This window comes from Grampus griseus, assembly GCF_964374135.1.
Source record: "Grampus griseus genome assembly, chromosome: 7".
Lineage (NCBI taxonomy): Eukaryota > Metazoa > Chordata > Mammalia > Artiodactyla > Delphinidae > Grampus > Grampus griseus.
In genome coordinates, this window is record NC_139001.1 from 40896896 (window position 1) to 41041074 (window position 144179).

The window sequence follows — 144179 nt, forward strand, 5'->3', positions numbered from 1 at the left end:
ATCCAGGTTATAGGTCACTAATCAAAAACAAACTACAGTTATAGCTATTTATGGCTGTTTGAGTTAGTATATTGATTGAAACAAATCTCTACTCAGTTCACCCGAATCAATATGTTTAGCCAGTATAAAAGCATCTCCCCTTACGTATCTAACACAATAAGTATACGTTCTCATACACATTCTTAAATTCTTACTGTTATAAGTTAACAAAATATTTGAACACTTCTATTGTATAATCTTTTTCTTCCAGTTTTTTTGAGACATAATTGACATACAGTACTGTATGCGTTTAAGATGTACGTCATAAAGATTCTACTTACATACATCATCAGATAATTATCACAATAAGTTTAGTGAACATCCATCATCTCAAATAAACATTAAAGAAATAGAGAAAAAACAGTTTTCCTTGTGATGAGAACTCAAGATTTCCTCTCTTAGCAACTTGCATGTATAACATGTAGCAGTGTTGATTATAATTATCATGTGCATTACATCCCTAGTACTTATTTATCTTATTGTATAATCTTTATCGTTCAAGTTTCTGATACCCTAAAGCATAAAGGAAACTGATTCTAGGTATTGATCTGGAGTCTATGAAGAGTGAAAGGGGAGAGGTATCAGGAGAAAGTACATTACTTTGCATGGAAACATTTCTGGTGTAATTTTATAAAAGGTAAACACAGCCTCCATATTTCAAGAGGTGGAAAAATTTACTGCTTTTGCTGGCAGGAAGTCTCAGTGAGATTTGAGAGTTTTTATTACCTGGAGTTACCCCAACTCTCCCAAGTTTCCCACATTTTTAAACCTAAGTTTTACCCTTGCTTGGCAAGGATGAGAATTTTAAACCTAAATTTTTATTAAATCAGATCTGCAACTACGAGATATAAGGTACATTTAAAGGAGTCATAGGAGCTTTTAGATTCTCTGACGAAGATTTGAACTTATAATTTAAAATCTTAAGACTCTCATTTCACTATCTTTCCCAGTTAGAAGGAATCAGCCACTCCACAGTCTTGAACTTCTTATGACCTCTAAACTGTCCTATGATAGTATCTACTTTCTCTTCAGAAGATTTGCCTTCTCTCCATCCATCTTTCCAGGTGACTTCAAAAACCATTTTAAACAAGAATTGTGACACAATGTTTCCTCTTCTAATTCTAATCAGGACTTCACTGCCTCTAAACCCATTCAGGTTAGAAAACCAATTCCTCATTCACATTGCCTATGGACTCTAATGTCTTAATTGTTGCATGAGTTCTTAGCTGCAGAAAGGAAAATCCATCCTAGCTAGTTTAAGATGACAAGTATTTATTTAAAGATATATACCAGAGAACAAGACTTAGATTATACACCACAAGAAATAGCCAGAAGAAACACTAGGTGGCATTGTTATAACTCCTGTGCTGCAGCACCAGACAGTAGTTGCCTATGATAATAAAGACCCGAGTTCAAGAATATCCACCATGGCTCTTTCAGAAGATGAAGAACCAAAAGACACAAACTCCCCACACTGGTTGATTTGATCACATTTCTCTCTTCTGCCTGTAAGTCTCATGTAAGTGCATCTACATGTAGCACCTTAGCTTCAAAGGAGTTTGGGAAAGTCATTTTGTTTGTTTTTTCTAACTTTATAGCCTCTAGAGTACATGAAGTCAAGATAGAAGGAGGATAGAATGAAGATTGAGAGAATTTAAACAAATATTAAATATGTCCAGCTTTCCCACTTTAAATATGGCTACGACTTATAAGCCTTACTTGAATGCAAACCATTTGTCTTTAAAAAGAAAATGATGAGGAAGAACATGATTAATGACTTAACATTTCAGTTTACCAGATAAAGCACTTTTCCCTCAGTTTGCCTCCAGAGAGTATTTGGTATTCATTTTACAACACAGTTGGAACTAAGTTATACCAAATGCAAAAGTGTACAAATCTAAAATAGTATGAAATATGTATGATCAATTGCAGCCCAAGAAAACTTTTGAAAGTATAAACTAATTCTGCAATGAATGTGCTTCATATGCAATTAATTACACAGTGCATTTTATTTCAAAATAAATGCTTAACATAATTCTCTATGCCCTGAAATGAGAAAAAAAGTCTTCCATTCATTCAGCTGTCAGTATAAAACACTTGATAGTGACTTATTTCAAAATTATATACATTGTTTAGGGCAATGGTTTCCTGGCAGGAAATTAATAATGAGCTAATTTAAGAAAGCACTCTAAATGATTTAAAGAACTTTCTCTGCATTATCTGTGGTATTTTGCCACTTTGCTTATAATCCTTTATATATTGTACTAGGACACCAAATGGGATTATTACTGACTTAATTCTGGATGTCCCAAGAGAACAAGACCTTGAGGTTTGTGTGTTTCCAGACCACTTGCGAAAGGATGAGCAAAAGGGTGTTCAAATGTTAGTTCTGCAACCTTTAGGCTCTCATCTTTGAATGTGGAAAAGTGGAAAAGTGGAAAAGTGGAACAGTCAAATAGGAAGAGAAGTCCTTTGGAGGGAATTATTAGTACAGTGTGTGACCCCTTTCACAGCAGCTGTAATAGAGAATGATGCTCCCACCTCTTCTGCAACCCAATAAAAGGAGTTTCAGGTGACCATTCAGAGAGTTTGATCTATTTCCCTTAATATCTGGAGAGAAGAAGAATACAATGGCTGATTCTGTAGACAGACCTAGAAATGCCCGAAAGCCTAAGAAGATGCTGAATGACCATCTAATTGACGGAGATGGCTGTGTAGGAGACAATCTTCACATGCAGGGTTTAGCCGGACAAAGGATATCAGGGTATATTCCCTTTAGAAATAGGCAACAAAGAGAACTGTCTTAAAGGGATTTTTCCAAGACAGTTATCTGGTGAAACTCCAAAAAAGAACATCTCTGTGAGCTCTACTATCATAAACCAGACATTGAGAACAGAGTGCTAAGCAGCCAGGAGAGGGAGAGACATGTTAAGGAATCTACAGAGCAATGATCTATCGTGATAGTCTCTGAAAAGTCCACAAATTCAACCAAAAGGAAATTTAGCTGTAAATATCTCCCTTGACTGTAAGAAAACAACACAGTTTGATATCACTGTCAATTAAATAAAACATTTCCTGACTCTTACTTTTTCTCCCAGTTCCTCCTCACTCCAGCCCTGGAGAAATAAGAAAATAAGGCTGAAATACCAAGAATGAAGTTGGATGTAGAAGAAAAGCAACATTTATTGACCAGAATAAAAGTGATTACAATTTCTCTTCCTGTTTCAGACTTCTTTATAAGAAGAAGTCTAAGCTGAGAAAGAAGAGATGCTTTAATTTTAATAAAGTTCAGACACGTGACTGTATACTAGACTCACTATATAAGTCTCCACAGCTATCCATTTTATTATAGACTGAATGTTTGTGTCCCCCCAAAATTCATTGAAATCCTAACCTCCAGTGTGGCTGTATTTGGCGATGGGTCCTCTAAAGAGGTAAATGATGTTAAATGAGGTTATAAAGGTGGGTCTCTGATCCAATGGGATTACTGTCCTTATGAGAACAGACACCAGAGTGCTCACTTTCTCACTCTCCCTACACACACACAAAGAGGTCATATGAGCACACAGGGAAGGTGAACATTTGCAACCCAAGGGGAGAGCCCTGTTAAAGAAAAAACTGTTCATGACACTTGTTCAAATTGGCAAGGCAGACTTTATTCAAGGAGGCACTAATGCCATAGATGTAGGGACCGCTGCAATGGAATTTTGAAGTCAACTCCAAATATAGCATGCACAAAATGGTGGGGGTCAGAGATGAAAAATTACTAAGAGAAACATCAAGAATAAAGGAGATTTTGGCTTGACTGACCTAACAGGATTCTTGTTGAAGGCAGGCCAGGGTGATCAGACATCTCCTGGGGTATAATCAAGGATAAGGAACCCGATTGGATATTGAGGGTGATCAGATATGGAGGGTAGGGGTGGGCATCTGGTTAAACTGACTTAGTAGGATTCTTGCTAAAACTGAACACAGAGATAAACATGGAAGTCCAAAGATTGGGCTTGGTTGAAAGAGTTCAGAGGAACCTGAGTAGGGTTTGGTCAATGAAAGAATCTTTGTCAGCTCTCACCAGACACCAACCCACCTGGCACCTTGATCTTAAACTTCCAATCTCCAGAATTGTGAGAAAATAAATCTCTGTTTCTTAAGCCACTCAGTCTGTGGTATTTTGTTATGGCAGCCTAGAAGACTAGTACATGTCTATTGACTTTTTTGTGTTAGATTTTCCAAACACTCTAACTTTCAAATTTTAACTCATTAACATTATGTCTGTTTTTGCTCATTTACCAAGAAATTTACCTTACTACAATGTGTATAATATTCATATTGTGTAAAAATTTACAAAGGATAATCAGTTCAGTTCAGAGGTCACTGTACATAGTAAGATTGAAGCAAATTATCAAATGCAAAACAAATCTTTGTTCTTACAGAACCACTCATGGAGAAGTAGGTCTCTACTTCAGACAAGAGGAGTTAGAAGCGAACATAATATGATTGAGTTGTGGTCACAATCTTCTCCTTAAAATTCATACATTCTGCTAATTGAGATAGTGCTCTAAGATTCAGCTTGACTTTTTGATTTTCCCTGGAAATATGGATGCAGTAGTCAAATAATAATCCAAAAATATTTATTATGATTTTATCCCATATATACCCTATCCATTCAGTGAAATATAGAGAACAAGACCATGAATCTATGTTAATTCATGACAGGGGCTGGGTGGAGAGAAATTAGTGGTTGGTTCTATTAACTTATATTTCTGCACTACACCTCTAAAAGTAAAACCCTGGGTTAAGGTAATGATCAATGCTTAATTTGATTGACCTGCATGAATGACTTGGGGGAGAAGAAAATGGAGATTATTTCTTTCTCACACAGGGGCGGTTAGCATTGACTTAAGTTTGTTACCATTCTAACATTGCACCTGTGCAAAGAGGCTATGTGGAAACAATAGATTCTTACTCTGAATAAAAGAAAGAGACCACAGAGAATCTGAGTAACCTATAAGGTGCCAATATTTGTATATGAGAATAAACACATGGCCTGGAATGAAAGCAGAGAGCAAGTAAAGCATAGATAGATTCAGGTGTTTTTGAGTGTTTCCTTTAGGAGTACTTTATTGTGCCTCTCTGTCTTGAAAGTTACGTCATCTAAATCAGAAACAAATCTCTTGTCAGACATTTCAGAGCTATCTAGTACACCACCTTGGCTAATAAGCAGTAGTCTTTCAGTGCCATATAGTCAAAGCTCCAAGTATTATGAAGCTGGGGCTAGGGCTCTGCAAACCACCATAGGGAGGAATAGAGGGCTACTGAGGCAGAAGGAAGGGAGTAAGACCTACCACTCCTAATTGTATACTATCCCTCTCAGTGTTGCGCCTTCAGCCTGGCAGACACAGTTGTTTCTAGTCTTCGACTTCTTTTGGCCTTCTCAGAACCAGCCTGAAGGAAAAATCCTCAGAGATTTTAGCAGAGGTATGAGAGACCCAGCTCCTTGGACTTTATCACAAGACCTCTTCCCTTTGCTCCTCTAGTTCAGGGGTCAACAAACTTTTTATACATTTTGAGTTTTGAAGGCTAAGAGGTAACATTGGTGATAGTATGTAGGTACTTACAGAAAAATTTAAAATATAAAAACCATTCTTAGTTTGCCTTAAAAATTAGGTGGCACACTTGGGCTTCCCTGGTAGCACAGTGGTTGAGAATCTGCCTGCTAATGCAGGGGACACGGGTTCGAGCCCTGGTCTGGGAGGATCCCACATGCCGCGGAGCAGCTAGGCCCATGAGCCACAACAATGAGCCTGCGCGTCTGGAGCCTGTGCTCCGCAAAAAGAGAGGCAGCGATAGTGAGAGGCCCGTGCACCGTGATGAAGAGTGGCCCCCGCTTGCCACAACTAGAGAAAGCCCTCGCACAGAAACGAAGATCCAACACAACAAAAAAATAAATTAATTAATTAATAAACTTCTACTCCCAACATCTTCTTTAAAAAAAAAATTAGGTGGCACACTGGATTTGGCCCATAGGCCATAGTTTGACACCTGTCCTAGTCCTAGGGATTTAGTTGCTTCCTATGCTATTTGTATGCTGCCATAGTTTTCCTTTTCTTTTTCTTTCTTTTCTTCTCCTTTCCTTTGCTTTTCTTTCTTTTCTTTCTAAATTTGCTCATGCCTACCAAGTCAATTCTTTATATTAAATCATCTTTGTTAAAATACCTTGAACATATATGTTTTCCTGACCAAACTCTGAAACAAGACATTGATAAACATGCCTTTAATTTTACCACTCATCTGCTCAAAAACACCCAGAAGCCTGAGGAAAGGAAGGCAAAGAGCAAGGAGATATAAAATTCCACTGTCAGGAAACAAAGTAAATAGAAATATTACTTATTTTGATTTTAATGAATAGAAATATTACATAGCACTTAATAAATAGAAATCTGTCATCTTTCCTGATAGGAAAAAAAAAGGAAAGCTTATAAATCATTAACGTGGACAAAAAGGAAGATCATTTCTTTATACCTATTGTTTTCTATATGCTGAGAAAGGAGGAGGCCTGAGGTGACATTTTGATGCCTATGTCTTGGACTACTGAGAACAATATTCTGAGAGAAAATTAGAGAGCAAAAAGGTTTTAATAATTGAAAGAGACATTGTATAATTTTGAAACTGGATTAACAGAAGGCTAGAAATATTTTTTGTTTCAAATTAAGAATTAGCAAACACATGTATAATTTATTTGTTTTAAAATAATTAGAGTCTAAAGTTTTATAAATGTAACAGTTTTAACTTATGCGTATTCCATTGGTAGAAATATAAAAATTCATAACTTTAAATAACTGTTTTGAATTTGAGTAGTAATGTTATATTATCTGTAAGTTTGTTTTAAAATGTGAAACTGGCATACATCCAACATCTTTTGTCAGTGTATTAATAAAGTGAAGTTTAAATAATTGGGGTATAAATCTGCATTCTAGAATTCAAGTAAAAGAAAATCCCCAAAACTGGTTTCATAAAACTAAGTTTTTTTGTCAGCTTAAGAATCAAGTGAAGTGACAGTGTAATATTGATTTAACATTCTACCTAATACAATGGAACTGTCATTACTTCCATTTAATTACATTGGCTGATCACATAAAGAAGATAAATATCCACTAACTTTCAAGCTGTTTGGACAGCGATGGGAAGAGTGAAAAGAAAGCTTTTCTGAGATGATCCATCGAGTTGGCAGTTCTATCTTTTATCTGCAGATAATGCTTCTGAGCACCATAGAGAGAGTTTCCTGAACACAATACACACACTCTCTCTTGCCCCGGGAAAATGTCATCAAATTTGCTTCAGACACTTCAAAGTACAATTAGACTCAATGACGTGAAGACATCTATAGCTATAGTCTATAATAAAATAAAAAGATATGTCATACTAGCAAGTGTCAATCTAAATTGGAGTCACCATGTTGCAAACAAGTGTATTATGTTCTCCACTAGGCTGAATAGAAGATAACATATTCGTTATTTGTATACTTCTATAGCATGCTGACTTACCACTTCAGCCACACTTGTAAAACTGCAGCAATCACGTGTGGTAGTTTGCTAGGTCTGCCGTAAAAAGCCACAAAAAAGCCACAATATAGGTGGCTTAAATGACTGAAACCTCTTGCCTCACAGTTCTGGAGGTTAAAAGTCCAAACTCAAGGTGTGGGAAGATTTGGCTCCTTCTGAGTTCTATGAGGGAAGGATCTATTGCAGGTCTTGGCTTGCAGATGGCATTCTCCCTGTATATATGTCTGTCTCCAAAGTTCCCCCTTTTACAAAGACACCAGTCATATGGGAGTGGGGCCCATCCTACTCCAGAATGACCTCATCTTAACTAATTACATCAGCGTCAACCCTATTTCCAAGTAAGCTCACATTCTGAGGTACTGGGAGTTAAAACTTCAACATATAATTTTTTTTCGTGGTGTGAAAGGGATCAGTTCAACACATAACATACTATCTGGTACAGAATCTTAAATACGACGAATCATAAGATAGACAATCATTAACCAGATCCACACTACCAGTGATAAATGCAGATTTCCTATACTGTTACTTATAATTATTCACATTTTCCCTATGATGATTGTAATGTTCTTAATAATATTATAGTTGATGAAGTGGAGGTAGAAAAGAGAGAGTGAAAACAAGGATCAATGGTGAATGAGAAAATAAAATGATAACCTTACACTACAATGGGGTATAATGCAACATCAGCAGGGGAGTATGCTTTGCTAAATTCTCTCTACCTGAAGCTACAAAAAATGTTTTATGGTATCATTAATAAGGCCACATTATTTTTAGTGTCCTGAGAGATGAAGCTTTGCCAACCCTCATCAACATTCAAGAATCAATTTAATAAAGGCTGGCTAAATAAAAGGCATATTTTCAATTATATTGCAAATGATCATAGAGAATGTAAACAGATGCACTAAAAGAGAAGTTCAAAGCTAATCTTTCAAAAATAGATTCTCTTAGCTGAACCACTATTTTAAAAACCTCCAGCTACTTAGTGTTTCATAATGAGAAAAATTATGGACCCAAGATACCTTTCTCTTTAACAAATCAATAATGTTTTAAAAAAAATCAACACCCATGACTTACGGAGGTGACTGATTCAATACAAGTCAGTGCCTTAAAAACCACATTAAGTATTTATATTTTACAATTGCATATAAATCGTTGTGATTTGGCAGTGTATTCTTATTACAAGTTCATTTGTGAAAATTGTATGCTGCCATCTTTTCTGCTTCTACAGCCCTCGAGGGAAAACCCTTTCTGTTTCCTGGAAGAGATCATATGTATATAAATTACTTTTTAAAAAATAAATCATTTAGAGAGCACACCTTAGATACTTAAGTGTATGTTACATACTCCAACTGCAAAGTTATAAAATACAAAATTAATGCTGACTTAGTACATAAAATTAAGAATTGTTCTTAGGGTTCCAAAAGACTAGGATAAAAAGAAACTTGCAGAATGAATCTTTGAGGCAAAAAAAGGAATTTACACTCAGAGTATGGGTCTTTAAAGTCAGTACATTTTAATCATTCCTTCTAGCTTTAAAAAAATGATGTCATCACTTTTAAGGATACCAAAGAAAATGTATCCTTTAAAAAAGCTTATTGTGGGGAAATGCATTTGGAATTCACAAAGATATAAAATGAAGATTTTTGCAAATATCTCCAATACATTAAAGACATATATTCACACATAAATTCTTAACATTGCATAACTTACTATGATCCAAACAAAAGGTATTATTCTTCCTCAAGGCATTACAACCCTCAAAGAAGGGTAAATTTCCCGATGAAATTTGGGACAATATGATAATATGTGCACTAAGTATAACACTGATTATAACTGAATGTAAAATATTAAGTAAATAAAAATCTATGAATTTTTTTGTGAGAGAAAAAGTAATTTGCCGCCACTGGAGATCACCATTACAACAAATTCTTACAGTAAAATTTGGTAATTAAAAAGAAAAATATGTTTGCAAGTATTTAGCCTGCTTTGTTAGAAGAAGCTATAACTTATTCCCACTTGATGAAAAAGAGCCCTTTTTTTCCCTTTGCCTTCTCCATTGCCTTTTCCTTCTCACCTTCCTCATCCTCCACTACCTCCTTCTCCTTTTTCCTCCTCTTTTAAACAGGAAATTTTCAGGTAATAATCATAAAAGAAACAATAGTTTAAAATCTCCCTTGTCTGGGCTTCCCTGGTGGCGCAGTGGTTGAGAGTCCGCCTGCCGATGCAGGGGACACAGGTTCGTACCCCGGTCCGGGAAGATCCCACATGCCGCGGAGCGGCTGGGCCCGTGAGCCCTGGCCGCTGAGCCTGCGTGTCTGGAGCCTGTGCTCCGCAACGGGAGAGGCCACAGCAGTGAGAGGCCCACGTACCGCAAAAAAAAAAAATATATTAAATAAATAAAATCACCCTTGTCATTCCTCCAAAATAATTGATTCAGTATAGAATCAACCTTGGATGCTAAAACAAGAATTTGAAAAGGTGCTGATGACTAGCTAATTGAAGGGTATCAGAATATCATCATTAGTTTACTTGCTAGTTGTGAAGGGGACAAAATTGACCTTTACAATGGTAATATCTAGAGGTTACAACTATAACTGGGTGATTAAAGATCACATCATAAAAAGGTGAACATTTGACATTCTGTATAACATGCTATAATGCAGTATGAAGGACTACATCAGCCTCTATGGAACATCCTTGTGAAAATTTCAATTTGAACCTGTTGCAAGCCTTTATAACTAATTTTTAATTTATAGGAAATATTAGAATGTGGAAAAACAAGTTAGATGACATCATGAGGCAATAATTAGACAAATTCATACTGTGGCATATTTTATTTTAATAAAACTAGCCTATTCCCTTCAAAAAGCCAAGAGAACTAGAAAAAAAAAATGGTCGGGAAATATAACAGTGGTCAGTGCATAACCCTACCCTCTTGCCTTTACTACTTTCTTATGTGTCAGTGTGACTGCATGTGTGAACACCTTATTAGAGTCATAAGAGTTTTTCTTGCCACCAGGACATACTTTGCTGCCTTTCATGTGAGTAAGGCATGAGCATCAGGGAATTAATGATTTGAGAAATCCTCAAATAATAATTGATTAGGGTTTGACATAAATACTCTCTCACCCTTTTGGATGATTTGTAGGCGAGGTGTGTTGTACTCTGAATCAGGAGTTTCCCTGGAGAGATCAGGTGTCAGCAAGTCAAGGAGTCTCTGGCTTGGTAATGCACCCTTTATTGGCTGCCTTCCCTATCACTTATTTTCTCTCTTTCTGTGTTTCTTTCCCCTTCCTAACAAATTATTTGAGCTTGAATCATCTTCTGGTCTATTTCTGGGAAAACCCAATCTAAGACACGGACTTTTTCTTGCTTAAAATTGATCCAGAAAGATAACTAACAATCTAAGTAAATAAATTAATTATAGAAACACATACATACAAAGATAAATTAAGCAAATATGGCAAAATTCTAATAGTATTTGATTTATACATCAACAAATTATATAACAAAGCTTTCATTAAAAAGAGAACCTGCAGTAATAATGTTAATGCAGATATAACTTTACTCACCTTTAGAAAAGTTGTTATGCATTGTATATTGCATACTATTTTTGCACAGCTCTGTGTTTTGTACAGCACAGTATATTGTACCAGGACAAAAGAGAATGAGACATTTAGCCCCTGATGTCACACAGTATATAATATACTGGAGGAGCCATCCCTTAAACTAATAATTACAAATTGCATTATTTAACTAGAGTTATAGTAAGTTCAATGAAAGATAAGTTCAGGGTGCTAACATACACAAATGTGGGGGAAGTGGCTTTATCAGTGGGTTTGGGCAGATTTCTTTGCAGAATCAACATTTCAGCTAGTAGTTTAGGGAGTGTAGATCTTAGCTTGTTGTTTATGCATGCATGCATGTGTGTGTGTGTGTGTGTGTGGAGAGTGAGAGAGAAAACGTGCACAGAAGCAGAAATCATTTTGTTTACAAAGACTTCAAGTGAGGAAGAAGACAAGTATTTTCATGAGGGTAAAAAATGGCCAGTGTGACTGAAGTCCAGGAAAAAAAAGGAGGAAAAATGTAGGAAAAAGTGCAAGATAAGTCTCATGAAGAAGGCAGAGCACAGATTGTAAGTCAAAGAGTGCCTTTTAGACCGTGTTGCATATCACTCTAACTGCAATGTGCCAAACAGCCAGAGGGCTGTGATTATACTACCCAAGGCAATCTACAGATTCAATGCAATCGCTATCAAATTACCAATCACGTATGTCACGGAACTAGAAAAAATGTTTTTAAATTTGTGTGGAAATACAAAGACCCTGAATAGCCAAAGCTATCTTGAGAAAGAAGAACAGAGCTGGAGGAATCACGCTCCCTGACTTCAGACTCTAATACAAAGCTACAATTATCAAAACAGAATGATACTGGCACAAAAATAGACATATGGACAAATGGAACAGGACAGAAAGCCCAGAAATAAACCCACTCATGCACTTATGGTCAATCTACAACAAAGGAAGCAAAAATATACAATGGAGAAAAGACAGTCTCTTCAATAAGTGGTGCTGAGAAAAGTGGATATCTACATGTAAAAGAATGAAATTAGAACATTCTCTGACACCATATACAAAAATAAACTCAAAATGGATTAAAGACCTAAATGTAAGACCGGATACTTATAAAACTTCTAGAGGAAAACATAGGCAGAATAATCTTTGACATAAATCACAGCAATATCTTTTTGTATCTGTCTCCTAAAGTAATGGAAATAAAAGCAAAAATAAGCAAATGGGACCTAATTAAACTTAAAAGCTTTTGCACAGCAAAGAAGGCCATAAACAAAATGAAAAGACCACCTATGGACTGGGAGAAAATATTTGCAAATGATGTGACCAACAAGGGATTAATTTCCAAAATATACAAACAGCTCATACAAGTCAATATCAAAAGAAAAAACCAAACAAAAAACCCAGTCAAAAAATGGGCAGAAGATCTAAATAGATATTTCTCCAAAGAAGTCTTACAGTAGGTCAACAGGCACATGAAAAAATGCACAACATCATTAATTATTAGAGAGATGCAAGTCAAAACTACAATGAGGTATCACCTCACTCCAGTCAGAATGGTCATCATCAAAAAGTCTACAAATAATATGGAGAAAAAGGAACTCTCCTCCACTGTTGGTGGGACTGTAAATTGGTACAGCCTCTATGGAGAATAGTTTGGAGGTTCTTTAAAAAACTAAAAATAGAGCTACCATATGATCTTGTGGCCCTACTCCTGTGCATATATCTGGAGAAAACTATAATTCGAAAAGATACATTCACCCCAAAGTTCATTGCAGCACAATTAACAATAGCCAAGACGGAGAAGCAACCTAAACGTCCATTGACAGATAAATGGATAAAGAAGATGTGGTACATATATACAATGGAATATTACTCAGCCATAAGAAAGAATGAAATAATGCCATTTGCAGCAACATGGGTGGACATTGAGATTATCATACTAAATGAAGTAAGCCAGACAGGGAAATACAAATATCATATAATATCACTTATATATGGAATCTGAAAAAAAAAAGATACAAATGAACTTATTTACAAAACAGAGATAGAGCCACAGTCTTAGAAAACAAACTTATGGTTACCAAAGGGGAAGGGGGCAGGGGGAAGGGATAAATTAGGAGGAAGGGATTAACAAATATGTACTACTATATATAAAATAGGTAACCAACAAGGACCTACTGCATAGCACAGGGAACTATACTCAATATTTTGTAATAACCTACAGTGGAAAAGAATCTGAAAAAGAAAAATGGTATTTTTTATATAAAAAAACTGAATTGCTGTGCTGTACACCTGAAACAACTAACATGACATTGTAAGTCAACTAAATTTCAATTAAAAAGAGATGTTAGGGGAATTCCCTGGTGGTCCAGTGGTTAGGACTCTGCGCTTTCACTGCCGAGGGTGCGGATACAATCCCTAGTCGGGGAACTAAGATCCCACAAACTGCACAGCATGCCCAAAAAAACAAAAGACATGTTATACAAATAAAAAATAAATAAATAAACAATATTGCAAAGCAAAACCAAAAATAGCCAGAGGGCTAAATGAAATTAAGTATCTATGTGCATATAACCATATCTTTTTATTCTGATATTTTGACACCTTGGGCCCTTGCTTACACTAGAGTGACTCAGTGTTAGCTAATTCCTAGAGGTCACAAACAACTCACCCAGGAGCATGCCTTTCCAACCAATGGGAAGCACATACCCCAACTACCAACTTTGTCAAGCTCTCACAGGCTATCACACTCAGTCTGCTCTTCTTTGCCCTAATCACCCCAGTGCCAAAAACCAGACAACCTGACATCCCCTACACCCCAGAGCCCACTGAAATTATTCAAACTATCTAATCTTAAACTTACTTAGCCTGTTTACACTACCTCTCCCATTCCTTCCTGTAAAAACCCAAATGAGGCCACTTGTCCAAATTTTCCCCTGGTTCCATCTGCTTCCTGACCAATCCTGATGTTCCCTATGTAGTCCTAGATGGGGTGGCATGCCCCCTCCTCTTGGGAACTGTGAGTAAAACTATCTTTTCAATGGCAATTATCTATTGATATGTTGGTCTCACTATATCCAAATAATACACAAATCTACATTTCAAAACAGTATTAGATCCTAGAACAACAACAAGGATATTAATGAAAAACAGTGAAAGCTGCATAAAGTCCTTGTTTAGTTAATAGTATGGTTTAATGTTAATTTGTTAGTTTTGACAAATGTGCCATTCTGAGGGCTGTTAAATTAGAGAAATCTGGCTGCAGGATATTCAGGAACTCATCTCAACTCTTCTGTAAATCCAAAATTACCCACAAAAAAAATGTTTATTAAAAAAAACTTTACACATAAAAAAAGGCCAGAGTGCATATGGAAGTAACAGTTCAGAACTATAACAAAAGGAGACAAGTGTGGATCAGGTAGATTTCCTTGAGGATGGATTTGACCGAAGTATTCCTTGCCAATTCCTTGCTAAGTATTCTTACTCCTCTCCATATAAGAGGTTTACTGAATTACTCAATTGGTGGACAAGAAGTGATTTGTATTTATAGCTTGATGGCATCTAATTAAGGCATAGAGATTTCCTTTCTTTCTGTTTTCTTCACTTGGGCAATTTTTTTTTTTTTTTTTTTTTTTTGCGGTACAAGGGCATCTCACTGTTGCGGAGCATAGGCTCTGGACGCGCAGGCTCAGCGGCCATGACTCACGGGCCCAGTAGCTCTGCGGCATGTGGGATCTTCCCGGACCGGGGCACGAACCCGTGTCCCCTGCATCAGCAGGTGGACTCTCAACAACTGCGCCACCAGGGAAGCCCCTCCCTTGGGCAATTTTGTGGCAAGTCTCCTGCTATATTTACCCTGGAATTTCAAATTATTTTTGTGGCAGCCTGTCCCAAGTCTACTTGGCTAACACTCCAGAATGGAGTGTAACAGTACAAAAGGTGACACGTTTCCATCTGCCGGATTCCTATATCTATCTCATACTAGATTCCACACTCAGATGTAGACTAGAGGCATCATGTACTAGCTCCTTCAGATCCAAAGCAAAGCAGAAAAAAATTGGGAAGACATATTCTCTTTAAAATTCAATTTTGATTTCTCATACCATTTATGCTTAAAATTCCAGAATTAGAGTTCATTATTTTAATGAAGTTTGAGGAGCTTCCAGATGTATAAGTCCTGCTGGGGTAATAATCCTTGTGCTTTCAGTTTACTAAGAAAGCATTTTATCCTTATCTTCACCAACAATCCACAAGATGTTTTCATAAAGGGAAAAAAAGGAGATCATTTTTCCATTTAGCTCATTTTTTGTGTGTGTTTTCACCAGCTACTTACTGACTGAGGTACATTAGAGAGGCTGCCAGAGTTGCTGGTAAGACTTGGGCAAGAGGGAAAGGACTGTTTGTAGTCACACTTCACTTCCATCATTTTGACCAAAGATTTTTAATCCCAAGTGACAAAATACAGCACATCTGTCAGCCTATATACAAGTGAATAACATAAAACACTTATTTTAGGTAGCCTGAATTTTGAGGAGCTAGAAGAATTATACCTATGTTCTTATCCCACCTTTACAAGTATCTTTTAATATATTTTTGTTGCATATATTCATGAGGAATGAAAGCATTTATCGGGGCCAATTTCCTGATATAAATGCAGTAATGTTATTCAGAAAGTTAAGAAGCATCAATTTTTAAAGTCTCCATATGAAGGAAACTTAGAAAGTAGATAATGCATCATATTCCTTTAGGTCTTAAATTCAAAATCCAAGCTCTCTCTCTGTAGAGGAGAATAGTTGGCCTTCAGAGATAGAAAAAGTGCTTGCTTATCTTCACTGGACAGAAATACTTAACATAGTACATCCCTGCTTACCAATACAATGTAGCCACTCAGCATGCTATATGATTTTATGATTTATCTCATTTTAGTCAAGTATAGTGCTACAAATTTATGTATTGGGAAGGCAAATAATTACACAGGTCCATTTTTCACATAAGTTAGTTTTATAATTACCTCACTTCCCTTAAATGAAATTACATTCTAAAGTGTTCTTTTCAAAAAATCTGGATAAGACATAATCATTCAAGTTTATTTCTCAGAGCACCCAAGCAATACTTCAATTTGAAAATAATTATGTTGTTATGAAAGTGAACATGTTAAAAGTTCTTCACAGGAAAACCAGTTAGAAAGAGAAAGAAAATTGAATTAAACTTTTGTCCTCTAAAAGCCTTATGTAGGTGTTATTTCCTACAACATTGTTTGCATGTATTAATATATACTTAAAATTATAGTTGGATTTATTTTGCTTTCCAAATTAAACCAAAATGTCCTCAGATGTTATTAGGAAAAAATTTTTTGCCATATTCTTTATTTTACTGCTTTGCCATATGTTGAGCACTGATTATTTTAATCATAAGTATCTAAAATAGTATTTTAGCTATAATATTCCCAGAAAACTTCCTGACCTCCCTGATATAGTATCATGTACTTTTCTGTACATTTATTACACCAGAAAATTTGCATCATTTTTATAATTGTTTGATTAATATCTCTCTGCTATCCCAGATTATAAACTCTATTAAGGTAAGGACTATATTTTATGACTATTTTATCTTCAGTACCTCACACTATGCCTAGTATATGAGAGATGTTCAAAAAATTCTTGGTGAATAAATGAATATATGACTTTCACATTTGAAATGTGTCCTTTAAATGTGCTTTACTAGTTTAATAAAATTCTAAAACATTCAATATATGCCTAGCACAGTACAAAATTTTGACCCAAGTAAGCATTTAGTCCATCACTATATGCTTGCTGCATTTGACCATAGTTAGAAAACAAAGCAAAATAAAACTCTATAATAATGGCAATAAACATTTATGCAGTGCTTTGTATTTATTAGGTGCCTTGAGTTTTGGTATGGATTGACAAAGTATATCGTCTATTCCTCACAATAACTTTATGACATTAGAATTCTAATATTCATTTTGTTGATGAATAATTGAAACTCAGGTTAATTTTCCCATTGTTATACAGCGTATGGGGAATGAATTCAAATTCAGGAAGGTTTCACTCCAAAACTAAACTCTCTTTAATCCACTGTGATTTATTGGCCCTTGAGACTAAACTAAAACAGCATGTTTTAATGGTTTTCATTCAAAGATTTTTAGATCTCTACATTCAATTCTTTCATATTGAGATTCAATTTGGTCTTCAACATTTCTTTCTTTACTTTTCTATTTGGAACCTTGGAAAAATAAAAATAGCATTTATATATATTTAGTTTTGAAGTTTCATTATGCCTAAATATAATTTTATATATATATGTAATTTTTAATTTATTGTATAGAGAACAAATGCTTATTATATATACTTAATACATATTTTGGCATATGTAGATAAAAACTTGGCTTTTGTCATGAGCATATAAGTTATAAAAAGTATTTTTAAAAGAAATGAACACTGCCAAACATGATAATTTGATTGGAGTCAAATTACCATCGATGGTCAAATAACTGAATGCCAACGTTTTCTAAAATGATATATTTCACTTAAATATTTGCATTGGCCTTCCTGTATGTAACTAAAGGAAACTTTTTTTTTTTTCCTGTATGAATCATCTCCTTGGCACAGTGAGCTAAAAGCTAATTGGCTCCTAACTCCTTCATACTGTCAGTTTTCCAACTTGTTGGGTTCTACTTAAAATTTCTTCCTACATAATCAGAATTAAACAAAGCTAATGCATTGTGAATCATTCTAGAATTGTGTATTGCTTATATCCTAATTACAGGCATTGTAATAATTGTACTTTCTCTAATAACCTCTTTTGCTTGGAGGAAAAACAAAACAATGACTTTCACTTCGCACAGCCACAAATTAGAGACCAAGAATAACCTTTCACATATTCCAGGCACTGTCTTCTAATTTGTAAATGGGGGTCATGAATCATCTAATCAGACAGGCTTCATTTGAAATGACACATACTACACAGCATTCATAATGCCGATCCTGGGGGTACAGGTTCACAGGCCAATTGATTTTCCTCTGTTGCTATTGTTCATGTCAGGCAATGGATTTTCAGATTTAAAAAAGAAAACAGGGATTATTCTAGCCTTATGATGTTGTTGCTAGTCACGTATATTTATTGATATATACCAAACTAAAGCCTAGAAAAAACTGCTACTTTTATGTTAGTTGAAGGGCAAAGAGGGGGAAGGATATAGTAAAGAGAATGAATGTCTACACTCTTAAATACTCCTGAAGTTTTACCACCCTGCTTGTTTGGGTTTTTTTTTTTTTTTTTTTTTTTTTTTTTTGCGGTACGCGGGCCTCTCACTGTTGTGGCCTCTCCCGTTGCGGAGCACAGGCTCCGGACGCGCAGGCTCAGCGGCCATGGCTCATTGGCCCAGCCGCTCCGCGGCATGTGGGATCTTCCCGGATCGGGGCACGAACCCGTGTCCCCTGCATCGGCAGGCGGACTCTCAACCACTGCGCCACCAGGGAAGCCCTGGGTTTTTTTTAAATTAAGCATTTTTATTGACTGCAATGCCATTCTTTTCTCTCTGGTAGCTTTACTTTATTAATGGGTAGTTACTTCATCTGGTTCCAACATCATATTTAAAACAACCATTGCTGAGTCCTCATGTTGTCTTTGCCTCATGGAACAGTCAACACCATTCTAAATAAATCAATATTGATTCTACATTTGTGGGTTCCCCCCCACCAGAATCTTAGGCCATTTTTTAAACTGGTGGTGATCATGCTGATAGATCTACCTTGTCATGGTGAATTACAGAGAGAGTTGTAAATCTGTGTTTAGAGATGTGTGTGTGTATCTCTTTTGTTGTAGAAAATTTTTATTCAGGATGTTAAAGCTGGACTACTTCCATTTTAACTTTATCAGTCTCCAAAATGGAAAATAAAGTATAATAAAGACAAAATAATAAAGCTATATTCTACTACGCAGAAAATTCCAAAGATTAGAGAGACAGAGAGAGAGAGAGAGAGAGAGAGAGAGGAAGAATGGAAGAAAGAGTAGTTTCTTTTTTCCATTTTCCTCTTGCCCATTTCTATAAGGAGATCAGGGAGTGAGAAGATGTTGAAAGGACAAGTATGATATAAGGAGAATGAAAATGTTGCCACATCATTCTGCATTATACCTCTCCTACCTTTCTCATTCATCCTGGAGGACCCCAGTTTGACACAAATCAAGCAGATAGACAAAGGAAGCATATAGCAGACCATGGTCATTTCCTGCCACCTCACCATCCCATACTTTGTGAACTTTTTAAGCCTAAGAGGGAAATAAGCTTTACTATATAGTTGGTATGGTATAATAATTAGAATGTCTGCAATATATTTTAATATGAAAGGGACTTTAAAAGTTACATAGTACATATGAAATTTTATGTGGAAAGAAAGTAGGATCTTGGGGAAGAACAAGTCAAGAAAAAGGGTTTAAAGGGAAAAATGGTAGAAAAAATAAAGCTGCTTTCTTCTATTGCCTACTGTATACAGCTTGTTCAAAAATATTGTTTTTTGTGAGGAATGCTTTTCTGTTGTTTCTACATTGTTTAACATATGTTTAACTCAGGGTTAACCTTGACAGATGATGGCAAGTATTCTATGTGTTGATACACATTTTTGTTTATCCATTTATCAGCCAATGTTAATCCATTTATCAGCTGTTTCCACTTTTTGGCTACTATGAGTAATGTTATCGGGAACATTTCTGTATAAGTTTATCTTGGGTACATACCTACACGTGGGATTGTTGGGTCATAAGGTAACTCTGTGTTTAACATTTTGAGGAATTTCCAGTTTTCCAAAGAGATTGCACCGTTACATACTTACTGACAAGGAGTGAAGATTCCCATTCCTCTATATCCTGGACAACACTTGTTACTGTCTTTTAAACACTTTAGTCATACTAGTGGGAGCCAAGTAATATTACGCAGTGGTGTTGATTTCTCATTCCCTAATGACTAATAATGTTGAACATATTTACATGTGATTATTGGCCATTTGTATATCTTCTTCAGTGAAATGTCTATTCAATTCATTTGCTCATTTTTAAATTGGGTTTTTTGTCTTATTTTATTATTGCTTTAAGAGTTCTTTATACACTGTAGATACAAGTTCCGTATCAGATATAGGAATTGTAAATATTTTCTCCCACTTTGTAGATTGTCTTTTTTCTTTTATTTATGTTTGTTTGTTTGTTTGTTTTTATACAGAAGGTTCTTATTAGTTACCTATTTTATACATGTTAGTGTATATATGTCAATCCCAATCTCCCAATTCATCCCATCACCACACTCTCTGCTCTGCTTTCCCCTGTTGGTGTCCATACGTTTATTCTCTACATCTGTGTCTCTGTTTCTGCCTTGCAAACTGGTTCATCTTTATCATTTTTCTAGATTCCACATATATGCGTTAATATACAATATTTGTTTTTCTCTTTCTGACTTACTTCACTCTGTATGACAGTCTCTAGGTCCATCCACGTCTCTACAAATGACCCAATTTCGTTCCTTTTTATGGCTGAGTAATATTCCATTGTGTATATATATCACATCTTCTTTATCCATTCATCTGTCAGCAGGCATTTAGGTTGCTTCTATGACCTGGCTATTGTAAACAGCGCTGCAATGAACGTTGGTGTGCATGTGTCTTTTTGAATTACGGTTTTCTCTGGGTGTATGCCCAGTAGTGGGATTGCTGGGTCATATGGTAATTCTATTTTTAGTTTTTTTAAGGAACTTCCATACTGTTCTCCATAGTGCCTGTATCAATTTACATTCCCACAAACAATGCAAGAGGGTCCCCTTTTCTCCACACCTTCTCTAACATTTGTTGTTTGTAGATTTTCTGGTGATGCCCACTCTAACCTGTGTGAGGTCTTTTTTCTTTCTTGACGATACCATTTGTAGAAAAATCTGTAATTTAATGTAGTCTGATTTATATCTTCTCTCTTTTGTCAACTATGCTTTTAATATCATATCTAATAAATTATTGTTTACTTCAAAGACACTAAGATTTATCTCTAAGTTTTCTCTAAGAGTTTTATATATTATCTCTTAAATTAGATCTATGATTAATTTACACTTCATTTTTGTGTTTTGAGGTAGAGGTCCAAATTAATTTTTTTTGCATGTGGATAATGCAGTTGTGCCCATCCCATTTGTGGAAAATACTACTCTTTCACCCATTTTTTCCCAGTATTACTGAGAAATAACTGATATACATCACCATATAAGCTTAAGGTACACAGCATGATGGTTTGATTTACGTATATTGTGAAAAGTTTACCACAATATGCTTAGTTAATATCCATATAGATATGATAAAAGAAAGTTGAAAAATCTTGTGATGAGAATTCTTAGGATCTACTCTCTTAACTCTCCTGTATATCATATAGCAATATTACCTATAGTCATCATGTTGTACATTACATCCTTAGTACTTATTTATCTTTTAACTGGAAGTTTACACCTTTTGACCACTTCCTCCATTTCTTTCTCCCCCTCACTCCAGACTCACCTCCATTAATCACAAATCTGATCTCTTTTTCTATGAGTTGGGTGTTGTTTTCATTGTTTTGGAGTCCACATACTAGTGAGATCATATAGTTTTTGTCTTTCTCTGTTTCACTGATTTTACTTAGCATAATGCCTTCAAGATTCATCCATGTTGTCATAAATGGGAGGATTTTTTATGGCTGAATTTAGTATTCCGTTGTATGTATGTATACCACAACTTCTTTATCTATTCATCCATCTGTGGACACTTATTTCTTGGCTGTTGTAAATAATGTTGTAAAACTGGAGGTGCAGAAATATTTTCTAATTAGTGCTTTCATTTTCTTTGGATATATTTCCAGGAGTTTTCGCTCATATAATTATCTTGGCACTCTTGTCAAAAATCAACTCACCATAAATTTAACATTTTATTTCAGGACTCTCAATTCCATTCTTTTAAACTATGTGTGTATCTTTATTTTTTTTATTATTTTTTAAAGATTTGTTTTTTGATGTGGACCATTCTTTCAAAGTCTTTATTGAATTTGTCACAATATTGTTTTTGTTTTATGTTTTTTTTTTTTTCTTTTGGCCACTAGGCATGTGGGATCTTAGCTCCCCAACCAGGGATCGAACATGCACACCCTACATTAGAAAGGTGAAGTCTTAGCCACTGGACTGCCAAGGAAGTCCCTGTATATATCTTTATATCAGTATCTCACTGTCATGATTATTGAAGATTTGTAAAACTTTGTTTTAAAGTTTCAATATTGTTTTGACTCTTCTGGGTCCCTTGTATTTCAATATGACTTTTGGGATCTGCTTGCCAATTCCTACAAAGAAACCAGCTGGAATTTTATTTGTGTTGAATCTATAGATCAATTCGGTGAGTGTTGCCATCTGAACAATAGTAAGTCTTCCAATCCATGAAATGAGATGTATTTCCATTTATTTGGATCTTTGTTAATTTATTCAATATTTTTTGTAGTTTTAAGTGTAGAACTCTTGAACTTCATTTGTTAAATATTTTATTCTTTTTGAAGCTATAATAAATGAAATTGTTTTCTAATTTCATTTTCAAATTGTTCATTGCTATGAATTGTACAATTAATTTTTGTATGTCAATCATGTATCCTGCAAAATTGCTGAACTTGTTTGGCTTATAGTATTCTTCAAGTCCTCTATATTTTTGGTTATCTTTTGCATAATTGTTCTATCTGATACTGAAAGTGGGACATTTAATTCACTTTCATTTAATAAAATTACTGATTTGGTAGGATTTTATATCTGCCATGTTACTATTTGTTTTCATAATAACATGTCTTTGTTTCTCTATTTCTTCATTACTGCTTCATTGTGTTAAACATATTTTTTCTAACATACCCTTTTCATTCTCTTATTACTTTCCTAGTTATTTTCTTAGTTGCTGTCCTGGGAATTACAACCAGCATTTTCTTTTAAAACAATCTAGTTAATATTAACCTAATTTTAATAATATACAGAAATTGTATTCTAATATTGTTTTGTTGCTCCACCATTCCTTTGTACTGTTATTTTCATACAAATTAAATATTTGTGAATTATAAGTGCATCAACACAGTTTTATAGTCACTTCTTTCTGCAATTATCCTTTAAATCAGATTAGAAGAAAAGAGTTACAACTAAAATATACTGTTTTTATATTTTATTTAACCTATGGACTTATTTTGTCAATCACTTAATTTCTTCATATGGATTCAGGTTGCCACTTGTAATGTTTTCATTTCAGCCTATATAATTCCTTATAATAGTTCCTGTAGACTAAGTTACTAAGTTGGCTAGAGACACATTTTTTTTCATTTGTTGCTTTGTTTTTTAATCTGGGAATGTCTTAAAGTCTCCATTTTGAAGGACATTTTTTCTGGATATAGAATATTTGGTTGATATTCTATTTCTTCAAACTCTTTGTATATGTCATCTGGTTGCCTTCTGTCTTCTATGATCTCTGCTGCAAATTCAGCTGTTGATCTTACTGAAGAAACTTTGTACATGATGACTAAACTTTTTCTTACCGCTTTGAAAATTCACTCTTTGCAAATGGCCTGAGGAGAGTGAGCTCAGAGTGAGGTTAAATTATAGCAACAGCCTGCACATGAAGCTCTTCATGAAAGCTACAACACATGCCAAAGAGTCAGAATGATCTGTAGATGGGACACTTTGAGGAACTCCCAATCCTATCTGTTCCATCTAGAAGTTAGAAGGTTGCTATTTTTTTACATCCACCATGGTTGCACGTCTATTGGTTTTTACAAGAGTACCATGGAGCTGAGGAGAGAGGAATGGGAGTACAATACATCAAGTTACAATGTGACAAATCCTATTGTTCTTTTGGAGGTTCCACAGTTTTTACTGAATAAACAATTGCCTCAATTTTTGCAAGTCAGGTTAATTTTACAGAGTCTACAAAAGCTGACTTTGAAAAAATTTGCCAGTGTTTTGTTGCTTCTATGGAGGAGTAAATTTATAGAGCTCTTCACTCTACCATTCCTGAAGTCCTATCTCATGATGTACTTTTAAAATAATGAGTCCCATATTGTCCTTCAAATATCTCTTTTCTATTACTTTTGTGTAGATGGTGAAATCCTTAAATAAGAAGGAAAACAGCTTATATAGAATCAATGTAGAACATCAATATTCCAAAACACTTTTATTTTAGATTTTTAGTTTCCTTCCTTAAAATGAGAAACTGAGATGAAAGTCAACATTATCTTCCTTGCCTGTAAATATGCACAGCTGAGTAATGTAGTTATATATTTCTCATCTTATGATTATTTTCTTAGTTTTATCTGCCCAAGGCTGACAGAACTATAATTACATTCTATGTCTTATATTTTTCTTTTCCTTCTTGGTTGACATGTCACCTAAGATGTTAGAACATGTGGCACTCCTTAGTTACAAACTGAGACTCCATTATTGAAGATAGAATAAAAGAGAATTTATAGAATTATACATGAAAAAAGAAGTATTAATTTCTTCTGAGAGAGGGAAGAGAAACTGTTATAAAAACAACAGCTTACTGAATTTTAAATGAGAAAGTTTCAGTAAGAAGGAGGTGGAGGGGAAAAGTATAGTCATAATTATACTGTAGGAAGTGAAGATCAGGAGACAGTTGTTAAATATTCTATAAGCAAGGTGCTTGTAGCTTAATTTTCAAAATGTGATTTAAAGCTAAATAGAAACTTGAATTAAACTTATTTGAACTTTGCTCAGTATTCAATGTATTAAAACTCTAAACTGGCCAAACGGGTTTCAGGGAAGAGTCATGCATTTACAACTTATCGATAACTGGGAACCACCTGTAAAAAAGGATAAACACCACCTCTTTTTCTTTTAATATCCTAACAGGCAATGCAATAGAAATAAGTTTCTCATTTAAAAATAAGGGCATAAAACTTTGTACCAATCATGGAAGATGTATATTTTACATGATTTTGAAGTAGCACAAACCAAGCTAATGACTGGAAAATATTTTGCAATGACCTGTTAGATTAGCAGTTCCTAAAAGTATTCTGAAATCAAGAATGCAGCACAGGGGCTTCCCTGGTGGCACAGTGGTTGAGAGTCCACCTGCCGATGCAGGGGACACGGGTTCGTGCCCCGGTCCGGGAAGATCCCACATGCCGCAGAGCGGCTGGGCCCGTGAGCCATGGCTGCTGAGCCTGTGCGTCCGGAGCCTGTGCTCCGCAACGGGAGAGGCCACTACAGCACAATTGCTAAAGTTGCTTTAGAACCATTTGAATATACTTTTTACTTTGTGAAAGAGAAAAATTCCTAAAGAAAAGATACTAATTACAGTTAATATTTTTGCTCCTTTTTTCCCATGTTAAATACTCTTGACTGAGATGACAGAAATTAGCACAAAAATTAAAATGTTCATTATGGTCACATAGGTTTCAAATAATATTTGCATATTTTAAACATAACTGCTGGCCACACATTGACTTGGGAAAATAGTTCTCCATTTAAGTTCTATTGAAATTTTGACAGATAATTTCATGCTACTTTAGTATGTAGGGATTTATTTCATTTTTTCATGCTAAATATCTATTTTAAAACTTTGCTGTGTTATATATTTCAGTTTAATACATAAAATGCATTTTTAATGAATGCTATAGACATATCATTGCTTATTAACTTATTTTCCCTTAGGAAAATTTGGTGATAACATATAATTTACACACATAAAAAATTTAAAGCTTTAAGCTAAGCACCTTCAAGCAATTAATAGAAAATAAATTTAATTTATAAACGCATGGTAGGTAGATGCTTCTCAAAGAGCTGAAGAATAGATTTCTTCATTGGAAAAGTGGAATTGAAGTAGATTAACAGACAATCATATGATACATTTCTACTTAGGAAATAGTATTTAGCTCATTAAACATAAAATATTTTATTGTTCATTGTCAATCATTTTAGATTAGGTAATACATTTTTGATGTGTGCAGAACATCATTTGAGATTATCAGCTTTTTGTACTTACAGATACTAAATGTGAATTCATATGACCTTAAAAGCATCAAATTATTAAGAACAGAAACTGGAATAAATAATATTACTTTAATATGAAAGTGCCTTTTCTTAGCAACTTTGTATATAGAAACTAGATGAACTAAACTAATTCTGAAATCTGCTTAATATATACTATACATAATATACATATAAATATATAGCATATATTTATATGTAGAGAGAAACAGAGTGAGAACACTCTATGGTCTTTCCTATACAGCTGATTAATTTAAAAGTATTAGTAGTAAATATGAATAGGTGGAAAAATGTTTTTCATTCTGAAAGTGGTGTTACATTCATTGAATGAGAGCTTAGGGAAAACTGTGAATTATTAAAATCAATAGACTAGAAAGTATTTGATGTATTCTCCTATATCATCAATCCTTTAAAATCTATTTCATTTTCCTTTTGAGTTCTTCTAAGTTGAAATAGGAAATGTAATATTTGCCTTTTCTGTGAAAGAGATATAGTCTTAGTATATTTTATTGGCACTAAAATTTATATCTGAAGTGAATCTAATATATTGAGGTTTTAAATGAATCATGCTGGAGATGAAGATGTTCTTGATGACACTATCTAAAAGGAAATTGAAGAAGATGCCATTGTCAATCATTTATTGAAAACTAGAGTTACTGAAGTTCAGTTTAGAGAGTGAGAATACCAGGGTTTTATTTTTGTTATTTTTCCTGTTAGTGTTTTTTACAGTTGCTATAGATAATATATGAGGAACTGAAAATAGCTAAATCATATAAAATTACTGAAAAATATAATAGTTCTGAAAATATTTATCTGAAGGAAGGAATATAACAGAATTTTCAAACAATAACTATTTGGATTAACTTTTTTTGATGGTCATCAAGTAAACTACTTACCCCCCCAAAGCTGAAAATAATAAAAATATGAAAGTTTGTTTTTGTAATCAATATGTAATGGATTAAAGGAGAAAAATATTAAGATGTAGAATAGCTATCAGGCCAGCCAGATGTTTTTGCTACGTGACTGAGCGTCCAAATATACTAAGGGAAAAAACCTATCCCTCAAAAGTGGTCTTCATCAGTCACTGAAGTCCTTGTCCAAGAACATAAATATTTAGGCATTAGAGGCAGTTTTATCTCTACTGTGAGATAAGGTCATCAGGATTTACCAGGCTGAAATAACATGGTCTCATTATCCATTCAAATTGTGATTATGGGGACACTTTATCTGGTACATGTGGCAAGATATTTTCAGTGCCAACTAATTAGCATCCTACTTTAGATGTCTCTCATGAGTTTGGATGTCATGAGTCAGCCCCTGAGAATTAGACCTGTAATAGAGATTGTACTGTTCAAAAATATTCTCCAATTCATGCAAAACATGCTAATGTATTACATATCTCAGTCCTTCAATTAGCATTTAGGGAGGCCATAAAATTAATGTTTTCCATCTGAATGTGAATGGTAGTGAGAGGTGGCTTTCTTAGGCCAAGGCAGCTAAAAGCAGGTGTGCCATTTTTATACTCTCTCTCTCTAAGAATGCACACACACAACACAAGTAATATATATACCAAACACTCCTTTATAAATATATATGGTGAATACCCTAAGTATTTTTAATCTGGTGGAAATCCAAAAGTGATCTATCACGGTTCATCATTTTTCTTCATCGCTTACTAAATAAATTGGTTTATTTCCTATATCCCTCATGTATTTTTTATGACGATTTCTGCAATCCTTTATGAATGTTTCTATCCATATAAAAACATACTTTAAACTATGTAATAATACAAGTACAATTACAAGTTAGTTAAAAATTAAATTTTTATTGCTTATTTAAAATAATGCTTACAGCTTTTTAAATATTACAGTCCTTTTAAGTTTATTCTGATTTTGTTGCTTCATGTATAGCTATATATGCTTTCTGTATGGCTAATCACATCATCTTTATAAGCTTTGTTTTATTTTAACCTTAACTCTAGTTTGCAATTTTGTGAATTCAAATGTACTTTTGATCTTTATTCTCTTTCCCACTGCATATATCCACTTGTTCCAGAAATACATTCCCTAAATCAAAGTTTATCTGTTGATCTTATTCTTAATTTCAAACTTTCTTTGAGATAGAAGCATCTTTATATTTTTCAGGCACTATTACATAATAGAAATAATATAATGTATTTTGCATGATCTAAGCGCTAAATTTTTACCACAGTTGTCCATTAGGATCTTCTCACTTCGATCATACTCTTTAATAATGTCTAAATAGTAAAAGTATATCTTCCGGGGCTTCCCTGGTGGCGCAGTGGTTGAGAGTCCGCCTGCCGATGCAGGGGACACGGGTTCGTACCGGGTGCGGGAGGATCCCACATGCCGTGGAGCGGCTGGGCCCGTGAGCCATGGCCGCTGAGCCTGCGCGTCCGGAGCCTGTGCGCCGCAACGGGAGAGGCCACAGCGGTGAGAGGCCCGTGTACCGCAGAAAAAAAAAAAAAAAAAAAAGAAGAAAATTCTTTCCAGCTGTCCTAAAAATACAGAACCAAGTGTTGAATTAAATAAGCTAAATGTCTTCTGATAAATGAATGCTCACTCACATAGAAATTATAAATGTAACAATCACTTAAAATAGAAATAAAGATCCCTTTCTGGTATCTGATAACTTACTTTAGTCTAACATGTTAATCTTGACTACAGTTCTGCCATTTGTCATCCACAATCTCTTAAAAATAGAAAGATGAAAAATTTAACTCTTTATAAACCAAACTTTAATATATTCATACTTAGAACTGTGCTTTATAGTACTAAAACTTAAAACTCTATTATAAGACCTCATTTTTGAAAAAACCTAAATGCATTTCTTATTATTATTTAAGACAAAGTAATATTCAAAGTTAGGGTTGTGGCTCTGTTTGACATCTAAGTTATGCAATATAGAAAGGACTCTCCCTCAGTATCCCTAATCAGGTCTTCTTAGAACCAGAGAGAGAGAGGTGTGTGTGTGTGTGTGTGTGTGTGTGTGTGTGTGTGTGTGTGTGTGTGTGTGTGTGTGTGTGTGTGTGTGTGTGTGTGTGTATGTGTTTTCATTGTCCAATGAGGATAGGAACACAGAGTGTATAAATGTTGCCTAAAAACAACCAATAATTGTTACTTGCAATCTCAATCTTCTAAGGTGGGAATTGGTATACCCTTTCTGTAAAGGGCAAGATAGAAAATATTTTCATCTTTGTGATCCATAAGATCTCTGTTGCAACTATTGAACTCTGTCATTGTAGCATTAAAGCACCCATAAACAAGCTTTAAATGAATAACTCTGACTGCATTCCAATAAAACTTTACTTACAAAAACAAGAGGAGGGCCAGATTTGGCCCTCAGGGCCATAGTTTACTGACCCTTGTTCTAAGGGAATTCAATAATATGGGTTTTAATAACCAAGAGATCTGTTGTTTATCTGACCATCCTGATAAACCAAAATATGATAATGAAGTTTGGAGATGTAGAAGAGCCAAAAATTAAATTATATGTTAACGTTGTGAGAATTTTTTTTTTTTTCTTTTTTGGGTCTAGATTGATTGGGAAGAATCTATGTGGAATGGCAAAAGGAATGGGCTGTGAGCTCTGTGAGCAAAATGTCAGAAAGAAAACCCACCAGCATGGTGTGGGATAAAAAAGAAATTTAGAGGCCAAAACATCTAAGGTGCATTTTTAAAATCACTTTGCTACAATAGGCTTGATGCAAACTTTCCCCTCTTCCTCCCAGAACAATCTGTGGTAAAGTCTGCACTGCTCAATCAAGTTGTTCTGTGAATGGATTCATTCTGAGGGCTCTAAAGGTGTTGAATTCTAGATATACAGGTAGATGTAGAGTAGAACATAGGGAAAGAGCTGAAAAATAAAATTCTTTTTATTTGAATTTTTATTATCCTTTGCTGTGAAAGGTCTGGGCAGGAGGTTTCTATCAGTGGACAAAGTCTAATGCTCCTCAGTGAGACCTAATCTACTTTTAAAGACACACACAAAACATCACACATGGTTCTTCTTGTTACCATTATTCATCCTAAGAATGACCAGTAAAATGCAGCCAATTTTCTTAAATTTCCAAAAGGACTCTCTGGGGTTCCATAATATTTTATTTTTCCATTCTATCCTTTCTTGCTGGTCTCCCCAACAATTTGAAATGTGGGTTAGTAAAGTCCAGGCACACTTTACTCTCCCTTTTTTTCCTCCAAAATCATGCTACCAAAATATTTACCATGCAATACAGATTGGGTATTAGCAAGGGAGACTACAGGAAGTTACATTCTCTGAAGTCAATATTTACTGGGTAAGGATATATGTATTTAAATTAAAATATACATAAATTTTCTTTATACTGTAAACAGAAATGATGAAGAAGGAGGAGAAGAAGGAGGAGGAGGAGGAGGAGGAGGGGGAGGGGGAGGGGGAGGGGGAGGGGGAGGGGGAGGGGGAGGAGGGGGAGGAGGGGGAGGAGGGGGGGAGGAGGAGGAGGAGGAGGAGGAGGAGGGGGAGGAGAAGAAGAAGAAGAAGAAGAAGAAGAAGAAGAAGAAGAAGAAGAAGAGAAGTAGTTTCAATGTTTGACATTGTTTTTTATAAATCATTCACATGGATAGAAAAATGATTCATTTGAACTGTTTTTCTGGCTCTAATCTAACATGAGAAAAAACTGCAAGTGCAAATTCTGAAACTTGTAAAACATGAGACCAAACACTGAACTATGGAAAGTTAAGGTACAGCCATCATAGGGGACATCTTAAGGTTGGTTGTCTTCCCTGTATCTCAGTGCTCATCTCTTAAAAATACTAAGTTAGATAATATTTTTAACTTATAACTTCCAACTGATCATTCTTACATGAAACATTGTCATCAGAGTGAAAACCAAGGTCTTTTTTCCTCCTGTCTTTGGTCACATAATTTAACTTCAAGAATCTTCTAAAATTCTAATCTACCAAGACTATAACCTTCAGAGTCTGTTAATCTGCTCTCTCTTTCAGCCTGTTGGAACCTGGTATTCTTCTCCTCTCCTATGCATCATTGGAGCTGCTTCTATAGCATTTACTTGAGATTCCATAGATTTTCAATAGCTAACTATAGAAGCTTATAACATTTATTTGGTACATCAAAAAATAACATGGGCCACAATTCTTAACCCTTCCTCTGTCAAGGACTTTTGTAATGTGACTTATCAAAAGGGGAGAATAGGCTTCTCTATCCTTTGATTTTAGTGAAGTTTTGTGTTTTGTCTTAGACAATGGAAAAGGAGTAAACCTGATGGCACTAGAGACTTAAAAAAGTGTCCCTGTATTTCTGCTTCTTCTCCTGGAGAACCTAACGTCATCATGAGAACATGCCTAAGCAACCCTGATGTAAAGATGTGAGAGGCATGTGGAGGAAACAAAGTTGTCTGAGGTAACACTTTCCTTAGACCAGACAGCCCTAGCCAAACCACTAGCATGAGGAGATAAGATCAAGTAAGATAAGATCAGTGATGTCTATCCCTGATCAGCAGAATTATACATATAACCTGGAAACACAGAAAAATAATAAATTTTTGGTCATATATTACATGGAAATAACTGAATAAAATATTTTAATCCAATGGTTACAGCTATGCCTTACATTTTGTAAAGACTGATTCTTTTGAGCTAAAAATAATCTATGTTTCTGTCTTTGTCATGTGCCAAATTTAATTCATGATATCTACCCTTTTCATCTAAATTGGATGATCTGGGGGTGTGGATAGCGATAAACACAGAGCACTTATTAAATTTGCTTTTTTTGCTTTAATGATTTAATTTTCATATACAGATAAACTATGGTTTATTCTACTGTCATCAGTGTAAGAATTAATACTTGACTTAAGAAAATATAATAATAAAAATTATTTTAAATGAGTGCAGAAGTAGCTCCCCTTTGAAGTCTTCCAACTTTCTCTTTTCTTTGCCAAGTAATAATCATCAGCAATCTCCTTACTTCTACTTTTCAACTTTCATACTTCATAGGCCAGCACTATCTAATAGTTCTAATAAAACCAGCTCCCAATCAAACAACATCTGGCCCTTTGGTTTGTGTGTATATTTGATGATAGAGTGAGTATTTACAGTACTCCATGCTCTAATATGTGCTAAACATCCTTAAAAAAAACCCTTAGATTCATTGTACTTCCCTGATAAACAAGAGAATACATATTTTACCTCTGGAGAAACATAATTAAATCACCCCTTCAATTCTTGATTTTCTGTATCTGTCTACAGGCATATTTTATTGATACCAGTCATGTTACTCTACTAAGTTGAAATAAGACAAAATGAAAACTACTTTCAAAAGTACTTTTAAATTCTAAAAAGTTATACAGATGTTGAAACAACCACTATAATAACAACAAAATCGACCTAAAAATCTCTGCTACACCATAAATTCTAAGTTAACTAATGATTGTGGTTGTAATAGTTTGAAATAGGTTAAGCCAGAGAGCTAGGGAGTTTTTATTGATATTGTGAATAAATTTATGAAAATTAATGATTACAGATTCAGTCTGGTCAATTCAATTAATTAGACTTAACTTGAATTTCAATTTCCTTACTTACGAAAAGAATGAAAAGACTAAAAGACTAGACTAGAAAGTACTTGACAAATGTCAAGTAAATACAATGAAAGAACCAAGACAGGCATAGAAAATATTAGTTTTCAGTCTAAAACCGAAGACTAGTTCTCAGTCTAGTTTTCAGTTTTGTTTTGTTTTGTTTTTCTCTTTTGGGCCATAGAAGAAAAGGGGTGTTGGGAGGGGGAGACAAGTTTTCCCTCCAGGGAGTCTGATGGAAGGCAAAGACATACAGAGTTTAGTCTGAGGAGGCAGCCGTGTCAAAGAAAGGTGCTTTTAGCAATGGAATAGGTGACCTGCGTATGTTTGAAGGCAGAGGGAAGAATTCCTTGGAAAGGGAGAGAATGATGTAAAAGACTGAGAGAAAGAAAGATGAAGCACACAGAAATGAGGGAGGACCAGGAAGAGGGGACAGCACGGGTAAGGGAAAGTAGTTATTGCTCAGGGATGTGAAGAAGAGAGCATGGGCGAAAATGTAGGGACATGCTGAGGTGTGGGAGTTTGTATCAGCAGGCCCTGATCTTTTCCAGGGAGCAGGTCATCTCCTGGGAGTGGGATCAGGGCAGTGGAAACCATGGGAACAGCTTACTGTGGAGGAATTCAGTCTAGCATAGAATCAAGAGTCAGAAATTTGAGAATTTATATTGAGTTCTGTCCCTGAGTTACTCTACAATGTAAAGAAAAATTATTTTCCATCTTCTACATGCTTCATTATATCCCTTTGTGAAGGGAATGCATCACCACCATACAGAAACCTTAACGTCACTGAAATTCCTTAAAAGAATGACAGTGTGTAGCACAGTATAATATGATAAACTAAAATAGTATCATTTAAAAACTTTAGTAAAAGAAAGGTAGTAAAAGTAAACCAAAACCAAAACTTTTGAATTCTTGGCAAGTTCTAAAATATAATTCCAAAATGTACCAGGACGCATTTAATGAATGGGGTTTCTCCTGTCCTTACTCAGTACTTACTGATTACCCATACCGTGTAAAGAAATGTACGTGAGATATTTATTATGTAGAATAAATTTTCATTTCTATATTCAAGAAAAAATAAAAATATTTCAATAATGGGTGGTGGAAGGGAGAATTGTGGAAAAGCGGTCAAAGGGTACACACTTCCAGTTATAAGATAAAGAGGTACTAGGGATGTAATATGTAATACACAACATGATGACTATAGGTAACACTGCTGTATGGAAATCTTCTTCTTTTTACTGTATCTGTATGAGATGATGGATGTTAACTAAACCTATTGTTGTAATCATTTCACAGTATATGTAAATAAAACCATCATGCTCTATACCTTAAACTTATACAGTGATATATGTCAATTATTCCTCAATAAAACTGGAAAAAAGTTTTTCAGTGAAATATTACATATGTTTAAACATGGACATTTGTTTATTGTGTTCAGATATTTAAAAGGAAATAGTGATCTTTCTCTTTCTTGATAATTCAAAAATATCTCTAAAAGAAAGGGAAAACAAATTGCACAGGCCTAAGACAGGATTCATTTGAGGTAGGCCAATGATGGCAAAACTCATTTGTTTTTTCCAAAGCTTTCTTCTTTCTTTAATTTCTAGACAATATATATAGCTCAGAAATTCTTTTAAGCCCTTCATATAACTTGAAAAATTATATCTAGCTGAATGAAATAGTAACAAAGTACCTGTTCCAATTGAACCCATGTTATTCCTTTTCTTTTCGATGCTCTTCAATATTGAATCTTAAATACCCATATGTGAATTCTGTAGGTCAGCTTTTTAATGTTTTCAGAGTACTCATTAGTCTCTAAGATATTAAAGAGTACTGTGTATTTTTCAGCTTATTCTTTTACATTTTTCAGTTTCAAAGGGAAAGGTGACATGCCCATTGGTGTCAATTAACTCTTGCAAGTAGTTTCACATAAGCTTTCAGTGAGTCTGACTTTTAAAAAAATAGTCAACTGGCATGTTTAATTCTATTACTTTTTCAATAAATTCAGTTTAAGTAGCTTCCTTAGATTGTCATATTTTATTTCTAGTCACTACCAGCTGTAAAAACACTTGCTTCTTTTGATAATCATAAAATGAACTGCTATAGAAATGTGAAATGATATTGTTTCCTTCTCATTCTGATCTCCCACCAACAACTTACCATTTTGAAGCAGCATTAGCACAGTACAGTAAGAAACAACTGCTTAATCTACCTTAATTGTTAGGCAATATCTCATTTTATCTAGATAGCAAATTCAGCAGATTCTTGAAAGCACATGTTCATTATGTTTCTAGTGCTCTCAGAAAACCACACTCTATGCTTTACTCTCTTACAACCAAGGTTCCAAAGAAACATGCTTTGCAAGTAAAAAACACAACCATAGACTTTCCCCAAATAGGCTTTAGTCAATCCTTAGATCACACTGTGACAGATGCCTCAAATACAAGCAACTGGAAACAAGAAACAATTCAGTTGACCCTGTAACATTATTGCTTCCAATGTATGATCAAGATTTAAACAGCAATAGAGAGAGATAACCTGATCACATTTGTTTCTCTGAATGTGTGTCTCTGGCTCTGAGACTCTGTCCTTAGTGAAATAGTGAATTTATTGAGCTTTAAAATCCTCTGAAATGATGAGCAGACGCTATATTGAAAAATGTAACAATGACAACAAAAAAACCCTCTACATTTCAAAAGCATTTTTTTCTTCCCACCAGGTAACATATTTTGTGTTGTGAGAGGTGGAGAAGACTGTTACGGTGGGAATTGTCATGATGTATAATTATTTTACTGTTATTATTTTACATAGGGTTAAATTTGATTTACTGTTTAGTTTTGGACATTTTTACCTGTGTTCATAAGCAACATTGTTACATAATTTTCTTTTTTCTTATTGTCCTTGTCAGGTTTGGAACCAGCATTACAAAATGAGTTGCATAATAATGGTTCCTCTTTCTTTTCTTGGGAAGAATTGTAGAGATTGGATTTGTCTGTTCCAGGAATTATCTGTCCTATGAATTTTCATTGTTATTTAGTTCTAGGCTGTTTTTTTGACATATAAGTTATTAAAAGTTTATTTCCCAAAATTATGGAGGTTTAAGTTATATGTTTGTTGATTGCATTGTGATTGGTGCACATAGTTTGTATAATATGTATTACTTGATATTGTGAATATTTTACAGTCTGATATGTGAGAAGTTTAAAAATGTTTATATGTGATTAAAAGACTGTGTCATCTAGGGACTTCCCTGGTGGTGCAGTGGTGAGGAGTCTGCCTGCCAATGCAGGGAACAGGGGTTTGATCCCTGGTGTGCGAGGAGCAACTGGGCCTGCGTGCCGCAACTACTGAGCCCGCGTGCCACAGCTGCTGAACCTGTGTGCTACAGCTGCTGAAGCCCGCGAGCCTAGAGCCTGTGCTCTGCAGCAAGAAAGGCCACCCAATGAGGGGCCCGTGCACCGCAATGAGGAGTGACCCCTGCTCACTGCAACTAGAGAAAGCCCACAGGCAGCGATGAAGACCAAACACAGCCAAAAAAAAAAAAGAATGTGTCATCTAGAGTTGAAACACCTATTGAAAAAACAAGGTCAAAATAAGGTTACTGATAGGATAAATGTATGCTGATGTACAGATTTGTTTTAGGTAGGAGAAAAAATATGAGGTTCTTACTGAACATTTTTGTTTGTTTGTTTATTAGCAGGTGATTTTTCAAAGATTTTTTAGGCCTGAAAGCTAAACTTTAGTAAAAATTGGTTTCACTTTTCAAAATATTATAAATGAATACCTGGTGTTACTTGTTAATTTGTCACTACAAATAGCTGGATCAACATCAATTTTGTCAAAGCAGTGTTATCCTGTAAATTATAAAAATGATAGTGAATAACTATTGGATTTAAATACTAAAAAGTGATACAACAGATTGATAAGCACAGTAAGATTCCTTTCAGAAAAAAAGAATAAAAGTGAAGTGAAACAAAGTAAACCAAAGTAAACTGGTAAAAATTAACACCAGTTTTTAAAAATATACTAAAATATTAATCTAGGTTGGGCAGTTTTCCTAAAAAATTCCAAATAAGGTGATATTTCAGCAAATTCAGGCATCCAAAGAGACATTCTGCCAAGTAAATGGACCACCTGTAAACTACCTGAACATATTTTGAAACACGGATTACTTAGTTTTAAAATAAATTGTCAAAGTATCAAAAGGAAAAATACTTTTAGCTTTTAAAACTTTTCTAAAGACACTAAATTTCAAAATAGATGACCAAATCCTAGCAACGTTTTTCAATACCTATATTTCATATGCTGAAAATGTAATAGTGGAAGGCAATTTAGTAGATAATGATCATGAATTGGAAGGGAATGAAAGAACCAAGAAAAGAGACTTTAAAAATGTATGCATCAGCAAGCTCAGACAACTGGTTGCAAAGAACACACTGACAGAAAGTCTATAGCAAAATTGGAAGCTGGCAGTTTCTAAGATGCAATAATAAGGGCAAAGAAATAAACTATACCATGAAAATAAAATATAAAAAGTAACCTGGTAGTTGATTTGAATAAGGTGTGAATTTTTTCTAAGAGGATTAGATATGGGGAAATCACAAAGATAAGTATGTCAGTGTAGTACAAGAATTTGTGGACGGCACTGGGAGAATCAATGTCAAAATAAATTGCTGCTAGCACAAAATCTTAAAAGAAAAAGTAATGAAAAAAAGTTAAATTAGACATGGAGAAATAGGTAATTATCTATGGTGTTAGAAAAAAAGAATTGCAGTTAGAATATAAACAGCTAAGCTAAAAGTTTCATTTAATTAATAGTTTTATCCTTCCTCCATATTAAAATCTCATGATATGTACGATCAGACACATGAAAATTACCTTATACAAAGGAAGTATTTAATAATTTATTTATCATCATTTAAGCTTTACCAAGAAAAAGTGCTCACATCATGTGCTGTACATTTAAGTGCTATTTTTTTTTTTTTTTTTTTTTTTGCGGTACGCGGGCCTCTCACTGTTGTGGCCTTTCCCGTTACGGAGCACAGGCTCCGGACACGCAGGCTCAGTGGCCATGGCTCACGGGCCCAGCCGCTCCGCGGCATGTGGGATCCTCCCAGACCGGGGCACAAACCCGTGTCCCCTGCATCGGCAGGCGGACTCTCAACCACTGCGTCACCAGGGAAGCCCTTAAGAGCTAATTTTAAGAACAGTAAATGCTTGATAAAGAACTAAGTGGAAGCTGGGGTAGACAGAGAATAAAATTAAAACCTAATTAAAGATTACTTCTTAGAATGAATTGTATGTGACAATAAAACATTTTGATTCTAATTAAAACAAAAAATTAATAAATATCACTTAGTATTATATGTCTATACAGTATAAGTAAAGTTATAGGGAGAGCAAATCAAGCTTTGTTAACGTGCAGTTCATATCACATTCCTTAGCTGTCTAGCCAATTTCAGAAATTCTAAGGACTACTAATATACAGGCAGCATAGGGCCTAGTAATCAATTGACAAGGCCATTGTTCCCTGGAAAATTAAGAGTTGACCTTAAAGGAAAACTAAAGGACTTACTATCTCCTTTGCAATAAAGAAAAAAAAAAAAAAACAAGTAATAAATGACACCAAAGAAATTTTTTTAGTACTTAAATTGCTTTGATTAAAGAAAAAAAAAGAAAGGACAAAATAGGTCAATTCTCATTAGAAGCAAAATAGAGACTTTTAAAAAATGTAATAACTAAAAGTGAAATATGATCTGTCTCCATTGCCACCAGTCATATCCAAGTTTCAGTCACCTCTTGCCTTCTCTCTTGCAACAAGCTCTAGGGACACATTGGGGTCCCAGAGTCTAGTGCTGAGTTTCTCAAACCCCTTCTTTTCTCATAAGGATCTTTCTAAATAGCAAATCTGAATTATGTCCTTCTCCTTCTTTCTGGAAATTTTTTACTATACTACATAAATCAAACTAATTTATGAATATTTATTTAAAAACAATACACCTGGTTCCCATTCCAGACCTAAAGAATCACTCTCTGGGGATGGCAATCCAGGGGTATGAATTTTTACAAAACTTCTCAAGTGATTCTTAAACACACAAACATTTAAGAACCTCCATCTTTGGAACAAATCCAAACACTTAAATGCATTTTACTAGATCCTGTATTTTCTTTTACCTATACTCCACAACAGACTCATCTCTGTTGGATTCAACTTTACTGATATCTTTAAATCCATAAGCCATGCAATATTTTTCCTCCCTCTTGAAAACATCCTGATCCACTCTGTCACCCATCTTCATTTTTTTCCCTTTCTTTGGCTGACTACTCAGCCATATATAAATCAGACAAAATATGCTGTCTTCCAGAATGCCATCCTTATGCAGTAGATTTCATAGTTTGCTGAACATTGGAATAACCTGGAATTTTAAAAAATACTGATGTCTGGATCTTAAAAGAAGAGATTCTGATTTAATTGGTTTGGGAGGCTACCTGGACATTGAAGTTACTGAAAATTCCCTGAGTTATTCAGTGTGATGCCAGGATTTAGGACCTCGGGTCTCTTCTAAGTTTGATTTCCTTGCCTTTTGTTTTCACTTATAATGGTACTTTATGCTTACCTCATGGCATTGAAATTACCACATTGCTGCAGTCTGCTAGGGATAGGAGCCTTGCTACTGTCTCAGAATCTGGTATCTGCACCTGTTGCTGAGTAGAGACAACTTAGAAGAAACTCAAAAACTAATCGTTGAATAATATTGAATTAATGATTTCACTCATCACAAATCATTTTAAGTATTATTTTGATTCTTTGCCTTTTACACACTTCCTCTAAAATATGAAATTCCAGGGACAATTGTGTTTCATTTTTGTGTATTAAGAACCTTGAATTCTAAATGTTCAATGAATATTTAAAGAATTAAAAAGGAAAGGGAAATATGTAGCAAATTGGAACAATGTTTAGAAAAATTAAGATAATGAAATCTCTTAAGTAATCCAAATTGTATTGAAGCACTTTTTGGAAATTCATTTATAGGCTGATTACCTATTAATGAACATATGTGTTCATTACTTGTTCATTAAAAAGTGTCTGGAGAAACTTGTTTCTAAATGACAGGATTAGAATCATTTGGAGTATTTTCAAGTGAAGATTCTGGGACCACGGAGTTCAACTTTCAAGACGTCAGGCCAAGAAATTAAATATTGGAAAAACAAAGAAAGTAAAAACATTGGGCTTCCCTGGTGGTGCCCAGTGGTTAAGAATCTGCCTGCCAATGCAGGGGACACGGGTTCGAGCCCTGGGCTGGGAAGATCCCACATGTCACGGAGCAACTAAGCTTGTGCGCCATAACTTCTGAGCCAGCACTCTAGAACCTGCGCTCTAGAGCCCGCAAGCCACAACTACCGAAGCCTGCTCACCTAGAGCCCATACTCCCCAACAAGAGAAGCCACTAAAATGAGAAGCCTGCGCACGCAACGAAGAGTAGCCCCTGCTTGCCCCAACTAGAGAAAGCCCGCGCAGAGCAACGAAGACCCAACACAGCCAAAAATAAAAATAAAGAAATAAATTTATTTATTTAAAAAAATACATTCACCATTTTTTCTCAATATTTCTATTTATTCTCAACTATGGACCTGCTTTTTGGAAAAAAATGTATTTTTTTCCAAAGACCCTGTATAGGAAAATTTTATCACCATAGTTGGAGTGGTTATTTGAAAAGAATGTTACTTTATTTTATTTAAACTGTTCTATATATTTGCTTTTTTTTTTTTTTTTTTTGCAGTACGTGGGCTTCTCACCACTGTGGCCTCTCACGCTGTGCAGCACAGGCTCCGGACGCACAGGCTCAGCGGCCACGGCCCACGGGCATAGCCGCTCCGCGGCATGTGGGATCCTACCAGACCGGGGCACGAACCCGTGTCCCCCGCATCGGCAGGCAGACTCTCAACCACTGCGCCACCAGGGAAGCCCTATATATTTGCTTTTGAAACTAACTTGATTTTTATTTATTCTATCTATATTTCACTTCCTACAAATGAATTTTAGAATCTTAAGAGATTTATAGTATCAAATCTCTAATGTAAGAGTTTTATTTTGATATCAATATTTCACATCTAAAGAATATTAGAATTGGGTTTTGAGGAGTTGTTAAGAGTTTGCTAAAGAAAGAAAAAAAAAAAGAAATAATTTCCCACTGGAGAGCAAAGTCTCAAAGGTATGAAAAAGCATTATACTTTTCAGGGAATTTTAGGACTAATGAGAAATAGCAAATGAGTTTCCAATGAATTTTATGTAACTTTCTAAATAATCACTGTTAGACAATATAACTGAGATATTTTTAAAAGGAATATTGTTTATCTATCTATCTATTTAACATATATTGGTGTATATCTTCAATTTACCACTAGATTGGTCAAAATAAAAGTTGCATAATGTTTTGTTTAAAGGACTAATTAATTTTATTAGAACATAAGTAAATTCAGCAGTGAATGTTTGAGAATCTAATGACTTCCTGAGTCAGAATGAATTCAGCAGTAAAAGCTAATTAGAAGGGAAATGAATGACTAAAATATCCCCTGTGTGCATAAAAGTGTAAAGATTAATTGAAATTAAAATTTAACAGTATATTAATGTAACACGACATAAAATTCCATCTGTTATACAGCATCACAAAAACAAAAATACATAGGGAATAGTTCATCTTTCTTAGGTTTTGACTTGTTAATTGTTGGTAAATAAGAATGTATTTGTATAAAAAATGGTGTTGATAGTAAGAATTCCGATATACACTTTAGTAGATTTTTTTCTTTATCCTCTCCAAGCCTATTCTCTTTTGGGAAAAGAAATCCAGTTGTGGTGTGACAAAAAGTTAGATAAAAAGGAATTTTAATATCAGAAATTGCATGCTCTCAACATAACATAATGTATATTAATACATATAAATGATAGAATGTATGTATAAGTATATGCATATATACGAATTTTCTATAAATTATAGATATTAGCATTGAAGATAAAAATGAAATTAAAATGGGGTCAAAAAGGAAAGTATGATACAATTTCTTCTGTTTATACAACATACATAGATTATTTGAATTAATAGTCTTTCTACATTTTTTCAAGTCAACATGGCATTATCTGAAATGTTAACTTAAAACATAGAGATTGCCAGATAGTTCTCCAACAAAGAAGGGTTATTTGGTATCAGCAGAGAATTGCAGTTTGGGTTCTGCAACCATGGTGAACCACGTGCAAGTGCCCCCATAACAGGGGAAGAACACTTTTACAGAAGGAAAAATAAAGTTGGGAGCGCTATAGTAAACTGAGTCTATGATTTGGTGTGTCTGGCTACATGTCATACCAAACGGTAGAGCAACGATTTTGTCTTAACATAAATCATTAATGGAAAAATAATCATAGTTAGATTCAATAAGAAGTTGCTAAGAAATCTGGCGATACCATGAAGCATTCACATTACATTTATTTAAGGAGTAAAGATAATCTTTGCAACCTCATACTTATCATACATAAGCAAAGTACATGTTTTAAAATATTAGGTCATATAAACTGGCACTTATTAAAAACATATGACATGAAGTTTGGGAACGAACTAGTCAAAGGAAGGGAATATGAACAAACATGTCAGTTTCAGGATTATATATATAGTGGCCAAAAAAAAACCTAATAAATAAAAAGAACCAAAACCAAAACAATAGAAGCCAACCTATATTTCCAGACACAAGAACGCAATCACTTGTATTATTATGCAGCCATTTGAAATACTAAACATAAAAATCTGGCAGTAGAAAAAAAATTGCTATATCATGTTGACTTTTTAAAAAGCAAGAAACCAAGGAAACCATACTATGATTGGAATTGGCATAAATAATTTAACTAGTATGTCGGAAAACATGATATATGGAAGGCAACAAAATAAAACGTATTTTGGACTCTACCTGCCCCACAGTATTAGACTCTTATTTTCCTTCCAGTCTGTATTATAGAACAGTTTTTAAAATGACTCCCAACTTTCACTGGCACACAACTCACATTCCTTGCCTTCTAGGATGGTATAAGTCTAGATAACTTTAAAAATATAGAGTCCTATTCTTTCTCTTTTTGACTGACCATTGGCTACTTTAACATTCTCAGATCTTGATGGTTCTCCAAATGCAAATAACACACATCAGGCTCTTCAGGTGGTCCAGTTGCAGGCTGTCTTACCTCCAATGGCAAGTGGCAGACGCCTCTATACTCTCTGCCTTGGTTGGACATGGGAAGCACAGCTTCCTTCAAAGAAGCTTTCCTTCTGGGGTCCTCCGACCTCTACACATTGATCCATCTTTTATATTTTTATTTCATTGACCTAGCTGAGGGGTGCCAGAGTCAGAAAACTGTTTCCTTTATGAATTCTGTATCTGCACTACAGTCTAGGACCTCACTTTAGTATTCAACAAGAATGGGTTTTAGAGATGCTTCACAGTACACATGGGGACATAGTAATGAGAGATTGATATCTCAAAGAACTGTATGATTTTCAGAAGTAATAATTATTTGAACTACCTCTTGCGAATCACTGGGCATTTCCTAAATTCCATACAGTTTTGAGGAAAATTAGGTCACTTTTAATTTTTCAGCTGGGACTTGAGCCATAAATATACCCTTCTAATTCAAATGTATGCCAGAGAAAACATAGGTTACCTGTTATTAATGAAAAGACTTCTCATGAATTATCACAGTGGCATGGTAGTGGGCAATCATATATAAATAGGAATCCCATTTTTTTAGAAGATAACTTAAGCCAGACTTTATAAAGACAGAACATTAGACTAGCTATCAGGTGCAATGGATTTAATGTCCTAATTCCAACATGCACCAGTTGAGGAACAAGAACAGATTAGATAACTGCTCTAAATTAAGTTTATCTATAAAAATATGTCTAATAATTACTGTTTTGCCTATCTAAAGATTTGTTTTACAAGTCATAAAAGAAATGTGTGAAAGTGATTTGTAAATTGTAATTTACTCTATAATGGATTCTTCAGGATATAAATTGATAAAGGTTGACAAGTAGTGTGGGAGAATATTATATAATTTAACAGGTTTTCAAGTTTAATTTGTCAGCAAATTATGCTTGATATTCATATTAAGGAATCACATCTTTTACATACACAAATTTTAAATATTCTTTGTGACATTTATCTGCTGCTCTTTTCCCCAATGGTATGATCAACTTGAGTACCCTGCTTTCCCATTCTAAATGTATTCCTAATTCTAACAATGGATTAATGATCACCACAATCAACTAGCTTTTTATTTTTAATTTTGTAAAAATCTTAACCCATGTTTTGAGGATTTTGAATGATGCTATTGGATTCACTATATTGCAGAATCTATGAGGGTAGTGTAAAAATTAACCATCACAGGTAGGAACTACTTTGACTGTTTGGTCATCATTTTTCCCCCAACACATAGCACAATGTGCACATGATAAGTGTTTAATAAATGTCCATTAAATGACCTTAAAATGAATAATAACAATTTTCATAAAAAAAGATTTCCCTTCATCTGTAATTCTAAGATTCACATACAGTGGAACAATTTTAATCTAAATTAAAGTGTCTTAACTCATGAAAGTATTAAATTTCATAAAATATTTCACCAAGAAAATTGATTTTACTGCAATATTTTCATAGAATATATTATGTATATATCTAATGGATTGCAGTAAATCTCTACCGTTTGCCATAAGACTTGCACCATATCTCACTAAAGATATGGAGTCTGTTTCTCCTTCCCCTGGATCTGTGTTGGCCTTGGAAGTTTCATTGGTTACTAGAATGTATCAGAAGTGGCCAGTGTCTCATTCTGAGACTGGGTCTCATAGGCTTTGTGTTTTCACTTATTTGCACATGCTCCTGTGCTTCAACATGAGAACATGGTCAGGCTGGCCTGTTGGAGGATGCCTAGTCACCCTGGACAATCTAGCCAACAACCAGACAACAGGCAGCCAACACACGCCCAAATATTAGGGTGTGTGAGAGAGCCCATTTGAGATTAAAACAACGGCACCTCTGAGTCTAGTCTAAATGATTGACCTACTATCCTGTGTGCTACATAAATACTTATTGCTTCAAGCCATTGATTTTAGAGTAACTCATTATATAGTATTATTATGGTAATAGATAATTGATACACAAACTCTACTGCTTCCTTTTATTTCTCTTTAATAATCTCTTGATATTGATTGAAATTTAGGCAATCAAAATATGCATATGTATAAAATTTATTAAAATGAATGTTAAAAAACGTATCCAATATCTCAGTATTCCAGGGGAATTAGGAACATACCCTGCAATAAAAATCATCTGTTCTAAAAGTGAGATAATGCGCTACAGGGTAGCAGACAGTGTGAAATGAATATTCACATGAAAAAAGAAATACATGCTGCTGAGTTACTGCTCATTTTCTTGTTCAAGTTGTAGACATTAATTCAACCTTTACTTTTCACTGCTGTGCTTGGTTTCACTGGGCACAGTTAAGTTCAAATAAATATTCTTTGTGTAAATGACTTTCAAGCATTCAACTAATATACTTTTCAAATTTAGACTTGCAAGGCTTGCAACTCTGATCTTTGTAAACACTTTTCAAAACATTTTGCAATTTAGTAGGTTACATTAACATCTTCATTTCTATAGAGTAATAATTTTTCTTGTATTACACTAATTGGGAAAATCATCTAGGACACCTTTGATGGGAGAAAAAAGGCTAGTATTCTTTACCCATTTAAAGTGATTTTAATTCTTTCTATGCTTGGCTGATAGAATCATCTAAAATCTGATTGCATTACTAACCAAATTCAAAAACCACTTCCTTTGTGCTTCTTTTAGCCTTTCTGGACTTTTTTTTTTTTTTTTTTAACTTTTTCCTATTTTTTACCCTCTGGATTTTCTAGCATGCAGACATTTCCAGAGACATTATGCTAAGAGAGTTTACTATCCACCATAAAGGAAGATATCTAAGTTATATGAAAGATGAGACAAACTGAGAAACACTAGTGTGAGGAAGAAAACAATTAGCTATATTTTCATCATACTAATTCATGTTTATTTTCAGATCAAATGAGCAAGGAAAATGCTGGGACACAGCAACCAAAGCTGCAAGTTCAGCAATTATTAAATGACAACAATTTAATGATTGCTATGGATATATTTCAGACTCCATGAGGGAAAAAGCAAGATAAGAGAACTAAATAGTAAATTGAATAAAATGAAAAAATTTTACCATGGAAATAATGGAAGTAGTCATTCTATTTAGTACTTTTAAAAGTGACTTTATTTTGAAATAATTATAGTTAAATTAGTACTTTCAATATTGTCTTTGTTTAAGATTATATCTTATTTATTTCATCTCTTTCTATAAATCATAGTTTTGCTAACATTTAATGGGATTTTGCTTTCACTTTTTAGTTTCTACAAGGCTGATAACTGTTACTCTGACCCAATCACCTAGTCTGTGTATTCTAGTAAGAAAGTCCTGCCTTTTATGACAGACCCCCTAAATCTCAGGCACAAGGCACTGGAGAAAAAGGCTGGTTTTAAGAGAATCTTCTGTAGCAACAGAAGTCTAATTTGGTCTAATTAAGTCTTCTCTTGGAAATTGACTTGTCAAATAAGCAAATTGGAAAAAAAGAAACACACACACAAGTTACATAGAGGAACTGTTAAACCTATATATTTCACTAAGCACTTGAAGTGTCTGAACCTCTTTTGGTGGAGAGTGAGAAGGTCAACTGCAAGGTTATTTATGAGTGAGCAAGGTCCCTTAAGGTAATTTGTTTTGCTCTTTAGCAGGCTCCCTTGGGAAAAGCTGACATCAAGTAAAACCAAAAATATCTTGAGACTAATATCTTTGCTTTATATTTATGTTACCCCTAGATGACAGGAAGCCATGCCAACAGGGCAAAGTCACTTATAGTTAGTTACTTTAAAGCCTTCATAATACTGTATTTGAGAGATTTTCTGTTTTAGCTGTGTGAGTAAAGAAAAGATGCTCATCATCACTAATTATTAGGGAAATGCAGACCAAAAGTACAATGAGGTATCACCTCACACCAGTCAGAATGGTCATCAAAAAGTCTACAAACAATAAATGCTGGAGAGGGTTTGGAGAAAAGGGAACCCTCTTGCACTGTTGGTGGGAATGTAAATCAATACATCCACTATGGAGAACAGTACAGAGGTTCCTTAAAAAACTAAAAATAGAACTACCATATAACCCAGCAATCCCACTCCTGGGCATATACTCTGAGAAAACCATAATTCAAAAAGACACATGCACCTCAATGTTCATTGCAGCACTATTTACAATAGCCAGGAAATGGAAGCAACCTAAATGCCCATCGACAGATGAATGGATAAAGAAGATGTGGTACATATATACAATGGAATATTACTCAGCTATAAAAAGGAAAGAAACTGGGTCATTTGTAGAGACGTGGATGGACCTAGAGTCTGTCATACAGAGTAAAGTCAGAAAGAAAAACTAGTATCATATATTAATGCATACATGTGGAATCTAGAAAAATGGAACAGATGAACCTATTTGAAGGGCAGGAACAGAGACACAGATGTAGACAATGGATGTGTGGACATGGAGGGGAGGGGCCAGGGTGAATTGGGAGATAGGGATTGACGTATGTGCACTGTCATATGTAAGAGAGACAGCTAGTGGGAACTTGCTGTATAGCGCAGGGAGCTCAGCTTGGGGCTCTGTGGTGACCTATATGGGTGGGATGGCGGGGGTGAGAAGGAGGTCCAAGAGGGAGGGGATATATGTATACATATAGCTGATTCACTTCATTGTACAGCAGAAACTAACACCACATTGTACAGCAACTATACCCCAATAAAAAATAAAAAGAACATACAGGAATCCAAACACGCACACACACACACACACACACACACACACACACACACACACACACACACACACACACACAGAGTCCTTTTAGCTGAAATAAAAACTAAGCTTTTAGTAAACTTCATTGCTTTGGGGTAGTCACTGAGACAATGTTTTTTAGAATGAAATGGTTGTGGTGATTGTGGGTGCTGGGGATTCCATGGTATTACCAAAAGTGTTACAAAAAAAGACTTTGATGGTAAAGTCACTTAATGAAGAAATGTGGAATGATAGAGACTTAGTCCAAAGAGACCTTGTTGTTTTGGGGGTAAAAAATTTAGAATGGGACTTATAATGATAATTACTCCTCTGTGATGCAGAGAGAAAGGATTTTCCTTGAAGACTGAGACAAAAGTATATGCTTACAGTTTGAGGATAAGAGGCTACAGACATATTTTTAGGTGTTTCACATGCTTTTCCCCATTTAACTAACATGACAGACTACTGAGGAGTTAACATTCACTGAAAATACTTGAAGAGTTGATATGCCCAGCCCTTTCTAATACACTGCAATTTGTCTCAGCCACATACAGTTTCAGCACAAATAAAAAAAACTGTTTCCCTTTTCTTTAAATTTCTTTATCTTTATAAGACTTATTAAGAATTTTATTAGGTGGTAGATACCTTCTCTCATAGACCAATCTAAATACACTGCTACTCTGAAACTTTTTGCTGATATAATTTAGTTCTGTATTCAGAAACTCAATATACACACCAGAATGAGTTTTCTTCTACAATGGAGCTTTGCTCTCACACTGATGTAGGCTATGATTTATTTCTTATCAGTCATGGCAGGGTTGCCAGATACTGACAAAACTTATCAGCATGTTTGTATTCATTAGGTCATTCAAAAGATAATATTAGTCACTTTCTAACCAACAAGTATAAGAATCAAGGATAAACATGTTGGAGATTTTAAATGGAAAGCCATAGTGAGAATCTGTAAGCTTTGCAAACCTAATCATATTCAAGAAGGAATATGAAAAAGTACAAAAGAATAGGTAAGCATATTTACAAAACTAGAAGGAAGTTAAAATCCATTAACTGAAATATGTGTGTGTATATATATATATATAAATAAAATCATAATATGTAAGCTTAAGTTATGAGTAGTGAAACTCAACATGTTGGATTCTTTGGAAAAACATTTAGTCTTTCAGGGTATTTTTCACATTGATGAATTATAGTATTTACTGTTATGAATCCTTGGAGCAACAGCAACATAGGCTGAACAAGTATATTTTAAATTTACCAGTGGAGAAGATCACGCACAGAAAACTTCATTGACTTGCAGTCTTACTCTCTTTTTGCGGTACGCGGGCCTCCCACCGCTGCGGCCTCTCCCGCTGCGGAGCACAGGCTCTGGACGCACAGACCCAGTGGCCATGGATCACGGGACCAGCCGCTCCGCGGCATGTGGGATCTTCCCGGACCGGGGCACGAACCCGTGTCCCCTGCATCGGCAGGCGGACTCTCAACCACTGTGCCACCAGGGAAGCCCAGTCTTACTCTCTTGAATGACAATGAGCCACCTAAAGTTAGCTGATCAGAGTCCTCTGATGAGGAATGGCAAAAGTAAAAACATGAGTAGAAACTGTTACATTAGACCAAAACTTTAAAGCAGTATCTGTAAGGATGATTCTTCAAAAAATAAATGAATGATAAATAGGGAGGAAAGACTTTGACAAAGAAAGGAAAATGTGGTACAAGATGGCACTTTAAAATCAATGGTTTGGGGAAGAAATGGACAGGGTTCCCATAGCACCTCCTTTCTATGCTACCTGGAAGACCTTAAAATTCCATAATCATTCCTAACTTTGTTTCCTTATTTGAGAGATCCTTGTCTCATAGAATCACATGAGAATTAATACAATAATTAAGTAGCTTTTATTCAGCACACATTCTTACAGATTGTAAATATATAGTAGAAAATAACTTTTATTATTGAGAAATCAGTTAATTGATTTATATAGTCATTTATTCATTCATTTTTTCCAAAAGAATTTGTTGAGTACTGTCTATGATGTGCTATTAGTGTTCCAGATGCTGAAGATATAAAATAATAATTGAAGCTGCTTTGAAAACAAGACCTGAAAATTGCTAAATGGAAATGACTATGATTTAATCTTGAGTTGAAGGTGAGAAAGTATTTGTTTAATCTGATAAAGCTATTCGTATAGTTTGTATTTATTTTTTAAATCTTTTAATAAAATAGCATGTCATTTAATTTAATTATGTCTCTTCCTTAGAATTTTATTGCATCAGTAGTTAATTAATACGTGTATTTATTGCTTTGGATATTATGGGCTTTATTATATTAGTAACTTCAAATTTTATGATGTATTAGAAAAGTCATTAACAGATTTGCAAATATTGTTACTTTAGAAATAATTATTTTTTTATTACACCATTGCAAGCTGATTTGTCATCATCATCTGCATTTATTCATGAATGTACATGTAATTGCACTTTATTAATATATTGGTTTCTTATGATGTACTTATTTATTATAAAGACTCAAAATTAGGTACTATAGGAAATATAGGAGTTATATAAATATATCATATATACATCATTATATATATAAATATATAATGATCACTTTCATTACATATTTAACAATCAAATTTAAAATAATTATGTTATATATTTGGATTTCAAAACCCTTTGCAGCAAAATTCCTTTTGACCTGTTTGCTTGATTTTTATTATTTTTTTTCTTTTCCTTCTTATATTTCTTCTATAGTCCCAAATAATAATTTGGGAGGGAGGTGGTTTGTGGTGAAATTTAATTAGAATATCAGCCATTCATAAATGGTGGTTCCTCTACACCCTTCCTCCCATCTTTGGTTTTTTGCAATATCAGAATTTCAGAATACTATACATGAACTTTGTAGTCCCAGCTATGCCATACTTCCCAATTTCCTTAAGTGAATTGCCAATGATACTCTATCTAGGCTTTCCAAAACTGATCAATTTCCCTAAGAGAAACAACTCATCCATCACAATTTCCTATTTATAGCACAGTTCCCCTATTTATCCAGTTTAGAATCATCTTTGATCTTTTTTTTCTCTTTCCTTTTTTACTCAGTCAGTTTCAGTCAGACCTTGGGTTATCTTTGCACCTTAAAAATTCCAGTGACAGCACCCAAGTTTGACATTAGTTCTTGCTTAAATTATTTCAGTACTTTCTAACTGGTTGCCTATTCACCAATTTCTCCTATCCCAAACCATTACACTTATAGTGGCCTAAAACATAGTCTGATGAGATCACCTTTCAGAATAAAAAGCAACATTGGTTCCTCATTAATTAGCAAACTGAAAAGAACATTTTCAGTTTAGTATTTATGGTCCTCCTCCATAAGGTCCAATCTACATTCTAGGCATTCCTTTCACCTGTTTGCTATAGACAAACTTGACTATTTGTATCTTTACCTTCCCAAAACACACTATGGACCTAGATCATGAAAATATTATCTTCTGTGAAATTCCCATGAAGGCCCATCTCATCTGAGGCATCTCTCTTCCATTTGCCTCTTGGTATGATTGCTCTTGACTCAATCCTCATAAATACTGTTGTGTCACTGACCTTTTACTATAGTGTGAAATATAGTCATTTGCATATTTACCTAAGCACCTATAACCCTCTTTCTCCTTTATTTCTACAGCTCTCTTTTTAATTCTTTGGTCACCACCAATTTTCTTCCTGTAGTTCCTTTTTCATATGCTTAAATTGGATTTATTTTAATCAAATTATTCTTAACTCCGTAAGTAACAGATTAAAAATATAAATTTGACTCACCACAGAACACCATTACAGGTTTTGCCTTTCTCTGTTCAATCTAAGAATATGTTGGTAAACTTGTCATGGGAGTAGTGAAGCAAGGGTTAAAGCAGACGTTGGCCTGACTCCTAAGCCAGGATTTGCTCCTACATTACAGGATTGAAGCCATTATAGGTCAGTATTAGAAACATGACAGAGTGCCTAGGGTAGCTCAAAGAGAGTCAGCACTGGGGTCTAAGGTAATAAGGCAGTGGCTTGCTTAAAGAAATCCAATAGGTTAAGTCCAGGTGGGCATATGAGATAGCTGATCACAAAAGGCAGAACAAGGTATTGTTTTGTGGTTCAGAGGGTAGACACTAGCCATTACATATGGAACTAACACTTTCAAGAATCAGGTATATTATTAGACAAGTTAGTTGATCATATATCTAGAATGTATACAAAAGTAAAGTTTAGATAAGCATATGGGTTCACAATTTGGAAAGATAAAGATTTTGGACACAGAAACTCAATATCAGAACAATGGACTTCTTGACGATAAATTGTGCATAACCTGAGACTTACTTACTGGAAGCTCTCTTCCCAAAGGGTTTACTTAATGCAAAGACATAGTGGATTACGTCTTAGAAGACCCTAAACACTTCATACTTTTGTCAGAATTGGCTGAGAGATTAGAACAAATTTGAGACCACAAATGGGAGCTCTTGACTGAAGAGAAATAGAAATAAAATAGTGGAATTAGATAGAGGGTGATAGACTACTTCTGTAGTTCATCTTCTAATTTCCTTCATGCATTTCCCTTTAGGTATCAATAAATACTTGTTCAGTAAATATTATATTATCATCTCTTGCCTTTTGGTTTTCCCTTCTCAGACTCTCTTTAAACCACTTGGTTTTTATGCATTTTTGCCTTCAAAATTTTATTTTTTTCTTTGCAGTTATAAAAATTGTTTTAAATTAGTATAAGTGACAGGCTTTCCTGGTCACTAGAAAACTAGAAACAGATTGTTTACTGAGAGAAGGGTATCAAAAGAATTTCCTGGGCTTCCCTGGTGGTGCAGTGGTTGAGAGTCCGCCTGCCGATGCAGGGGACACGGGTTCATGCCCCGGTCCGGGAAGATCCCACATGCCGCGGAGCGGCTGGGCCCGTGGGTCATGGCCGCTGAGCCTGCGCGTCCGGAGCCTGTGCTCCGCAACGGGAGAGACCACAACAGTGAGAGGCCCGCGTATCGCAAAAAAAAAAAAATTTCCTCACAGATGCACGTGTCTTATGGCTATGAATTTCAGTTGAGAACCAGGAGACCCCAATGTTTATACATACTTCCTTAGGAATAAGTGCATCAATGACAGCATTAGCTTTTTTTGGTGGTGACAAAACATTAAGGATAAGGATTTCTATTATAGCGAGACTGCTGTTTTTCTCAACCTTAGCAGAACTCTGTCTTTGAGGAAGATGTCATTGACAGCTCTGATTCCAGCCAGAGAATCAAGAGGCAAGATGAAGTAGTGTTCAGATATGCTACAGCTGCTCTTGCCCTGTGGAGCCACCATATGTCCACCAGATACTATGTATTTGGCCAAATAAATTGGAAATTTAAAGCAGGTATATGGGCTATCCGAAAAAAAAAAAGTAAATGTCACTAATATCATGATATGGTCCCAACAGAATTTTTAACATGCATATATACACACAAACAAACACAACATACACACACAAAAGGTTCTGTATACACAAATATGGTTCTGTCTGATTTTAAGCTCTCTATTCTGTTTTTTGAATCTAGTAAAAGTGCACAATGCTGTGGAATATGTGTATATATATATATACACATATATACACACATATATATGCATATATATATTCTGGGTTGGAAAAATTTTAAATGTTGTGATTAGAATGGAACACATTTTCAATATAAATTATACTGACATCAGAATTAGTTTAGAAAATTGATTACATATCATATTACTTACAAAAAGAACATTCTTATTAGTTTATGTGATTTATTTCTTTGCTTAGTAGAAATTATTGGTTGTATTTAACTGTGTACATTTTGTTTTAGGTAGTACTTCTCCAGTATAAATATTGTGACAGAAACCACATGGTCCACAAAGCCTAAAATATTTGCTATCTGGTCCTTAACAGAAAAATTTTTCAATCTTTGCTCTAAAGAGGTCAATATGGGAAGTAAAATTTTGTAAACTAGGATTTATGAACATATACAATTCTCTTAAACAACTTATGAAAATCTTAATTATCTTAATTATCTTGCAGTAATAGGCTTGATTTGAGTATGTATACTGCAGAATTGGGTATAAAATTCACAGGGTGAATTAAAAAAAAATACTACCCTGGAGAACATATATAATTCAAATGCAGTGTACTTTATGGCAGGAAAACTCACTATGTAGTTGGTCATAAATATTGCTAACACTTTCAGTGACTTAAAATGTATAACTTTTAAAATATAATCCCTCAGTGGATGAAATTTTCTCTTCCCTCTTACTAAATTGATAACAGAAAATTTCATACTTTTGTGAGAATTTGCACTCATTATGTCAACAATAGGTTTTATTTTCCTTTTGTGTTTCTAAATTTAATTTCTTTCAATTGTATTTTAAAAGTATTATATTACATAGTACAAAATTCTTGGTACAAATTTAATGGCTTTTAAAAATTACAGAATAGTTTGAAAGAGAGGTAGAGAATATTTTAAAATTGTTGTCAGTCAATTATCATTGGCAATTAATGTACATAGATTTGCCTATATTTTCAATAGTTTCATTTAAAATTTTTAAAGAAACTTAAATACACATGAAAATAATATTTGATTCCTTTTTATCCATTATAATTTCTCTGAGATCACTTCAGTATTTACAAACTGATCGCAATAAATTTTATGGTTTTCACCTTCCACTGCAATCTAGCTCTGTCCATTATAAACTATCACTCAGAGGTCTAATTTCAGCAACTATTTTAATGCTGATGCAATGCTGGGTATATTTTGGTCTCAATGCAGATTCTGAAGAAAATAATTGTCAGTTTGACTAGTTACTTAAATGGCAGACAGATTTCCGTATCTATAAGTACAATGAACTGCATTCTGTAAACTGCAAGGATGAGTTTGATCACTCATTACCATGGTAGGCTTTTATGTCGTTTCTTTTTATTCTGTTTCATAAGAAGTTTGTGAAGTCTGTTCCAGAAAACTATGAGCTCATCTTGTATCTGTATATTTAACTGATGCAAATGAAATCATAATCATTAAAATAGTAGTACGTCATGCATTTTTTATTATTTTTATTCAATTGTATCCTTTGATTATTGAATAAAAAAAAAAATTATCGGGCTTCCCTGGTGGCGCAGTGGTTGAGAGTCCGTCTGCCGATGCAGGCGACACGGGTTCGTGCCCCGGTCCGGGAAGATCCCACATGCCGCGGAGCGGCTGGGCCAATGAGCCATGGCCGCTGAGCCTGTTCCGGAGCCTGTGCTCCGCAACGGGAGAGACCACAACAGTGAGAGGCCCGCATACCGCAAAATAAATAAATAAATAAATAAATAAATAAATAATCAAAGGGTAACTTATAAAGTGAATAATTGTATAAAGTGGCATTACAAGGCAAATGTGGAAAATAGTTTTAATATTTTGAGTAATTATTGAAACAATCATTTATTCAGATATTCATTGGAATGTCAAAGCAAAACAAAACAAACAAAAAATCATAACTGGAACGTGCTTAATTATGACTTCTGTGATAAAGGCTTCTAAATCTCTATCTCTAGACCCAATGGGAACTTTTAGATTACACTTTTTCTAACAATGGGAACCAAGTTAGAGACATTTTTATATTCCCAGGGCCTAACACACTGCTTGCCACTTAGGAGAGTTCAATTATTCTATTTAAGTAATTAATAATATATAATTAATATTTAATTTATATTTTTGAGAAGAAAACAACTAAAAAAAGGTCATATGTGATATTCATAATTCATTTAGCAGTAAACTATTTTTTAAAACTTTTAATTTCATATTTTTACCTTTTCATTTCTTACTGAAAGTTAGTCCCTACCAGTATTAGCATTGTTATTTATATTTTTCCTAGTTAAAACATTTCAAAATATTAACACTAATATAACTTTAATGGTTAGATTAATGAATTAAGTTGTCTTGCAGTAGTGTTTGTATTTAGAATGTATTTTATTAGGATATATAGTTAAAACAATATCTAAAGTCATTTGAAAAAGTATTCTCTCAATTATGTCAGTAATTTGATGTACAATGATATTCATTCATTTTACTTTATTCTCAGTGTTTTGAGATTGGGTTTTTAATTTTAATTTTACATTTTGAATATTAACTATAAGATTGTAAAGGCAAAATATGTATCAGAATGCATTTGGAGATGTTAAGCTTCCATCCTTTCCCTTCTGCCCTGTTCCCTCTCCTCTGATAACTAAACATTTTTAAAAATCACTTTTGTTTATTTCCCTCCAGTGTTTTTTCATAAGTAAAATAAACACTCACATATATTTCTATAAACATATACATTCATAGTGCTACTACTGTTCTTAAAAATGGTAAAATATTACACATATGTTCTGTAATTTGCTTTCTACACATACAAACATATTCTTGAGATTATTCCATATTATCGTATAAATATCTCCCTCATTCCTTATTACAGACAGATAATCTTCCATTGTATTGATGTACCTGCTGTACCTGATGTACATCAGATGTACCATCTGATGATGTAAACTACTTCTAAACAAAAGATTCAAATAAAATCATCTGCTGTAACAAGAGATGATAAAACATTGTTAGATGCCTAATGCACAACTTAGTATCAGTAACCAAATGTTTAAAATTCTTATGGGCCAAAGATTTCTGAGATTCTAACTAAAGACACTATAAATTAATGTCTATGATCTCATTATTTTATTTTCATTAGTGATTACCTGTTGATGCCTTTTGTTTTGTTCAGCATGAATTTAGTGAATACTATGTGCTAGGTGGTATATTAGCTCTTGGGATTCAAAAATGAAACGTTTGACCTTGGTTAAGCTTATGTTTATCTTGATAGACATATGAAGATATTTTTACTAAGAAATTTAACTCTAAGTGAAAATTGTCTTGCTCTATGAATCTTGCAAATTGGTGTAGAATTTAGAAACACGAACAGAAGATTAAAATATGTATTGTCAATTGGTGGACACTATGATCAGGGTATAAAAAAAGTGCTATGTGAGCAAAAGAAAGTGTTAGTTTCCACTAAAGGAGTTGAGGTTACACAAGTGAGTACTTTATGCAAGAGACTTCTACAGAAGAATTGTTAAAATGTTTTTAGACTTTAGCATAGATAAACCCATTTAAATAATATATAACTCAAGCATTAGTCACCTATACCTCCTTGCAGCCACCCTCAATTAAGAGCACCTGATATCCACTGAGTGCTTTCTCAGATCCATTCCCCAATAGTTCACCTGGAAGTCAATCCTGATGTTCGCACTCCTTCATGCTTCTCCCAACTATGACATTGTCCACTTCTCATTTTCCTGCTGGTAATTCCCTCTCTCCATGCAACACTAATATTTCCCTATAGACAATTTATATATGTAGCTAAAGAAAAAATAACAACAACAAAAAAAATTGGAGGAGAGCAGGAATTAATTTTGTATAATAGATAACCTATATAACTTATAACCGATAACTCATAACTAACCTATAATTTAGGCAACCATCACACACACAAAGCTAGCTCTTAGAAAAATCTTTGCAGGTTTTGCAGACATAGTTTCATGAAAGGTGCTGAGTGAAATTTAAACAATTTCAATGGAAGCAGGGGTAAAAGCCTGTCTGACACGGGTTGAAAAAAAAAATTGAATTTGATGAAGAGGAGGAAAGGAATATATTTAACTATTTTGAGGACTTTTTTCTGTTAAGGGGAGTGGGAATGAATAGCAGCTTATCACGGACTGGAAATATTATATAAACAATTTATTAACTCGATTAAGTTCTATCTCCATTAAATGGAAATTTCACAAGGGAAAGAAGTCAGTGTGTTTTCTTCACCACCATAGTCTCAGTGCCCAGTATAGAAAATTCATGACACCATGTAAGTGATTGAAAAATATTTGTTAAATATTTGTTAAATGAGTGAATAAATTAATCATTTAAGATACTTCTGAAACAATTACTATGTAGTTTGATCCATAAAGCATCAGACACAAAATACCCCAGTATTCTGCACTTTAAAATACATTTCTCTGTATATTCATACTTACTTTCTGCTTAAAACATTGAATTTTTATGCTTTTTGCTGTTGTTGTTAAACAAAGATTAATATTTATTGATGAGGAGGATGTTTCTCTACAGCAATTCTCACCTAATAATTATGTTATATATTGCACAGAGAATTGAAAAATGTTTATATTTGGTCTGAGTATAATATTGGCTTTGGTTATTATTTTTCTTTTTCTTCCCTTCAATTTAAACTTTACCAATAAAAGGAAAATGTCATCATAACCAAAATAATATTTTCTTTTAGCAGTTTTATACATTTAGGGTTCAACCTTAATTACATTTTACTGCTCTACTGAGCTTGCTTTTGGCAAGGCACAATGTACCTCTGACATTAGAAACTGTACACCAATATATCAAATGACTTTTTTAGAGAAACAAAGAGCAGGATTATATTGAAAATTAGAAGCCAAGGAGTTTAATCAAACAGAATATTCCTGGTTTCTACATCAGACCATGTTTATGAAAGTTTTCAAAAACTCAAAAAAATAAATAAAAATAACCAACTTTTTTTCTGTTCAGTAGGCTCAATACTCTGAACTGAAAACCACTACCCACTTCTAATAAAATCTACTTACTGATATTTCTCATAGCCTACCCCTGCTGCCAAGCATAAATTATCATGTATATAATTGACTTGGAAAAAAAGATAATAATAAATTCTCTTAAAATATTATGTTTTGTTGTTGCTATTATTGGTGAACAACTGTAATGTTTATAAAATCTGGGAGGATTGAGCATTTTCAATTTTCAGCGTTAAGTTTTGCCTTCCTATTTTAACAATAATTGAGAGTGGTTTTTACTTTTTTTCACTGTTCTTTATTACTTGAATCATCTAGACGCATGTACATTATTTCTAACATTTCATTAAATATGCAGTACACATGAAGCATAGAGGAAAGCAAAGAGATACCACAAATGGTAGTTGGTCCAGTGCTGAGAATGATGTTAGGAATACTCAGAGAGAGCTCATCTACTCCCACCAAGAGAATTTAGATCTCTTGCTTTTTTTTTAAGAGATGTGTCTAAAAGTACTATTTAGAATGTAATGTAATTGGCTGCTCATGTTCTCAAATAAGAATCATTTTTGTTAATAATTTGGTCACTAATGATTTTATGGAAATGCATGAGGGAGGCAGGATAATACCTTCTTCAAAAAAGATGCAAGTGTAGCAGTTGAGCTGCTTCAGTGTAGTAGTTGTAGTAACAAGTTTTTGTTGTTTTCTTGTTTGGTAGGTACAGCCAATACCTCAAAATTCTCTTCCCTTTACTTTTCCTCTTTCTGTATCCTTATCATTCTTAAATATGATTCTTATTAACCGATATGGCCCAGAATTTACCAATAATTTCTTTTTAATTCAGTCTGGTAATTTTTGTCTTTTAGTTGGAGAGTTTAGTCCATTTACAATTTGTGATTAGAGAATAGTTTGAATTTGTTTCCAAAATCTTATTTAGTGTTTCCTATTTGATCTGTCTAATCTGCAGCTTGACCCATTTTTTAAATTTGTAATTTCAAATATATACATATATAGTTTCTTTTTCATTAAAAAAATTGTTTGATTCCTGTTCCAGGTTGGGTCTTCAAGAAGTGAATACTACTGAGATAGACTTTAAGTATTTTAGATGTTAAGTAAGTATCATCATCTGTGAAAGAAAGGGGAAGGAAGCAGAAATGGGCAGAGGAAGAAATGAAACTGCTGTATGTTTGTCAAAGATTCAGCCAACCTTCCTGGAACTTTGGAGCAAGTGCTGCCTGACAGAGTAATCCACATGGAGCTACAATGCTGAGGCTTTACACTCCGACCTTGCTTAGTCTGCAGCTGCAGGCAACTGTGGAAGAATGCAACTTCAGGGGAAGGGCCTCTCTGCAGCTGACCAGACCCCAGCTCTAGGCTGTCTGCTGACGTCATTCCCCACTGCTGGGCAGTGAATCCTTTCTTCAAAGAGGATCTCAGCACCTCATCTCTGTATGCTTGTTCCTTCATTATGCATTTTTTAAATTTTAAAAATCATATTCTATATCTATATATTTCAATATTTCAGTTTTCATAGTTTTGATTCTGCAATTTGTTTTCCCTTGTAAATTTAAGAATTATTTTCATTATTAATTCATATTTTTTGAAGCTTCACTTAAGATTACGTTTTGAAGACTGGGCTTCAAGTATAATTATCCAAAGAGGGTGTTTTCTTCTTCCAAGGTCCTTGAAGTTAAAACCAGTTTATGACTTCTTAGTTTTGTTTCTGGGGTCTTTTGTGAGGAAGTGGTGGACATATAGGTAAAGTGGATCAAGACCCTACCCATTATTTTTAGCTTTGCCCAGAGAAATAAGACCCAGTCTAGTGTCTATTTCCACAGTATCTTCTCATGAGGCAGCTTTTTCCTGTTCACACCTATAGCGTGCTTGCACTGTAGGCGTCCTGATCTCCAGCTATGCTGCTCACACTCCTCAAGTCTAGACTTTCTCTATCACAAAAGTTTCTCTGATCTTTTATCTTCATTATACATACAAAGTCAGGCTTTGTATAATGCTCTTGTATTTCTCAACTGCATACAGTATCCTCATTTAATATAATATTACTAATCTTATGAAGTATTCACTGAAGAATTTAAAATATTTGTATCTTGAACAAAATATAGGTTCAAGAATAAAAATGCCAATAGGCCTTGTCTGCACCAATCTGTGCCCTTGTAGCCAAGATTATGACAAAAATTAACATTTGTAGGATGGATGTCCAGCTTTAGAATTTCGTTGTTTCAATGACTCTTTACCCCTTCACAGCATGATCTGAGTTCTAGAAAAATTAACTTTAAAAAGTAAATATCTTGGGCTTCCCTGGTGGCACAGTGGTTGAGAGTCCGCCTGCCGATGCAGGGGACGCGGGTTCGTGCCCTGGTCCGGGAGGATCCCATGTGCCGCAGGGCGGCTGGGCCCGTGGGCCATGGCCGCTGGGCCTGCGCATCCGGAGCCTGTGCTCCGCAACGGGAGTAGGCCACAGCAGTGAGAGGCCCGTGTACCGCAAAAAAAAAAAAAAAAAGTAAATATCTTGATCCTAAATTCTCATAGAATATTTGCAGTTTTTACTATGATGTTGTTTTAGTTATTTTACAACATTGAGAATATTGTAAATAAAAAGTTTAAAATCCTGCCTTAGTCAGTTGTGGGCTGTGTGGCCCATTCAAGTTGCTTACCTCTCTAAGCCTCAATTTCCTCATCTATAAAAAAAAAAAATGCCTATCACCTATTATTATTCAGCTTCAAAAATGGTAGGAAAGTCAGGTATTAAAAAAAAACTTTATGGAGGAAGCCATGTGCAGTTTTGCAGCAAGAAACTGAATTTGGAAACTATAAGAAGATCATAGCCATAGGTTTAGCAAATCAGAACAAGTTTCCACTCACTCGTATGTCTTTTGGGGCAGACAAAGCTTTCGTAAGATACAGATTTCAACCCTCCTGTGAGTTTCCTCCTTTAAGAAAATTTATGTTCCCTAGAATGCTATCAGAATTTTACACATTAGCGATAACTGACATAATAGGTACACATAAATAATTTATCCTTTTTGTTCCTAATCATGTGATAGGGGAAAAAATGTAGTTATGAGCAGTTAAATCAATCTATTAGAATATATTACTAAAATTTTTATTCATTTTTATGTTTTATATTTTGATGTTTATATCCTAATTTGTATATTCCTCAACTTGGGTTTATTTATCAGGAAAATAAAATACATAAATGTTGTAAGTATGTATTATTCTCATAAATAATAATATCTTTGTAAGTTACAAGTTAGTTTATTATTAAGCTAATATGACTTAGCTTAATGACTAACAGGTTTATTATCAAAGATAATAAATGATGGTTAGAGAATAATTTAACCTCTAACTTCCCTTTGGAATAACAATAACTTATTATGCCTAAGTTTTACATTAATAGATTCACACCTGCAGATGGTCTCAGATGGCAATTACCTGTTGAATGGCAATATCATTTTACTGCCACTGTATTAGGAACGATAATAAACATTGTTAGTTTTGAAAGCTTTGATTTTTCTTTTTTTTTTTTTTTTTGCGGTACGCGGGCCTCTCACTGTTGTGGACTCTCCCGTTGCGGAGCACAGGCTCCGGACGCGCAGGCCCAGCGGCCATGGCCCACGGGGCCAGCCGCTCCGCGGCATGTGGCATCCTCCCGGACCGGGGCACGAACCCATGTCCCCTGCATCGGCAGGCGGACTCTCAACCACTGCGCTACCAGGAAGCCCCAGAGGCTACCTTTTTTATCAGTTAATGCAGCTAGAAATAATGATGTGGTTTGAATAAATAACACGTTCTAGGTAGGGAATTATAAACTTCAGAGACATTATTTCTTATAATACTTTCAAGTAGCCTTCAAGGTTAATAAAACACACATTCTTTTCATAATACAGGGTAGGGGGACTTCATTCCTAGTATACTGAATGCTAAATTTACTCTTATTCTTACATACTTTATTAGTAGGAGAACACCTTAGTCCCCCACTCAGCACCTAATTATACTTATTTTAGCTTTTTAAAATTTATCCTGTTTCCTAAAAACCAGAAACATCAAATCAGAAGAGTTTGAGAGAGCTGAGAAAGTTATTAGATATTTCTAGCTGACCTACCAGTGAGTTCAAGAAAGGATACAAGGAAAAAGCATATCTAAAATGAGTTCACAAGAACAGAAAATATATTGCAATCTCAAGTTATTTAGTGAAGGTGAAGGCAGGCATTCAATAGTAATACATACCATTGCATAATAATGACAGCTAACAAGAAGCATTTAGTGCTTATTATTCTTATTTTTCGACACCATGCTTAGTGCTTCAACTACAGTATCACAATTTGTGCAAACAACTTTTGAGGTACGTAATATTATTGTGCCCTTTTACAAATGAGAAAATTAAGACTTAGAGAAATCAAATACATTTTCCAAGGTCACAGTAGGCATTCACAAAGTGATAAATCTTATTACCACTGATATTATTAATTTAATAATTTTAAGGAAAAATGTAAAGAATTACAGATGTTCAGAATCAGAATTGAATAATTCTGCTAAAGCAATGGAAGAGAGGGAGATTTACGCAGGAGGTGGCTTTTGAGTCAAATCCTGAAGCATGGGAAGACTTTGGAAACGTAACTAAACAGGTATAAGGAGTGAGAAAATCTCAGCCAGAAAAAGTTGGAATGTGACATCTGACCTGGACATTATTATAGGTAATCTGTAAATAAAATACACATTATTTGTATTTCTAATACATGTGTGGTTTTAAATGCTTGCATAAGTGCAGGTGGTTTAACTCGATTAAGATTTATCTATAATTGTAGGAGAATGTTTCAAGTCTTCTCTCCAATACTGTCTTCTCAGAGTCTTGACTGATCACTCCACTTCAGTTTCTCTTTTTTCATCTTACTTCTTTCCTGCATCATACAAGTCAACATCCATATTGTATTTATTTATTTACTTACTGATTCATTGCCTTTCTTCTCTAATTAAAATGTAAACACTTTGTGGACAAACCAATACCAGATCTAACTTATGCAGTATGATATACCTGTTACCCAGGACAGTGACTCACATGGCTGCTGTTCATTTAATATCTGTTAAATAAAAGATTATAAGAAGAAATAAATTGACAAAGGCTGCATATTGGATTGTTAAGACTGCTAGGAAAACCAGGAGTGTTATTCGGTCAAATAGGAACTCAATAAAAACTCAATAGATATTGATTTAGTCCCTTATTTCACCTCCCAATCTTACTAAACAGTCAGTGTTCTGAGAATTTATGTTGGTTGAATAATGGGGAGTGTGAATGACTGGGTGTTCTCTGCAGCTGATTTCTCTTTTCCGTTGTATTCTCCCACATTGTGACTGTACTTTGCTCAAAACTCAATCAAAAAGATCTTCAATTTCTCCCATACTTCAGTCATATCTGGTAATGGAGCTCAAGATGTATCTTTTTATTTTTTTATCTATGTTTGCAGTTTCTATTGAGGTGAATGAGTCAATCTTGTGTTCTTCTGTAGGGGAAGGGTGTATTGACTGGCCATTCATATTTTCAGTGACTAACCTTACAAGGAAAGAAAATGCAGTTTATTTTTTACTGGGGGAAAAGAATAAATATGAGAATAAAAGAATGAATATATTCTCACCACGTACATTTTTTAATGTATTGTCTACTTAACTATTTTAAAAATGCAAGTGTTTTTTAATTGAAAAACAATTGGAATATCTCACTCTAAAATATGAAAACAATAAAAAACATACAATAAAAGTATGAAAACATATTGAGAAATCACCTTGAATCCTCCTTCCCTAAAAGACCACTTTCTTTCTTTTTTGCTTAATTTTTTTTCTAATTTTTCCTCATGTATATGCATATTTTCTTTATACTTATAATCATTAGTTACACATACATATGTATCTTGCTTTCTAAAAAAAATACTATTGCTTAAATATTTTTCCATATAGACACATGCATTACAATGAAAGTTACTAATAACTATTCCAGATGCATTTCTATATTTCTAACTAGGTGTTTCTATATTATTGAATCTGGTTGACTTAAAGGAATGATGGATTTTCCTAGTCTTTGGATTATTCCATATGATAAGTTCCTATAAGCAGAATCCAATGGTCAAAGACAAGGATCAAAAATTTAGCTCAACTAACTTTGTAAATATTCCAGTGTTGTTTATTTTTTTTATTTTTTAACAACTCTGAACCTATAATATAGTCTATTTGTTAATTATTTCAAGTAACATAATTATTTGCATCTTTCTAAACCATAATGACCTATTATTTTTAGTAAAAGCAAAGGCGTTTTAATATATTCTTTCTATTTTAAGTCATAATACATGGTTGTTTTACTTCCACCAAAAGAAAAGGATTGGATATGACATAAGATATCCTCCAAAATTTTAGTTATCTACTTAATGGGATTTCGTGGGGGATTAAAATAGTTTATTATAGTTTTACAATAAAGCAAAACAGGGAGAAAACCTCCAAAGAAGTAATTTTATGTATTTAAATGATTTTCAAATCAATCCTTATGGATGAAATAATTTAAATTTATCCAAATTATGAAACTAGAATGTATATTATTTGAAGATTAAAAAAAGAAAATTTGTCTGTGATAAATTTTAAAATATCCACTAATAAGAATATCAATTTAACAATCCAACTTCATGATAGACAAAAAACAAAACCAAAAAAAAAAAAAAGGGATATTTTACTTGTCAAGTCTTCTCTGGCATATATATTTGATTTGATCAATTAAAGATATTTTACCATGAGAAAGTAAGTAATGCTTTCTTGATTCTTATGGGTTTCACACATAGGAGCCAAAAAGCTTAACATTCAATCTATCACTATGAAATTGATGAAACATATTCTTGCTCACAGTGCTTACCCAAGTTCTTCCTCACAGCTAGATCATTTTAAATCTTCCCTCCGTCATAGAGCAAGAAGCAGGAGAAATCAACAGAAAATTATTGTTGTTCAATATCCTCTCCAAAGAAGCATTTTTATTATTATTTCTCTACCTCAAGGAAACAGTAAATTTATATTTAAAGGAATTTATAGATAAAGAAAGAAAAATTTCGTGAAATTAAATAAATTTGGCCTAGGTCAAAAATCATACTATTAACAGAGCAAAAAATAGTAAGTTACTAGCTTTTATGACTTTATTCATTTGACAAATATATCATTATTAATGATGTCTTACTAAATTGAAATTTTACTCACTATAGAGTTTTAGTGAAGTTAAACTTTACAAGTATCTGTAAATTCCATTTTAATTTTTAAGAAAAACTTAAATCTTATGTGAAATGATTAAGAAATAGCAGTAGAAACAACCAAATATTTTCATAAATCTGACTTTCAAATCTATCAGTAAAATATTCTATATCAAATTGCTTATAACATCTTTGACATGGAGTAAGACTGCTTTCCTATATCTCATGCTTTCCTATATCTTTAGAAAAATAGATAACTTAATTCTCAAGATCTATAAGAAGGAGGAAAGCCATTAAAGTAAGGATAATTAGATGTTTCAAATCTGGAGAGTAGCCTTCATAAATGTTCTTGTTTGGTACAAAGAACAATTGACCCCATCCCAGCTTCTGTCATGTCTCCCTTTGTATAAGGAAACATGTTTCATAAATCATTTCTGAATTGTAAAAAAAAAAAATAGTAAAGCTATCATTGGAATATGCTGAGAAAAATTTCTTGTCTGGAACAATGATGAGGAGAAAAAGAATGAATATTGGACTCAGATGAAAGTCTACTACTTACTATATTATACTGATAAGTGAATTAATCCAGTGCCTCTCAAAATATGGGCCAAGATCACCTGTATTAGTATAATCTGTGATATGTGTTAAAATTCAGTTTCTTCTCTGTGTCCCACAACAGGCCTACAGGATCAGAATTTCTTGGGATGAGTTCTCTGATATAATGTGCATGTCTGCAAGCATTCAGGTGATCCTTATGAAGTGTCCTTATTTTAGACTCAGAAATGAAGCCTACTTACAGATTTGTTAGGAGAACAAAATAGAGTCAGTAAAGTGATTAGTAGTGAACAAGTCCACAATAATTTAAATATTATTTCCTTACTTTTTTCTCCTTGATGGAGATTTTGTTATATATATGTTTCCTTGCTCCTTTTCAGTCATGCAGTAACTTTGGAGCATTTCTCTGCTCAATTATCTGGGTTCACGTACAATGTTTTCCACATGTAACCATGTCAGTGTAAATCTAGAGGCAGAATTGACTGTAAGATAATTGCACTCATTCTTCCTAGTTCACAAAAGAATGGTTCAATCACTTTATTAGACAAACATTTGACGGACACATGGCAAAATTACATCAATGTAGAACAACAGTCCAGTAGATTAAACTCTACTGTTACTGGTTGGCCCAAACAAGCAATTCTCCACTGGATCATATTATAATTTGGAAAAATAACCAGTCAAGTTGGATTGGAAAGAGAGATTGTAAAGTTAGAAAGAAGGAGTATGACGTGTATTTCTTCCTACTTGTTTTTCTGAGGATACAAGTTCTACTTTGGAAGGAGACTGTAAGATCATGTTCAACTGTGTCCATTAATTCCTCTCTGGTCACAAATTCTCTAACCACACCTCATTACTTCAAGGGTCTCCAGTATGCCCCCAAACAAACTGTTTTGCTTTTGCCTGATTGATCTCTTTGCATCAGACAAAATCTGTCATCTGTGAGCCTGGGAAAATCCTATTTATTCCTCAATATATTTTAGGAATCACCTACAAAAAAATGCCTTTCCCATCATTCCCAAATTTAGAACTAACCATGTCTTCCTCTCTGACATCTTATATTCCTATTTTCCTGCCATAATTTCCTCAAGGCCAACTACCAGACAATTAGAGACAGCCCCTGAACCCCACAGCCTGCTGAAACTATTTAGATTAGCCAATCATAAACCTCTCTGCCTGCTGTTCTTCTTGTAGAAACCACAATAAAGGTTTTATCCACAGTTCTCCCCTTTCCCTCTGCCTCCTGACTCAACTTAGGGCTTCCCTGTGTGGCCTTTTTGGAAACTGTGAATAATAAACTTTCAATGGCAATAGTGTTCTGATCTGTGGACCTTACTGTACCTCAGATTTCTATTAATACATTATATTTAAAACAGAAAATTCACAGAGTTGGTACTTATCTTGCTGAATGAATCCAAAGCCTCTGCTTCAGGGTTCACCTAAAGTTTAATACATCCTCACTTGGATAGTCATTCTTAAAACCATATTTCTCCCTTTTGACATCTAGAGACCTTGAGTAGTATTTGTTTACATTCTATTCTTTGATTATTTTCCTGTATACCCTCTGGTGTTTTGCTACTAAGAGGGTTACCTGGGAACCAGCAGCACCCCATCTTCTGAGAGCTTACTGAAAATATAGAATATCAGGCTCTGAATCAAAATTAACACTTTAACAAGATACCAGGTAATTCAAATGCACACTATTTTTTTTTTTTTTTTTTTTTTTTTGCCGTACGTGGGCCTCTCACTGTTGTGGCCTCTCCCGTTGCAGAGCACAGGCTCCGGACATGCAGGCTCAGCGGCCATGGCTCACGGGCCCAGCTCACGGGCCCATGCTCCGCGGCATGCGGGATCTTCCCGGACCGGGGCACGAACCCGTGTCCCCTGCATCGGCAGGAGGACTCTCAACCACTGCGCCACCAGGGAAGCCCCACACTAAATTTTGATCAGTGCTGATTTGGGATTGCAATTCCTTTACCCTAGTCTTTTCAACTAGGATTACCTGAGGTGTTGAAACTACATTGTACTTAAAAAGTTGAAGACTTTCCTTCTCTAGCTCTACATAAACAATTACTGGTGGCTGAATCTGGGTATCTTTACCCTTTTTCATGTTTCTTTTTCACCACAGTTTTTGTTTGATTTCAAGATCAATCAATCTTTTGATTAATCCTACATTCCCATGAGTTTCAGAGATTTCCTTTAGAAAACCCAAGACATTTTATTTTCCTCACACATAAAATTATAAAGCCTTTTACCTTTTTATTGTGCTTTTATTCTGCTTCTGGATAAATTGGATTGCTACAGTCAGAATATTCTAAGTGTATACTCTGTCAATTTTATTATTTATCCTTGGAACTGTGAAGATATAGAAAACTTATTTTATCTCACCACAAGGTAATAAACTATTGCAGATGCAGACCATTATTTTGTTTGTTTGTTCAATGATGAACTGTGTTACTTCTCTGCAGAATAATCCATGATCTTGCTTTGATCATTCACAATTGTGATTCAAATTCAAATAGATATAATATCTCCAGTTCAACCTAAGAACACAGGCAGGTACTATTCCTAAGATATTGTGGCAAAGTCACAGAAGTCCTCAAAGGTTACTGCTCCATATATCAACAATTCCAAACTTTCTAGGTACGATGTATTTAGAGGTAATTGGCTTGTTAAAAGTAGAGATTAGAGAATCTGCCTTAAAGATGGGTGTGCGTGAGAAATGTACTTTTTATTCCCTAGGATTTTACAGTTATTTGGGGGTATTTTGAGTGATTGATGATAGTGATTAATAAAAAAGCTGCATTGCAGAGCAAGTTGTTTGTTATTGCTTGAAATTTGTGTGCATATAAAAGTGGAAAGGGCTTCAGGAACATGCATAAAAATTATTATGGAAACAGATTAAGAGTTTGTTGAAGTTAAGTGAAGAGGTCAAGAGAATGACAAGAGGAACAGGTATGGAGATCAATTACCTGCTGCCTGGTAGTACCTATCCAAAAGCCCAAATAGCACATAATCTTTTTCTTTCTATTTTGTAGTGAATTTAGATTGATTTATTTAGGACATTGTGATTTGTAAATTCAAGTTCCAAACAGGCTTGTCCTGGTCTTCATAACAAATTCAGTGCTACATTTTCACTAGCTGTAGTCATGCTGTTAAAGGTTTAAACTCCACAGAAGTCTTACAGAGAAGAAAACTTATTTTTTTTCTTGGGGGGGTTTCCCACCAAAGTCTATTTGCATATTCCTTTAGTTATTCAAACTTCCTGAAATTGGTAATGAGACTAGAATAATTATTAGTATTATGAATCCAGGAATAGTAGAGTACCCATTCATTACTCGAACCTATAAAGCAAATAACTACACAAGAGAAAGCAATTAGTTATTAATGGGGAGAATTTGTTTCTAGGCCCCAGTGTAGAAGCCAAGTGTATACATCTAACAAGTGTATACAGAAGCCAAGTGTATACATCTAAGAATTTTTGCCTAGTTTGTCTACGCCCAAATGACATAGAATAAAAGCACATGGAGGTCCGTTTTTAACAACTTCAAACTGATCTGTTCATTAACTCATATTTAGCATTCTCACTCGAAGAAAGTCTTTCCAGGAACACCTGTCATTAAGAGTCAGAATAGAGTCTCACCAGCTACTTGCCAGCACTACCAGAAGGCATGGAAGGAAAGAGAACAGTCCAGCACACTTACCACTCCTGTCTCCTTAGTTAGAGAACAAAGTGTGTACCTCAGCATTGAACTCCTTTGTAGGTTTCACCCACTAAAATAACATCTAAATTTCTCAATTCTGGGAAACACAGGAAAAGGGAGAGAAAAGAATATCTTCAGCCATTGTTGAAAAGTTCTAATGTTTATGCCATATTTAAAGTAATCTATAGAAAGTTTCAGTATATTTTTGCAGATATGGAGTAATTAGTATTCTCCATTACACTTATGGGAAAAAAACATATAATAAAACATTGGCAGTTCTGCTTGCTCATGTATTTAGTTAACAAACTTAACATCATTGTGAAATGCATCTCACTGGTTTCCCATCCAATTTGTTTATTTTTCTGACAGAGAAAACTGAAGAAGTTTCTACATGTTTTAATTAGGTAGGTATGCCAGTTAGTGCAAAAATATTGGTTATCACAAATAAATGTATTTGGAATAAACATGTTAGATTATGTAAATAGGATTTTAAAAATAAAACAATGGCAAAATACTTCAGCTAAATCTTATAGTTAATTTTTCTCCAGCTAGGGTTCAATTTTTTTGTAACAGATGAAATTTATTTTAAGTAATAAACACTGGATACTAGGAATATACAGGGGGAAAAAAACCCCTCAGATGATGGGATTGTGTATTCCATTTGCTAACCATTATCATCATCATTTGTAAACTTACGTGAAAGACTACCTAATTATATTAAGGAACAAATGCAACTTTTTTCCTCTGCAGCATGTACACAAACAGAATAATAGCAGTATTTAATAAAATTCCAGGTGTTATATTTGTTTGCAATTTAAGCACTTACACTCTGCAAATGTAAGTAAATTGATTCACAGAAATGTGTTCCAAAACAAAAGTTGTAAAACGGGTCAAAATGATCTCTATGCGTTCTCTGTTTCTTCAAACATTTCCATGAATTGGATTGTAAGAGTTTTTGTGCTGTTGTTGGCTTCTGCATGTTTTTTAACCCCTCAATTCAATGTAATAAATTTTGCTTTAATTTGTCAATTACCTTTTCAAGATTTTTTTTTCACAAAATGAGAAAAATAACTTTTGCAATTACCTATAATTTACCATTTCCAGTGTTTGGCTTTCCTTGTGAAGATCCAAGTTTAACGTGGTATCATTTTGCTGTATCTGAAAATTTTCTTTTACAATTTCTTGTAGTGCAAGCTTGCTGGGGACAAATCTCTAGGCTTAAGTTTTTCTAAAATTGGCTTTATCTTATCCTCACTTTTGAAGGAATTTCTGGCTGGTTATAGGTTGACTATTGTTTTCTTTTAGCACTTTAAAGATACCAATCGTCTTGATTTTTATCATATTAGATGAAAAGCCTGTAGTCACTCTTCTTATTGTTCCCTCAAATATAATATTTTTCCCATCTGCCTGATTTTAAAATTTATTCTTTACCACTTTTCAGGAATTTGATGAGGTTCATAGGTATTACTTTATTTTTATTCTATCTGCTTTCTGTTTGTTGAACTATCTGGATCTCTGGATTCACGATATTTATCAAATTTTTAAAACTTTGTTTCTTCAAATATCATCTCTCCTTATTTTCTGAGACTCCAATTATAAGTATGTTGTACTTCTAGATGTCTCACAGGTCCCTGGATGTGTTCATTTTTTTCAGATTTTTTTTTCCTCTTGGTGCTTTAGATTGAATAGATTCTATTTCTATGTTTTCAAGTTTACAAATGTTAAATTCTATTCTGTCCAATAGTTTTTAATTTCTTCTAGTAAAATTTTTATTCCATATACTTTATTTTTCATCTCCAGAAGTGGCATGCATTAGTTTACTGTGGGTGCTATAACAAATTATCACAAATTGGTTGGATTAAAATCACAGAAATGTATTCTTTCACATTTCTGAAGGCCAGAAGTCTATAATCATTGTGTCAGCAGAACTGCACTTCCACCAGAGGTTCTGTGTTCTGTTCCTTGCCTCTTTCAGCTTCTGGTAACCGCCTGGAATTTCTTGGCTTATAGATGCTTCATTCCAATCTTTGCCTTGGTCCTCATGTGTGTGAAACAATCTTCTTATAAGGATGCATAAACGTGACTGAATTAAGGGCCTACCCAGATAATCCTGGATAAATTCCTCTTTGAACTTAATTGCATATTTTCCCATATGAGGAAACTATCACTATTTGGCCATATTAGCTGAAACTCACAAATTCTGGAAAGAGGAAGTGAATATATCTTTGCAGGAGAGGGTATTTCTTAGTCTACTGCAGTCTGATTTCTGGCCTCCAAAAATTCATGTGTGGTCTACTTCAAAATATATTCACTTTACACCAACATACCTCAAAGTCTCTATCCATTGCACCATCTACTCAAGTATAAAACCTCATCTAAATATCATTGGCTCAAAAATCTCAAATCTCATCACTTAAATTAGGTGTGTGTGAAAGTCTTAGAATGATCCTGATTCAAAATTTTTCTATACCTGGGCACCTGTGAAACTAGCAAACAAGTTAACTGCTTCCCTAGTACTATGGTTTGATCGGGATGAGATAATATAATATAATATAATATATATAATATAATGAGATAATTTTCATTCCAAAAGAGAGAAAAGTGGAAAAAATAAAGGAGTTTCTGTTCCCAAGCAAGTTCAAAATCCAGCAAGGCAAATTCTATTAGATTTCAAGACCTGATAATAATTCTTTGAGGCTCACAGCTCTGCCCTCTGTGCCTGTAATGTCATACATAGGTCTTGGTCTCTACAGCTTTGCCTTCTTGGCCCAAGCCTCTGTTCTCAGAATAATTTTTTTCTTTATTTTTTTTTAAAGGGTAGCACATATTTGCATCTGAGTAGTTTTATCAGCCTATTTCCTCTCTGACGAATTTAGGGAGTCTGACAACCTTATTTAATGTCGCTCTGCCTCTGTTGCTTTCAGTCCAGTGTTTTTGTTAGTATACAATTATCAAAAACCTGTAGGTAGCCTGCATGTTACTGTGATTCAAACCATTACACAAGAGGTTCCTCCACATACCTTTCCTGGATAATTGCATCTCTATTGCTACTTTCTGCCGAGACAGGTGGATTGATCCATGGGTCACATGCCTAACATTATTAGCAAAAGTTGTTCAGTTACACGCTTGGGCTTCTCTCCAGTGCATACTTCCCTAATATTGAATGTCCTAATTTTAGCATCTTTTGCAATCTGGATAGGCTGAGAATTTACCAAATCATCAAGTTCTAACTCCTTTTTTGCTTAACAGTTTATTTCTCAATTTATCTTGTTCTCTCACACTTCACATGAGCAAGAAAAATAAAAAAACAAAACAAACACAAACCTTCAACACTTTTTTTGGACCTCAATCTCCTCAGTTAAATATCCAAATTCATTACTTAAAGTTCTGCTTTCCAGCTAGTAGAACATAATTCAGCCATGTTCTCTGCTACTATAAAACAAGGATCACCTTTCCTCTGTTTTCCAATGTGTTTTGCATTTCCTTTTGAGCTATCTTTAGAATCACTTTCAATGTCCATGTTTCTACAGTCACTTTAAGGCAATCTAGGCTTTTTCTACCATGCTCTTTGAAATTCTTCTCAGTACCGTAAATGGTATTAGGGTTGCTATAACAAATTGCCACAAATTGTGTGGCTTAAAACCATAGAAATTTGTTATCTCATAGTTTTGTGAGCCAAAAGTCTGAAATCAAGATTTAGGCAGGGCTATGGTCCATATGAGGGCTTTAGGGGAGAATTCATTCTTTGCCTCTTCCAGCTTCTTATGGCCATTTTTTGGCTTGTGGCTGAATCTCTCTCTGCTCCATCTTTTTCACATTTCCTTCTCCTCTGTGTGTTGGAATTCACTCTGTCTCTCTCTTAAAGGATATGTGTGATTTTATTTATAATCATCATCATCATCATCATCATCCAGGGTAAGTTTCTCCTCTCAAGATTCTTAAATTAATCATGCTTTCTTGGCAGATAAGGTAATATTTGCAGGTTCGGGACATTAGGATATGGATATATTTTGGGGTCCCCACTCAGCATACTACGTTCCCATTAGATTATTTATGTATTTTACTTTGTTCTGGGCCCAAGTCTTAATTTATAAATGTGACTTAGAGAGGTCAGTGTCATTGAAAGACAAGTTTAATGTTATTCACATTTCTCCTACAAACAAGACGCATGTGTCCCCACACAGGGCCATAGGAAGAACACCAGGTTTTGGCCAGGAAGCAGAAGCAGGAGCAAGTAATAGTTTTAGGCTAGAGTCTTTATTGGGGTTTCTGAGGGAAAGGTAAAAGAGGCAGGATGAACAGTTTAGGATTAGCTAGTTTGAATAATATCAGTGGGCTTTGGGCTATAAGGGGAGAAGCTCTGTGATTATCCTCCCATTTGCAGATCACTTACCTGGGGGTATGAGTCTTGACTATACTGTGTCTCTGCCCCTCCACCCCTTCTAATCGTGTTCCTTCTTTATATATTTAGTTGAAGATCTCTTCTGCTAGTTTTCAGGTTATTCTCATCAGTAGTTACTCTGTAAATAGTTATAATTTTGACGTGCCTGTGGGAGAAGGTGAGCTCTTTCTACCCTGCCGTGTTGGCCACTTATTGCATGCTGGATGTTATATATTTTACAGTGTTGTGTGATGGATTCCACTGTTGTCCTTTAAAGAATAGTGGGCTTTGTTCTGGCAGGCAGTATATATTATGCATGTATGGATTAGCTTGATCCTTTATTTCTTTTTTCTTTTTTTTGCGGTACGCGGGCCTCTCACTGTTGCGGCCTCTCACGTTGCGGAGCCCAGGCTCCGGATGCGCAGGCTCAGCAGCCATGGCTCACGGGCCTAGCCGCTCCACGGCATGTGGGATCTTCCCGGACCGGGGCACGAACCCATGTCCCCTGCATCGGCAGCCAGGCTCTCAACCACTGCGCCACCAGGGAAGCCCAGCTTGATCCTTTTAAGATTTGTTTCTTAAGCTTCTACAGGGTAGATTTAATGATGGTTTCATTCAAAGACCGATTTATCGCTTCTATTAAGGTATATGATTTTTGAGTTCTTACTAAATGTCCTAGATTCTCCCCTCTGATTGGTCAGAATTCAAACATTTTCTAGTGAACGTTTCTTACTGGGATCTCTAGAACTTGTTCCACTTATAGGTATTTGGTTATTCTTTCCCAAAATATAGAATTCTACCTGGTTTAGTAGTCAGCCAAATACTCAAGTGGACTCCAGGAATAATTTTTGAGACCTTTTCTGGAATCCATTGTCTCCAGTGCTCTCATCCCTTAAATTCTAGGTGTATCAAGGTCCTTTAGCTCCAATCTCTGTTCCCTCAACTGAATGAGACCACCTGTGTTTTCTATGTATCAACTTAGTTAATGAAATTGCCTCTAGACAGAAAGTTGGGGTCACCTCAGGGGTCTTCTTTTCCTTCTCTCATTTACCATGTATATGTACTACCTATTATAAAATGCCTAAAAACACTTGTCATATAGTTTGTCATTTTTTCTAGTGGCTTGCAGAAGAAAAAGTGTAGGTAGATTCTAGTTATTCCATTATGGACAGAAGCAGAAGCTTAGATTTCAAACTAAATAATAATTTTTTTTTCATATATGACTAACAAAGAAGTCATTTGTCAATAGAACCTACTTATTGGGCCCCAGCAAAGTAGAAACAAAGTATAACAATTATTTTCATCATTTAATTATAATCAAAAATGAAACTTTTTTAAAAGAAAAATAATTATAGATGGAAAATGAGGCACTTGATGACTCCAGGAAAAAGCTGTTGAATGCAGAGTGGAAATAGGATTCATTGGTTTCCTTTTCAAGATCATTGCACCAACCATGAAAGAAGGTAATACTACCAGTAATAAGCAAACATCTCAAAAGAGACCGAGGTTATTCCATTTTTAATCACTGAGTGAGTGAAATGGTATTTTTCACAGCCTTCTAATGTTGCCATAATACTGTATTACAATTTTAAATAAATATACACTCACCTAAATTTTTATTTAAAAATTTTACACTGATAGTCCTTCTATAACTATAAACAAAACATATAAATTAAAGGCAAAGAAAGCTTCAAATAAAATAGAATTTAGCTACATAGATTTATTATAACAGTTGATGCTGATTTATGGAAACTAAATTACAGATGTTGAATTTAAAGTAGAAATGTACATATTTATTACTATCAATTTAGTTTCTTATTAGTCACATTATAGTTATCACTAACAAAATTGCTGTTATCAACTAAGCCATTGTTTTAATGGGCAATCCCTAAGGGGTATATACTAAAAAAGACATTTTTAGAAAATTTTTCATTGAGACTTTGCTACTGAACTAATGAACTCTTACAAAATTAGAAAGACTGTGTCTATGACATATGTTTGCAAAATATGAATATCCAACAGAATATGCAAGTATTTTGCTTTTGGAATGCCAACATTTTTGCATTCTTTTATTATGCCAAAATTGTACTATCATTTTTCCTTATTCATATGTAATTCAAACCAATTTTTATTCAGTCTAAATGTAATAACATTATATATATATGGCATTCATGTATTTAAATTCATATATGTTCATTTTTTAACATCCTTGCCAGTTACAAAAATGCTACTTGATGTCAATATGATTGTTTCTTTTCTTTTTTTGCCAGACACACAGGCTCAGCGGCCATGGCTCACAGGCCCAGCCACTCTGTGGCATGTGGGATCTTCCCGGACCGGGGCATGAACCCGTGTCCCCTGCATCAGCAGGCGGACTCTCAACCACTGCGCCACCAGGGAAGCCCTAATTTTAAACACGAATGTGAATTTAGGCAAATGAATCATATGACAGTACTTAATTATAAAGTATGTCTGTGTGGAAGTATGTGTAATATTTCTTCAAATGCAAAGACAAAATAGAAATAATTTTGATAATTCTTGCAACTCTGAGAATAGTTTCATGAACCAACAGAGGTCTCTGAACCACAGTTGAAAAATAAATCTACGGATGATGAGCAGTCACCAAACTATTTAATAAAGGGTAGGAACAAAACAGATATGCACTAAATGAAGACTGAAAACTGCAGATGAAACATGACCAGCATTAGCATTTCTTGTTTTGCAGCACAACACTCCCAATTTGCAAATTTAAGTACTGATGAACCTGAAATCATTTATCACATTGACTTGGAAATGACCTCAGATCTTTTTGGATTAATGCTTTAAGTTTGCGTTTTTGCCATTTTTAAAAAAATCCATTAATGTAACCATAAGAACTGTGGTTAGAATATTTGACTCATTTTGAATTATTCAATTGATTTTTGCTTATTCTGTCTGGTGCATTTGTGGCTTATTAGAAATGCAGAAGATTATAATAGTAAAGTCTTCCATATCTGTGCACTTTGAAGACTTCAGTAATCATTTTGCACTCAATATCAATTAATCTCACTTTGTTGTTGATGTCAACTTTACTGTTACTTTACACATATTTTAAATTGTAGGGGAATCATTATTATATAGAGAAATAATAGGACTTTCCAGTAAATGTTACACAACATAAGATGCTTTGAATTGATTTGTTAGCTCAAATTTATCTAAAAATGCCTCTACAGTAAACAGAAGACACCTTATAACAGACTGTTAAGGTATTTTAAGATTTTTAAGGATTTTTAAGTTCTCTCTTTGAGACTTTTTCAGTAATAGATATGTTTATTGCTTAAACTAAACTGGTACTTTAATGTTTCTTTATATCTCACCGAAAACAAAAATAGTTTTCCAAACTATAGAGGTTAGTGAAACTTAAAACTATACACTTTAGAAAAAATTTTTAATATTCAATTAGAAAAAAATCTGCTTCAGTCAGTTATCACAAGTGAATTAGTTGTATACTGCGGTTTGAGCATATTTAGTAACATATTTATTTTATGGTCCATGGTTGATCATTATAAAACTTAATTATGTTGAAATACTACAATTTAACCTGCTATTTTAATTTCCTTTTTCTCTCTGTTGACTTGATATTCACAAACTGACCCAAAATTCCCAGTAAAGATCAATCTTTATTTATACTTTGAGATAATATATTTACTTGACTGCCAATTTCTTTCTCATTGAATATTCCATTTTCCCTCAATTGAAAAACAGGAATACATTTGCTTTCCTTCATCTAGTGTTTAATTTGACAGGCCTTTCTTTACAATGATTTCACACTTCTAGCTGTGTTTGATAAATACAGTTAATTACATTTTGGTGCAATATAAGAAAATAATTCATGTTCATAGCCATTTAACTCTTCTTTTGTCCACCGAGATTTTTAAAAATAAACTTTATTTTAGAACAGTTTTAGAGTTTCAGAAAAGCTGCAAAGACAGTGCATCTTTGGGTATTTTGGGTACACACCACATTCAGTTTCCCCTATTATTAACATTTTACATTAGTATGGTATGTTTGTCAGAACTAATAAACTGATATTAGCTTGTTATTATTAAGTAACGTCATTAGCTTTTACCTAATATCCTTTTTCTGTACCAGGATCCCATCCAGGATACTACATTACTTTTAGTTGTCACGTCTACTTAGGCTCCACTATACCAGTCTCTCAGACTTTCCTAGTTTCTGAAGACCATGACAGTTTTGAGGAGTAATAGTCATTTATTTTGTAGACTATCATTTAATTTGGATAGTGTGATATTTTTCTCATGATTAGACTGGAGTTATGGGCTTGAGGATAAAGTGCCATTCTCATCACATCATACCAATGATACATACTATCAGCATGGCTTATCAGTGTTGGTATTATCCTTGATCACCTGGAGAAGATTGTGTTTGCCAGGTAAAATTACTCTTTTCCTTCTTTTTCATATTTAAATATCTGGTAGGAAGTCACTATGCACAGCCTATATATATACACAGAATTGTGATCCACTCCTTGAGATAGGAGTATTTACATAAATCATTTGGAATCTTTCTGCACAAGATATTTGTCTATTCCCCTCCCACCTCACTAGTTCATTCAATCATTTATTTATATAAGTATGGACTCATAGAAAATTCATGCACTGGTTATAATTCAATATTACATTATTATTATTATAAGTATAGATTTGTAGATTTGTTTATCTAGTGAAACTTATCTTTTTATTTCTTACTCTACCAGAACACATATACACTATAAAAATGAATTTTATTTGGCTGTATTCATTTTTAACTGGTAAAAAAAAGAGTACTTATTAAATATCACCATTTTCATTTTAAATTCATGCCCCCCAAATGGTTGGCTAATATGTACTATTCAAACTCACATATATTTCAAAATTAACCAGTGGAGATCCTTTTCCTGACAATTCTAAGTAATTGTTTTTGTAATTACTAAAACATATTTATTTCATAAGGTATGCTAGACACTGGAAAGTACTTTGCATTCATTTCTTATTTAATCTTTTTAACCATCCTATAAGGCAAATATTACTCTATTTAATAGGAGAGGAAATTGAGGCGTATAGATACATTGCTCATTTTGCACAGTTAGAAAGTGGTAGAGACAGGTCAGTTTGTTTCCTAAGCAAATCGAATTCTTATATCAATCTTATAACTATACTTAATATACTAAGTGTGCTCCAGAGTAAATAATATTTTAACTTTATTTATAGATAATTACTTATGGGATAAAATACACCCTTGTTATTTTTCTTGGCTTTTGATTTTTTTTGGTGATTCTCTGTGATTTTTACAATCAATTTTCTGGAAACATACTTACTTATTTAGAAAAATATTGAAACAAGAAAAAAACAAAATACTCTCCATTCCTTACTATTTCCCTCCCTCCCTTCTTTCTTTTCTCTATTTCTCTTTCTTTCTTTCTTTTTTCTCCTTTCTTCCCTCATTTTTCCCTCCCATCATCTTTCCATTCTTTAACATTCTGTCATTTTGTTAATTACAAATATTTTAAAATAGTGATACAGTGTTTGCTTTCCTTGAACTAATAACATAATTGGAGAGAAAAAGTGTACAAATATTTTCTAATTCAGAATCAACAAAAATATAATAAAGTATAATTAGGATAGCTTAATATTGGCTCATGGATAGGTTAGTAGAGATGGGACAGGAAAGAGACAGGAAAGAGACATGCACAAATATTAAGAAATGACTCAGAGATAAATTATTGGGGGAAGAGATTATTAAATTAATCTAGCTAGAACATTTTTCCCCTCTGAAGAAAAAATAAAACTATATTTGATTCAAACTAGATTACAAAATAAAACTTTTTATGTATTAGATATAATATATACATAAAAGACAATCCTTGAAAATTTTCAGAAGAAAATATACATCCTATGTTTACGACTTCAGAGTATGAAAGGAATTTAAAACAAAAGCAGAAAGATGAAATCATTAAGAACATTACTGAAAAATGTGATTACGATGAAACTAAAAATATCTGTAGAGTGAATAAAATCAAAACACCAGTCACAGATTTTGAGAAAATAATTAAAGCACAAAACCCTAGGTAAAATTGATATCAATAATGAAATAAAACTCTGAAAAAAATAAGAAATTAAGGTATGGGGATATATGTATAGCTGATTAACTTTGTTATAAAGCAGAAATTAACACACCATTGTAAAGCAATTATACTCTAATAAATATGTTAAAAAAATAAGAAATTAAACAAAGTGCCTAATAGAATGTGTTAAATCTATGAACAAGCAAATCATAGAAAATAAGCTTGAATAACCAATAAATATATTTAAATATTCTCAGTTTTATTAGTAATCAGAGTTGAAAAACTAGAAAAAACAACCATGAGATATCATATTTCACCCATAAACTGGAAAAATATATACTTTGACAATTATATAAAGGTTGGAAGATATATAGAGAAAGATGAACAATTATATTCTGCTAATGAGAAATAAATTGAATCCATTAATCTTGAAGATATTATAGAATTATCCAGTAAAACTGAAGATGCACATACTCAATTTTCTATAATTCTGCTCCTATATATATCCTGTAGAAAAAGTACTGCATATGTGCACAAGAAGATGCTCCTGGAACATAAGACAGAAGGTCATATCAAGAGCTGGGATAGTTTAAAAAGACACAGGTCTTTTTGTCTAGACACACTCTGCTTCACTATAGATGTTAGCTGTTTGTGGCTCCATAGGAGCCATTTCTTAAGCCTCTTCATACTAGCTCCCTTCTTTTGCTTATGTTACCTAGTAATATCTACAACATTCAGTGGAATATCGAAGAGTTTTTTCTTTGGCAAAGACATTGTTTCTTAGCTTTCTATTGCCATTGCAAGTAGTGGTCTGTTTACATTAATCAGAAGTCAGGGAGAGGATTGGTATCTGTCTGCTTCAGAATGACAGATAATTGTGAAAGGAAGATAATCATTAAAAACATAATATTGGAACTTCAAATTAACTTTGTGATGATCTAGTCAAAATGACTTTCAATCTATGATTAGTAGACTCTAAGGATTCTTGTGGCGTATGTTAGGGAATGACTGCTAGGCTTGTATCTTATTCAAAGTATCACTGCTTTCAAATGTCTGATATATTTGAATTCCGTATTTTGAGAAAGGTTGTTGAACAAAGTTTTAAAACCACTGATCCACTTAACTTGATCTTTATGTTTGTGAGGAAATTAATAGAAACAAAGAGACATAAATAGATAAAATCCTTGCCCTACCATTGGGTTTCAAGTATTGTCTATACATCCACTTGGTAGCTATATGATGTGGTAAAGATTCCGTGGTAGTGTAACTTTGTTAAAATTTATATTTACATTTTCCACAAGTAAAATGCATTTTTCTTATAGCAGAACTATACTTTATTACTCTGTCATATCCAAGGAGAATGTTGCTTGTATCCTTCCAAGTTTGAAGAAAAAGATTATATTAAGTGAATTTTGTATGAAATGATCAACACTATTGGAATTATCTTCCTGAGTTATTTGACCTTAGTGAATACATATACAGACTTTTTTAAAGGTCCAATCCCCTAAATCATTCTATTGAATTTTTTTTCTTAAACCACCATTCTCAGCATGCAATTTCCCTACTCAGAAACATTAAATAATTCAATTGTGCAGAGGAAAAAGCTCAAATTACTTACTGTGGCATTCAAGGTCTGCCACTGGAAAATTACTTTTCTAAAAATATTTATCACTAATTATCAGCATGAACACTTTGCTCCCACATAGTGACCCCCCCATAATCCCTGTGATAAATCTTGCTCTTGCTCATTTTTATTTTTATCTCTATCACTTACTGTATTCTATCTCTACCTCCATCTCTAACTCTATCAAGTCTCTGTATCTAACTCTATCTCTTAGTCTCTGTATTTCTACACTTGATATTTGAGTAGATGTTCATCTCAGACTCTTGTCATTTCCTACTTCTCTACCTGGAATTCTTCCTTGTTCTTTTCCAGATGTATATTTCTTCTGTTGTTATTTTGTTTAAGTAAATTTTTTCCATGCTTTGAACAGCACCTAAATGCTGATGTATAACAAATTTATATTTCCAGCCATGACATCACTATTGAGCTCAAGCTGCTAACTTGTCTTCACTTGGATGTCTCACAATTATCTCACCAAAGTTAGAATTTATACTGCTGCACTCTTGATTTTCTTTCCCCAGAAATGTTTCTTCATATTTATTTCCTATCTCTGAAAAAGAAACACCACACACCCATTTTCTAAAGTCAGATACCTATGTGTCACATGTTTCATCACCATCCAATCTCTAGCTTTCAGAAGTCTACATTTATCTCCAAAATATATTTTAAATCTATCCACTTCTGAATATCTCTCCTTTTGATATCCTTCTGCAAGCAACTTTTGTTGTTTGTTTGGAGTACTAAGATAAACTTCTTTTTGGCTGTTTTATGAAGCTATAATTTAAATAGCACAAAATTCACTCATTTTAAGTGTATAGTTCACTGATTTTTAGTAAACTTATAGAGTTCTGAAACCATCACCACAATTCAGTTTTAAACATTTCCATCACTCCTTAGGGTTCCCTTGTGTCTATTAGAAATCAATTTCCACTCCTATCCTAGTCCCAGCTAACTACTGATTTGCTTTCTGTTTCTATAAAATTAGGTTTTTTTGATATTCAAAATAAATGGAATTATATGTTTTGTGTATGACTGATTTCATGTATCATATTTTTTTGAAGTCCCTCCATTTTTTTGTGTTCATTTTTATTGCGAATAGTATTCCACTGTATGGATATATTGCATTTTGGTTGGACATTTGAATAATATCCAGTATCCAGTTTTTGCTGCTATGAAAATCTATGTACAATTTGAATAATTCTACTATAAATATTCCTCTACAATTTCTTTGTGTTTCCACTCATCTTAGATAGATTCCTAGGAATGAAATTGCTGGATAGTAAGGGAAGATTATGTTTAACTTTTTAATTTATTGACAAAGTAGTATCCCAAGTGGCTGTACAATTTACATTCCAACCGAAATTACATGAATGATCTAGATTGTTCACCTCTATGCCAGTATTTGATATTAGTGTTGTTATGGGTTGAATTGTGTCCCCCCAAAAAAAGACTGTTGGAGTTCTCTAACCCCAAGTGCCTCAAAATGTGAGCAAATTTCGAGATAGGGTCTTTACAGGGATAATCAAGTTTAAAGTGAGGTTATGGAATGAGTCCTAACCCAATATTAATGATATCTTTATAAAAAGGGAAATTTGGACACAGAAACAGACATATACAAAGAGAATACCATGTGAAAATGAAGGCAGAGATCTGAAAGCCAAGGAGAGGTACTGAGAACAGAAACTTTCCTCACAGCCAATCAAAGGAAACCAACCCTGTTGAAACAGTGATTTCAGATTTCTAGCCTCCAGAACTGTTAGACAATAAATTTCTTTTGCTTAACTACCCAGTTTGTGGTACTTTGGTATGGCAGCCCTCACAAACTAATGCAACCAGTCTTTTTTATTACAGACAGTCTAGTGGGTTTGTGATGTTAGCTCATTGTGGCTTCACTTTGAATTCTCCTGGTAACTAATGATGTTGACAATCTTTTCATGTACATATTAGCCTCTTATATAATTCTTCAGTGAAATGGGCATTAAAATATTTGACCATTTAAAAATTGGGCTGTTTGTCCTATTATTGAGTTGGTTTATTCCTTTTATATTTGGGATACAAGTCTTTTATCAGATATATGATTTGTAATTATTTTCTTCGTCTGTACCTTGGCTTTTCTTTTTCTTAATGATGCCATTTTCTTGTTAGCTTTTTTGCTGTTTAAGTGTTTTTGCTGGTTTTTTTTAACCAGCTTTATTGAATTTTAATCACTGTATAATAAAATAGCCTTATTTAAATGTATAATTTGATAAGTCTGAATATGTAAATACCCATGAAACCATCACCACAATCAAGATGTTTAACTTATACATCACTTCCCAAAAGATTCCTTGTAATTCTCTCACTCCTTGGTCCTGCAACAACCCAAGACAAGAAAGCAGATTGATCTGCTTTCTAATAAACAACCTAACTTTGGTATTTTCTAGCATTTTATAAAAATGGAATTGTGGAGAGTCTACATATTGTTTTTGCAGAGGGAAAGTCAGATTTCTTTCATTTATTACATTTATTTTGAGATTATCAATATTGTTGAATTTATTGATTTTTTAAATTATGAAGTAGATTTCCAGTGAACAATTGTACTATAACATGTTTATAATTCATATGTTGGTGGTACACAACTAGCAATGTGTTGGTAAACTGGGTCTCCTGGAATTAAAAAAAATAATTAAAAGGGCTTTGATTTATAGTGTTTGCTGACTTTCATGTTGTAAATGCTCCCAATGTGGCTGATTTCAACTAGCTGGCAAAATTCCTGAATACTTAGCTTTCTCAGGCTGGTAGTAGTTGCCTTCACCATACCAATGTATACTTCCAACTGCAGCCCAGGTGTTTAAGATGAAAGTGGTCCCCAATTCCAGCTCTATATGGCCCCAGTTTGATTCAAGCTAAACAGCAGATCATACATTCTTATCGATCACATTAATTCATCATACACACTCCTAATCCTACTTGAGGAGACATTGGCTTCTAGAAATGAAGTTTCTCCCTTTTGAGAATCTACAAAAAAATTATACTTTAAACATGGCTAAATAAAAACAAGCACCTGAGCTCTTGAAAGGTGCAGGCAACCAACCTCTAACAAGAAAGAGAGTTAGCCCTAAGATGAAGCATACATTCTGTATGAGGAGATAAAGTGATTAAATGAATCCTTGATGAAAACCCACATTTTTCCAGACTTTTCATATATGTGCACCAATAATTTGTTAAATTGTTTATGGCTGTTTGGAGTGGGTTTTGTGACACTTTCAACTGAAAAATTTCTAAATGGTATAGTGACAGATTCTAAGACAGTTTTGAAGAATAATGCTGATACTAGTGACTATCCTTTGAGGCTTAGTAAAAGCTGGATATTGTATCATCATGCATATGGTTTTTTTTTATGGTATAACATTTGTGATGGGAGATTTTCAGATTCAAACTTTGGAATTTAAAAACTTATTTCTCTCACAAAGTCTGGCTCTTGCATTTGAAGACTTGGTTTTCAAGACCACTGTCTTTAAAATGAGTTTCATTTATTTGGAAATTATAGACACAAGAATTTAACTTTTTCTTTAACAAATCTCAGGTTCAGAGACTATTTAATTGAGGAAGGTTTTCTGGGTAGGAAGGAATCACCAAGAGTAAAATCAGATAGATTAAAAATATAGATATATAGATAAATGATGAACTGGTATGAATATGACTCATTTTACAAAAGGAGAAGTTTTAGGATTTATGTGAGACTGTTATAAATAAATAGCACACATATTTCTTCATAGGTGAAAGACATTTTCTCTGGGTTCCAAAGTCGCTTTCTTACAAAATAGATCTGATCCTCATTACATTTTCTATATAAATCTCTGACTTACTTTTATCTGTGAAGGTCTGTAATGATCTAACCAGATTCGTTCTAATCTTGTTCTTCGGCTTATTCACTTATTATTCAGTATTCTAAGTTATATTACCAATGGAGTAAAATATACAACCTACATTAACACAGTATCTTTATGTACAAAGAAAAGTTATAGAACCATTAATATAATGAATAAATACATATATTAAGATAATAATAAAGTGAAAATGTGTATGTGTGTATAGAGATGAGAGATGTCAAAGAGTAAAAAGTGGACACATTACAAAATGGGAAATACTAATAGACCACCACATTTTTTAACATCTTTATTGGAGTATAATTGCTTTACATTGTTGTGTTAGTTTCTACTTTATAAGAAAGTGAATCAGCTATACATATACATATATCCCCATATCTCCTCTCTCTTGCGTCTCCCTCCCACCCTCCCTATCCCACCCCTCTAGGTGGTCACAAAGCACCACTGATCTCCCTGTGCTATGCAGTTGCTTCCCACTAGCTAGCTATTCCACATTTTGTAGTGTATAATGTCCATGCCACTCTCTCACTTCGTCCCAGCTTACCCTTCCCCCTCCCTGTGTACTCAAGTCCATTCTCTATGTATTTATTCCTGTCTTGTCCCTAGGTTCTTCAGAACCTTTTTTTTTTTTAGATTCAATATTTATGTGTTAGCATACGGTATTTGTTTTTCTCTTTCTGACTTACTTCACTCTATATGACAGACTCTAGGTCCATCCACCTCACTACAAATAACTCAATTTCGTTTCTCTTTATGGCTGAATAATATTCCATTGTATATATGTGCCATATCTTCTGTATCCATTCATCTATCGATAGACCACCACATTTTAATTAATTATAATTTATTTTGAGTTAGTTAAGTAATTAATTTTAGTGTGACTCTTCTTCATTATTAGTACATTCCATCAGATGTAGGTGCTTTCTATTATTCTGTTTTTTTCTCAAAGCCCTCACTTCACATTAATGGAAAATATCTAGGAGTCAGGGCTGAGTGAAAGTGAATGATCTTATATGAGTTGCCTACTGTAGTAACAAATTACCACAAACTCAGTGGCTTAAAACAACACATTTATTGCCTTACAGTTCTGGAGGCTAGAAGTCTGAAATCTGTCTTATTGGACTTAAAGTCAAAGGGTCACCAGGGCTGTTTTATTCTGAAGGCTCTGAAAGAAGAATCCACTTTTTGCCTTCTCCAGTTTCTAGAGGCCAACTGCTTCCCTTGGTTCTTGGCCCCTTCCTCCATCTTCAGTGCTATAATCACATCTCTTTCACTGATTCTGCTCCTGTCCTCATGTTGCATTTTCTGATTCTGACCCTCCTGCCTTCCTTCTGTAAGGACGCTGTGATTACATTTGGCTCACCTGGGTAATCCAGGATAATCTCCTCATCTAAATGCTTTTAATCACACCATTGGTATTTCTTTTGCAATACATATAAGGTAGTATATTTACAGTTTTCAGAGATTAGGGTGTAGACATCTTTGGGGAGCTCTTAGCCTACCATGGATGCTAATTTATTATACCTTCTTTATTTCATCTGAACTCTTAAGGAAAATTTATCCTATCAAGCTACCTCAATGTTCACTAAACTCAAGTAATTTTTATTTTTTTTACTTTACTTTTTACCCAAATGTTCTATAGTCTTCAAGATCAAGTCTGTACTATCTCTTCTAACAAGACTTTCCTCAACTGATTTGCCTCTTTTGAAAACATATAGCACTTATTACATTTACTTAACCTTAATCATTCATTATCTTGAATTGCTATTTTTATCTTTCATTTTCAAATTTATTGTGAATTGCTTAGAAGATTTTTCAGATTTTCTTTGACATTCGTTTCTTATCTTTTATATAGTACTATGTACATAGTAGGTGTAAGTTTTTACTTGTTAAATTTAAGTATATATATTTGAGTATGAAAAAAATTAACTGTAATCCACTTCATGAAAGTGAATACTTTCTTTCTTTTTCATTGTATCTCTTATAATCCATTTTCCTCTGCCAATCAAGTACCATAGATTGTAGCTGCGATAATGTAGGTATACAGAATCTGGTAAATTAACTTTCATAGAGTTCTAGGGTTTATAAAATAGCCTTTGAATACTATGAATCTCCTTTATTCCGCATAGCTAAGTAGAACAGTAGGATTATTATTTTTAAGAAATTCATCTACAATTTGTCTTTGTCTTCATTTCATCTACACTCTGTATAAGTATTTTTTTATATTAAAGTATAGACAGGAATTTCCCTTGTTAAAAGTGTTAATAATAACAAACTGAAGTAATATTTTTGTTAGTTTCAAGAATATTTATACAAATAAAATTTTATCTCAGTGAAAGAAATATATTTTATGATCAGCAAAAAAATTTTTTGAGTCACTTGTGTTAAGCAAATTTTCAAACATTTCCAAACCATTTGTCAGCAAATTTAAATTAAAAGAACTTTTAAAAGAAGGCTACTTATTTCTCACCCATGTATTCATGTGAATGTTATCCAAATGTTATTTTCCAGAACCATTTTATAGCCATAAGAATCCCCTTTAAAACATATTTTTTTCTAAATTTTCAAGCCTCATTTCTCTAGATATCATTAGTATAAGTTTCCAAATACTTAAATGTGGCTGAAAATTTCAAAGTGTTAAAGTTCAGTTATACCTTAATGTGTATAAACACTTCAGTCTGAAGAACTAGGCATCCCCTGAAGAGGACTGAGGATAAAGAGGCAATTTAATAGCTCAGAACAATTATCCACTTATTTCATACATAAAATGTACAGTGTGCAAATAATTTGAACTCTGATCTCAATGTGAGAGTTTAGTTCATTAATACACCACACTGACTACACAAATCTCCTGATACTGGAATACAATAGAGAGAATCCTACAGTAATGCATATTATAGTGATTTGCTGTCAAGCAAAGGGAAGTTTTCCTCAATTTCAGCCATGTAACCACACTGTATTATGCACATGGGGTTCTTTTCAGCATTTTGCCATCTGAAATAAACATGAGGGCAACTCCCATAAAAATGATTCATTTTCTTTTTAAAGAACATACTTATCATAAACCAGCATACTTTAGCATGTTGGAGAAGAATCATGGGTTTCATTTCCAGTAAGAAAAAATAATCTAGTCTGCCTTATTATATTTATGCTAAGCTTTGTAGAAAATATAGGAGTTATTTTTATGGTACTGACAGGCGCAGGAGATGCAGAGGAAAAGAATAGTTGACTCCCTCTTGCAAGAGCACCAGGATCACAACTAACTGCTGAATAATCATCAACAGGAAGACACTGGAACTCAACAAAAAAGACACACCACATCCAAAGACAAAGGAGAAGCCCCAGTGAGATGGTAGAAGCCCAATCACAATAAAATCAAATCCCATAACCACTGGGTGGGTGACTCACAAACTGGAGAACAATTATACCACAGGAGTCCACCCACTGGAGTGAAGGTTCTGAGCCCCATGTCAGGCTTCCCAACCTGGGGTCTGGCAATGGGAGGAGGAATGCCCAGGGAATCAGACTTTGAAAGGTAGTGGGATTTGATTTTAGGACTCTGACAGGACTGGGGGAAACAGAGACTCCACATTTGGAGGGTACACACAAAGTAGTGTGCACATCAGGACCCAGGGGGAAGTACCAGTGACCCCATAGTAGACTGAACCAGACTTACCTACTAGTATTTGAGGGTCTCCTGCAGAGGCAAGGGGCAGCTGTGGCAGGGACAAGGACACTGGGAGCAGAAGCTCTGGGAAGTACTCCTTGGTGTGAGCCCTCCTGGAGTACTGAGATAGGCCCCACCAAAGAGCCTGTAGCCTCCAGTACTGGGTTGCTTCAGGTCAAACAACAAAAAGAGAGGGGACTCAGCCCCACCTATCAGCAGACAAGCAGATTAAAGTTTTACTGAGCTCTGCCCACCAGCACTCCCTCCTAGTAAGAAGCTTGCACAAGTCTCTTAGATAGTCTCATCCACCAGAGGGCAGAGAGCAAAAGCAAGAAGAACTACAATTCTGCAGCCTGTGGAAAGAAAACCACAATCACAGAAAGATAGACAAAATGAAAAGGCAGAGGACAATGTATTAGATGAAGGAACAGGATAAAACCTCAGAAAAACAACTAAATGAAGTGGAGAGAGGCAACCATCCAGAAAAGAGAATTCAGAAAAATGAGAGTGAAGATGATCCAGGACCTCAGAAAAAGAAAGTAGGCAAAGGTTGAGAAGATGCAAGAAATGTTTAACAAATACCTAGAAGAATTAAAGAACAAACAGCTATGAGAATTAAAGAACAAACAAACAGAGATGAACAATACAGTAACTGAAATGAAAAATATACTAGAAGAAATCAATAGCAGAATAACTGAGGCAGAAGAACGGAAAAGTGACTTGGAAGACATAATGGTGGAATTCACTTTTGTGGAAGAGAATAAAGAAAAAAGAATGAAAAGAAATGAAGACAGCCTAAGAGACCTCTGGGACAACATTAAGCACACCAGCATTCACATTATAGGGGTCCCAGAAGGAGAAGAGAGAAAGAACCCGAGAAAATATTTGAAGAGATTATAATCAAAAACTTCCTTAACATGGGAAAGGAAATAGCCATCCAAGTCCAGGAAGTGCAGAGAGTCCCAGGCAGGATAAACCCAAGGGGAAACTCGCTGAGACACATAGTAATCAAACTGACAAAAATTAAAGACAAAGAAAAAGTACTAAAAGCAACAAGGGGAAAACGACAAATAACAAGGGAACACCGATAAGGTTAACAGCTGATTTCTCAACAGAAACTCTACAAGCCAGAAGGGAGTGGCATGATATATTTAAAGTGATGAAAGGGAAGAACCTACAACTAAGAGTACTCTACCCAGCAAGTAACTCATTCAGATTCGACAGAGAAATCAAAAGCTTTACAGACAAGCAAAAGCTAAGCGAAATCAGCACCACCAAACCAGCTCTACAACAAATGCAAAAGGAACTTCTCTAAGTGGGAAACACAAGAAAAGAAAAGGACAAAAACAAACCCAAAACAAATAAGAAAATGGTAATAGGAACATACATATCGATAATCACCTTGAATGTGAATGGATTAAGTGCTCCAACGAAAAGACACAGTCTAGGTGAATGGATACAAAAACAAGACCCATATATATGCTGTCTACAAGAGACCCACTTCAGACCTAGGGACACATACAGACTGAAAGTGAAGGGATGGAGAAAGATATTCCATGCAAATGGAAATCAGAAGAAAGCTGGAGTAGCAATACTCATATCAGATAAAATAGACTTTAAAATAAAGAATGTTACAAGAGACAAGGAAGGACACTACATAATGATCAAGGGATCAATCCAAGAAGAAGATATAACAATTATAAATATATATACATCCAACATAGGAACACCTCAATCCATAAGGCAACTACTAACAGCTATAAAAGAGGAAATTGACAGTAACACAATAGTGGGGGATGTTAGCACCTCACTTACACCAATGGACAGATCATCCAGACAGAAAATTAATAAGGAAACACAAGCTTTAAATGACAAAACAGACCAGATAGTTTTAATTGATATTTGTAGGACATTCCATCCAAAAACAGTAGATTACACTTACAAATTCTTAGAAAGGTATAACCTTCCAAGACTGAACCAAGAAGAAATAGAAAATATGAACAGACCAATCACAAGTAATGAAATTGAAACTGTGATTAAAAATCTCCCAACAAACAAAAGTCCAGGACGAGATGGCTTCACAGGTGAATTCTATCAAACATTTAGAAAAGAGCTAACACCCATTCTTCTCAAACTCTTCCCAAAAATTGCAGACGAAGGAACACTCCCAAACTCATTCTACGAGGCCACCAAAACCAGAAAAAGATACTACAAAAAAAGAAAATTACAGACCAATATCACTGATGAATATAGATGCAAATGTCCTCAACAAAATACTAGCAAACAGAATCTAACAACACATTAAAAAGATCATACACCATGATCAAGTGAGATTTATCCCAGGGATGCAAGGATCTTTCAATATACCAAATCAATCAATGTGATACACCATATTAACAAATTGAAGAATAAAATACATATGATCATCTCAATAGATGCAGAAAAAGCTTTTCACAAAATTCAACACCACTTTATGATAAAAACTCTCCAGAAAGTGGGCATAGAGGGAACCTACCTCAACATAACAAAGGCCATATATGACAAGCCCGCAGCAAACATCATTCTCAATGGTGAAAAACTGAAAGCATTTCCTCTAAGATCAGAAAGAAGACAAGGGTGTCCACTCTTGCCAATATTATTCAACATAGTTTTGGAAGTACTAGTCATGTCAATAGAGAAGAAAAAGAAATAAAAGGAATACAAATTGGAAAAGAAGAAGTAAAACTGTCACTGTTTGCAGATGACATGATACTATACATAGAGAATCCTAAAGATGCCACCAGACAACTACTAGAGCTAATCAATGAATGTAGTAAAGTTGCAGGATACAAAATTAATGCTCAGAAATCACTTGCATGCCTATACACTAACCACAAAAGATCAGAAAGAGAAATTAAGGAAACAATCCCATTCACCATTGCAACAAAAAGAATAAAATACCTAGGAATAAACCTACCTAAGGAGGTAAAATACCTATACTCAGAAAAGACACTGATGAAAGAAATCAAAGATGACACAAACAGATGGAGAGATGTTCTTGGACTACAAGAATCAATATTGTGAAAATGACTATAATATCCAAAGCAATCTACAGATTCAGTGCAATCCCTATCAAATTACCAATGGCATATTTTACAGAACTAGAACAAAAAATCTTAAAATTTGTATGGAAACACAAAAGATCCCGAATAGCAAAAGCACTCGAGGGAAAAAAACAGAGCTCGAGGAATCAGACTCCCTGACTTCAGACTATACTACAAAGCTACAGTAATCAAAACAATATGGTACTGGCACAAAAACGGAAAAATAGATCAATGGAACAGGATAGAAAGCCCAAAGATAAACCCACACACCTATGGTCAACTAATCTATGACAAAGGAGACAAGAATATACAATGGAGAAAGACAGTTTCTTCAATAAGTGGTGCTGGGAAAACTGGATGGCTATATGCAAAAGAATGGAATTAGAACACTCCCTAACACCATACACAAAAATAAACTCAAAATGGATTAAAGACCTAAAGGTAAGACCAGACATTGCAAAACTTAGAGGAAAATAGAGGAAGAACACTCTTTGACATATATCACATCAAGATCTTTTTTGACCCACCTCCTAGAGAAATGGAAATAAAAATAAACAAATGGGACCTAATGAAACTTAAAAGCTTTTGCACAGCAAAGAAAACTATAAACAAGGTGAAAAGGCAACCCTCAGAATGGGAGAAAATATTTGCAAACGAATCAGCAGGCAAAGGATTAATCTCCAAAATATATAAACAGCTGATGCAGCTCAATATTAAGAAAACAAACAACCCAATCAGAAAATGGGCAGAAGACCTAAATAGACATTTCTCCAAAGAAGACATACAGATGGACAAGAATGAAAACTACAATGAGGTATCACCTTACACTGGTTAGAATGGGAATCATCAGAAAATCTACAAACAACAAATGCTGAAGAGGGCGTGGAGAAAAAAGAACCCTCTTGCACTATTGGTGGGAATGTAAATTGATATAGCCACTATGGAGAACAGTATGGAAGTTCCTTAAAATACTAAAAATAGAATTACCATATGACCCAGCAATCCCACTACTGGGCATATTCCAAGAGAAAACCATAATTCAAAAATGAATAAAGAAGTTGTGGCACATATATACAATGCAATATTACTCAGCCATAAAAAGAAACGAAATTGAGTCATTTGTAGTGAGGTGAATGGATCTAGAGTCTGTCATACAGAGTGAAGTAAGTCAGAAAGAGAAAAACAAATACCGTATGCTAACACACATATATGGAATCTAAAAAAAAATGGTTCAGAATGGTTCTGAGGGGCAGCACAGGAATAAAGAAGCAGATGTAGAGAATGGACTTGAGGACATGGGGTGGGGGTAGGGTAAGCTAGCACGAAGTGAGAGAGTAGCATTGATATATATACACTACCAAATGTAAAATAGATAGTGAGGTGGAAGCAGCTGCATAGCACAGGGAGATCAGATTCCTGCTTTGCAACGACCTAGATGGGTGGGATAGGGTGGGTGGGAGGGAGGCTTAAGAGGGAGGGGATATGGGGATATATGTATGCATATGGCTGATTCACTTTGTTGTACAACAGAAACTAACACAGTATTGTGATGCAATTATACTCCAATAAAGATCTATTCAAAAAAAAGAGACATCAACCCCAATGTTCATTGCAGCACTATTTACAATAGCCAGGTCATGGAAGCAACCTAAATGCCCATTGACAGACGAATGGATAAAGAAGATGTGATACATATACACAATGGAATATTACTCAGCCATTAAAAGGAACGAAATTGGGTCATCTGCAGAGGCATGGATGGACTTAGCGACAGTCATACAGAGTGAAGTTAGTCAGAAAGAGAAAAACAAATATTGGTTACTAACGCATATATGTGGAATCTAGAAAAATGATACAGATGAACCAGTTTGCAAGGCAGCAATAGAGACACAGATGTAGAGAACAAACATATGAACACCAAGGGGGTAAACTGGGGAGGGTTGTGGTGGTGGAATGATTTGGGAGATTGGCATTGACAAATGTACACTAATATGTATAAAATAGATAACTAATAAACACCTGCTGTGTAAAAAAATAAATAAAATTTAAAAAAAGAAAAGTCTATGGACCTGCAGATTTGATATCATTGTGTTGAAAATTATCATTGTTAGGTTTTAGTTCACAAGACTTTTATGCCCATTTTATTCATGAAAAGAGAGGAAAATGTCAGAAATGTTTGTTGTTTTATATTAGCTGTTCTGATGGTTTCATTTAATATTGAAAGTTTGTGATTCTTTCTTCTGAAATTCACTGCTCAGAATATATGTTCCCTATGTTTTCAATAAAATAACCAGCTAAAACAAATTTGTAAAATGAGTGAAAAAACTTCTGATACATTGGAAAGATATTGGGTTTGACTTTTATTGCTCTTAATTTGGGGAAGAGCTTCTGTTAATGCACACAATATTTTGAGATCCTTTAAAATTGATGGAATCTCATAATTTAGACATTTATAAATAACTTTAGACGAATGTTAGAACTGAAAGAAAGTTTTCCCAATTCCTAGTGTAGTATTATTCTCTACATGTAGTGTGTTCCCCTGTTTACCATTTTACTATGTTCCTTCTCGTTCTCAGATACTAAAGCAATTAAATAAACTGAGGCTTTTTTATACTTTATTGAAAACAGAATTGATGTTTTCATGCATATGGCTCTTTTTAATTAAAAAATACTTAAAGATATTTTCCATAACTGTGTTTTATGCATGTGCAGAACCAACTTAAATATTTACCATTGGCTTTGAGTGGAGCATACTTCCTTGTCTGATAAGAAGGTTCAGAGTAACAGAGTAAGCAACTAATGGTGATCAGAATGTTGGACATTTATGATCAGGTAGTCATAAAAGTTAAACCTAACTGTATCTTGAATAGCAAATTGTTGCTTTAAATATATTATGGGAATGCTATAATAAGATGGCAATATATAAGTAAATATTCTTTTTTTAAAAAACAATTTTATTGGAGTATAGTTGACTTACAATGTTGTGTTAGTTTCAGGTGTACAGCAAAGTGAATCAGTTTTACATATACATATATCCACTCCTTTTTTTAAGATTCTTTTCCCATATAGGCCATTACAGAGTACTGAGTAGAGTTCCCTGTGCTATACAGCAGGTTCTTATTAGTTCTTTTCATTATTAAGTCATCAAATAAATTCAAACATTTTTGAGATTTAATTTTTAGATTTTGTTCTACAGTTTGTATGAACCCCTAAGGAAAGATAACAGCAGGTTCTTTTACTATTTTTTTTTCTAAGAAAAGAAAAACAGAGAGGTTTGTTGATTTTTTAATTTGTACTTCTATTTCATGTTTGGAGGTTGTTTGTTTCCCTAAGATGAATTATGTTTTGAGAATTATATAGTATGCCAAGATTTAGTTAATTATCTGGGTTCAGCTTTGAGCATTATAAAATCAGTAAGATAATACTCTTTAAAATAAATTAATGAATATTTTAGCCCATATAAAATGTGTATGTAAAGAAAACAGAATAAATATTAGCTCCCAAACAAATACTGGATCCCAAACTAAAATAATAATTTCAAGATATTCTATGGAATTATATAGTATAGGCAATATCTAAAAATACTTGTAACAGTAATTAGGGTAATCTTTGTAAAACGAACCTTTAGCAGTTTATTGCACTACTATATGCATGCAAACTGTCAGAATCAGAAGTGTGTCTACAGTCTTATCATTAAATTTTTTTCATGCCTCCAAAAGTCCATTTTGCAAGCGTGTTAATACTGGGTATGTTGTGGCATATGTTAAATAATGTTGATATATAAATTAATAAAGGAAAAAAGCTTATAATTATCCTCAATTTCTGATCCTGATACTTTTTGTAATTTAAATAATGTAGATATAAAATGTATGTAATTATTATTTATATTATTTATATAAGTGTAAACTAATTATGAATCATTTTACTTCTCTATGTGAGCTATTGTGTTAATAGATAGAAATATGTAATTAATAACACTGCTGTACCAGAATTGATGTTTTGGTGCATATGCTCTCTTTTTTATTAAAAGTTGTTTAAGGATTTTCATTCACCTAAAATATTCAAAGAAACTCTTCTAGAGCCACAGTTTTCATTAAACTGACAAATATATAATGAGTACATAAGTATGTGCCCAGAATTTTGTATTGGACTTTCAGCTATGAGTAAGACCAATAAAAGTGTTCTCAGGGGAACACTATGCTGTGAAAAGAGTGGTGAATATTATTAGTGTGATGAACAGAGTTACAAGAGAGATATGTAACAAGAGTATATAATAAGAGAACTTAATCTAGTCTGGTTAGGGTTAAGAAAGTCCTCCCTGAGGAAAAAGAAATTAAACAGAGACTCGTTTTATGCATAGGTATAACAACAGTTCTTTGCTTGACCAAACATTATTCTGGTTCCTAAACCTTCTCCTAGGCCCATCTGTGCACCTTCTTGTAAAATCCACTTTAACCAGACCCCTGCTAAATCATTTTAACCAGAACCCCCAACTCTCTATACATGACTACCCTGTTTTCTCTTAGTAATTTTCCATCCACTGATCTCTCTGCCTTACCATCTTTAGCAAGTGTCATTCAATACATTTTTTTTTCTTAGCAGGTATTAGCCAAGTGAAGAAAGAGGAAAGACTATTTCGCAGAGAATAAAATGTTTAAAGGTCAGAAGTGAAAGGGAACTTGATGAACTTACCAAAAAAGAGTCAGGAAAATATTAAGAAGTGAGAATACCAAAAGAGCCAAAAGTTGAATAACTTTATGTCATGTTAAGAAGCTGTAAATATATCGTAAAACAAAAAATTGAAAGGCTTTCTGCAAAGTTATATATAATGCCACGTTTGCTTCAAACATGTCCTGTGCTTTTTGATAGGCATTGCCATTGTACAAAGATTGTATCCAGCTCCTACAGTTTTTAGTGTTAATAGTTAAGAATCTAAAAAGTCATGTTAGGCATTGTTTTTCAAGATACACATTTAAAAAAAGAGTCATGTCCATTTGAGTTTCAGGCCCAATATCTCTGATGTACTCTACAATAGGTATTAGTTTCCTAGGACTGCTATAACAAAGTACCACAAACTGGGTAGCTTAAAAAAGAGAAATTTATTGTCCACAGTTTTGGAGGTTAGAAGTCTGAAATCAACATGTTACCAGGGCCATGTTCCGCATGAAACCTGTTGAGGAATCTTTCCATACCTCTTTCTCACTTCTGGTGATTTTTCAGCAATTTTTGATATTCCTTGGCTTATAGCCACATAATTCCAATTTCTGTCTTCATAATCACACGGTGTTCTCCCTGTGTGTCTCTGTGTATTTAAATGGCCAACTTCTTCTAAAAACACCAGTCATATTGGATTGGTGCCTACCCTCCCTACTCCAGTGTGAACTCATCTTAACTAATCACACCTTCAGTGATCCTAATTTCAAATAGGTCACATTCAATAAGTCGAGGTACTTTGTACTAGGACTCCAACATATCTTTTTTAAGGGGACACAATTCAACCCATAACAGTAAGACCATTATATGTATTCATCCTGTTCTTGATTTACTGTGAATATAATAGCAATTATATAAACATATCAAGTTATGGTTTTAGAAACACTCTTTGGAAAGAAGCAAGAATGCCTTATATTACAAACTAGTATAATAATTTGTAATATCACTAGAAACAATGAATCAAAGTGGTATAGAAAATGTTTGTTTTTTTAATCCCGTCTCCCTCTCAGTCATGCTGCATTTCTTGAAAATTATTATAAAATATAATAAATGGCAACAAGTGAATGGTATTATAAATATCAAGCTAAACTAGTTTACAGAAATTATGGATGGCATAATGTTGAAAGAATAATATTGGCTCTGGAAATTTGGAATGGAAATGACATTATCTTATAACCTCTATTCATGAGATATACTGACAGGGTAAGGTCAAGGTAGATCTCTATTTATGAGTTATAAGAAGATTCCTATAGAAGAAGTTATGGAGATAGAATAACATTGAAAATAGGGTGATTAAATTACAATTGTAAGTGTTATTCGTTTTCAATGACATCTTGAGGACTCTTTTTCAAATGAAATATTATACTCATTGATTATGGATTTCATCAGAATTCTTTCCTAACGACATACTAAGGTTAATGTTCTCATCAAGAGGGTTCTTAGAAAGAAAATTTCTTCTCACAGTGATTTACTACCCTATTAGTTTTCTTATCAAAATATATGCATGACTATTGGTATCTCATTTACTGCAGAGACTAAAATTCTTACTGTCAAGAAGATTCAGATATATTTTGATGCCAAATCTTCATTGTGGACAGATGGGAAAAGACAGACACCATTATGAACTTATACATATGTGAAATCTAAAACAAAACCAAGACAAACACACACACACACACACAAAAGCTCATAGATACAAAGAACAGATTGGTGGTTGCCAGAGGTGGGGGTGGGGATGTGGCCTAAATGGGTGAAGGGGATTAAAAGGTACAAATTTCCAGTTATAAAATAAATGTCATAGTGATGTAATGTACAGCATGGTGACTATAGATAATAATACTCTATTGCATGTTTGAAAATTGCTAAAAGGGTAGATCTTAAACGTTCTCATCACAAGAAAAAATATGTAACTATCCACGGTGATGGATGCTAACTAGACTTGTGGTGATCGTTTTGTAATATATACAACTACTGAACCTTTATGTTATACACCTGAAGCTAAGAAAATGTTATATGTCAACTATACCTCAATTAAAAAAAATTCATTGTGGAAAACAGTGGAGCTTTGGCAAACAGTAGACAAAATTCTTGATTCTCAATTGGAAAGGAAGCTGTTAATAGTTGTTGCCTATGAGAAAAACTCAAAGACAATCTAATGGACTTTTCATTCAAACTTGGGTTAGAGTTTTATCTTCACGCCTACTAGCTCTGACAAATATCAATGGGTTTTGTCTGCCTAATACCCATGTCTCTTCTCCTTCATTTGATAACAGCATTTCAGTTAAGTTCTAGTTTGCCAGACTTCTCCGATTAATTCAGTTTTGGTGGGATTGCTATTCAAAGTCCTCTGTCATCCCCTAGCCAATGGCTGAATATATGATGAATACAAGATGACTCAATCCCTATCACTTAGGAATTTAAATCTGGAGTGACAGAAAGAATGGAAATGTTTAGAGCTTTTTTATCTCAAAGGTAGAGTCTTTAGGAGACAAATTTAATTCTGGCCACCTGACTCTGTGTATGTTAGGCTCCCATCTTCAGTGGAGAAATTTCTCACCTTTCCTTTTATTCTATGAATTATTTCTTTCTTATACCTTTTGCTAAAGTTTACCAAAGTTGTGAGTTATTTGTAACAATAACAAATGGCAACAACAATTTATAAAAAATCTCTGATCACCTTATTTGGTATTGGGAAAAATATATTTGTGGAACTTCAGTTTCTTCACCTTCAAAATAAGAAAAAAACTATTTAATTTTCAGATTGATTATAAGAAATAAATGAGATTGTCTATATAAAATTTCCATGACAATTACTAGCAATACTATTACCAAAAGTAATATTATTTTCCACATTCTTTTCTTCCATACTCTTAAAACAAGTAAAATACTACCTGTTGACGAAGCAGTTATTTTAACTATACATTGTATTAATTCACAATTATATACACATACATTTTATTGCTCTTATTTCTTATTTCTCTGGAGAATTCTAACTCTCACTAATACATATTTTACTTTATATGACTATTGTCTTTATAAGATGAGGGATTTGGATACAAACATGCACAGACGGAAGATAATGTGAAGCCACAGGGAGAAGCAAGCTAACGTTGATTTTGGAACCAGGAAGTTGAGTCCTGTTGGTTATAGTAAAATGTGAGAGGTGAGACAAACTGAAGAAGAAATTGCTAAGCAGAAACAAAACAAAACAAAACAACAACAAACCATTAAAAACAAAAAGGCCTAGAACTTGAATATTTGGAAAATTTACAGCCCATCCATACTGCAAAAATGTGTGGATGGCCTGGCTCATTTGCTAAAGAGATTACAGGTGTGGCTCATGGACCCAATCAATCACCTCAGCAAAAGCCAGGAATAAAGATGGGATTATCCAGGAAAGGTCTTTGGAAAATCCTGTTGTCCCATGGTTTGGATGCCTGTGATTTACATGGAAGGCCAACAAGGTTTTTGGTAATTTTATAGAAGTAGAAACACTGTCAACTTGGCCTGAAGGGAAATAAATGAAGAAAGGGATTCTATAGGAACGTCCAATAGAGCTATCTGGCTGCAAACATGAATTAACCTTCAAATAAAGGGAAGAATGACCTAGAAGGTAGCTTAGAATTTGGCAGGACTGCCACTGCCATTATGGACCCAGGTCCATGAAATGGAAATTTCCTTTTGGAATGGAAATATCTATTCTATGCCTATCCTATTCCCACACTGGAATAAATGAAGAAAATGATTTGGTAGTTGCAGACAGTACTTGTATCATCCTACTTTTTCTCTCAATTCCAATAGCCACAGGTATCATTCAAGCATTATGCTTCTAAAATTACTTCTCATTAATCCTCCTATTCCTCCCATAATATACTCTTCATGGGGGAAAAAGTGAGGATTTCTATTATAATGTAATATTGAATGGATAACTTTTCAATTCCAAACTCTTTAGTGGCAATAAATCTCTTCACAAATTAAATAAATTCTTCCCATAATTGTCTTCGAAGCTTTCTACTAACAGCTCATTTTATATCTAATTAGTATTCTTTTCCTGTTTTGCAACATTCATGCTATTTTCTCCAGAGGGAGAGAAATCTATTTGCTTTTATTTTTACATAATTCACTGTGTTCCACTTGCCTATTATATGATATACCATTGCTGGTATCTTCAGTATGTTTATTTATAATGATATACAAGAAAGAAAACAGACATGAAATAAAAGCAACAATTAAGTCAAGCATGGGCAAAAATTAAAGTGCTGTTATTATGATGTGTGCTTTCTTCATATTCTATGGGAAACACTCAAAACACTGGTAAGAAACCAAAGTTACATAGTTCCTTTTTTTCCTTGAGTCTTTAGTTACAATTAATGCTTACTTTTCACCACTGAAAAAATATTGTTACTGCTTTGAAGGAATCATACCCAACTTCTTTCTCCTCCCCCACTCCCTCCCTTTCTTCCTTCCTTCCTTCCTTCCTTCCTTCCTTCCATCCCTTTCTTCCTTCCTTCCTTCCTCCCTTTCTTTCTTGCTTTCTTTCTATAAACTCTATACCTTCACTGTGCAGTATAGTAGCCATTAGCCATATGTGGTCATTGAGCGCATGAAATGTGGCTATACCAAGTTGGGAATAAAGGACACATTTCATTTCAAAGACTTGGTATGATAAAGAATGTAAAATTTTCAATGATTTTTTTTCATTAATTACATGTTGAAATAATAATATTTGAGATATGGTGGGTTGAATAAAAAATATTAGTAAAATTAAAAAAAAACGATATGTGCTTTCATGGCCTGGTAAGCAAAAGGTAGCTAATGTTTGCATAACTCACTGAAAACCAATGATTAGATATTTCAAAATATCCTAGAAACTTCTTGCTTGGATTGAGATTTGAGTTTGAGTTGTGATAGCTCCAAAAAGTGAAACTTTTGTTTTGGGGAGTACAATTATTTTTCCATATGTGTGTTTATTTTCTGAACAACGACTATAAAAAATTCTGCTGCTATTCTTTCAAGTTTGCTTTTCATTTAGTGTTTTAATTTTTTTGTGTAGGTGATTTAATAAAATAATTTACTAATTATAATCTAAATCCCGTGTTTACAAAGACATATTGAAAAGTTATACTTTAGAGAGTAAATAAAAAAACAAAAATCTAAATATTCATGAAACAAGTAAAATGCAAATATAAAAAAGAATATTCTACATAGTTTGCACACATTTAAGAGTGTGACTTAAAAAAGACTTCTCTTATACAGTGATGAGATGACTTTTAAAATACAGTAATGTTTACTTAACACCATTCCAAACTCTTAGACCCCTTAAAAAGCTTAATGAGTAAGTAAATTCAAGCAACAGATGCATACTTTATAGGTTTACTAGTTAGGTTTATCAATGCCATGAGAACATAACTTTAAATTTCTTAACTTGAATCTATAAATATTAAAATATCAATATTTATTTATATCAAAGTTGGATAAAATAATGCAATTATTTAACTACTTTCCAAACACCTAATACATGTGAATAGGTGGGAAATGTTGAATTTGTATGTCCACATAAATAATAAAAAAACAAAATTTAGCACCAGTTAAAAGAAGTCATAGGACTGATGTTGTAGTGTACCATAGAGTTTTTAGATAACTCAGATTGTAAAAGAAATATATTACTGTATCTATCTCTGTATCTCCCTTTCCTTTTAGCTGGTATTTAATTTTTGATATATTGTTTGATACTTTGTGTCTTTTGCATAGATTGGTTATTTAAATCTGAATCACAGAGTATATTTTACTGTAAGAACATTTGAAAGTCTATAGATTAGAAAATCCAATCATTAATATAATTTGATGAATAACCCTTGATTAAAAGAAAATGTTGCTGTCAAAATTAATAAGTAATTAGAAGCATCGTTGATCACTTTTTTTGGCCTTGTAGATGAATTCACAGTAGGAGTATATTTATGTTAAGAAAAAGACAAAAATGCTAGTGCATAGTTTATATTTACAAATAAATTATTATTTCCAGTGTTGTATAATATTTAATAAATAACTTAGTTATCATTTAGAGATTTCCTAGAGTACATATTTGGTAATACTTTTATTGAAATAGCATAATAATTATAAAAATATTCATAAGCAGTGTTCACGCTCTGGATTAGCACAGCAATTATTTTGAGATTTTGGTCTCCTGGAAAAACTTCTGTATATATGCATATATATCTACACAAGAAAAAAATGTAGAATAAGTTTTTTTTTTCCTTCTCTCCCATATTGTTCTTTCCACACAGGTCAACTGATGCACAAAATCAACATTTTCTACCCTCCCAGTCACTACCTGTTTATTTTCTATGGCCATCATTGTTCTGTTCAGTCAAAATTATCACTAACTATATTCTGGGCTCTATGAGGACTTTGAAGGTACAGAATAATCTGATTATGTGATTCTTAAACTAGTTAACTTGTATATTAATTGTACATTCTAAAAACTGATAAACTGGTACATGTTTAGGAAAAAGTCCCAATCAAATTTATAACCAAATTTTGTAACTTTCTCAAGAATTTGTAAAGCAAATTAATAAAACCTTGATATTGCACTATTTTTTTTCTTGAGTGCAATCCAGTATAAAGTCTTAGAAATCATCCATGAATTATTAACTACTGAAATATCTAAATGGAGTCTCTGCAAACACATTTTTACTGGGGGTATTTTTTTGAGTATTCTTCAAGTAGTTTTATTGAGAGAAGGGTAAGATAAACAATAACATAAATATATTTTTTCATGAATAGTTTCATGTCTCTGCTTTAGAATTGTTTAATCTGTATATTTTAAAAAATACTTTCATAACAAGATACTGATTTGTGTGTGTGTGTGTTTAGATAATTTCCTTGGGTCATTTTCCAATTGGATGAATTCCCGAACTCTTCCATTTGGCATGCAAACAAACTGAAGTCTGGTGAATTAGATCAATATTGTTTTAATATTTATTCTGAATTATTCAGTCAGATTTGCATACAAGGTTTTCAATAAAATAAAACGTAGTAGATCAAGTCAGTGTCCATGCACATATTGGACTGCACTGGTTAATTAGTCCAAAGATATTTAACATTAAATATAGTCACAACACCTGCCTACAAAAGGAACAGATAACAACTGTCAGTAATCAAGTAAAGAATGGGATGTTTAAACTTCATTCACATGAAATATTCTGAGCAGCTTCTGGTTCCAATTAATCGTTGCATAAATGTGCATAATTTTGTAGTCTGATTTGCTAAAAAGAATGTAATAGGAAAGCAGCATCGTTTTCAAAAAAATTTTGTAAATTCAGTGATAGTAAGGCCAAAATTAGGTAAACCATATTGACAAGGGAGTTATGGGATAAGGAGAGCTATGTTAATTTCATCCTTTTTTCTGTCTTGTCTATATCACAAAAAAATAACACAAATGCCTTTTTGAGAAGAACAATGAAACAATAAAAATCCAATGCTAACAGAATCTGTCAATTGTAAAACAATAAAATATTCAGAGCAATGAAAGCAGTTGCCGGCCATTGGTAAGGGATGAAGCAGAGAAATCAATATTTATTTCTCTGAGAGTATGAAACCGGGTTGTGGTACTGATGTTTTCAACAGGATGCAAAATCTTTTCACTGAAAGACTTTCACTTTTTAAATTTCACCTGTGCATTAGGTTGACTATTATATCATGACTATACCATTTTTATAAAATTTCTTGTGTTTACTCTGGAATGTCTGGATTCTAAGTAGTACTATAATTGGCTATGTTGTGCTATAAAAGATTAATCAATTCCAAATATATACATTTACTCAATACGCAGCTGTACATAAATAGAACTTTTTTCTTCCGTGTGGAGAACAAAAAAGCTTCTAAGCCTTAGTTCTCAGCCCAAGATGCTTGCTGATCACAGCACTTGGTAGCACCTTTAACAAATCTCTGTTTTCTGCTTTGGCCTGCCACCCTTGGAGACACATCTATGGATTAGAGAGACACTGCTGTGGGTGACTTTTGTCTGTTATTTAACTTTGGTTCAGCTGAGACCTCTTTAACTAATGCTAGCTCGCTGACCTTTGGCTCCAAGAGGAAGGTATTCATTTGAAAATGAAATGCTTCTTGGAACATTCCCTAGTGTTAGAACCTTGTTCTAAAAACGAATCGCTTTTTGTTCTCCACTGACCCCTGTTTTCAATGTACTCATTTAAACAACTATTATTTCCTCTTAAAACAAACTTGTGTTAAAATGAGCAGATGCAGAATACTTGTTTCTTTATTAATTTTATTTGAAATGATTCTGTAATTGACATCAATATAAATGTTCACTTTCTCTAAAGTCTTTCAGAGATTTCAGATTTCTTTGAAATCTTTCTAATAACTAACTAGAACCAGCTTCTTATAAGAAGCTGGATACACATTAACTTTCGAATTTTTATTTTACTTTCATTAAATAATAAGTAGATTAGCAGGATAAAGAGATGGTTCGTTAAGGCAAGAAAATAAAATACTTATGTAATATCATAGAAAGAACACAATTATTAATAGATATAGGGAGATGACAGGAAAGTGACCAGATGAATGAAATCTATAGGGTAATATTTCAGCACTTAAGATAAATACAATAACCAAACTTTTACTAATAAATCGCCTATGACTTTAGGTATGTATTGATATATTTTAGTACATATGAAGCAATGAATAAAGACATTCCATGATAAACCTGCCACTTTTGAGAGGATAAATTACTTACCTAACACCACCAATTTGTACAGACATACGTTGCAGTGGTATTGTATCAGTCATTCTCATTCCTGTCTTTTTTTTTTTTATTCCATTAGTTAACAAGCCTCTCCCATAAATATGTTTAAGACCATTATTCTTTACTGCCTATCAGACCATTGGATCCTTTGGCCACTCTGATTGGCCACAGGCCCCAATAGGGGTAATCCTGAGTCTTCTACTCTTCTAACCATAATTTTAGCCCTATGATGACATAAGCCAGTATCTGATAGACCTGATTCTTCAAGTAATCTCTTTTATTCTCCCTAGAATCCAGGTGAATTAAAATCCCCCATGGCAAGGACTATGCTAAACTTCTAAGCTGTAACATGCTGCTTCTGAATATCTTTGGACATGCTTAAAACACCATCCTGAGCCAGGTGTCAGTTTTAAGATTCAGCCTGGCAAGAAACATTCAGAGACAGAATCATCAACTGGATATAATAATATTTTTAAAAATTATAAATGCAAACTGGGATGAGAATGTGTTGTTGTTTTTTTGATTTGTTTTTTTTCTGTTACCGAGGATGCAAGTCTAGACTACTGTTAAATAGAGGACCTAGAAAAAAAATGCATTGATCTGAAGGCCTGGTCTTTTACTAAATATCAATAGCTGTCACAGTAGTATAGGAACAACCCCTCCACTCAAGCAGATGAAGTTTCTAAATTCTGTTTTGGAGTTATGAATGGGACAGAAAAATCCATGTTTATGTTTGGTGTGCCTCGTATACTCAGTGTTTCAGAATATCATTGTATTAAACAAAATGATTTTTATTTGTCATAAAAAGTCATTTTTCAGTTAACAGTTTTCATTTTATATCAGTTTATACTTGGAATAAAATGTATACTAAGGAGTTTGCTGCATTTTCACTCTAAATGAAGTGTTCACTCTGTGTACTAAACCAAAAATAATAGATAGAAAATAATTCTGAGTAATTAAGAAAAATGTATTTGAATTACTAAGTTGCTAATTTAAAAATATATTCATGTGGTATCTATGGATACATAAATCAGTGATACAAGACATTTTATTTTGCAATTAATTTACAATCTGAATATAAGCATGCATTTACATTGAAAAATCTTTAAGATCTGCCTACATTGATGTAATCTGTAAGCAATGTGACATATTATATTTTCAGAAGCTATTGTTTTTAAATATGCAAGTTCTTTTAGTTACAGAAAGTAGTATATGATAAAAATATTTACAGAACTCTGAATCCACAATCCAAACACATCTTATCAATTTCCCTGGATATCTGTAGGACTATCATCCTTCACTGTGCAGTTGGATAGGAAGGATTATAGCATAACCTCTTAACTGTTTTCCTCTTTTGACCCTTACCCCCTTAAATCTATTTTCAGCATAGCACACATAGGATGATACTATTGAAATGTCCATCAGACCATATCAACTCTCTGCACAAAACCCTCCAATGCATTCCTGTCCTGTTAACAGAAAAGTCAGAGTCAAAAATCTGGTGTAGAAGCCCTGAAGAGCCTGGCTCCATCTTACCTCTCTGCCCCATCTCCTACATCTTCTTCCCTCACTTGGTTTACTACAATCAAGTTACCCTTCTTGTTTCTTACAAAATCATTCCTACTTCAAGGCATGTGCTCTTGATATTCTCTTTAGAATACTCTCTCCCCAGATAACCACATGGCTTACTTACCTAATTCAAGCCTTTATTTAAATATGAACATTTTAGTGAGACTTTTACTGACCTCCTTAATTAAAATTGTATGAATACCATTCTGATGTTGCCTGTCCCATTTTTCGGCTCTAATTTTTTCTATAGCACTTATTACCATCTAATAAACTATTATGTATTTAATGTCTGTCTTATCCTGTCTATCTCAATGAAGGCAGGGATTTTATTAACAGCTGTATTCACAGTCCCTAGAACAATATCTAACACACAGTAAGTACTTAATAAATATTTGTTAATAAATTAATGGATGACAGAATAAATGCCATTTTACTTGGATTCTATAATAACTTAGCAACTTTGTCTCACAGGTGTCCCAATACTAATGCTCAAACTGATGAATATTATCTTTGGTTGATGCAATCCAAACTCGGACCTTCAATCTTAGTCATCAAGTTTAGTAAATATTATGCTTCTAAAATATATGTCAAATGTAGTACAGTATCACAGTGTAATGGTGTAAGAGAAAGGGCAAGAATCAGAAGTGAAAAGATCTTGGTATTAGTTCAGATTAATACCACACAACCATTTGATCAACTGTTATCAGACTCATATCTTTATCTTTGAAATGAGGACCCCGGATTAGATCAAACTTCAGAGTCTTGGGAATTAGGAGTCATTGGTGAAGTGTAGACGAATTTGTGAAATTATTCTGAGAAGTTAATGCATTTAAGTGTGCACCAAGTATACTTAGTGGATTGAATAATTTTTAGGTCAGTTAGATGTGTGTATTCCTATTTTTTAAGCAAATGTAGATATCATCGTGATGATACCCAACTACAAACATTTTTAAAAAATATAAAACTATATCAAGATAAAAATTTAATGACATCCTAGAATATGTTGGGCACTATGCTAAGTGCTATAAGCAGTTAACAAAAGATATGTGCAAATAATAGTAATTTAGTATTCATCTTTAAATAATAAAATTAGTTTCTGAAACATCAGAAAACAAGAGGACACTTAGAGAAGTAAAATTTATCTCCTAATGAACATTATTTCTTCAATTCACCAGTGTGAGTAAAACATTCTATTTTCAGCTATTCTTATGTTTGTCCTATTTTAGACCTTTATATTTAATTCCATGTGATTTTCCCAAGCCTTTTAGGTATAATCTGAGTCTCACTTTTATATTAAAAAAATCTGATACTAGATTATTTTGGTTTATTAAATCCCATGATCTCAATGTGCTTCTAAATTATGTGCTAGAATTCATCTAATAATGTAAATGTAGGCAAATCATTGGTTAAATTATTAGATATTTCATCATTTTCTTAGTTCGGTAACCTTTCAATCATACATTTGACTGGTTTTCCAAAATACAATCAGCACATACTTGACCTTTCATCTAGGGTGTATCTAGAATTATTGTAGCATATAATTCACAAAAGTCAAGTATGCTTGAATTTCATTTGAGTTAATTGCTGGGCTTGAAAGAAAACTAGCTATAATTATAAAAATGTAATGTGTTTATAGCTAATGTTGGATATATTCCCTCAATTTTCATGTGTAGAGACTGCTTCGTAAGGTGTTAATTAAGATCTATATTTTGGAAAGGATATCTTCTTCTAGAAGTTGCTTCATTTTTATTTATAATGTTATTTCATTCTCTTAGGGAGGTGTTACAGTATTTATAGTTCCTTATAATTGAGTGTTTTTTTAATATAGTGTTTATAAAATAAGTAAATTTCAATAACATTCATATCTACAGAATAAACACTGAATTTTGCATGAACTAAAGTGCTCTCAAGTTCTGGTCTTTTTGTTCCTTAGTCTCATCTCCTTAAAGTTTCCAAACACTAAACATTCTAAAGTATTTATTGTCAGAATCACTAACACCTCCATGCCTTTAAACCTACAATTTCTGCTGCTTCAAATGCTCTTCTGATTGATTTTTCCCTTCCTGTCTTTTCTTTCCATGATTCCACTATATATTAGGTACAATCATCTATTACTGAACTCAGCTAGATTAGTTTCTTAAATCAAATAAAAACATATTTTCTTTTACACACTTGTTATAGGCATAGACAAAGACTCTGAATAAATTCAAATAGAAATAGAAATGTAAGGATTCCTATCATATCAGTCACCTATTTACTAGACTCTTCTTATTAAGATGATGCTTACATCTTAAAGAAAGTTCCAGGCTAGTGAGAAGTTTCTGAAACCTTAGAGATGAATAAAATTTGATTGCAGAATAAGGTGAAAATATGTTTAAGAAGTGCAGATTTGTGAAAGCGACAGTGGACAAAGACAGAAAAGTAGCTGAGGCCAGGCTGTGAATAACCTTACATGAAATTCAGCACTGCTGGTATTTTATCCTCTGGGTAAATGATACAACATCACTGAAGATTATCCATGTTGTTGAAGAAACTATTTACATTTAACATGGGGTATAGTGTAAATTGATATATTTAATATTTTACATGGAATGAAATCTACTGAAAATTAATTGATAATACTTATCAGTATGCTTGGTAAATATCTGATGCATTTTTGTCTGCCCAGCATCAATTCCACTTATGCAAACAGAATTCTATTTTTTTAATTGAATTGACTATTTTCTCACTCATTTCATATGGTTTTCATAGGGCTTACCCAACTCTTAGCTCTATGCATAAGGCCAGACCAGACCTAAAAAATAAGAGCAGCTTGTTACACTGTCTACAGTGACTAGGTATTCGATGGTCCAATGAGAGGAAGTCTTGAAATTTTCCCTAGAACCATCAAGAAAGTGAGGCTCTGCTTTTCCAGAGCCTTGATAACCTGGGGTATTCAAAAATTTTTCTATCACTTAATGGGATAGTTTGCCTGAGAATGAAGTTAAAATAAAGGAAACAAAAAAATGAGAGGAGGGATAGCTGAGGCCCATGGTGATGCAATTAAACATCTGGATAAGTTTTAGCTTAAAGCCACATATCACTCAAAGTTTCATCACTAATAGACTATTTTCATCATGGCTATGCTGGATTTTTTTAAGTTTATAAATGAATAATATACTAAAACATTTGATCAGATTTGAGCTCTTAACATTTTTGAAAGTAACAACAAATTTACAAATAATTTCATAAGGACTAGCATAGTCTAAAAAATATCATCATTGGGTATTTAAGTATTGCAAACATTGCTAAACATTTTAATATGGAATTCTATTACTTGGGTCACTTACCAATCAGTTGATAGCATTACTATGACATGGCTCCAGAAGTCCTACTGAGGAATTCCTAGATATCAGTGGCTCATCTTTTACTCAAATTTACTTAAACTCAAATTTACTTAAAATCAAATTATGGAAACTTCCACTTATGGTCAAGATTTAGCACACAACTAGATTTTCCTTCTGTCTTAAAAAACTAGAAAACTATGTATAACACATAAGACAATAACTATTAGTACTAGACAAAAGTAGTTCAAAACTATAGTTCCTGAAAACAAGAAAACAAATGAGATGAGCCCTAAAATCGCAATAGCTTATTGACTAGAAGGTCTTTTCTAAGGTACAGTGCAGGGAGGGGAACCCAAACAGAGTTTAAAGGACTTTATGGGTTAAGAAGTCTTAGTCAAACAGTAAGAAAAGTCAAAAGAGCTATTTGTCAGACAGGGTACCAAAGAGAAGGAAGCTGGCTAGAGAGAGGTCTCCAGAAATATGCAGTAAGTCTCATCACTACTGATTTGTATATGTGTGAAAGGAACATAACCCAGTTTAGAGAAAGACTCTCAAAAGGAACGAGAAGAACAATTCTAGGATCTCAAGTAGGGCTGGAGAATGTTCATGTATCCAGCAAGAGTGGAAATACCTTCTAATACATATGTCACTGGGTAGAATCCTAAGATTTCAAGGATGGAAATGTCTTCTTATTCTTATACTTATTCAAGGTAACCTAACTGCAAGAAAGAAATATAATTCAGTACTGTGCAAGGAATACAAAATACAGCACCCAAAAAAGTAAAATTCACAATATATGTAATCCAAAGCAAAATTACCTGGCATGCAACAAAGCAGGAAGTATGGCCCACAGCCAGGAGAAAAATTAGTCAATAGAAACATACCTAGGAATGACAGAAATGATGGAAATACCATACAAGGATGCTAAAATAGCTATTACAAATATGTTCCACATGCTCAATAAAGTAGAGGAGAACATAAGTAGGCTAAAGGAAGAAAAGGAAGGTATAGAAGGACACAAATGAGATATTCAGAGATAAATATCCAATATAAAAAAAAAGCAGATTAGACAGTGCAGAAAACAAGATTGGCATATTTGAAGATAGAGAAAAAGAAACTTATCAAAATAAAGCACAGAGGGAAAACAAGTTTAAAAATAACAGAGTATCAATGGCCTTTGGGAAAATATCACGTAACTTTAAATATATGTAAATGGTGTTCCAGAAATAGGTAAGAAAGAGGAAAAACAGTATTTGAAGAAATAATAGTCCAAACTATCCATATTTGCTGAAAACTAGAGCCACAACTTTTTGAAACTAAATGAACCACAAGCAGAAGAAAAATGGTAAAAAAATAAAAAAGCCCAAGGTTCATCGCAATCAAATTGCTGTAAACCAGTCAGTTGAAAAGAAATTCTTAAAAGCAGTAAAGGAAAACTAATATTATGTTCAGAGGAAAAAGAATACTATTAATAAATTATGCAAGCCAAACTTCCACCGACAAAACAGAAAAAAAAATAACCCATCCAAAATGGTAAATTGCACTTCATAAAACAATATTCTTCTAAAAACACTATTGTTGAAATAAACTGTCAAGCCACTTGCTGTGAGGAAAATATTTGCAAAACATATATCAGATAATGGGTTTTATTCAGAATACATAAAGAACTCGTACAAACAAAAAGAACTCACAATTCAATAAAAAGAAAACAACTTGACTCCTCCTTCCAAAAAATATGGACAAAGAATTTGAATAAACACTTCACTGAAGAAGATGAATGGTTGGCTACTAAGTATATAAAATGAGGCAAATTAAAACCACAGAAGTATGGCTATGCAACACCTAGAAAAGCTAAAATTTAAAAGGCTGACAATAAATAATATTGGTAAGGACTGGAAGAAACGTGTGTATATATATATATATATATATATATACACACACACACACACACACATATAAATGTGTATATATATATATATATATGTATATTTCTGGTGGGAATGTAAAATCCCCTTTGGAAAAGAGGTTTGCAGTTTATAATAAGGTTAAATAATCATTTAACATATGTCCTAGCAAACCCATTCTTAGGTATCTATTAAGGGAAATGAAAATGTATGTTCATAAAAAAATTATAGGCTGATGTTTATAGACTTTTTATGTTAAACCTAAAGATCAGAAACACGTGCATGTTCATCATTTGGTGAATAGGTTAACATTATTTTGGTATAGCCATATAATGGATATAATGGACCATTATGAAGCAATAAAGAGAAATGGACTGATAACATGCAACATAGATGAATCTCAAAAGCATGTGCTAAGTCAAAGACACCAAACACAAAACAGTATGTAATCTTTGATTTCATTTACATGTTATTTTAATAAAGGCAAAACTAAAGGGACATAAAACAGATCAGTGGTGTTCAGAGGCTGGTAGTCAAGGAAGGGTCGGGGAAATATTTTGATTGCAAAGAGTCGGAAGGAATATTTTATGGTAAAAAGCACTCTATATAATGATAATGGTGGTGGTTACATGACTGTATACAGTTTTCAAAACTTATCAAGTTGCACATTTAAAATTAGTTACTTATAATGTATAAAATTCTACCTCAATAAAGCTGATTAAAATCAACAAAATTATCTTAAAATATGAAATGAACGTGATTGTCATTTACATGACAGCATAAATATAGCAACATCAGAGATGTTCAAAAAATTAAGTAAATGCATTTACCAATAGGGCATCAGGCACTGAGATTGACGGTTATGCTAAAAAGTCTCAACTTTAAGTTTCTTTTTTCATACCCCACTTCAGTTTTACATATTCTAAACTCTACAAAAAATATTAATATAAATATTTGATTTCAACTGTTTATAGGAACCCCTACAAAAAATATATGAAGCCTAGGAATCTAAATCGTGGATTATTATATTTTAAAAATGCTTTTGAAAATATTATTCTAACAAAACAGTCAGTATATAGGGTTTTACTTTAGTGGCTGTACCACTTACAAGGCATGCATTTTTGCAAAAAAGAGGATGTGTAATATTTCTTTGGGACTAAAGCTTCTCATTTGTAAAACAAAAATAATTATACTTCTTGTATATGCTCAAGATTATGTTGTGATGTTCAAGCAATTTATTGCAAGTGATTTGCAAACCAAAAAGCTCTACATAAATAAATATTATTTAAAACAAGGTGGTATTGAAGTTCAAAGTTAGAATGCTGGACTCATTGAGATATGAGTTCAACACATTTTTTAATCTTTTAAGATTTAATTTCCTTACCAATATGATAAAATAGGGCCTACAACCTACAGTTATTTTGTTATATAAACTTGAAAATAGAGAGCACCAGAAAACAGTAAGCAGTCAAAAAGTCACTTTTCTGTTATTATTTTTATTAGTAGGAGTAGTACTACTACTATATTTATAGTTTAGTTAGTTCTAAGATCTTTTCGCCATCTTTTTCCATTTTGTTCTCTACAGAAGGAAGGAAAGCCCTCCCTTTGTAAGGAACATTTGCATGATTTGTGAATTTTAAGTAACATATATTTCAGCAATTTAAAATACTGTGCTACAGGGAGATTAGCTTGGTGCTTTGTGATCACCTAGAGGGGTAGGATAGGGAGGGTGGGAGGGAGACACAAGAGGGAGGGGATATGGGGATATATGTATATGTATAGCTGATTCACTTTGTTATACAGCAGAAACTAACACACCATTGTAAAGCAATTATACTCCAATAAAGATGTTTAAAAAATTAAAATAAAAAAAATAAAATACTGTGCTATTCAAATATTAAAATATTTACACTGCTAAATACACTGTAGGAAAAAGGTTTTTGGCATTTTAGGAAAAAAGGCTTAAACTATTAATAGAACCTAAGTTAATTTTAATAGGTCATATTTTAATAAGGAATGTAAAATATACATTTTATATGACATTGCTCATGGGAATTAAGGTTATTTGTATTCATTATTTAGAAGTATTTTTTTTGTTTTTGCTGTACGCGGGCCTCTCACTGCTGTGGCCTCTCCCGTTACAGAGCACAGGCTCCGGACGCGCAGGCTCAGCGACTATGGCTCACGGGCCCAGCCGCTCCGCGGCATATGGGATCCTCCCGGACCCGGGGCACGAACCCGCGTCCCTTGCATCGGCAGGCGGACTCCCAACCACTGCGCCACCAGAGAAGCCCCCTGTTTTTTTTTTAATTGAATAAATTTGACATGTTACATTGTATAAGTTTAAGTTGTACAGTGAGTTACTTTGATACATTTATACATCATAATATGATTGTGATATAGCAATATTTATCACATTACATAAAATCACATTACATACATGTTATAATATACTACATACTGCAATTATACTACAATACTATTATTTATATTCATTATAAAATGCATTAGATGTCTCCGTACTCTTATTACCATCCTGCCCTCCCACCTCAGAGTATTGGGTTTCCTATACTGTCCCCCTTAAGCACATTTCTTTACTTAAACTTCAGGTTTATAGGATATCTATCTCTTTCCTTCATTTTAACTCCTGTAGAATGTTGTTAGGCCATTTGTCCTTGACTTTCCACAAGCATTTCGTATTATTCAGTTTATTATTATTTTTATTATCAATTTTCTGCCATCTAGGACTAAGATACCACTTAAACCCCAAGGTCAAGTGTCAGAATGTTTGTAGTGCTCTCTGAAGTACTGGGGTCAGTTCATATTTAAAGCTCTTTGAACCCACACCCATCTTTCAGGTTCTTTAAGGATTCCTGAGGATCTACATATGTCCAAATCATCTCAGATTAAGATTTCTTGCCTCTATAGAGTTTTTAATCCTGGATATTTTATATTGTGCCCCTCTTCCCAACCCTTTTAAATATGATTTCACAATGTTGAACATCTCCTTGAGGATTGCACTGTTCCAAAATGTGTGCTAGTTATTTTGAGAATACAGAGAGGTATTACAGTGTAAAACAACAGAACAAATAGTGTATGGCTAAATTGTAGACTTTACCACGGTGGTTCTAACCTCTGACTATTCTTGCCATAGGAGACTCCTCACTCATGGTCTTCAGTGGCATTGATCTCTTCCATACCAATTACTTTGCATAAAAATCTTGTTGCATTTTTAGGTAAAGCCTTTCAATCCAAAGTGGTCACTGAGGTATTACATCTAAATAAAATCCAAGTCCCATTCTGGAGAGATTTCCTCCTATCCAAATTATCCATACCAATCCCTGTTGTTTTGCTTTTCAAATTCCTCAACCAGGACTGGGGCAATGACTTTCTAATTAGTCTCTACTCCGTCCATTTCTCCTTGTTCCAGTCCATGCAAATGTTGGCAGAGAAACTGGAGAACAGCAATGTAGGAAAAATTAGTACCTGAGATAATAGTTGTAATTAAAAAAAATTAAACTTAAATCTTTTATTTCCTTAGCTCTGTGCCCCAATTTTTAATAATTTGCCAGTGCTCATAGGATAAAAATGAATGTTGTTTGCCTAGTATTTCAAGACCTTCTACAGTTCAACTTTATGTGCCCTTTGTGCTGGTCTGGGCAGTTTGCTCACTGCCATCTAGAATGTACCATGGACATTCCTGTCCATTGTGTTTGCTTCTACATCTGCCTGTCTTATGCTTTCCTTTTTTAAAAAAATCATCTACATGTTATTCATTTTCTGACTCAATGTTCTTTTACTTCTATTATTATTTCCTTCTCAGATAGGGCTGGCAAAACTGAAATTCATAAATTTTCCCTAACTAAAAGAGGAAAAGAGATTTAGACAAGTTATCAGTTGTAGATTCAGGTTTTTATAACTCTAGATGATTAGCCCACCATCACACTCTTAGACAATGAATCCCCACCACCAACCACCACTGTAAATTTTAGGAATAAAGAATAAACAGTATACTTACTCAAGTTTTATTCTCAATCCCAAATAACCATTTAAAGCAATAAAACCCTTGAAAATATTTTAATGTATTTGATTACAAGAAAATTCTAAAAGTTAAAATTCATATTCACATAGGAATAAAATAAATTTCAGAAGAGACATACAACTCTGTTAAAGAATTGAAGTATCTTACAATAGTAGAAATAATATTTTTATGAAATAAAATAAATCTAGTATAAAAATAAATTGTGGGTACATATACAGCAATTTATTAATTATACATCCATTCCTTTAGGTTCTTAACTTATTGTGGATTTAATTCAGAGTCTTGATTATTTTTCTTTATATCTGTCTCCAAACTTCCACATTTCAGGTGTTCTTTAAAATTATGTATTTAACATCTCTTAGTGGATTTATTTCCTTTGTAAATAATTTTCAATGGCCCATTAATTCTACCACTTCCGCATATTTTATTTCCTATCGTCATAAAAATGGACATTGATGTAAGCAATATTCTATCTTTATTGATAGTGACAGCTTCTAACTCTTGGCATATAATCTAGTTTAGAATTTTTTGAAACGTGAGTTAGATGCACTTTGAAAATGTAAGTAGGGTAAGAAAAGGGTTGTAATAGAAGGACAACTGAGAATTATTTTATGAATAAGAGTGGAAATGTTATCAAACAAGGATTGTTATACAGCAATTAAATATTTTGACAACATACTATTTAGTTAGCTATATTGTTATACTGATATTAAATTATGTCTATATTTCTAAATATTACATATTTCTGGTTCTTACCAAAGAATATCCACTATAAATCTTCCTAATCTACCCCCATTCCACATCACTGTGGGGTTTTTTTTTCTTTCCTATTCTCTGCTGTTAAAATTCAGCAAGTAGCTTTTATCACTCATTGTGAGAATTGCTATATTTAAAATTTCTCTAGTTATATTTAATCTGTCATGGGATTAGCCCAGAGTACTTGTTTTTGGTCCAGAATCAAAACGACCCTTGCTTATTTATGGTCTCTCAATATAGTATCTTCTGGTTATGGAAATGATATTCTGTGAAAAAGAATTTTAGAAAGCAGCAAGGCAAATAAACTTTTACAGACAACTGGTTAGCACACTTATTCAGTCTTTGCCTAGGAGCTGGAGACCAGCCAGTACCAAAAAATTCTGCAATGAAGTCTATGGAAAGTTAACGTCACTTAGCATACTTCTTGGGATTTACATATTAAGAGTCATTTACCTTACCGTGAAATGACCAAAAGAAGTACACAGTAAGTCTGATTATCAGTGGAACTAAAAATATGCTACAATAAGATATTACACTATCTTTCTTTGTTGGGGCATATTTTTAGTCCTCAGTGGTCATCTGTAATGAAGTAAAGTCTTTATCTGTCTTCTATTACTCATTTCTCACATTAACACAGCTTTGCTCAGTCAGAAGTCTACACTTTTTTGTATCAGAGCCTTTTGATCCTACTTCATGTCTTAGTCTACTTGGGCTGCCATAACGAAATGTCATAAAATGGCTTAAATGAAAAAAAAAATTTCTCACAGTTTCTGGAACTGCAAGCCTGAGATCAAGGTACCAGCATGATTTGGTTTGTGGTGGGAGCTCTCTTTCTGGCTTGTAAATGACTGCCTTCTTACTGTGTGTTCATTTGACCTTTCTCTGGTGCCTGTGCATGGAGAGAGGGAGGAATCTCTCTCTTCCTCTTCTTATAAACTCATAAATCCTATCAGATTAGGATCCTACCCTAATTTTCCTAAAAAGCCTGTCTCCAAATATAGTCACATTGGGGGTTAAAACCTCAACATATAAATTTGTGGAAGGAACAATTCAGTCCATAGCACTCTACCTCCAAAACCTGCTGTCTTTTTATTTTTTAATTAAGTTTTATTGGAGTATAGTTTCTTTACAATGTTGGGTTAGTTTCTGCTGTACAGCAAAGTGAATCAGTTATACATATACATATATCCACTCTTTTTTAGATTTCCTTCCCATTTAGGTCACCACAGAGCACTGAGTAGAGTTCCCTGTGCTGTACAGTAGGTTCTCATCAGTTACCTATTTTATATATAGTAGTGTATATATGTCAGTCCCAATCTCCCAATTCATCCCACCCCTCCCTTTGCCCCTGTTGTAACCATGAGTTTGTTTTCTACATTTGTGACTGTATTTCTGCTTTGCAAATAAGTTCATCCGTACCATTTTTCTCTTTTTAGTTAGCCCCTCATTGTGCATGCTTCAAGGTGATTTGCTGTATGCTTACTGATAAAAAGAGTCCCATCTTGTAACTGGGAGGGGAAGCACATTGTTTTTTGCCCACATAGACCCAATAGCTAATTCTAAATTCATTCGTTTCTTGTAGTTTTTGTTCTATTTTCTAATAATCCTGATGTTCCCTCACCATCCTGAAGCATCTGGCTTGATACAACAGTGGAAGCCTGGCTAATACAACTGGTCTTAATTTATGAGTTAGATAAACTTATTGTAAGTGCAGATAACAGAAACGTATTCTGGATAGTTAAATTAATGAAGCAAATTATTGGTAGGCTCTGAGGTATCAGGCATATTGTAAGAAATAGCTGAATTATCATAGCTAAGGATGTGATGAAACCAGTTCCCTCCAAAGGAACTCAGTAGTAGAAATTTATGGACCTTCTCTCCAAAATCTGCAGAAATGAAGTTCAGATCCAGTGACATTTCATTTCTGGTAAATATTAAATATTAAATATGTATTTTTAAAATTTTACATATGGCCCATTTGCTAAGATACCCACCCACCTCTGAGTTAATCACCAATGGTCAGTCAATAGGATTACATGGCATATGGCCTCTGTATTTGGGGCTAATCTAAAACAGGCAGCAATCAGTTATGAGCTAGAAAGCAAGTACAAGAATTATCTATATTGATTGCAAAGAATTTACAAACATAAAAGAAAGAAATATGACAAATATGGTGAATAATAAAAAACAGTATGTTTAGAGACATATAGCTTTTGCAAACTATAAAGGAGAAAGCTCAAAGCAAAAATATCTAAAGCATTGCATTCCTTTCTATATCACTACTTAACATCTCAGTCATATTTACCATAAAGTATTTTCAACATTAGACAGGAATTATGCAACTAGGCACAATATAACTTTCTTTCATGACTGGAACAGATAAACATTCAATTTACCCACTCTTTGCCCAATCTTCTGACAAATCCCACTAGGTTTTACCATAATTAACATAATTTCCTAATGTTCTGCTCTGCCTAATGGATTTTGAGTATGTTCTACCTTTAGAGGCATCCATATCAGTGTGTTTAGTGTAATGCAACAAAATTCTCTCTGAAGGCTCAACTCCCAAAACCTACCAAGCAAGGTTCTTGGATTAACTCACTCCTTACAATGGGGTAACAGCATCTGGTACTAATTTTAGAATCTATTTGTACAGCTTGGTGGGTAGTTACACAAAACAATATATGACCATAGTATCCTATGATTTTTCTTTTCAGAACTTGTTTTCTCCACATTTTCCATGTAAGTTCAATTTTGTGATTTTTATTTTATATTATTAAATCTGAGGAAAGTGCTGTATTTAGTTGAGACTTGACTATTTTCACTCCAGTCTGTAATCTACGTGAATATATCTATCTATCTATCATCTATCTGTCATCTATCATCTATCTATGTAATCTCCTTTAAATGGAAAGTCTAGAGCAGTATTATTTAATACAGTAGCCAGTAGTCAAATGTGGCTATTAAGCATTTGAAATGTGGCTAGTCTGATGAAATGATATAAATGTAAAACAAACACTATATTTTGAAGACAGTATGAAAAAAATCTCAATAATCTTTGATTTAATGATGAAATAATATTTTAGAAATATTGGTTTAGATAAAATGTATTATTGGGCTTCCCTGGTGGTGCAGTGGTTGAGAGCCCGCCTGCCGATGCAGGGGACACGAGTTCGTGCCCCGGTCCGGGAAGATCCCACATGCCGCGGAGCGGTTGGGCCCGTGAGCCATGGCCGCTGAGCCTGCGTGTCCGGAGCCTGTGCTCCACAACGGTAGAGGCCACAACAGTGAGAGGCCCCCGTACCACAAAATAAATAAATAAATAAATAAAATGTATTATTAAAATTTCACCTTCTTCATTGCCTTTTAAAAATATGATATTTAGAAAATTTAAAATTATATATGAGGTTTCATTACTTTTCTAATGGACAGTACTGGTCTAAAGTTGAAGCATTTGTTATGTAAATGTTTAAAGCAAATGCCTTTCTAATGATTAGACAAAAATCTGAATTACCGTTAATAAAATACTAATTATGTAACAGGTTTATAATTTTTTCTGCTCAAAACAAAACTGGCATTATCTCTTTCACAATTATGGTTTAATCCTGTTATAAGGTGTGTACTCACGGGATTTGCTGATGAGATTATTTTATTTAAATAAAATGTTATCAATACCAGTAAGAGTATACTTCTATACTAAGGAAAATATGTTTTTAATACTGGGAAATTATTTTTATAATGAATAGCAAATGTCTAATATGTTGTTTTATGAAGTCAGTTTTCTGCTTAAAAATACATATTTTTATATTGGAGCCAACCAAATGTCATTTCTTCCTTTGAGAAAAATCGCACTTATCCTTGCACTTGCCTCTCCCTGACCTCTCCATTGCAGATCAACTATAGTACAAAGTTCTGTCTATGAACTAGTGGGTTATTTCAATGACTCTTATTAGCAAGTGGACAAAGAACAGATTAGGTAAATGACTCTTTTTTCAATATTCTATTTGCTTAAACGGGTGCATTTATACTGTTATGGACTGAATAACTGTGTTTAACCAAAATTCATATATTAAAGCCCTACGCCCCACTGACCCACAAGGTGATGGTACTTGGAGATGGAGCCTTTGGGAGGTAATTAAGGTTATATGAGATCATGACAGTGGAGTCCTTATGGTGGAACTAGTGTCCTTATAGGAGATACCAGAGAGCTTGCCCTCTCTCTCTCTCTCTCTCTCTGCCATGTGCAAGCCAAAAGAACTCTCACCAAAAACCTTCCATGCAGGCACCCTGATCTCAGATGTATACTTTCCAGAACTGAGAGAAACAAATTTCTGTTGTTTAAGCCATCTAATCTATGGTACTTTTTTTTTATGGCAGCCTGAGCTAAGGCATATATTAATATAATTCATAATAAATATCATTTACAATAAATCCCTTAGTGTTAAATACTCAGGAAACTGCTGAGAATTAGTTGCATTTCAGAAAGAGTTTCATTATCATTTTGATAAATTAAATTTAATTATTATCTACTTAGTTGGGATTACATATATTTTGCTGGGAAATTTATTAAAATATTTCTACCCGTCTATCAAAGTATGTGAAACAGGTTAGTTTCTCATAACATTATATCATTTTGCTTAACTTTGTATAATTTGAGTAACCAAAAACATGAGTTATAAACACAATATTCTTATATTTTTACTATTTACTATTCATTCAATTTTTTGCTTCCAAGAAATCCCTTCACAAATTTGAATATTGGACTGAAATTTCTCTATACCTTTATGCTTTTCCAGGATTTGAATATGTTTTTGATCACCATTGTGTCCCTAATTTCTTGACTAGATTTCCTCCTTAAAAAAAAAAAAACAGCCAAACTGTTCAATATAGAAATAGTGTAAACTCAATAATCTGGTTAGTCAGGTGAAAGTACTTAAGTTTTAACCAAAGAACACACATATAAATTACCTACATTCCTCCCTTGCTCTGTATGTATAGACTCAGACTTCAGTCTAACTAGTTAATTAATTAATAGATTAGCTAAATAGTTTATAATGAATTGAATTTTGAAATATATCAAATATGCTGTTGAATAAACTGCCCACATCTTTGATGGAAATACTGTTACTAATTTCTCAGAAAAAAATTATTTCTTTTCCACAATCATTCCTCCATTCTTCTCCAAATGAAAACATAAATAACTTGAGCAAAGTTTGAAATTTCAAAAATTGTCTTGCTATCAAAGGTTAATTTTTTATGATTCCTAATCTTTACTTAATGTTTACTTGTTCCTTATGACAGTGTCAAACAGAAACATTATTTTTATGAGAAAAAGAAATTCTCAGTAGTGCTTTACAAATGGATTCTGCAAACTATAATTCATAAGAGGTGACATCTCCTGTAATTGCATCTGAGTATTCTCTTATGTGTGTTCTGCCAGGAATATATTAAATCACAGTTGCTGCCCCTAGCTAGTCTTTAGTGTTTTCATTTCTGGCCCAGATCCCAACTTAGAAAACCAATAAATTCTTCTTTATACATGAAACTGTCTTTATTATCTTTCTCGTTGCTGTGTTCATTGGTCTTTTAATGGTTGAGTGGATCCCCTTGGTGTCATTGTTATTATTACATCTCTCAAACAGGTGTAAGACAAAATTAAATACTCTTCCACAGTATGAGGTCAAAGATATGACTCCTTTACTTTGATTCTAAAACCAGACTAGGATATTAATTCTTTTTTGGCAAGGAAGCCTTGGTCTACAAAATCTTATTTGAGCCACATTCTGCAAAAAGTCAAGTTTTCAGTGGATTAAAAACCAAACCAAACCAAACCAAACCAAAATACCAAAAACAGTCTCATGGTGAAATACCAAAGAAAAACTGATTTTTTTTTCTTTTGTACTAGTGAACATTTTAATGTTCTTCCAATCTAGGAGCCAGATTCTTAGATGTCAAGTTTCACCATAAAATAATTTAGTTTTCAATTATGCACAGAAAGCTTATATAATAAATATACTGAAAAGGAAATAAAGATCCCAAAGTTCTATTAAAAATTCTAAATCTAGACTTTTATATATTAACTCAGTGATCTATGTATCTGCAGATAAACTTTACATAGGGCAAATCAAGTTCATTAATACTGAAAAGTTCACATATGTTTATTACTTTCATATATATTCATGTGAAATCAGAATTTAAGAATGATTTCAAAAGTATGGGTTGTATTTTCTTACTGTTTGCAATGATAATCAATTTCAAAGATTGTCTTTATTTCAACTATGAATTGAGTAATAATATTTTGCCTATAATTCTGTAAATTTCCTTTCCCTACAATAAAAGTCTTTTATCTCTTTCTCAATGTTTTTCTACATAGGAAACTGCATATCTGGCAACCTATAGTTAGTCACGACTTAAGTAAATTATAAAAAATTACTTTACTATACAGCCCTGAAATTTCATGTTTAAAAATGGAAAAAAAACTTTTAAATAGAATCCAATGTAAATTTCTATTTCAGTATCTTTTCTTCTTTCTGTTTTGAGTGTATATGCAAATTCTTGACAGTGTCTCAAAGAATTGTAAATCTTCTTATTCATGTAGGCTCGTGGCATGAAGATACGGTCATTTTTGTCAGCTATAGAAGACAAACAAATATCTTCAATTAAGGTTCTAATAATTTGAGTAGCTATGTGACTGGCCAAAGGTGGGTACAACCAGGAGAAGAATAGCATGTAAGGTTCTACAACAGTTTCTGTAGTTTTCACTTTTTTTTTTTTTTTTTTTGAGGTACACGGGCCTCTCACTGTTGTGGTCTCTCCCATTGCAGAGCACAGGCTCCGGACGCGCAGGCACAGCGGCCATGGCTCATGGGCCTAGCCGCTCTGTGGCATGTGGGATCTTCCTGGACCGGGGCACGAACTCGTGTTCCCTGCATCGGCAGGCAGACTCTCAACCACTGCGCAACCAGGGAAGCCCTCACTTTTTAAAAATTTGTCAGTTAAAAGTGAACAGTGAGAATTAAATACTTATATTTACATATACACAAGGTAAGCTGTGAAAGCATATATTTTTTTTGATAACAGATCAATTTTAATTCTAGCACCTGAAGCTATACAAGGGTACACTTTATAAACTCCATGGGACTCCTGTACAAATTCAATAAAGTGACAAGTGTGCGACACCATTTAGTATCTCAAAATCAGGAACACACTTTTGAATTGTTTAAACACAAACTACAGGATTAAAAACAAAATCAGAAGTCATCCACAGTTAAACTAGTTGTCAGTTAAAAGTTTTACCACTTAACTACTTGATATAACAGGCAATATCTAGTAGGAGATATTGGAAGTGATTTCAGATTCTCATTCTGTTGTACTCTATTGGGAAGGTTTCTCCAATAGAGTAGTGGGTATTTCATATCCTTATGAAAGTGGGTAGAGAGGGAACATATCTCAACATAATAAAGCTATTTATGGCAAACCCACAGTGAATACAATACTCAACAGTAAAGAGCTGAAAACTTTTCCACTAAAATCTGGAACAAGACAAAGATGCCCACTCTCACCACTTCTCTTCAGCATAGTTTTGGAAGTCTTAGCCACAGCAATCAGACAAGGAAAAGAAATAAAGTGTATTCAAATTGGTAGGGAAGAGGTAAAATTGTCATTATACACAGATAACATGATACTATATATAGAAAACCCTAAAGATTTCACACAAAACTATTAGAACTGATAAACGAATTCAGCAAGGTAGAAGGATACAAGATTAACATACAGAAATTGGTTGCATTTCTTGACACTAACAATGAAATATTAGAATGGGAATGTAAACAACAAATCCCTTTTAAAATCTCATTAAAAATACTTAGGAATAAACCTCACCAAGTAGGTGAAAGACTTATATGCTGAGAACTACAAAACATTAATAAAGGGAATTGCAGATGATTCAAAGAAATGGAAAGATATCTCATGTTCTTGGATTGGAAAAATTAATATTGTTAAAATGGCTATACTACCCAAAGCAACCTACAGATTTAATGCAATACCTATCAAAATACCCATGACATTTTCCACAGAACTAAAACAAATCATCCTAAATTTTATATGGAACCATAGAAGACCCAGAATATCCAAAGCAATCTGAGGGAAAAAAAAAGCAGGAGGCATAATCCTCCCAGACTTAGGACAATACTATAAAGCTACATCTATCAAAACAGCATGGTACTGGCACAAAAACAGACACATAGATCAATGGAATGGAATAGAGAGTCCAAAAATAAACCCACACACCCGTGGACAATTAATCTTCAACAAAGGAGGCAAGAATATATAATGGGGCAAAGACAGTCTCTTCAGCAAGTGGTGTTGGGAAAGTTGGACAGCCACATGTAAATCAATGAAGCTAGAACACACCCTCAAACCATACGCAAAAATAAACTCAAAATGGCTTAAAGACTTAAATAAAGACAGATACCATAAAATTCCTAGAAGAGAACATAGGCAAAACATTCTGACATAAATCATACCAATGTTTTCTTAGGTCAGTCTCCCAAGGCAATAGAAATAAAAGCAAAAAATAAACAAATGGGACTTAATCAAACATAAGCTTTTGCACAGCAAAGGAAACCATAAACAAAATGCAAAGACAACCTATGGACTGGGAGAAAATATTTGCAAATGATGTGACCAAAAAGGGATTAATTTCCAAAATATACAAACAGCTCATACAGGTCAATATCAAAAAAACAAATAACCCAATCAAAAAATGAGCAGAAGACCTAAAGAGACATTTTTCCAAAGAAGACATATTGATGGCCCATAGGCACATTAAAAGATGCTCATCATTGCTAATTATTAGAGAAGTGCAAATCAAAACAACCAACTAGGTACCCCTCACACTAGTCAGAATGTCCATTATTAAAAAGTCTACAAATAATAAATACTGGAGAGGGTGTGGAGAAAAGGTAACCCTCTTATGCTGTTGGTGGGAATGTAAATAGGTTCAGCCAATATGGAAAAGAGTATAGAGCAGCGTTCCTCAACATTTTTGGCACCAGGAACCGGTTTCATGGAATACAATTTTTCCACGGATGCGGGGGGTATGGTTCAGGTGGTAATGTGAATGATGGGGAATGATGGGGAGCGATAGATGAAGTTTCCATCACTCGCTCGTGGCTCACCTCCTGCTGTGTGGCTCAGTTCCTAATAGGCCATGGACAGATACCGGTCCGTGGCCCAGGGGTTGGGGACCCCTGGTATAGAGGCTCCTTAAAAAACTAAAACTAGAACTACCATGTGATCCAGCAATCCCATTCCTGGGCATATACCCAGACAAAACTATAGTTTGAAAATATACATGCACCCTTATGTTCATAGCAGCACTATTTACAATAGCCAAGACATGAAAACAACCTAAGTGTCCATCGACAGAAAAATGGATAAAGAAGATATAATATATATACATATATATGTATAAATGTGTGTGTGTGTATATATATATATATATATATATACACACACACACACAATGAATATTACTCAGCCATTAAAAATAATGAAAAATTTTAGCAACATGGATGCAACTAGACTTATCATACTAAATGAAATAAGTCAGAAAGAGAAAGACAAATACCATATGATATCACTTATATGTGGAATCTAAAACATGACACAAATGAATATATCTAAGAAACAAAAACAGACTCACAGATATAGAGAACAGATGTGTGGTTGCCAAGGGGGGCAGGGTGTGGAGGAGGGAAGGACTGGGACTGTGGGATTAGCAGATGTAAACTATTATATATAGGATTGATAAACAATGTCCTACTGTATAGCACAGGGAACTATATTCAATACCTGTGATAAACCATAATGGAAAAGAATACGATTATAAAGAGACAAAAGTAACAACAAAAAATCTAATTGGAAATATTGCCTTTTCTTCAATGTTACACAATCTCTGCAGGGTTTATATAATTAAAAGTTTACATTATTAAATATAGTGCCCAAACAGTTCTGGTCTGCAATGTAAGCTGAATTGGTTGGCATTTCTGAGACCATTAATTTGGGCAGAACTAAGCCATTTTAAGTTACACTTAAGCATTGTGTGTGTGTGCATGTGTGCGTTTGTGCATGTGAATTTAATTTTCAGCCTTCTAAAAGTATTTTTCTAATTACAATGCTCCTTGAATCCTCAGTTGCAGACTCTAGACATGTTTTATTTTTTTCCCCCAGTTAAAATTTCAGACTTCAAATATGAGACTACTTTATCAATCACAAAATGGAGAAGAGTTTAAAATCAAGATAATTCACTATGTTTAAAATATATTAAAATTATTTGCAATGAAATATGTAATGCTCAACTGATTTCACTATAAAGTAATAGTTTTAATGTATATTTTAGTAGGTCAGGAAATCTAAGCATAAAAAGGAAAAAAAAAAAAAACTATACCTATCCCATTTATTTAGCATCCCATAGCTCTTCCAGGACAGTGTTGTCAAACTAATTTTATTGACTGCCTACTATTTGCCAGTTCTTATGCTAAGTACTGAAAAGAAAAAGACTAATAATAAAAACAACTATATTAAAAGGGCTTTCAGTCTGCTAGATAAAATGGGAAGAGCCTGCCATGTGCCAGGAAATATAAATCTTTTAATATGTATTATCTTGGTTGGCAGTAATAACATAGTGTTTAAACATCTGAACTGAAGCTAAACTGCCTACTTACTAATGAATGGTCAAAGGCTATCTATAAAATTGGATAATAACCTTGTCACTGAGATCTGGGAAGTCAAACACTGAGTTGATAGCATCAAAATGGAGGAAGCCTCAACCCTGAGTCACAGAGAAGAATCTCAGCAGACCCACATCTAACTTTATCTGAGTGAGAAATAATCTTCTGTGGTGCTAAATCACTGCAATTTGGGGGTCTGTATGGTATATCTGTAACCATAGTGCAGCCTACCCAGACCAATATCTTGTAGTATTGTGCTGCCATAATAAAATCCTAGACAGTGAAAAGTTGGGCTGCGACTTGCAACAAACTGAACTATCCTATTCAATTTGTCCATTTTTTTTCTTTTGTTTTTTTGCAGCACGTGGGCTCTCTTTTTGAGACCTGCGGGCTTAGTTCCCCACCAGAGATCAAACCCGTGTCCGCTGCACTGGGAAGTGGATTCTTTACCACTGGACCACCAGACAAGTCCCTCAATTTGTCCATTTTTAAAACAAGGTTGAGTCCTTTACTTTTGATTCAAAATATCCCTAATTCAAACACATATTTAATAAAAACCAGAGAGTGGCATGGACATATATACACTACCAAATGTAAAATAGCTAGTGGGAAGCAGCCACATAGCACAGCTCGGTGCTTTGTGACCACCTAGAGGTGTGGGATAGGGAGGGTGGGAGGGATACGCAAGAGGGAGGAGATATGGGGATATATGTTTATGTATAGCTGATTCACTTTGTTATAAAGCAGAAACTAACACACCATTGTAAAGCAATTATACTCCAATAAAGATGTTAAAAAAAAACCATAAAAATGCAAAGATTTGGGTATCTTTTTTTTTTTTTTTGGCCGCGCGGCATATGGGATCTTACTTCCCTGACCAGGGATCAAACCCATGCTCCTTTCATTGGAAGTGCAGAGTCTTAACCACTGGACTGCCAGGGAAGTCCTGTAGGATTTGGGTATCTTAAAAATAAACAAGACAGTTAACTTGCTTCAAGGAACACTCAAGACAATAAAAAAAAGATAAATATGCAGGAAAATAATTGATATTTAGAATAATATATCCCTATTAAGTAATATACTAAGTACTAAGAGAGCCTAGAGAATGTGCAATAAATTGAGCTTGAAGATGTCAAGGAGGGCTTTGCAGAATGGAAAGTATTTAAGTAATGTTTTAAAGGAAAACATGAATTTGGCAGATGGAAATGACAATTAGCTGGTCCAAAGAGAGTGAACAGTAATGTGCAAAAGTAAGAAAAATGGCAAAGGTAAGATCACAAGGGGCCTATCATGCAGGAATGGGAAATGGCACAGTGATGAGTCTGTACAGTTTTGCAAGAGCCACATGATAAAGGTTTTTGTTAAAAAACAAAGATAATTTTTTAAATTCTTATAAGTAACATGGAGTGAAGTTACATTTTGGGATCAATTGAATGTGAGGAGAGGAAAGGAAAAGAAGAATAAAATTTCTGAATTGGAGAGATGTATGTAAAATGTAAATAGATACACTACTGGGTAATTGCATATATATCAGAAGATTAAATTTGGGGAATGTCCCACTGTATGTGTTTTGGTAGCTGTTTTGAGGGGCCTATGGGAATTATGGCCATTTGGTAGGAGATTTGGATAATCTCATTACATTGCAGGCTTGAAGTTCATGATTTTGTCAAATACACATGAAATCTGGAAGAAAAATGTATCTCTAGAGGCCCAGAAAGTGCTCTTGTGCAGATCTCACAACTCCTCCTTTGTTCAATTTTCTTAGCTTGGAATGAACAGTATAATCACTTCTTTAAAAAAAGATTTTATAGTATATTCAGATGTATACATATATAAATATATGTGTATATAATATATGTATATATATAAAACTAAAATGATATATTAAATGTAATTGCTATTCTATGATGTCTTTATTTCCTAATTTGATATTGCCAGATCTTCTAATTTATTTGTGGTTCATTATAACATTGATTATATAAATTAGCGTGTGTTTGCCCTTAGTTTTGCAAACTGTTATAGAGCAGGTGTCATGTCTTTAAAAGTGTTGCTGAGTAACACCAGGCATGAAAGCATTCACCTGAGGGAGCTTAATATGTAACCATCTAGAGGCTCACCATTTGTAAATTACTCCCTTGGTGTAAATTAACCACTTTGGCAATGTGTCAAAGTGTGAATAAGTATTGTTCTGATCCTTAATTTTTAATGTCATTAAGGTATTATAGAGTAATAACTTCAGTAAGCTTGATCATGATCATGATCACGACCAAATAATGAATACACATTTCTTTTGAAGTACATACTAGGTAACTTGAGAAGTTCATTAACACATTTGGAAATTGAGAGTTAATTAATAATGATAAAGATTAAATGTTTTGTGCAAGTAGCATATCTGCTTTTATTTCTTGGTTAACTTTTAATATATTATATAAATACTGCATTATTTTTCTGAGAAAAATTTAAGGGATATTCATTCTAAGATTCCTCTTTTTAACAAGTCCACATCAGATCATCCAATTTTCAAAATCTAATATATAACTTCATTTTGCAGAACATGTTGTAAGTAGTCTATAGAACATTTTTTGCACTATAAATATAAAACATCTATTTTAATGTATTTTATCATAACTAAATGTAGCTATTAGTACTACATAGGCCCATGCAAAGTGTGACTTTCCCTCAATAAAAATGTGATTTTCACAAAGAATTATAGTTTTATTTCTTTTATACTTGCCACGGTTCACAGAATATTATTTATCAAGCATCTATAAGTCAAATAATGACATATAAGAATTAACAACATTGAATATGCAAGTGTATATAAAATTTTGTAACCATGCTCAATTGGCTCACATAATCATGGAAAATAAATGAAAATGATATTAACTTTATTAGAAAATCATTATAAAGACTTAAAATAATTAAAGTTTAGTTTATTATTTGAAACCATTCTTACACTTACCACCACCACCAAATGTGAAAAAGGTGAGCAGTCTTCATAGTTTGTTTTAAATCTTAGTTTATGTATGTAATTGTTTTTATACATATGAGATTCATCACAATTGAATGAGTCAAAGTTTCATCATCATGTAAAACCAAATGTATTTAAGAGTCCTGGAATGTAATATTTTCAGGATCCATATTACATCCTGCTCCAGTGCCATGAAAGAGCTGTAATAAAGCTAGACTTCATATCATTCCCTTACCCATAGTTACAGTAATTACTAGGAATTTTACAGCTAAAACATTTCAACTGGCTGATGTCCCTTAAGGATCATAAATTAACAGATTATGCCCCTGTACTTCCATGTTGACCCTGATGTCCTCCTTATAGGCTTATAGCAATCAGACAGCTGTATTACTTTGTTTTGTTTTGTTTTAAACAAACCAATAACTAATCTTGAAATTCAAGTAAAATATAAACATTAATTAACACTTTTCAAATTGTAGAAAGCTCAACATGAATAAACGTACAATTTTACAAAAGAAAAAGTCATGGTTTAGACATTCTCCAAGACTAGCTTGAAAATAGGGATGTGAACATATGTACCATTTAATGATTTGTGATTATTAACATGTATCTTTGTTGTATTTGCCATGACTTATATCCTTAAAACTTAGAAGTTAAATTCAGATACCGTGAAATGCAATACACTGATACTAATATTACAAGAGACTCAATATATCAATTTGAAGGGAAGCAATTTTTTATTGATTAGCATGAAAAACGAGTCAATACCTGTTTCACTCTTATGACTTCCCAAAACAAAAATATTTACAATAACAACAAATGAACAGCATTGAAGCACAGTTGATCCTCATTATTCATGGTTTTACTATTTACAGATTATCTAAAATAAACTCAAGCTATGATTTTCTCTTTGATTAATTCAGTTCCAAATTTTGTGGAGAGGTATTTTCCTAAGTTACAAAAACATTATTTATAACCTATGCTTTCAATTAATGACATCCAAGGTCAGAAAGAATAATTGGGGAAAGGTCCATTACGTCGTGTGTTTACAAAAATGGAAGGTATGGTCTGTAATTATATACAAAGAGTAAGCTCTACATAAGGATGAGAGATGAAATCACCAGTTGGAAGCTTGAGTAACAACAAAATGTCCATAAAATGTTGTCTAAGTGCAAGAAATATCTCATTTATATTGGTCAATAGCATGTAGAGGCCAGCCTTGGTAAAAGAGACATGAATGGGGTGTAAGCATTGCCTTTTCAAACACAGCTTGTACCTTCCTTTATTGAAGGTTTAAGAAGCCAAATTAAAAGCAAGGACTGGTTAGACAGCTGAATACATCTCTATAATATAAACGTTGCATTCAAGTACATGGTTACTTTAGTTGGGCTCATGTCTTTTTCAAGAAACACAACTCTAGTGATATAAAGATTCTTAAAATAGATGTTCCCTTAAACCCTGTAAGACTCAAAACATAACCCTATTCACATTAGACATGTAATGTTTTCTATATGTATGTAAATAGCCATGTGTAGAAAATTTTTTATAAAATAGAGTAAATTTCTTCATTTTAAAAAAGTTCTGTATCATTAATATCACTATAAAATGTATGCTTCTGCCTTTGTTAGAGCACACACTGTATTTTATTTGATTTGACAATTTCAGACAGATGTTAGGATCTAAGTTTGCTGTTTTCAGTGGGGAAAAAGGAACTCAAAGAGTTAGTTAGGAACCATCTCAGAAGACTTAAAGGCAACCCTTCTTTACAGTATTTATGGATTTCTTTAATGTGATCCGGATACAGGATTAATGCCCATATTTTTTGTTTACAATTAACTCTTTTAATTCTTGGTAATATTCGAAAATATACTTCAGAGATACGTTTCTCTACTCCACTGGGACATTACTTTTAATTTGTCGTCTAGTCCATATGTTCTAGATTCAATATATTTTCAGTAAAGTATACAACTATATTGCAAAAATTGTGTTTAAAATTCTAATTTGAAAAACATTTGGATTTATGGTACTCATGTCTGAAACCAGAGGAGATAATACAAATAGATGGTAACATTTTTTAATTGAAGAGGTATAGATAGATAGACAGACAGATAGATAATGATTTTGTAATTCTGGAAATACTGTATCTATACTTTTCTATATAGGAACGTATATGTACATCAGTTCTGATACAAATCTTTTAGATACTACCATGGAAGTCAAACCAAATTATTTCCCAAAATGGAACAATAAATGAACATTTAACACAGAACACATTTTTAAAAAGTGGTTGAAATGTGTTTCAACATTCATTTTATTTTAAGAAAAATGTTTTGTTAAATGTCTAACTTTAGGTGTATCACACTCAATTGAAAATGAATAGCAATATCTTCATTCTAATTTAACTTATATTATTTACCATAACCATCTATTTCAAGAAGATAATTAAAAAATGGTATATGGGAATATATCCCATAGGATTCCAAATTATCCATAAATAACTCAAATTGATTATAAATATAAATTAAGTATATTATCAATAGAACTTACCTTATAAAATTATTTTAAACTAATAGAATAATTTAAATATCATAAGAATCCAGGTATTCATCTTTTTTCCTAAGCAATTTTGTAAATCCCTTTAATAAATAAAATGATGACATTTGGTATAATTAGGTTCAAAACCTCTCATAAAATACCATCCATTTAATAGTTTGTATTTAACAGACTACCACAGCTTTAGAAAAAATTCCATAATGAACAGTTAAAGCAAATGTCGTCCTACTCAACCACTTTTATTTATTTAGTGGAGAAAACATGAATAGGAATTCAGATACATTAGGACAGTATAATAATTCCATCACATTAATAATGCAGATGGCACAAGAAGGTTAATTACATCTAAAGTGAACAGGTTTTGTTTGTAATGTTCTTTCTTTAGATACTGCTCACTCTACCTCCATAACCAAATGCAATTACTTTCTTCCCCTTTTCTTCTAACAAAAATTTGCACATGTGGGCATATAGTCCTTTATAAAGATGATTAAATCATTCATTCCAAACTTATCACCACCTTCAAGAAACTAGTTTGGCATCTAAAGTTATACTTCTGTTAGAACATTTTAGAACTGTTTTACCCTAAGAATCGCTATATGAAAATACAGAAGAATTAATCCAATCCCAAACGTATTATGTGTGGCATACATTATATACAATATTATCTTCTTCATTTATTGAATGATTATCTTGTTTATTCATTCAGCCAACACATACTGCGCTATATACTAAATATACAATCATAGGTACAGATGAATATAGTCCATGCCTCATGGTGCTTGTGGTCCATTGGGAAAGATTGATAATAGTAAAATAATCACACAAAAACAAAAAAGACAGTTTTCTTGAGGACAGCCATCCATAAATAATGGGTTTGCTGTATTTGTATTTAGTCATATTAAATAAAATTAATTAAATACATAGTCATATTATTCATGTTAAACATAAAAATCCATGATAATTGTCACCTTTAGGCAGGACAGGATTTTTATTATAAATCATGGGCCCTGGAGACAGACTGCCTAGGTTAGATCCTGGTTCACATATTAGCTGTGTGACCTTGGATAATTTACTAAGCTCCTCTGTATCTCAATTTCTTCATCTTTAAAATGGGGATAATTATGATACCTCACAGGGTTGTTGTGAAGATGAAGTGAACTAACATTTGTAGAGCATTTGAACAGTACTGGGCACATTATAGTATAATATCAGTATTTACCTATTAAATAAAAATGAATAAATAAGTAAATTGACAATGAAAATTAGTGTACAACTTACTGTGCATATATTACTTAAAGAATTCAACTTTTGGTTATTTTCAAAACATTTTCCAATGAAAGAATCACTTCAGATACATGTGAATCAGTACACACCTATTTGTAGTCAAACACTGGTATATATGGTAAGAAACCATTTAAAAAGATGCACTACATAGAGATAGGCCAGGTGCATCCTTTTTTTAATGAATTTCAAATTACAAAAAGATATTTTTGGGGAAAAATGAGTTAAAAACCTTAAGTATTTATTGTATGTACGTGTGTTTGTGTGTGTATCTCTGTGTATGTGCCATTTATAGCTAATTTTGGTAAGTTTTTATTAGCTTTCTTTAGTAGGTAATTATGGGAATTATTAGTTATGAAAATATGCATCACTTTCTTGAACTAATGTACTTCTTTAGCCTTCTGTATCATCTCAATGATTAAAGGATTTAGAAGTTTCTTGGCTTTCCTGTACAGTGTGATCCTTAAAAAATTTATTGCCATTATATTTTCTTATATTTATGACAGCAGCAACAAATTAGCTAATGCATAATTACCTTAAAAATATTTGTAAATCAATGCCCAGTCTCTGTTCTATCGTTGGCCAATAGGTCAGTGGCGTCCCAAATTACATTTATTTATTTCCTCAAGATTATCCTTATATACTGGACATTTATTGCACAGAATCTGCCCATTCATAGAGGCTCTTATGTTTCCATTACGGTTGATTCATACCAAAATGATATTTTTGCTCTGAAAAAATATAGGTTTTTTGCATATGAATGTACTCCTCTGAACACTCCTTCTTTAAAAACTTGTGTAAGAATACAACAATAATATGTTGTTTGGAAAATCCCTTGTCAACATGTGCACATCTAGTAAAATGTCTGGAAAATAAAAGTCTTTGTTTAAGATTTTTAAGCTAGTTCTATATCTTAGAAAAATAAATTACTTCAGGCTTAAATTAATCTGGGTTCCTTGAAGAGAAAATGTTATCTTTCAGATACTTTAAATTATGTTTTTTATGTCTTAATTTCTTAAAGTTCAAAAATGGGAAACTGTGCTCTATTAAAAATTATTTTATTTAGCACTTTTGTTTTTTGCTCCCCTTGCCTATTAGATGCTGGAAAGTGATTACATGGAAAGGCCATGATTTTTCAAAACTGACAAGTTGTATAAACTAGAAAAATAATGTAAATATTAAAGAAGCAGATCTCAATTCTATGGAATTTCATTTTATATATTATTAATGAATTCAATAAATGTCAATAACATTGAAAACTAATATTTTTAACTAATTTATATAAAAAAGAAGAATTCTCATGTTACAAATATTTTCACATGTTTTATATGGGATTATTAAGTGTTTTTCTGTAAATAAGAATATATGAATATTTGTGATACCCATAGTTCAAGTAATTTGTCTGTTTGTACAGACATTCCAAAGAGACTTTATTATATTTGGAAAAAATCATTATGCTGGCCCACGAATATGTCATTTAATTTTAAAATACCCTCTTTTCTTGCTAAGAATGTGTCCTACAGACATAAGAAGCATTCAAATGGATATTTCTGAATTCACAGTAGTAAAACTAAAGCTGCCATGATTTAAATGTGTGCAGATCTTAGAATGATAGATAGCTAACACATCTGCATACAATAAGTATGAGATCATAGAGAAATGTGCAGACCATTTTAAAACCTGGCTTTCCCAACACTTTTCTCTTGCTTCTTAGAAATATCAAGTTGGAAATACAACAGATAAAGGCCAGGTATTTCCGATCAAGATATTACCTTTGCTAAATGTATCTGATTCTCCTATATTAATTTACATAATGTCCAGTCCATTTTTTTGCAAAGTGATGGTACTATTATAATAATATTTCACAAAACACATAATAAAATATTCATTTAGAGAGAGAGAGATTAATTGATTTATTTTTCCTGAAGGGCTGCTATATTTTCTTTTCTCAGATAGCTATCTATTATTTATTTTTATAATTTATTTCCCAAGAAACTGGGAATTATTGTCATGTCTTAAATTCACTAATTACATATGCTATTAATTAAGATGTTTGAATATTTTTTAAAATAAAATTATTTTCCTGTTTGGATGGGGAGGGATCTTCCATTGCTTCTGGATGGAGATGATCTTCACTGACACGACAGAAGGATCTGGAGTGGAGGATTAAGGGCATGGAAATGTGGAGGTGATTGGAAGGCCCTCCTTACAATTTTTGAGAATGGAAGTCTAGGCTCTCCTGTTGGCATTTACTGGCATGGGTGGAGGCCATTTGTGTGTGTGTGTGTGTGGTGTTTTTTCTGGGGTAGAGTAGAAATGTCTAAAAGTTTTCTGCATTGCTAGGCCACTTCTTTTCTTGTACTTTGGCTAGAGAGAGCAGAGTTTGTCATGGTATTTTTTTCTACACCTGTTGGTGTTTCAGGTTGCTTTTTTAACTCCAAGTTTGGCAAATATGAAGCAAAAGAAAACTGAGGGCATTAACCTCCTTGTCATCCCCACATGCCACCTTTCATAGTTTTCTTAGGTTTGTTTTATATACAATTTCCAGGGTTTTCATTTATACTTAGTGGAAGGAATAGGGAAAAATATATTTATTTTATCTTCTCAGAGTCCTAGTGGTAAGTCATATTACTTCCACTACTATCTAGGGAAAAAAGGTCACTCCCCTCTGTGAAGTGAAAACCATGTGGGGAGCAGTAATAAGTCACTTTTACCCTTCACAACCAAATACATTTTACTGAAGGCCTACTGGGCAGTTTCAGTTCTCAAACTCTCACCCCAACACAGCAGTAACAAGTAGCCCACCTTCCAACCTTAGGTGTCAACTAAGGCCAAGTGGGAAATCTAGATTTTTAATCCCATCTGGCAGTAAGAAGGTGATGACTGCACATCCCCTGCTGCAGCCATGTGAGAGAAAGCCAGCAAAAACAGAAGATTTAAGTAAAATCCAGAGTCTTATAATATTAAAAATATCAAGGTTTCACTCAAGTTACTCACCATACCAAGACCCAGGTAGAACTCAAACTGAATGAAAAAGATAATCATCAGACACCAACACTGAGATAAAGGATATTTAGAATATTTGGCAAAGTTTTGAAACCATCCATTATGGAAATTCTTCAGTGATGGAAGTTCTTCAATGAGAAATAATAAACATGCTTAAAAAAATGAAAAAAAAAAGAAATAGAAGAAATAAAAAAGAACCTAACTGCAAATTTTAAACGTGAAGAATATAATTACTGTGGAAAAATAAACGGATAGGCTCCAGAGCAGAATCGAGGAAACAGAAGAAAGAACCAGTGAATTGGAAGATAGACAATGACATTTGCTTCACTGGAGACTTGGAAGAATAGAAAAAAGTAGGCGTCTATATAGATAGATAGATAGATACATAATACATACATACCTAGTAATAATTAGAACAACTACAAAAATCTATACATAGAGATACACTCAACAATACTACAGGCAGATAAAAATGGAACTCTAAAAAATCTCAAATAACCCACAGAAAGGCAGAAAAGAAAAAGAAAAAACAGGAAATAAAAATAGCAGATTTAGCCCTAATTAAGTTAAATGTAAATAATCTGAATATAGCAATTAAAAGACAGATGGGCAGAGTGGATTAAAAATACAACCCAACTCTACATTATCTACAAGAAACTCACTTCAAATATAATGATATAGATCAGTAGTAAGTAAAGAGATGGAAAAAGCTATACCATGCAAACAAAGAGAGCAGGTGTGACATATTAATGTATGATAAAGTAGACTTCAGAGCAAAGAAAATTATCAGAAAAGGGGAGACTACATAATAATGAATCAATACTCCAAGAAGGCAATGCACAAAGCAACAGAACTGCAAACTATGTGAGGTAATTACTAACAGAAAAGAATTAGGCAAATCTACAATTAACTTGGAGACATCAATGCCCCTCTCTCAACACCTGGTAAAACAATTAGACATAAATTCAACAAATATATAGAAGAACTGAAAAACACATTCAATCAACATTTAAATAACCCTCCACCTTAAAACAGCAGAATATGCATTCTTTTCAAGTGCACAGAACATATACCAAGATAGACCACATCCTGAGCTAAAACAAATGTCAACTAATTTAAATAATTGAAATAATAAAAGTGTAGACTCAAACTAGAACTCTATAATAGAAAGATAACAGGAAAATTTCCTAACACTTTTCAATAACACATTCTAAATAACAATGAGTCATTGAGGAAGTTTCAAGGCAAATCAGAAAGAACATGGAACTGAATAAAAATGAAAATATAACATGCAGAAATTTGTGGGACACAGTAAACAGTGCTGAGAGGGAAATTTATAGCACTAAAATAGAAAATGACTCAAGTGAATTATCAAAGTTTCTACCCGAAGAGTATAGGAAAAAAAAAAAAAAAAGACACAAAAAAGCAGAAAAAAAATAATCAAAATAGCAGTATAAATCAATAAAATTAAAAACAGAAAACTAATGGAGAAAAATTAATGAAATAAGAGCTGTTTTCTTTTAATCAATAAAATTGACAAACCTCTGCAAGATTGAAAGAAAAAAGGAGACAATACACAAACTACTGATACCATAGATCTTGCAGATATCAAAAGGATATTAAAGAAGCCCTACAAACAACATAAATTTCACAACTTATTTTGAGGAATTGGTTGAAATGGACCAATTCCTCAAAAACACAACATACCCAAACCCACCCAACATAAAGTAGTTTGAATAACCCTACAACAATTAAGCAAATTTAATTTGTATTTTTAAATTCCCCAAATAAAAAGATAAATAGTTTGACTAGAGAATTTTTCCAAAGGTTTAAAAAAGAATTAATGCTAATTCTATAAAATCTCTTCTAGAATATAGGGATTTTTTTTGCATTTTAGGTCATAAAAGTAGTTTTACCCTGATATGAAAACTAGACCACAAAAATATTCAAAAAAGATAAATACAGATTAATACTTCTCATAAACATAGAGGCAAAAAATTCTTAAAATATTAGAAAATAGAATTCAGCAATACATACAAAGATTTATAAAGCATAACCAGTGGAGTTTGTTCCAGGTATGTAAGTCTAGTTCAATATTTGAAAATCAAACAATGTAACCTAACATGTTAATGGGAAAAATAAGAAAAATCACATGATGATGACAATCAATGTCAAAAAAGCATTTAACAAAATCCAACATCTATTGATGATAAAATCTCTCAGTAAAATAGGAATAGAGGAGAACTGCCTCAAGTTGATAAAGCCATCTACAAAAAACCCACAGCTCACCATAATACTTAGAGGTGAAAGACTGAAGGCCTTCTTCCCAAGATCATGAACAAGTCAAGTATGTCTGCTCTTGTCACTCTTGTTCAACACAGTGCTAGAAATTCTAGTGCGCAATCGGCAAAAATGAAAATAAAAACCATAGAGATTGTAAAGCAAGAAATAAAAATATCCCTACTTGCAGATGCTATAATTGTCCAGGTAGGAACAAGGAGTCTACAAAAAACCCAAAGTTCCTAGACCTAATAAGTGAGTTCAGGAAGGTCAGAGTAGACAAGATAAACATACAAAAATCAATTGTATTTCTATAATAGCAATGGACACAGACAGCAAAATTAGAAATACAATACTATTTATAATTGCTCAAAATAAATGAAACATTTAGGTTCCAATCTAATAAAACACGTCAGGGCTTGTATGCTAAAACTACAAAATGCTGATGAAATCAAATAATTTCTAAATAAATGAAGAAATAAACTGTCTCATGGATTAGAAGATTCAGCACTGTATAGATGTCAAGTCTCCCCAGATTGATACATAGATTTTTAACACAATTTCTATCTATATCCTAGCAAGAAGTTTTATGCATACAGACAAAATTATTCTAAAATTTGTATGGAAAGATAAAGGAATTAGAATAGGTGAAACAACTTTGAAAAAGCCATTTCATGACTTGTATAGCTAGAGTAATCTGGACAGTGTGGTATTGGCAGAGGGATAGACATAAATCAATGGAACAGAAATAGAAAATACAAAGGAGACAAAAGGTGCAGAATTATTTTTTGACACAGGTGCACAAGAAGTTAAATGGAGGAAAAATAGCCTTTTCAACAAATGGTGTTATAGCAATTTGACATACATATGACATCCATTTCATAGGCAAGATGTAAACCGTGACCTAATTCTCACACCTTATACAAAAACCTAAAATGGATCACAGACTAACATGTAAATAAAACTATGAAATTTATAATGAGAAAAAATGAGTCACTGGTATCTAGGATTAAGCAAAACTTTTTTAGACTTGACACCAAAAGAACAATACATAAAAGGAAAAATTAATAAATTGATTTCATCAACTTCAAAACTTTTGCTCTATGAAAGATTTAAGAGGATATAAAGGCAATCTATAGAGTGGGCAAAAATATTTGCAAACCAGATATCTGATAAAGGACTATTATTTAGAATATGTAAAAAACTCTCATAACAGAAAAATATCCTATTAGAAAATGGCCAAATAATATGAAGAGACGTTTCACTAAAGAGAATACGTAGATGGCAAATAAACACATGAACAGATGTTCCACATCATCAGCCATTAGAAACTGCAAATTAAAACCACAATGAAAGATCACTACATAACTATCAGAAAAGCTAAAAGAAAAAAGAGGGACAGCACTAAATGTTGGTGATGTGGAAAAACTGGATCACTCATACATTGTTGTGGGAATATAAAGTATTATAGCTTCTCTAGGAAACATTTTGGAAGTTTGTTAAAAACAAAAGCACACAACTAGTATACAACTCAGCAACTGTACTCACTTATTTAAACCAGACATGAAAACGTATACACACATAAATGTATATACAAATGTTTCCAAATAGAACAAAACTGGAACCAGCCCTGATGTCCTTGGGTGAATGGTTAAACAAATTGTGGTACATCTGTATCATAAAATTCTACTCAGCTGCAGATAGGAGTGGATTATTGGTAAATGCAGGAACCTGGATGAATCTTCAGAGAAAGATACTGAGTGGGAAAAAAAAAGCCAATTTCCAAGGTTACATATTGTGATTTATTTACATAGCACTTTTAAATCAAAGGTGAGAAAAACCCACAGATTTTTAAATGGTTTCCTCACTTTTTATTTATTTATTGAAGCTTATTGAAATTTTAATAAAAGTTAATATTTTCTTGTAAAGAGATGTTAATAGTTTGCATATATGTGATTCTGCCTGAAAAGAATATTTTCTTAAATTATCAAAAATATTTTTTCTCCAACACATCATTTTTATGGATATTATTTTATGATGTTTTACAATTATTTTTCTACAAAACTGTAAGTCATGATTCAAAAGTGAACAATGCAGATGAAGTTCCTCTGTCTCACAACAAATAACTGTCAATAAGAAATATATGAACCATGCTGAACTTAAAATGCAGGCCAAAGCTCTTGGCTAAAACATAAAAGAGAAATGGCTTGTCATTTCTCTTTACTATATTTAAACATTTGCTCACTGGAGAGTGGAAAATTAAACAGCTATAATTCACATAAGGTCCTTTTTTTTTAACATCTTTTTTGGAGTATAATTGCTTTACAATGTTGTGTTAGTTTCTGCTGCACAACAAAGTTAATCAGCTATATATATATATATATATACATATATCCCCATATCCCCTCCCTCTTGCGCCTCCCTCCCACCCTGCCTATCCCACCCCTCTATGTCATCCTAAAGCACAGAGCTGATCGATCGCCCTGTGCTATGTAGCTGCTTCCCACTAGCTCTCTATTTTACATTTGGTAGTGTATATATGTCAGTGCAACTCTCTCACTTCGTCCCAGCGTACCCTCCCCCCTCCCACAATGTCCTCAAGTCCATTCTCTATGTCTGTGTCTTTATTCCTGTCCTGCCCCTATGTTCTTCAGAATTATTTTTTTAGATCCCATGTATATGTGTTAGCACACGGTATTTGCTTTTCTCTTTCTGACTTACTTCACTCTGTATGACTGACTCTAGGTCCATCCACCTCACTACAAATAACTCAATTTCATTTCTTTCTATGGCTGAGTAATATTCTATTGTATATATGTACCACATCTTCTTTATCCATCCATCAATGGACACTTAGGTTGCTTCCATGTCCTGCCTATTGTAAATAGAGCTGCAATGAACATTGTGGTACGTGACCCTTTTTGAATTATGGTTTTCTCAGGGTATATGCCCAGGAGTAGGATTGCTGGGTCATCTTATAGTTCTATTTTTAGTTTTTTAAGGAACCTCCATACTCTTCTCCATAGTGGCTGTATCAATTTACATTCCCACCAATAGTGCAAGAGGGTTTCCTTTTCTCCACACCCTCTTCAGCATTTATTGTTTGTAGATTTTTTGATGATGGACATTAGAAGTGTCTATTTAGGTCTTCTGCCCATTTTTGGATTGGGTTGTTTGCTTTTTTGATATTGAGCTGCATGAGCTGCTTGTAAATGTTGGAGATTAATCCTTTGTCAGTTACTTCATTTGAAAATATTTTCTCCCTTTCTGAGGGTTGTCTTTTCATCTTGTTTATGGTTTCCTTTGCTGTGCAAAAGCTTTTAAGTTTCATTAGGTCCCATTTGTTTATTTTTCTTTTTATTTCCATTTCTCTAGGAGGTGGGTCAAAAAGGATCTTGCTGTGATGTATGTCATAGAGTGTTCTGCTTATGTTTTCCTCTAAGAGTTTTATAGTATCTGGCCTTACAGTTAGGTCTGTAATCCATTTTGAGTTTATTTTTGTGTATGGTGTTAGGGAGTGTTCTAATTTCATTCTGTTACATGTAGCTGTCCAGTTTTCCCAGCACCATTTATTGAAGAGGCTGTCTTTTCTCCACTGTATATTCTTGCCTCCTTTATCAAAAATAAGGTGACCATATGTGCATGGGTTTATCTTCTCATACTTTTGATTACAGCTTTGCATTT